General features: G+C 43.7%; 1 protein-coding gene and 1 pseudogene across 4 annotated transcripts; both read right to left on the bottom strand.

Annotated features, from left to right (window-relative positions):
• Positions 1 to 47996: 47996 nt before the first annotated feature.
• GPATCH2L (G-patch domain containing 2 like) lies at positions 47997 to 106484 on the bottom strand. 3 transcript variants are annotated; one of them, XM_079768660.1, is made up of 11 exons: positions 106402 to 106446; positions 105926 to 105981; positions 103431 to 104102; positions 89246 to 89310; positions 82425 to 82601; positions 80440 to 80516; positions 76616 to 76683; positions 75098 to 75152; positions 72992 to 73077; positions 61359 to 61453; positions 47997 to 53031 (listed from the first exon to the last, which is right to left on the bottom strand). In XM_079768660.1, the coding sequence occupies exons 3-11, from the start codon at positions 104090 to 104092 to the stop codon at positions 52859 to 52861; spliced, it is 1458 nt and encodes a 485-aa protein (XP_079624786.1). In that variant the 5' UTR covers positions 104093 to 104102; positions 105926 to 105981; positions 106402 to 106446; the 3' UTR covers positions 47997 to 52858. The 3 variants fall into 3 exon arrangements, with proteins under 3 accessions (XP_079624786.1, XP_079624787.1, XP_079624785.1); XM_079768661.1 differs by lacking the exons at positions 75098 to 75152; positions 105926 to 105981 and adding an exon at positions 75206 to 75245 and having other exon boundaries at positions 106402 to 106484; XM_079768659.1 differs by lacking the exon at positions 105926 to 105981 and having other exon boundaries at positions 106402 to 106484.
• LOC307098124 (large ribosomal subunit protein eL21-like) lies at positions 53059 to 130433 on the bottom strand (annotated as a pseudogene). The gene is made up of 2 exons (XR_013815252.1): positions 130408 to 130433; positions 53059 to 56355 (listed from the first exon to the last, which is right to left on the bottom strand). The product of XR_013815252.1 is annotated as a large ribosomal subunit protein eL21-like (transcript).
• Between the last annotated feature and the right edge of the window lie 13746 nt (positions 130434 to 144179).

Below are 144179 nucleotides of genomic sequence, written 5' to 3'. Positions count from 1 at the left end.
AGAGAAAGGGAGCAACAGCAGTGAAGAGCAGGGCTCACCAGGCAGGAGGCTCGCCTAGAGAGCAGTGGTCCAACCCTGCTCACAAGGAAAGGATGGGAGGAGGAGGATGGGCCAGCCCAGGAAAAGCGACAGCCTAGGGGCACTGCCCAGCAGCTGCTTCACAGCCCAGTCGACAGTGAGGACAGAGCGTGAGGAAGTAGGCAGACTCCACGTGGGCACATCTAGATGGCTCAGTGGTCTCCAATGGAATGCATCGTCGAACCCTCCTCTGGGGGTCTCAAAATAAGGAATTACCTGAGGGCCTCCAAGTCTCAAACCTCGGGAAAAACGGTGGGCCCCTCCTGCAGTATAGTACAGGTCCCTGCATGGGACATGCTGGAGAATATGCCTTGAGAACTTTAGGGCGGAATTAAGCAATTTAGGCAAAGGAACACAAAAGAAGAGAATATATATTGCCACATGTGCACCATCCATTGAGTAGTGGCTAGGGTAGGCAGGGTGGAATCAGGCCAACCTTGGGTTCAAAACCCAGCTTCACCAATTCTTACTTTCTGTGTGACTGTGGTTAAGTTATAAAGCATCTCTGAGCCCCGACTTCCTTATCTATAGAAAGGGACTAAAATACCTTTCCCACAGTTGTGGGAATCAATGAGGCACATGTAGGGCTTGGACTTACCAGTGATTGGCCGTCCTGCACATGTTTTCGGGGCGTTTGTAGAAAGCTGTGAAATATAAGCACCCGTGCAGGTCTCGGCCCTGGGGTGTCTGCTAATCAGCACGTTGCTTCTCTCCTGTCATCTCTTCTTTGGGCTTTGGACCGGGTTCTCCTTCCTAATCCCAGCCAGTAATTTTCTAAAACGAGCAGAGAGGATCCTGGCCTGTATCTCTGTCTCAGTCTCTGCTCCTCTCCCCCGCCTCCCCCCCTTTATTTTGGCCCAGGAACGTGTCCCCAGCATGTCAACAGCAGTGGGAAGTAACCTAATTAGTAGTTATTTGATAGACTGCCCACCCTCACGTCCCACTGGCAATCCAGCAGCCTTTTTCTGCAGACAGAAAAATATTTCCTTGCTAATTAATCTGAGCACAGGGATTTGAGTTTGGACCAAGGCAGGGAAATCCATCTCCATGAGTCTTGTTCAATTGCATCTGTTTCTCCCGCAATCATTTCCTTCCCTCTGACTCCCCCTGCTCCAACCCACCCCTCTCGCATCTCATCTACCTTTATTAAGGCTGGTTACCCTGATGACTTACCCGCACGCCCCCGGGGGCCCGACTCATAAAGAGGCTGCCCTCTGAGGACTTGCTTGGGGTTCATTTTCCTCCAGCACCAGGCGCTTCCCAAGGATGGGAGAGTTCACGTCCCTTGGGTTGGGGTGGAGAACACACCAATGGCCCTGTCTGCTCTGCTCCCAGGCCCCAGCAGAGTAGCACACACCTCACTGCGGTGCCCCCTGCCCCCTCACTCCACACTCCAAACAAATACAGACATCTCACTGTCGGTGTTAAATAAGGTTCAGCTTCTGTCCCTGGGCCCTGCCCTGGTCCTCTGTCGAATCGTCTATTTGCATCCAAAGAGGTTCCTAAGAAAGGGGCAACTGTACACATTATCTTACGTGCTTTTCGTAGCTTCAGCCTGGGCCTGCTTATGTCTCCAGGACATACGCTTGACATGGGCGTGGGCAGGGGGACTTGGGTGTTGGTGGGAGTCCGTGAAGGGAAAGAGGGTCATCCACAATAAGGTGGTGATGATCTCATTTCTGCTGGATGAGCCCAGAACAGTGGAAAGAAAGCTGTTGTTGCCTGATATTAACTTGTTAGACAAACATGAAGATTTCACGTGTGTGTGTGTGTGTGTGTGTGTGTAATGAGTAGTAGAGTGGTAGATGACTTATTATTTTTGTTTTCCCAGCATACCCTTTCCTGGTATCGTCAACCCTATTTTGCTTTGGGGAGCTGCCCCACGCCCACTTCTTGCAGCCTTGGAGGTACTGTCAATCACGTGACTCAAACTAGGCCAATTGAATGCTCTGTGAGTGGTGAGTCTTGAACCAGGTGCCCAAAGGCTGAATATAGCCAAGCATTCCCAGATCTTTAGTGCCCTGGCCCTTGGCCCCTCTGAGGCTTGGCCCTGTGCATCCTTGGGCTATATTCCTGTTTTGTTTAAGTGAGCTCATTCAGTCTCTCAGGCTTATAACCAGACAACTATGGAGCTGGTACAGCTCCTAACTCTTCCCTTCCCTCTTCCCTCCTAGGATTGTGTTCGTAGAAATTTTCTGTATTCAGGGTTGGACGATTTTAGAATGGAATTATAATATAGGTTCATGTTCTGCTTTCCTTATCATGTCCCTGAGTCTCTTCCTTCTTAGACTGTTTCCCAGAAACTTCTCCACCTCCCTTGAGAACCACTACTAACACCGCTGGGGCTCTCTTTGGCTCCGTCTCTCTTGTCTCCATGCAATGTCCCTGGTCCGAGCCCATCATCCTGGAATCACAGACCAGGCTTGACCAGATGGTCAGGATGCAGTTGAATCCACCCATGTGGGATCTACCCAAGGTGGGAGGGGAAATGTTCTCTGAACCCCATGGGGTCGTGGGTCCTTCTGGATGGAGCTAAATCATTGCAAGGTTGAGGGAGGCCAGCTGCTTCATCCACTGGCCCGTTAAACTAGGCACATACATAGCTCTCCAAAAGATATTCATTTAGTGGGATAAAACAGTGGAAACCCAACGTGGAATGGTAATGTGTTTTCAGTTATCAAGGCATCTTTGCCTCAGAGGGTTCTTTCCTATGATTGGTACCAGCATCTGTTTTCTCTCTTACTCCTATAGGTCCCTCCAATAACATAAATGCACTACCCTGTCCTTAACACTGGTTTTCTTTGTTAAGGGGTTGGATGACTTTAGAATGAAATTACAGGGCTGAGCTCTGGATTCCACTAAATTCCAAACTTTCCAGTCTCCCTCCAAGAGACTTTGCCAATTCTTCCAGAGCTGAAGGAAGTCATTCATTACGAAGAAGGAAGGATGTCTCAATGACAAGGTTGTGTTGTCCCTACTTCCAGGAGAGAAATGGCAGAATCTCACTATCGCCAATAAATCCAGATTGGCTCCATTCGTTCCCAATGTTGGTGAGGTAAAGTTCGGATCATTTTCTTGTTGTAGACAAAGTCCTCCCACATGAGGCTGACTCGGCTTAGAAGTATTTCTTGAGGGCACTCATAGATTACTCTCTGCTGTTCTGGGCTCGAGGCTCCCTGATAGCACCACCTTTCTTACAAAAGGAGGGCTCTTTCCTTGCCTACCAGGTAACTAACAAATAAAGCTCCTCTAGATCTAAAGAACATATATTTCTCACCTTTCTCTTAGACAGGGTGAAATGAATCCTCTGGGAGATGAGACATTGTCCAGATGGCATTTGCAAATCTCTTTTCACCTAGACATTATTTTTTAATATATATTTTATTGATTTTTTACAGAGGAAGGGAGAAGGATAGTTAGAAACATCAATGAGAGAGAAACATCGATCAGCTGCCTCCTGCACACCTTCTATGGGGGATGTGCCCGCACTCAAGGTTCATGCCCTTGACCGGAATCGAACCTGGGACCTTTCAGTCTGCAGGCCAATGCTCTATCCACTGAGCCAAACCGGTTAGGGCAACCTAGACATTACTTTAATCTCAGTCTGAATCTCTGTGTAAAGTGACCACCTGAGAAAGCCATCTCAGCTCGCTTGCCCATCTCAGATATGACTTAACCACCTGAGTGGCTCAGTCCCAGGGGGCTCCTCAGGTGCCAGGAAGCAAAGTAGTCAAGCACAGGCTTTAGAGTCCAACAGCCTAGGTCCAAATCCTGGCTTGGCTAGACCTGTTGTATGAGTTACCTATTGCTGCGTAACAAATTATCCCCAAACTCAGCAGCTTAGAACACACGTATTACCTCATAGTTCCTGTGGGTGTGGGAGCTGCCTCGCTGGGTCCTCTGGCTCAGCATCTCTCCCAGGCTACAATCAAGGTGTCTGGCCAGGTGCTGCAGTCACCTCAAGGCCTCACACGGGAATGGTTCATCTCCAAACTCATTCACATGGTTGCTGGCAGGTTTTGGCTCCTCGTGGGCTGTGACCAGAGGCCAGCCTCAGTTCCTGGAGGCATCTCCATAGGGCAGCTCACACCTGGCAGCTTGCTCCATCAGAGCAAGTGACCCGAGAAGAGGTAGGAAGAGAGAGTGTGAGCAAGACAGACGTCACAGTCTTCTGTAATCTAATCTCTAAAGTGGCAGCCCATCACTTTTGTTATATTCTGTTCATAAGAAGCAGATCACTAGGTCCAGCCACACCCCAGGGTGTACATGGTGTGAATACCAAAGGTAGAGATCAGTGAGAGAATCTTAGAGGCTGTCTACAACACTAGTCATTTGAATTTGGCAACTAACTCCACCTCTCGGTGCCTCAGTTTCCTCATCTGTAAAATGGGCATGCTAACAATTAATAACACTTAATCACTGGGGATATTGTGTAGATTAAATATATGCATGCAGGTAAAGAACCTAGAACAGTGCCTGGGAAGAGCATGTGTTCAGTGTTGACAGTTACAAGTATTAGAGGACGTGAGAAATAACAGAAAATGGTTTTGACACACACACACACACACACACACACACACACACACACACACACACACACAAACTAGGTACCTGCCTGCTTTGCTGCTGCTGCAGACAATATTCCAGTACCACAGGGGGGCGGGGGGGGGGGGGGGGAGCGGGGGAGGGATGAGAAGGCTGCAGGTAGACAGGTCAGCAGGAGGAGCACTGCCAAGGGTGGGAGAGGAACCTAACAAGCCGAGCTGCTCCTGGAGCCCAGGTCTTTGTCTCCTAAAGGAGTTCAAGTTTATCTCAGCTGTGGCATCCACATATCTGTGCACTAGGAACTGTGCAAAGTGCCCTAGGTGCATTATTTCATTTCATCTTCACAGCATGCCTGTAAAGTAGGTACTATTACTACACTCAATTTACAGGTTGTGCACACTCCTATGGAAAGGATTGTAAATTGGGAATTTAGGGATTGAAAATTGAAGCTCAGAGAGGCTAAGAAACTTACCTGGGGTCACACAGCTCTGACATGGCAGAGTGCGGAATCAAATCGAGACCAGTCTGATTTAGTATCTGCTGTGCTAACAGGCAGGGTCTGGCGGAGAACACACTCACAGCATCTGTATTCTCTCACACGTTGACTCCCACTCCGGCCTCCCAGTGTGACAAGCAGGTTCTCTGAGCTCTCCAGATCTGCGTGTGCCCTTACCCAGCCTCCCCTCACTCACCCCTACAACCCAAATGCCCCCTCTTAATACAGTCACTCCGCTCCACCTGACTCAGCCTCCTCGGCCCCTCAAGACCGCCCCATCTTGATAGCAAACTCTCATTGTCACTAGAACCCATTCTGCTCCTTACTTTGCTCACAGTTGGCACAATCTGAGTCCACGTGCCTTCCAAAGTCACGTTTCTCCTCCACCCTCATAGTAACCCTAGTTCTTCAGATTACTTCATAATCAGGGGTCTGGCCTTGCCGACCCCTAATTCTTCAAAAAACCACTGAGACCCTCCCTTCCACCTCCCACTACATCCAGAGCCTGCATCACGCACCCCATGCCACGCCAAAGAGATGCCCACTGCCTGACAGGCAGCCCTCCCGGGCAGAGGAGAATTTTCTCTGCCCCGTCACCAAGATGGAAGAGAAGGTGAGAGGCGCAGAGGAGGGACAAGAGAATGATGGAGACCGCAGCGGAGAGGCGAGGGGAGCGCGTGTGCTCCAGGGTGGCTATAAATTCCCTTCTAATTCCAAATAATTCCGATTACACGGATGAGTAGTTTTCAATCAGGAAGATAATCTCGGAGATGGATGGCAGGATAATTGTTCGTAGCGCCGACGTAAATATTGTGTCGTTTCTATTAATCTCTGCGAATCGGCTGTCAGAGATGTCACTCATTCATCACAACAAATTAAAAATAAAATTTTAAGAGAGAAAGTCACGCCTGGGGGTGGGGTGGAAGAGCCTGGAGTTGCTGCGGGAACGGTGACGGAGAGGGGGAGGAGCAGTCAGCAGGCTGTTGCCAGAAATAAATTTGGTTTACCTATTTAATATACTTATGTATGAAAGCAAATGGTAACGAGGGCTGTAGATCTCTATTAACCTCCCTGTGGGCTGTGCAGACTTGTGAGCAGGTGCGTGCACATGCACTGAGGGCCGCCCTGCTAACACTGCCCTGCACTCACATCCCATCTGGACCTGGGCACTCACATCCCAGAGGCAGGTCACCTGTGTTCACCCAGCCAGCAAAGGGTAACGGCGGGGGGCGGGGGGGGGGGAATCTGGGCAGTGAGATCCCCTCACCATAGCAAAGATCTGCCTTGGAGAGAAGCAGTAATTAGACCCAAGCCGGTGTTCCTGAAACTGGCTGGTGATTTTGTGCAACACAGTTGTTATGAGCGTTGCAATGAGCTGACATAGGTGAAGCCCCAGGCACAACAATGCCCAACTAGTATTAGCACCTTCCCTGCCCCTGCTCCACGAGGCTGACCTTTCTCCAGGAACTGAGATCATCATGCTTGCTCTGCACTTACCCTCCACCACGTCATCACCCGCCACAGAACCTATAATGTGTGCTTCTTGGCACCTTTACCCCCTCTGAAAACTTAGTCATCCTGCATCCTTCTGGAACCCCGTCTTGCCCCCATGGCTAGTATCAGGTGCCAGTGTGGCTTACAGCAGCCATGCCTGCAACTCGGTGATGCAGAGGCTGTAAATCAAAACTTCAATTCTCCCCAACAGCATCCTCCAATGAGCCCTGATCTCCACCGTGATCATTACTATTCTCACTTTCCTCAGGCACATTTCACTCTGCTATGCTAACAGTCCTTCATCTGAAGAATAAATCTGGAAGTCAGCAGGCAGCTCTCCCAGAACTCCAAAGGTGTCTCTTCAGGTGATTCTGCATTTTTCAGAACAACGAGTGATTATTTTTGCAAATACCAAAGTGGAAACGGCTGAGGCATTGTGCCCTGCTCTGTGTGAGGGCCTTTGTTCCTCCATCAATGCAAGAAAGGACTTGGCTCAATGGGGTGCTGCAGGGTTAAGGCTTGGCTTACCAAGGGATGAGGACGCCTGGCAAGAAAATAGAGCATCTTCCATTCCTCAAAACTGACCCAAGTAGTGGGTTTGTCACTTGGTTGGCTGTCTGCCATTTAATCCCCCTTCCTGTTACTGTCCCAATATGGGAAATCCACATTGGGTGTCTTCTTGGAGGTCGGGAGCACCTGCCCGGCATTATGGGACATCTTGGGGGAGGGGAGGACAGTTTGGGAAAGAGGGTACCTGTCCATCATATGGAGGATCTCGAATGGGGTGACATGTTGAGGGTAGAGAAGACCTGCCCATCATTAAGGAAGCTGGAATTCAGTCCTGAGTCTTCTGGTCCATCCCGAACAGTGAACAAGAATGTGAGTCCTAATTGGCCAATCGGACACTCTCTCCCCGGAGCAAGGGAGGCAAGGATGTGGGACATTTGGAGGCCATATCTATCTCAGCAGCCACTGCAGGGTACAGACCAGCCAGCGCCTGCTCAAGAGGCTTTAGCTAAAGTTTCTACTGCCCAGTCCTCAAAACAGCCCCTTGGTTCTTGACACTCCCAAGCCTGGCTCTCATGCCTCCTAACAAGTTTGTGAGTCCTCTCTGGCCCATTAACAAATTCCCTTTTTGTATTTATTTATTTTTAAATATCCTTTTATTGACTTCAAAGAGGAAGTGAGAGGGAGAGAGAGAAACATCAATGATGAGAGAGAATCATTGATTGGCTGCTCCTGCTCTCCCCACACTGGGGATCGAGCCTGCAACCCAGGCATGTGCCCTGACCAGGAATCAAATCATGACCTCCTGGTTCATAGGTCAAAGCTCAACCACTGAGCCACACCAGCCAGGCAGCAAATTCCCTTTCATTCATAAGACAGCCAGAGTCCATTTCTGTTGCTTCTTACCAATGTCCTGCCTGATACAATCTATAATAATAAAAGCGTAATATGCTAATTAGACCAACGTCCTTCCGGACGACCTTCCAGATGAAGCTGGGGCTGCGAGGGAAGCCCAGGTACCGGGTGCCAGAGGGAAGCCAGTGCCAGCAGCCGGGGGGAAGGAAGGCCTACACTTGCACAAATTTCGTGCACCGGGCCTCTAGTCTCTCTATATAAAACCCTAATATGCAAATAGACCAAACAGCAGAACAACCAAACCAACCAGTGCCTATGACATGCGCTGACCACCAGGGGTCGCACACAGAATATGGCATTGGCCGTGGTGGGATGGTGGAGCAGGTGAGCAGGGGCGCCAGACCAAGGTGGGGTGCCAGTTGCTGTCATCGAGACGAGCCTCTGGTGATTACTGAAAATGCCTTGCTCCTGCATGCTGCGGTCTCACTTGGTGCTCGCACCTGCTGCCAGCAATGGCCCCGCTTGTACCTGCAGACAGCACCAGAGCCACTGCTCGCACCCATTGCAGGCACCTGGCACTGGCCCTGATCACCCTTGAGGGCTTCTCCACCTCCCCGTGTTCCTGAGGGGTGATAGGGCAGCAGCAGCCACTCACACCCGCTGATGGCGCCGGCCCCAATCGCTCTGCGCTGTCAGTGGGTGTGAGTGGGGCCGCACCATCAGCGCATGGGAGCAGTGGCAGCGGGAGCGGGGCTGCCAGCAGACAGGGGAGTGGGGCCGTGGTGGGAGAGGCTGGGCGGGGGCATGGAGGATGGGCCAAGACCCGCCCCTGTGCCCACAGTGGCCCACAGTTCCTTTCAAGGTGCATGAATTCATGCACTGGGCCCCTAGTTGCATTATAATAGTTACCAGTTATCAAGTACGTTTTGTATGTGGGATATTGTACATCTCATTGTATGACTATACCTACGTTAGTATGAATTACAAAAAGAGATCTCTTTTGGGTGGAAAAAAAAACCTGAAAAGTTTCACAAATTACAAAAGATGCCCCTTCGTCCATGCGGACACAGCCCCACATGGAGACCCAGGGCTTGGCAGCAGGGCATGCGCTGGGTCCCTCTGGGCATCAGCAACCTGCACTGCCATACCTGGCAGCCTTGGTGTAATTCCTATAACTACTCTTCAAGATAGTTTTCAACAGTTCATAGGAAACCAAGGCTCAGAGACATTAAGTAGTGTGTTCATGTCACTCAGCTGGAACGTGGCAGAGCCAGGAGACAGACCAGATTCTCCTGACTCCAAAGTTTGCCAGTTATACAAGACCACCTTCCTGTAGCAAGAGCAGCACCCTCGTGCAGATGGGCTGCTGGAGTTAGAGAACTAAGAAACGGACAGGGAATAAAGCTAAGACAAGTCGATTTGAGGGTGAGAGCCAGCCCTTCTGGTCCCTGGCACCGTGCTGACCAAAGCCTGCAAGCATCTGTTTGGGGCTGTCTGATCCGCACCAGAGAGGGGGTTGGATACTGATCCCCTGTACCCACTAAAGTTTATCATGGAAGACAGCAAAGCCGTGAGCAAATGAGACTCCTCCCTGCTGCTTCTCTTTCTGATGTAAGCCAGAGTAAAGGAATCTAAAATACAACTTCCCTAGGACCTAGCAATTCCACTCCTAGATATCTACCCAAGAGAAATGAAAACACATCTATAAAAAGATTTTGTCACAAACGTTCATAGCCATTTTCTTCACAATAGCCCCCAACCAGAGACAAACCAATGTCCACCTGTTAGACTGGATCAACCCATTGTGGTATATGCATACAACGGAATGCTATTTGTCAATGAAAAGGAACAGGCTATGGATACACACAACGAATTAGATGAATCTCATAAACATTAGGTAAGTAGCCAGACATGCAAGATGACGTGGTGCATGAGTCCAGTTTATGAAATCCAGACCTGACCAAACTAACCTATGGTGTCAGAAGTCAGAAAACTGGTTGTCTAGCGTGGGGTGAGGGCAAGGGATTGGCCGGGAAGGAAAACAAGAGGACTTCCAGGAGCAATGGAACTGTTCTGTCTTTGGTTTGGGGGTAGCAGTTTCATAGCTGTATTCATTGTCATAGTCCCTGGAACTGAACTCCAGATCGGTGCATTTTATTATATAAATTATACCTGATTGTTATTTTTTTTTAATGTCAATTAAAAGAAAAAAAGAATCAAGGCCAGCCCCGCTGGTGTGGCTCAGTGGTTGAGCATCAACCTATGAACCAGGAGGTCATGGTTCGATTCCTGGTCAGGGCACATGCCCTGGTTTTGAGCTCAATCCCCAGGGCGGGGTGTGCAGGAGGCAGCCAATCAATGATTCTCTCTTATCATTGATGTTTCTCTCTCCTCTCTCTCCCACTTCTCCGGGGCTTAGAATGCCTGGTGCCACCCCTCCCCCGGGTGCATGCGGCTGCCGCACTGCTCCCCGCCCTCAGGCAAGCCCTTTCATCCTCCACCTCCAGCCTCGTCGCCCTTCCTTGGGCTGGTGATGGAATGATCTCTGCCGGCTTCTAGCTGGGGAGAAAAAGACTAAAGACACCTCTCAACATCCAAGGATGTTGGTTTCAATTGTTCCATTTAAGCCTCCCATCCCCACGCGCTGACAGGACCAAGTGGCTCAGACTCCTCCTGGGAGCAGCCTGGGAGGGAGAGGCCGGTAGCTGGGTCTCCTGGTGCAGGGGTCCCTCTGGGAAAGAGAAAGACCCAGTTGTCTCACCCTACACTGAAGAAGGCAGCTGAAACCCCAACTGCTTACAGAGAGGCACTCGGCAGATTTAAAGGAGGGAGGAGAAAGCTCCTTTTCCCTGAGGGGCCCTGTGGATGAACACACACTTCGAGGCAGAGACCTGGGTTCAAGTCCCAACTATGCCACCTATCAGGTGTGTGACTGGAAGCAGGTGACAGCTTCTGAGCTGGGGAATCCTACCTATAGAGCCCCCATCCACACTCCCCCTGAGCCAACCACACATGTGCACCGGTGACATGTATGTGCATGAATAGGCAGTCCTCACCTTTTTTGCACCTCAGGCTGTGTCCCCTCCTCAGAGAGGCCTTCCCAGACCCCCCAAAACTAAGTTAAATGCCCCCTCCCATGTTCACTCTCAAGCACACTTTAAGTTATTATTATATATTCATTTGGGCTCATTTAACTCAGGTCTCCCTTGCCCCTGAGGCTACCTTGTCCCATGAAGGCGGAGACTACGTCTGCTCTCTTTACCCACTATTTTCAGTAAACACATAACACAGTGTTAGTGTTCAGTATGTGTGAGTGGACAAATGCATCTCCAGAGTAAAAATTGTTTGAAGCTTAATCTCCCCAGAATCTGGAAGGTGACGACACCTGGTGTGTAGCTACATATTGCTAAAAATATGAGATGTTCCTGCATGAAGACACATGTTCATAGAGTTTATCATTAAGGTGAAACCCACTCAACTTTATTCCTAGTTGGGACCTGGCAAAAGCATTCTTTTTCATTCAAACAGCCTACATCTGTGTCACGTGCCCCTAACAGAGCATATGCCGTTTCACTTTTAAAAGTTCAATAAATCATTTGTGATATCTTTAATGGAGAGTAAATCAAATTAATACTATCAACTTTTCTTCTTTATGCAGTTCACATTTTCAACATTTACTTGAAAGTAGTTCAAGGTCTGCAAAATCCAGTGTTTCAAATGGTCTGGGGTTTCAGGGTTAATTTCCATATTAATTTAAGCTGTAAACACGACTAGGAAGTAAATCTTCTGCCAAAAAGTATATGAATGCATTTTGAAATCAAAGATGCTTTCGGGATTATCAGTGGATATAGATTTCCATGGCGAAGGAGCCCTCAGTTAATATCGGGGAATGTAAAATTGCTCCATTTCTACTAAGTTTCTATGGAGGTCAGCTTTTGAAGTTCCATGCCACCCTATTAATTAGCAACTTCCCGTTCTTAAAAATGTTCCTTGTGACTCACTTCTTCTGAGAAGCCTATTCTAAGCCTTCTTCAAGGAAAGAAAACTTAGATGTAACCCTGACTGCCTGCCCATGACCTCTCCCCAAAGGACACTGTAACTCTGAGTTGTGTGCGCAGGAATATTCTGAACAAGGAACCAGCTCACCTCTGCTCACCAGGGTCTTTGTTCTGGGCTGGGAAGCCCCTACCCAACCTGGCTTCTTAGCCTCGAGTCAGTAATGCCTGGCATTTTATTTCTGAGAGCCTTGGGTAGATTATCTCAGCTCTATGATCTACCCAGCTCTATATAATCTACCAGCTCTATCATCTATCCCAATTTTACACATAAAGAAACTGAAGCTCAGAGAGGTTAAACAACTTACCCAAGGTCACACAGCAACTAAGTGAAAGAGCCAGGCAGACCACCTACAGGCTGCCTTCTTAATCCCTCCATTCTACTGCAATGAGTTGAGCAATCTCTGAACTTAATGTTCTAGTGGGCACTCGTCTGAAAAGGTGTCTGCAAAGAAGAGGAATAAAGCGAAGCCTCTGAAGGAGCCAGGCAGACCTGCGCTCACTCCTACAGCAAAACCCAGGCCTTGGAGTGGAGAAATGGGAGACAGGTGGGCAGTCCCCCAGGAGAGCCACCTGTGTCCAGGCCAAACAGTGAGAAGTAAATTGCACCTGCTCCATCCACCAACCTGCTATCTGTATGTCCTTCCCAGTGCTCTCTTCCCCATTCCCCTGTCTCACCCCAGACTTCCTTGTTGACAGACCCTCTGTTCCCAGCCCTGAGCCTTACCTGTTCCCACCTCAGCACCTGAGGCTTAAGACACCTTGCAGCATGTCCAACGTGCAACCAACTATAATCTACCTCTAGCTCCTATCATCTATTGAGCCTCTATGATTTTTTACAGCTGTGCCACTTGTTGAGGCAGCTGGAAGCTAAGTTCCTGCCCAGAGGAAGTTGAAGGAGATAGAATAGTGAGGGAAAGGATGTAGGTTTGCAAGTCAAGAGAGATCAGTACTTCAATCTAGTTCTCAACTTACCAGCTACTTGACTTGATTTACCTTCCCTGAGCCTCCATTTCTTTACTGTGAAAATGAGAATAATAAAATCTACCCCTTTGGGGTTAATGTTTAGATCAAAATAAGATGAACAGGAAAATAGCTGGAATGCATATTCCTATGCATCCTGCCCTCTTCTTCTGTAACAGTGCTTGGTTTCTCTATAGGAACACTCTTACTCTATGTCAGTGGTCGGCAAACTGCAGCTCGCAAGCCACATGCGGCTCTTTGGCCCCTTAAGTGTGGCTCTTCCACAAAATACCACGTGTGGGCACGCACGTACAGTGCGATTGAAACTTCGTGGCTCATGTGCAGAAGTCGGTTTTCAGCTCTCAAATTTCAATTGTTGTACTGTTGATAGTTGACTCTGCTGACTAATGAGTTTGCCGACCACTGCTCTATGTGGTTTGATTAGGCTAGCTCTATCTTTTGTCTGGGGTGTGGGTGGTATAGGCCAAGGTCAGGCAAATTAGAATCTCTAATTCGTGATCAGTTCAGAGATGAACACATGACCGAGTCTGGGTCAATGTGAATTGTCTGCAGGACTTGACCTGGTACCAATGAGATAGAAGTTTTCTTTTTCCCAGAGTTGCCAAGTTGGTAGAATATAAGACAAGAGCCATCACAGCCATTTCCCCACAATGGAAGAAAAGCCTGCTTGAGAGAGATTTCAACACATCAGAAAATAGAGATGAGGGTTCTAGACAACTTTGGGTACCTGAACTTCAACTTTTTAGATACTGGAGGTGATAAATTCTCTTTGGCTTTATCCATTTTGAGTTGGCTACTGTTATGGGCTGAAATGTGTCTCTCCCCCAAATTCATGTGTTGAAGCCCTAACCCCCAATACCTCAGAATGTGACTGGGATTTTGGAGATAAGAACTTTTAAAGGGGTAATAAAGTTAAAATGGGGCTATTATGACTGGTGTACTTATCAGATGAGAAAAATGGACACACAGAGAGATACCCCGGGCATGTGCAAGCAAAGGACACAGCATGGAGACGGCCATCTGCAATCCAATGAGAGAGGCCTCCGAAGAACCTGTTGACACCTTGATCTTAGACTTCTCATCTCCAGAACTGTAAGGTAAAACATTATTTCTGGGTGTGCCTAGGAGGGTGTTTCTGGAAGAGATGAACATCTGATTCAGTTGACTGAGTAAAGAGATCCACACTCACCAGCGTGGGTGGGCATCTCTAATCTGTTGGGGGGCCCCTGAATAGAACAAAAAGGTAGAGAGAGGGCAAATTCTCTCTCTTTCCTCCTGAGCTGGGACATTGTCATCTCCTGTTTGTCAGACAATGGAGCTCCTGGTTCTATGGCCTTCAGAATCCGGGACTTAAGCCTTTGACCTTGGACTGGAAATTATACCTTCAGCTCTCTCTGGTTCTCAAACCTTTGGACTTGGACTGAATTATACACTAACATTCCTGGTTCTCCAGCTTGCAGATGGCAGAATGTGGGATCTCTCAGCCTCCATAATAGCATAAGCCAATTCCTACAATAAATCTCCTCTTATCTATTAGAACCCTAACGAATACAGCACCCCTCTGCTACTAATGCAGCTGCCAAGAGAATCTGGACTAATACAGCTTGCTTTTCTTGCAATCTATGAGGAGAACCATAAATGGCAACTTTGCAAACCTGGATATGCAACAGCAAGAGTTTCGGAGGTGGAAGAGAACAGGGTGCTGAAGTAGTCAGAAAGAGCTTGAGGGGAGAAAATACAATCTGGTTTCCTTGGGCTTTAAAGAATCCTTGGAATAGGATAGAGGAGAAGATAAGGGCATGTAAATAGAAGGAACAACTCAGCTGGGAGTAGCATGCTATGCATAGGAGATAAGATAATGAAGTACACTAACCAGAAAGTAGTTGGGAGAGAAAAGGAGGACTAGGTATTTAGGGGCTAGATTATAGAGGGTCTTAAAGAACAAACTCAGGAGTTTGGAATGTGTGTTGTAAATAACAAGAGTTCCTCTTTGGTCTTGGGGTACAGGTGCAACAGCTTGAAGGTGGTGTTTGAGGAAGCTGAGCTGCCTGCAGGGACAGGGAGCGACCAGAGTCAGGGAAGCCATCTCAGAAATATGTTGCTGGGGGGGAACAGAAGGGGTAAGGATTGAGAGGAGACTGGGGGGATTTGCTGGGGTGCTGGTAATGTTTGGCAGTGAATACACAGATGTTTGTTTTACAATAATTTATTGTACTTTATACTTCACATTTTGTGTAATTTTCTGTATGTGTGCTATGCTTTACAATATAATTTTTTTAAGTTAATGTTTCATATCACCAACAAACTCACGGTCAAGTTGGGGAAGCAGAAACATAAGCAGGCATGTACGACACTGAGAGAAATGTGATGACAAGCCAGACTGCCTGGCTTCCCCTCCCAGCTCTGCCACAGCCTAGTCATGTGATGACATGTGACTTAGACTCTCTTGGCCTTTTCCTCTTGTATAACATGGGAATGATAACCATACCTGCCTCATGGGGTGGTTGTGAGAAGTAAATGAGTAAACAGAGGTAATACAGCTACAGTATACCTCATATATGTATGTAATTGATCAATATTTTTGTTAGCTATTGCTATCATCACTACTAATACCAGCTCCACCAGTACCACTACTACTAGTAACACAGGAGCTCAAAGAGGGACACAAACCCATCCATAGGCAGTAGAGTTTCCTGCATCTGTTCTGTCTGCTCTTGACCACTCTCCAGTCAACTAGGGTACCCAAGCAGGTAGAAGAAGAAGGCCTTGGGTTACTTTCCCTGACCCTACCCCAGGGTCCTGAAATCAGCCATAGCAATCAATTCCCAACCTCATTTTGCTCAGAAACAGGCAAAGGGACACTAGAGCCACAACTAATGCCCCGGTTATCATGCCCATGCCCTGTACACAGTTGGTGCTTAATAAATGCTTATTGAATCACTGTAAAATAAGGGATGAGAATACATGAGAAAGTGGGTAAGTGAGCAGGGCAAACTGCAAAGCAGGCAGGAAACCCACATGTACCAATGACTGAACAGAAACTAGGGTACCAGTGGTCCTTTAGCCACCTGGTTTTCTCTCCTCGTGGCCTGAATCTTTGTACTTCCTTGATCCTCATCCTGCTCAGACCTACTGCTCACCCAGACTAGAGGTCACATCATGATCTGCTGAGCCACCTACTGCTCAGATGGCAATGTGAGGGGGTCGCTATTTATCTTTGTTACTGCTGCAAGCGTCTGGGGAGGGGAAAAAAACAGCTTCAAAGATCACGTCTGTTGGGATAACCTATTGATTTGTGTCACGTTTCTCCCAATCCCCATTTTATTGTTGTTCAAGATGGGGTCAGGGTAGGTCAAAAATAACTCTTTCCAATGGAGGCAACAGACTGAGGAATTCTAACAGGAATTCTAAATTCTCTAAAAGCATGGGCCAGGGAAGTAATGGAAGATGGAGATAGCCCAATGCCAAATTGGAGACTATGGGGAGGGAGGGTCAGAATGAAGTGTGTGACATACAAGCTTAGGGAGAAAAGAAAAAGATAAGAAGGAAGATAGACTGGATTACAACTTAGGCTCAATACCCAGGATGAGCTTTTAGAAGATTTTTAAAAATCAGTTTTTTATACTTGCCAAACCACTTTGCTGAATATAGTTTAAGAGTTGGGCAACTATTCTATGATCAATAAATAAGAAGGACTTCATATTTATGAATACCATATCATCTGCTGAATATTCATCTATAGCAGGGTCAGCAAACTACAACCAAATCCAACCATTGGCTATTTTTATAAATAAAGTTTTAATGAAACAGTTATGCCCATTTGTGTATATACTGTTGCTACAACAGTGGAGTCGAGTAGTGGCCTCAGGGATTGTAAGGCCTGGAAAGCCTTAAATATTTACTATCTGGCTGGTTGCAAATAAAAGTCTATAGGATCTTAGTTAATTGTCATGTCTGCATTTTACACAAGGAAATTTAACTCATCAGGCTTAGATAAGTTGCTCAGGATCAGATTCCAGGATGGGACTGGAATTTGAATACAGGTCTGCCTGATATACAAAAAATGTCCCCTAGGCATGTCCTACTTTCCAAAGGAGAAGAGTTTATGTTCACTCTTAATAATACTGTCTATGTAAGTCAAATATCTACACAAATTATATCTATGGAAGTCAAATTTGGCCCAAGGATTGTTCAAACCCTGTTGTTTCACTAGAATGTCATTCAGCTGAGTAGTTGTGAAGTCAATGAAGATACCATCTTAGGTTTAGGAATCTTTTTGTTATACTGAGATTTCCGGGCGATGCCATTTGTCATTGAGTTAACTTACAGCCCATTCCATCTCAATAGCTCCGACTTCTTCCTTAGTCTTGACCAACACTGACCAGTTGGGTGGGGGACAAATATGAACCCTCTCTTACAAGAGGCTAAGTAGAGGCATGAAAGAGCAATGACAAGGCACAATCAATAGAGATTTAAGGATAAAACCCAAGTTTTCTGTGAGTTTATCTTTCATCTCCACTCCCTTCCCTGGCTGTAGTCACTCCCTCAGGCACTGGGCACCGCTGATAGTATTTAGGATGAGAGAGGTGGGAAATCGTAGAAATAGCCTGAACTCGGTGCTTTCCAATGACTCTCTGATTCTCTGTATAACCCAGAGAGCAAAAATATTCATTGTGGCCAGAATGGAACCAAGAAATATGCTGTTTGATTTGAGGAGAAAATAGTTACTAAACTAGGGGAGGCAAATACTGAGTGATTCACAAAGGACATGATATTACATCAGTGCCTTGAGAGAAATTGTTTAAGGATAACTAGAGAAGGAACAACTCACAAAATGTGATTTTTTTTTTTAAAGCTACTAGTTCCAAAGGACTCCCGTGGAAGCCCTGGGCCCCACGTGCTCTGAAGTTGTCATCATGGAGCCCTTGCACGACGCTGTGAGCAGCCGACAGCACATGGTCATGGAACTTGCAAAGAATGGTGTGGGAATTAGAGAGGGTCAGCAAAGGCAAGGGAAGAACAACCACGGGGCATTTCACTGGATGATGTGGAATATAACCCACCGATGCAGGGGGGGCCGCTCCCATCACCGCCAACATGAATTCTGAAGCCAAATAGCTTCAGGAATTTGACTTCTTTCCGAGTCATCCTGGGGTCCCCCAGAGACACTAACCTAAGCTATATTTGGAGGGAGGATGCCACAGGCCCTCCTTCAGCTGTCCCAGACTTCCTGCCTTTCTCCCACAATTTGATCCTTTCCTCGAATGATCCTATAACCAGGCTTCTTTTCACCACCTTGCTAGCGTGAGGGCATGGACCATGCGACCTTGTAGTCACCCTGTTCTTGCCCTACACAGAGTGCCCCACTTAATTATAGCATTCGGAAAGGAAAACCAGAAACACAAAGCCCATGAAAGTGACAAACACCCAAGGAAAGACACAAGGGATAGAACAATAAAACTACCACCCAAAAATTTCAGTTAACTCTGTTGCTTACTTTGTTCCTTCAAACTTTCCACCTTGAAGGGAAATGAGAATCAAACAAACCAAATACACACTAAAAGTGGAAAATGATATGGGTCTCTAATATCAAACCTAACCCTGCTCTCCCCCCACCCCCCCGCAAGACAACCTTTTCCAAGGGAAGAAATTAACCCCATTAGTCTTTAAAAGCTGCTGGGGCGCACACTCAGGTCAGCCAGAGCTCAGGTCCCAGGCGGAGGCACCTCAGGAGTTAACCAGGGGTATTTACTCACAGGTTAAAGAGGCAAGCTCCTGAGTGAACACTGCTCAGGAGATGCTGAGCGTGAGCTAACAAGATGCTCTCTCTAGCGGCATTCTGGGTGATTACCCCCGAGCACCCAACCATACCAAAATCAATAAACAATTTCAGCGCAGCCCAGGGAACTTTGCCACACTTAATAAAAGTCTCCAGCTGCAGTTATGGCTTCATTTCACCTTAACGTCTTCTTTAACTGTCCCTTCTTTTCAAGATCAATTAGAGGGACATGCAAAGAGAATAAAGAAATATGCACGTGCAGGCCCGCACACACCCACACACACACAGTAAGCAAACAAGGTCAAAACTAGTTATGGGTGCAGTGGGCTCTCCCGCCCCACTCGTCTTATCCACTATAAGATGAGCAACAGTGAATAAGTCTAGGGATGGAGTTGGGGAGAGTGGAATTGGGTTTCGAGGGGAACAGAGAGGGAGCGAGGTAAGGAATTGCCCCCATATTTCCTAAGTACATACAACAAATCCCAAAATGAAAGGCACCTCTATTCTGCTTATAGGTTTCCAAGGATCTCTTCCTCTCTGAAAATCCGCCATGATATTGTGTTTTTTACTATTCCCTTACTCCCCAGAATATCCATTTAAGAATGGATAGAGAGAAGATTTGAAGATGGCGGCATAGGTAAATGCCTGTACTCACCGCCTCCCACCACCACATCAAAATTACAACTAAAATACAGAACAACCATCATCCAGAACACTGGAAAGCTGGCTGATGGAAGTCTGACAACTAGAGAAGTAAAGAAGAAATAACACTGAGACTGGTAGGAGGTGGTGAAGTGAAGGTGCTGAATGGGCTGGGCTGGCACCCACATGTGCCACTTTTTTAATTGGGAGGGAGATCGTCTCTGTGGAGGCCACCCGGAGGAGCAAGGGGTCCCAGCCCCACACCAGACCCCCAGCCCAGGATCCCAGGGTTGAGAAAAGAAGTCCCTACGGGCAGTAAGAGCTACAGGCTATAAAAACCAGTGCAGATTGGGGCTCAGTGACACAGAGGCTGCTGAAGACCCAACTGTTCCTCTTAAAAGGCCTGCACCATGAACTGAATTTACAAGGTCCCCCTTCCTCTGAGCTCCAGCACCAGGGCAAGGCTCTGGGGAACACAGACACATATGAGGAGGAACTGGGTTGTCTGGCATTGGGACAGGAATTCAGGGGCAGCTTTCTCCCAGACAGAGGTGCTCACAGGGATCATTGCTTCTATGCTGGGACCTCCCTAGTCCCAGGGTTGACTGGCAGCCATTTCCATTTGCTTTGCCTTGGTGAGTCTCTAAGACTCCACTTCCTCCAATTTATAACCCCACCCAAGCTGTGTGCAGTGGCTTTTGCATATGAATGGCCTGTCCTTGCTCAGGCTAAAGTCTCTCAAGCTTCAGCTGGGTCAGAGAGCCCCAAACCTATCAATAAAAGGCCCAAGACCCAGCACCAGCTCCAACCTGCCTTGCTTCATAGCTGGGCCTCATCTGGGCACTTCCAAATCCAATACAAAGAGGAGGACTCTGCAGATCTCTCTGCAGTTCCTGCTGGGTGGCCCCAGGCAGTGGCTGACTTTGCACCTCCCTGGAGACCCAAGAGCCAGTGTACCCAGTGGTTAGTAACAGACATACCAGATTACAACTCTACACATCCATAAGCAACACACTCAAGGGGCAGACTCAGTGAGCACCAAAGCACCACTGAAGCAAGTCCTGCTCCATAAGGGTGCCTCCTGCACAGCAGCTCTCCCACTGTAGTTGCAGCTGGTCCTCACAGCCAATTGGGCTGGAGACCAATTCCTTCCAGTGACACCAACAGCAATCAAGTCTCAACTAAAAGACTTTGCTCATATCCCACAAAGGGGTGTATCTAGAGCTCCCAGCTCAGGTGACTGGGGAGGTTGAGCCACTGGGCCCTATAGAACACCTACTATACAAGGCCACTCTACCAACTCAAGGAGACATAGCAACTCTACCAAATACATAGAAACAAACACAGGGAAGCAGCCAAAATGTGGAGACAAAGAAACATGTCACAAATAAAAGAAATGAGAGAAAGCAAACTACTGGATATAGAGTTCAAAACCATGGTTATAAGGTTACTCAAGAAATTTCTAGAAACCTAAAAAAAAAAAAAAATGGAAAAGGACCAGTCAGAAATTAAGCATACACTGACTGAAATAAAGAATAATATACAGGGACTCAACAGTAGAGTAGAGGATTTGAAAATCAAATCAACGGTTTAAAATATGAGGAAGTAAAAAATGCCCAACCAGAAGAGCAAAAAGAATAAAAAAATATGAAGATAGTGTAAGGAGCCTCTGGGACAACTTCAAGTGTACCAACAGTCACATTATGGGGGTGCCAGAAGAAGAGAGAGAGCAAGATATTGAAAACCTATTTGAAGAAATAATGACAGAAAACTTCCCCTACCTGGTAAAAGAAATAGACTTACAAATTCAGGAAGCACAGAGATTCCTAAACAAGATGAACCCAAAGAGGACCACACCAAGACACATCATAATTAAAATGCCTAGGGCTAAAGACAAAAAGAGAATCTTAAAAGCAGCAAGAGGAAAGCAGTTAGTTACCTACAAGGGAATGCCCATACAACTGTCAGCTGATTTCTCAATAGAAACTATGCAGGCCAGAAGGGATTGGCAAGAAATATTCAAAATAATGAATAGCAAGAACTTACAACCAAGATTACGCTGCCCAGCAAAGCTATCTTTTAGAATTGAAGGTCAGATAAAGAGCTTCACAGACAAGAAAAAGCTAAAGGAGTTCATCACCACCAAACCAGTATTATATGAAATGTTGAAGGGTATTCTTTTTAAAAAATATATATTTTTATTGATTTCAGAGAAGAAGGGAGAGGGAGAGAGAGATAGAAACATCAATGATGAGAATCATTGATTGGCTGCCTCCTACACGCCCCCTACTAGGGATTAAGCCTACAACCCTGGGCATGTCAAACCCAGGACCCTTTAGTCCACAGGCCAACACTCTATCCATGGAGCCAAACCAGCTAGGACAAGGGTATTCTTTAAGAAGAGGAAGAAGAAAAAGGAAAAAAATATGAACAACAAAATGGCAACAAATACATACCTACCAACTGTTGAATCTAAAAATCAAAAGAAACAAATAAGAAATCTAATGAACATAGCAAACTGGTGAATAAAATATAATCAGAGGCATGAAAAGGAACAGACTGACAAGTCTCAGAGGAAAGGGGGTAGGGGGGCAGAAAGAGATTAAACAAAGATCTTATATGCATATATGCACTACCTATAGACACAGGCAATAGGGTGGCAAAGGCCTGGAGTAGGGTGGGAACCAGGTGGGGGGGGGGGGGGGCGATGAGAGGGGAAAAACAGGAACATCTGTAATAATCTCAACATTAAGGATTTTTAAATATGGATAGAAAAAGAAAGGAAATGAGGCCAAACTGTGTTAATGTTCTTATTAGTGTCTTAAATTAAAGAGTTGAGAGACATTGCCCAGGGTAGGGAGGTTGGAGGGAGAAGAAGAGAAACTGTTCAATCTATTAGCTAAAACAATGTGCTGTTGACCTGTTTGTGTGTTTGGGTCATATACAGTAGAAGCCCAGTGAAACACTGGCTCCAGAACTGAGACTAGTGCTTCCTTAACTGACCAGTCTCATCAGCCATTTTTCAGGCTTGATTGGATATAGAACAAAGCTAAATGAGAGTCTGTTTAATTTTCTAAGAATGGCCCCAGCCTTGGCCAGTGTGGCTCAGTTGGTTGAAAGTCATCCCGTGCACCAAGAGGTGGCAGGTTCAATTCCTGGTCAGGGCACACGCCCAGATTGTGGGCTCAATCCCCAGTGGGGAGCATGTAGGAGGTGGCAGATCAATGTTTCTCTCTCCTCTCTCCTCTCTCTCTTTCTCCCTTCCTCTCTCCCTAAAATCAAAAAAAACACATTTTAAAAACAGAATGGCCGCAGTGTACATTACCTTCTATACATTTGAAAGTTCATTCTATATGCACACCTCTATGTGTACAAACCCTTTCCTCTCACTTTAGAAAATTACTGACTTTGTAAGATAAACAGCTCACCCTTTTAGGAGGTCAATAGCACTAATTAATTCATCATATTTCTTGGATTCTTTGCTACTACAGTGTGGTTAGAAACAAATAGAACACTCTCTCTCAAGAAGCACAAAGACCTTCTGTGAAACCAACACACTTCACAAAACAAAAGGCATCACTCAGATGATAGGAAAAGGGACAGTTTTAGGGCACTTGGAATAAATGTGGAAATGGCCACTTCCTCTCTTCCTCTTTCCCTTTCACCAATGGTAACCAACTCTGAGCAGTGAGCCCCAAGCACAAATCAAGTGGGCCAGCTGTCTTCACCCAGAAAAGTCCTTTTGGAGGAGGAGGCAGTGGCTCTTATTGCTTAACTGGTGAGCAATCCATTCCCTCGACTACAAAGACACCCTTGGGTATGTGAAATGTGCACACACAGAAAGGGGGAGGGCTCTTAGTCCCAGAATCCTCTCTGCCTCGAGGTGTGTCGGTACATTGGTGCTGGTGTTCTGAGCTACAGTCTTTCTCCAGTTTTGCGAGGACTTGACTCCATTATCCAGACATTGCCATCCTCTGCTCAATTCTCTGTCTTCTTTCTCCAGCTCCAAACACTCTCACTCCCACCTGCCATTCCCAATAGACTCGCACACCTCACCAAGTGCATCAAGCTTTGGGTGGCCCCAAACATTTGGAAGGGTAGAAGAAAGGGTAAAATAATTATAGCAAAGTTCACATTTCTCCCTGACAGTACAGAAAGTGACTATTTACAAGTTCCATTCATAGGGACAGAAAGAATAGTTGTGAAGTATTTGGCAATTTCTAATGCAGTTACAACTGGAATACTAAAAACTGGAGTTTGGCAGGACATTCTTTAGCAGGTTAGAGTGAAAAATAAAGACATACCAACCACAGAAATAAAGCAGACTTTCTAAATTTGTCTATGTTTGTTCAAGACCAAACTAAGTATAACGACAAGTCAATCACAGAGCTGCCCAAGCACTAGGCATTCCCTCAGGTTCCTGTGGCCTTCTGTTGCTCTTTAGGTGTGACAGATTCATGGCACCTGGTTAACACATTAGACAGGAAATGGTAAACCTATTGGTTGTTCACACAGGATAAACCACAGGTACACCTACCCTTCTAAAACTCAATCAATACACACACTTGTAAAAATATTCCACAAATAAAGAGAAAAACCACAGGTTCCAGTGGAAAAACATAACTACAAAGATGTGTGTTCTTGTGCCTTCCTCATGCCTCTATCCCATTTAATATTTTCATGGTGAGCACAGAGGGGGAAGCTGATGTCTAATTCTGTCTTTTGATGTCCTACAGGAGCTCAGGATGTGCAACCATCTTTTTAAGCAACCATCACAAGCACACTCGTTTAAAAAATAATCAACTGGGACTCGGGTTAGAATAATGCAGCGCTATTGAGGACTATGAAAGGCAAAGTAGAGATTAATGCAAAATATATTAGGTAGCTAAAAAGGAGAGGCAATTGGGCACCTGGGTATCTGAAGGCTTCCTTTATTCTGAGAAATACATAAGACTTGTAGGACAACAAACCTTCAAGTGGTGGTTCAAATGGTATAATTCACCAGACTAAAAAATGACAAGATCTGATCTTTGTCTATTTTCTGATCTCTGTGTGGTTCGGTATATCACATAGAGCTTTGAAATATATATATTTGGAACCAAGCAACACACATAGAAACTGACTTCAGCTCTAAATCAATTCCTGGGATACTGATTGCTTTTTAAGGAAATTATCTGACAATTAAGTGTATATATAAGCCATAAGAGGCAACTGAAAAATCTTCCTACAGTAAAAGAGAAGACTAGGAACAACCAAACAATGTACGAACCTGGCTTCTCCTGACCAAGGCCACCTCCAACACCCACACTCATCCCCACCCTCACATACATGGTAACTGATAGTGTCACACTCCAGTCTCAGCCAGACTCACCTGACAACTGACACTCTGGGTCCTGCAGAGCCAAGGCTAGTACTGCACACGGTTGCTCCTTCAGGGCATGCATTTTACTCATCCCACATCATCCACATCCTGCAGAAAGATTTAAACATCTGCAAGAAAAGGATTAGGGCTCCATTCTTGTAGACTCTAGTGGTGTAGGTAGGATTGTGATTCTCGGTGGGTCTGTCCCACTGCTGGGCTGTGTGGGGTCCCCTGTTGGGCCAAGAACTTACATAAATCCTTTCTTGGTTCTTCAGGGCAACTACAAAGACTTTTTAATATACTGTATACTAAAGGCCCGGTGCATGAAATTCATGCACGAGGGTGTGTGTCCCTCAGCCCAGCCTGCACCCTCTCCAATCTGGGACCCCTCAAGGGATGTCCGACTGCTCTCTCACAATCCAGGACTACTGGTTCCCAACTGCTCACCTACCTGCCTTCCTGATTGCCCCTAACTGCTTCTGCCTGCCAGCCTGATCACCCCCTAACCACTCCCCTGCCAGCCTGATTGATGCCTAACTGCTCCCCTGCCAACCTGATTGCCCCTAACTGCCCTCCCCTGCAGGCCTGGTCACCCCTAACTGCCCTCCCCTGCAGGCCTGGGTCCCCCCACCTGCCCTTCCCTGCAGGCCTGGTCCCTCCCAACTGCCCTTCCCCGCTGGTCATCTTGTGGCAGCCATATTTGACCACATGGGGGCAGCCATCTTGTGTGTTGGAGTGATGGTCAATTTGCATATTACTCTTTTATTAGATAGGATATGTTTTCATCTATTTCAGAGAGAGGAAGGGAAAGAGAGAGATGAAATGTCCATGATAAAAGAGAATCATCAACCATAAGAGCCCCCCACTGGGGATCGAGCCCGCAGCCTGGGCATGCGCCCTGACCGAGAACTGTTGATGTGACCTCCTGGTTCATGGGTTGATGCTCAACCACTGAGCCTCACCAGCTGGACACGAAGACCTTTTTTTCTTTCACATGACTAAGGGGTTCTTACTAGTAACCTCCTAAGAAGGTTATTAAAGATTACTGAAGTTTCATATTCATAAGCTTACATTAGCACATTCCCAGGGTTCACCGAGGACTTCTAGTCCTGGGTCTGCTAAGCCATCTGGCATCTGCGCAGCCCTTGGCCGCACCGCAGAGCAGCTCCTGAGCACGCTCGCACCGAGGCAGGGTACCACAGCTTTAATACGACCATTGTCAGTGTGCCATCGGTTGCCAGTGTTGTCTTGAGTCGGTCAGGATTTTCAAGACTTGTCATTCTTTCATTGAAATTATTAGTTACAAGTTGGCTTCAGAAATACCAACTTGGTTTGTTATGAATCCTGTAGTATTTCCTGATGCATATGTGTAGGTCTACTGGAGTCTGTAGTTTTTCTAATTACTTGAATTAAGTACCTGATGAGAACAGATAGGTGGTTAGCCAAAGTCACGAACCCTTTCCATGAGTACATAGAGTTCCTGGGTAGTCACAGTTTAATATAGAGATTTAACATCAGTGGGAAATTGTATTTTTCTTAGTGACATTAATTTTTTTTCATGAGACCAATCAAGATTTAAGCAAATTGCAATACATATTTTAGAGTTCTCCTGTAGTTAAAAAAAAAACATCCCCCAACACTGTAATGTTTCCATTTATAGAAAATCTGAGAGTTATTCCCAGTTTTAGGAGATAGTTCACAGAGACCTATGTTAACATTAGTTTGCAAACCAAGTCCTTTCTAAAGGTTGAATGAAAACAACAAAAAAAAGCATTCAGGAAAAGGTGGTTTGTTGAAAACAAAAATAATTCTAAGAAAATCAATACCGCATCTAAGAACCGTGGCCTGGCAGCATTTTACTGGACTGCTCGCACACGGAAAACCTTGTCCCTCTTCTCCAAGCAACCTAACAGGGTCATTCTTCCCCTCTTCCACCGTGAAAGAAAGACAACCCCTTTCTTCATTAATACCCCTTCCATTTTGTCAGCTACTCTGAGAGAGAAGTTGTAGTAACTTCCAGAATTCACACCAAGGGCAATTGAAATAAACCTATGGATGAGTCCATTGCTAACCCAAATTTCAGATGGGAATGGGGATCCCAGCCATTCCTGACTGACCACACCTTTTGTAATCCCAGCAAAACGTGTCTACTGTTAATTTGTTAGGGATGTGGCTATATTTAATTTTATTATATACAAAGTAGAGGCCCAGTGCACGAATTCGTGCACTGGTGGGGTCCCTTGGCCTGGCCTGTGGGGGTCGGGCTGAAATCGGCTCTCTGACATCTCCTGAGGGGTCCCGGATTGTGAGAGGGCACAGGCCAGGCCTAAGGACCCCACCAGTGCACGATCGGGGCTGGGGAGGGACGGGGGGAGGGCTCCAGGGCATGTCCAGCCTGTCTCGCCCAGTCCTGATCGGCCAGATCCCAGCAGCAAGCTAACCTACTGGTTAGAGTGTCTGCCCCCTGGTGGTCAGTGCGTGTCATAGCTACTGGTCGAATGGTTGAATGGTCACTTAGGCTTATATATTTATAGATTAGAGATATATGTGTGTGTGTGTGTGTGGAGAGAGAGAGAGAGAGAGAGAGAGAGAGAGAGAGAGAGAGAGAGAGAGTTACATAATGACTAGAGGCCTGGTGCACAAAATTTGTGCACAGGTAGGGTCCCTAGGCCTGGCCAGCAATCAGGGCTGATTGAGGCCACCCTTCCCCGGCTGCCGACTGCCAGCCGGGGCCTTCCTTCATTCCACTCTGCCCCCTGGTGGTCAGCACACATCATAGCAAGTGGTCAAATTCCCAAGGGGACAATTTGCATATTAGCCTTTTATTATATAGGATTATATAAGTACCCATTATGTACAAAGTAGATTTTTTGAAAGGAGAAAGACAAGAGGGTAAAGAATGTGAGTATGTAAACAGTGATACAAAGATGAATAAATATAAACTAAGCACACATATTTATTCTATGACACATCCATCTAGGCTCTAGGTATATGCATATATATTTACCAAAAGAATGTATAAGAATGTTCATAGCAACCCTCTTTGTAATAGCTCCAAACTAGAAAAAACCTAGATGTTCATCAACAGTAAAATGAATACATAAATTGTTGTCTATTTATGTTATCTCACAATGAGAATGAATAAACTACTGATACATATCTATTGAGATGACCATGTGATTTTTTTTTTTAAATATATTTTTATTGATATCAGAGAGGAAGGGAGAGGGAGAGAGAGATAGAAACATCAATGCTGAGAGAGAATCTCTGATCGGCTGCTTCCTGCACGGCCCACACTGGGGATCAAGCCAGCAACCCGGGCATGTGCCCTTGACCGGAATCGAACTTGGGACCCTTCAGTCCGCAGGCCGACACTCTATCCACTGAGCCAAACCGGCCAGGGCGACCATGTGATTTTTATCTTTCATTCTGTTAATGTGGTATATAACATTGTTTGATCTGCATATGTTAAACCAACTCTATATGCATATGTTAAATCCCACTTGGTCATGGTGTATAATCTTTTTGATGTGTTGTTAAATTTGGTTTGATAGTATTGAATCATAGGTTCATTAGAGATATTGGTCCATAGTTTTCTTCTAGTATTTCTGCCTGCCTTTCATATCAGTGATGTTGGCTTCATAAAATGAGTTTAAAAGTATTCCCTCCATTCTTATTTTTAGCAGGGTTTAAGAAGGATTGATATTAATTCTTCTTTGAATGTTTGGTAGAATTCACTCATAAAACCATCAGGATTTTCTCTGAAGGTTTTTGATTACTACTTCAATCTTCTTATTCATTATTGGTCTGTTCATTATTTCTATTTCTTCTTGATTCCATCGTGATACGTTGTTTTTTCCAGGCATTTATTTCTTCTAGTTATCCAATTAGTTGGTATATAATTGTTTATAATAGATCCCATCCCTGATGATCCCCTCTATTTCTGAGGCATCCATTGTAATGTCTTCTCTTTAGTTTTTAATTTTGAGTACTCTCTCTCTTTCTCTCTCTCACTCGCTCTCTCTTTTTAGTCTAGCTAAGGATTTGTCTAGTTTATTTTTTCAAAAATAACCTCAGTTTTGTTGACTTGTTTCTATTTTCTAGTCTCTGTTTTATTTATTTCTGCTTTAATTTTTATTATTTCCTCCTCCTGCTTACTTTGGGTTTAGTTTGTTCTTCTTTTTCTAGTTCCTTGAAGTGTGAAGTTTGGTTATTTGAAATATTTCTTCTCTTTTAATGTAGGTGTTTCCCACTATAAACTTCCCTTTTAGTACTGCTTTAGCTGCATCCCATAAGATTTGGTAAGTTGTGTTTTTGTTTGTCTCAGATATTTTTTAAATTCTCTTTTGATTGCCTCTTTGACCCAGGGGCTGTGCATGAGTGTGTGATGTAGTTTCCATGTATTTGTGAATTTTCCTACTTTCTTGCTCTTATTGATTCCTTGTTTCATTCGTTGTGGCCAGAAAATATACTTGGTATGACTGCAATCTTCTTAGATTTGTTTTGTGACATATGTGATCTACCCTGGAGTTTGCTCTGTGTGCATTTGAGAAGAATGTGTAGTCTTCTGCTGTTGGATGAAAAGTTCTGTATATGTTTCTTAGGTTCATCTGATCACTAGTATTGTTCCAATCTATTGTTTCTTTCTTGATTTTCTGTGTGGATATTCTATCCATTATTGAAAGTAGGGTGTTGAAGTCTTGTGCTATTATTGCATTGTCGTTAATTTCTCCTTTCAGATTTGTCAACATTTGTATATACACACAGGTGCTCTGTTGTTGGTGTACATAACGTACAATTGTTATACCTTCCTGTTGAATTGATCCTTTAATTATTATGGAATGACTCAGATGGAGGAGGGCGCGCAGAGGCCCAGAGGCCCAGGTACTGCCCAGGGCCCAGAAGTCAGCTGGGACCTACCCTTCCATGCTAGATGCTAGCGCTTCGATTGCCGGCCAGGCCTAGGGACCGCACCCATGCATGAATTTCATGCACCGGGCCTCTAGTTTTAAATTAGTTTATGTCACATAAAACTCAGCATTTTTGAGAGTGTTGTTCACATCTTTAAAGGAACAAACATCCTGCCAGAGTGTCTGGTAGCTCAGAACTTTCTCCCAAATAACTAGGTTGCTTTTATCTCGTAGGCACGATGAAGGAATCATTATGTTTCCTTCCTCCGGAAAACTCAGAACCAAATTAGCAAGAACATCAATCAGCCTTTGGTGTGAGAGCCTCATGTGGCTAATTTTTCCTGCCTTTATTTCCTCAGCCTGATGTTCTTCCCTAACCATCTACCTTGCCACATCATCCATATTTTTGTCAAGACATTTCAAATCCTTTTAGGAATGAAACTGGCAATAATAAAATTAATTTAAAGTGGGGAGTAGGGGAGATTGTTCCCCTAAGCAAACTGAAAACCTGGGAGGAGAGGCAGAGTGTGACAGGGCTCTTGGGGCCTTCCGGTCCTCCAGCCATGGTGGCCCCGGGCACTGCTATCAGGATCACCTTCTGACCAGCAGGAGCGAAGAGCAGGAAAGAATAGCTGTTAGTAGCAGGAAAGCTCTTTGTGGAAGTTGTTTCAGGAGGTAAAAAAAAAAAAAAAAAAAAGGGTGGGTAGAAGTGGAAACTGAGGTCTAGCTTCTCCATCTTATAAGATGGACCTATTTGTCCTCCTCGGTCTTCTCACGTTAAGACTAAAGCAGCATGCACACAGGATTGGCAAAGCTGATGCAGGTCCCCGGATCCCAAACATTTCTCCCTTTGGGTGTCACGCACCAGCTGCAGGCGTAGACCATCCTGATTCCACTCTGGTTAGTCCTCTGGGAGACAGGCCAGTGGCTTCAGGACAAGGAAGTATAGACAATTAGGGGCATCTGGTTCCAGCCTAAAACTGAGAGAATGAACACTCACGGTTTGGATCCCCTATCTAATTTGGAACATGTCAAGGGTCTCTTCCTTGGAAGGACTTATTTCAGCCTCAGGCAGGCTGATTAGAAAGGAATCAGGAATCAGCCACAGAACAGGGACCGTTTGGAGCTGCCCACTATACCCTCCAGCAGTGCCTCCCGGAACATTTCCATAAACAGCCCCATCAGGATGCAGCGTCAACCTTGACCAGTCACTTCTGAGCCCAGGTACATCCATAATGACACTTCTCCACCTTCCCCTGCCCCCAGCGTGACAGATGAGGGGCTTCCTGGAGCAAGTCCCGAGCTTTGCTGGGGACCCGTCTCGCTCCACTGCAGGAAAAATATATATCCCTGAACAGCTGTGAGGAGTTCTTTCATTATTCATCGCAGTCTTACCGCTAGTCCTCGCCTCCTCTTTGTACAATAAAAAATGAAAACAGATTAAATGACATCTTCTGACAATGATTGTTTTTAAACACCCAGGCTGGATGGGATATGAGGGGGGGCGGTGGTGGTAGAGAGAACACTAAGAGAACAGAGGGTGTGTGGAGCCTGGGGCTGTGCGGACAAAGCGGAGACCTACCCTGCAGAGGGGTCGGGCGAGGACGTTCCCCTGGGTGGCCCGTCTGCACGGTGACCACAGGGTCAGCTCAAGGCTACCTGCTTATTTTTGTCAGAAGCAATTTATAACCATTCAGAAATCCTGTTGGGGAAGCTGTGTAGAGAGAAGGTAAGTTTTATCAAAGGCAGAAATAGTCACAGGATGGAGAAAGTGCAGGTGGACACCCAAAGGCCATATGCTCTGTGTTGTCCACATTAGAGAGGAAGCCACCATGTGCACTGAGAGGGTACACTTCCTTTAGGAGGGTTCTCAGGAGGGTTCTCACTGCTCCAGAAACGCACCCTGAGGTCAGTGCAGGCAGGCAGAGAGGAGACCACGGGGAAGGGGCGGGTATGGGTGAGGCGGTGTTGGGGTGTGCCACAGCCGGCCAACCAACTCATCAGCATTGAGGTGCCACAAAGCCACCTCCCAGGCAGCAGTAGTGGTGGTGGAGTTTGAACACCTGCTCAATGGCTAGAAGACTCAGTCCACTGAAAGCAGTCTGACCAGTTCTTACCTGGTCTTCTTATGGATTCATTCAATCACTTCAACATCGGTTTAGTGAACACCCACGGTATTCATTTTCTGTGCCACTGAATTGCCACAAACTTAGCAGCTTTAAACAACACACATTTGCCACCCGTGTTTTCTGTAGGTCCGAAGTCTGTACACAGGGTGGCTGAGTTCTCTGCTTAAGGGTCTCACCAGGCTGCAATCCAGGTGCTGACTGGGGGTGAGGTCCCATCAGAGAAAAAGACCTGCTTCCAGAATCCCTCAGATTGTTGGCAGCATCCATCTCCTTGTAGTTGCCAGACTGAGGGTTTCAGCTTTTTGCTGGAATCTACCCTCAGCTCCTAGAGAACGCCCACAGCTCCTCGCCACAGAGCCACATCGTCAAGGCCATCAACAGTGAGGGCAAGAGCAAGAGTGAGAGAGGGGAGAGGGTCTATAAACCACAGGACATATGTTAGATTAAAAGCTATATCTACGAATCTCAATATCTAGACCTCATTTGGATCTGACTTATTTTTTAATGTAAAAGAAACTCTTGATAATTATGAAACAATTAGAAATTTGAACATCAACAGTATATCTGATGACATTAAGAAATTACTGTTAATTTTGAAAGAAAGATCATTGTATTTGTGGATTTCTAATAGAGTCTTCAGCTTTTAGAAATTCATACTGAAATATTAAAGACAAAATGATCTGTTAGAAGATTTTCTTCAAAAAGCTATGGGAATGGGAGAAGGTGGTTGTGAGGCTGGTAGGATAGGCATGTGGGAGTTCATTATGCTCTTCTGTCAGCTTCTGTGGGTACTCAAAATCCTGCATAATAAAAGCTTTAACAATAAACATATGTTATTAACCATAGAAATACAAGTGAAAATATGTGGTCCTACTTTGTGTCTATCAAATTGCCAATAAGGGTGTTATAAAACAGATACTCTGACACATTGCTGGTGGGGATGGGGAAAGGTAGAGTATAAATTAGTACACTCTTTGAAAAGAATTTTGATATGTACCAAGAGATTTGAAAATGTTCATATTCTCTGATACAGTAATTCCACTTCTGAGAATTTACCTTAAAAAAATAGCCCTCAAAATGAACAGAGCTTAGGCACAAAGATATTTGTTATAGGATGCGTAATGAGAACTCATCTTACCCAAAAAGCAGGCAGCCTTTGCCCTCAGCTATTGGGAGGGGATCCCTAGGCTCCTGGAATGTCTTGCTGATAAGAGTGTCTGTGTTTACCTGTTGGCCTTGGCTACTGGACAGTCCAACACTGTGATTTATGATGGGGGCTTTGGCATCCACTCTATGTCTGGAGGGGCTGAAGACTTCAGATCAGCCACATGGGCAGTGTGACTCCATAAGAAGAGGACAGTTGGGAGTTCCATGTCTGGAATTTTCCTGACCTCTGCCCCATGCCTCTCTTCCCTTGGCTGATTTGTAACTGTAACAAATCACACCCATAAGTATAATAGCTACCCATGAGTTCTGTGAGTCCTTCTAGTGATTATCAAAACTCAAGGTGACGTTGGGAACCCCCAAACTTACAACTGATGTCACAGTTCACAAGACCAAAAAAAAAAAAAAAAAAGGTCTAGAATTGATACAGTGCTCAAAACATTTCCTCCCCCCAAAAAAACACTTCTATTCTCATGGGCTTCTATTCTTCAAAATCTTGACAGAGTGGACTGTGAATAAAAACTTTAATAAACAAGATGGGTTTTGGTTAAAGAGTATCAGAAGGTTGAAGCCAGCAATGAGTTTGAGTTACAAAAAAAGAGCCAATGGCAAGTCGAAAAAGAAAAATAAAAGATGACACAGGCCACTGCTTAGGAAGTGATTTTTATCAGAAAGAAGGCGGAACTTGAACACCCCTAATTTGCTTCCATCTTTTCTGTCAAATAAAATCTTTTACCAAGACCTGGGTAGCATAAATGTCGATAAGAGAGAATTAAAGCCCAAGTGGAGAGATTATAAAAAGTGCACCTGTTCTCCAGCTTTCTAATGAATTAAAGTTGCTCACCTCGATGAATCACTTCCCAGGAGGCTGATAACCCTTGCAAATGGGATTGCTAAATTATTGTCAGGAATCTTGGAGGCAACCAGGATAACAGAAGATCCTAGAAGATGAAGGTAGGAGCTTTTATAACACACTGCAGCCTAGACAGAAAGAAAGACATTTCATTAAGCATTTCTTACACAAATTCTTGTTTGTTTTTTGCAACATATATGGGTGGATCAAATGAGAGAATAAATACTAAATGGTAAAGCCCCATGATTCCAAGCCACAGCCTTCGGTGAATGACCAAATCTAAGGGTTTAATCTAAAGGGATTTAACAGGATTGTGAATGGAAGAAATCAGGAGTTTGGAGTGGGGAACCAAGTGGGAACTGGATCTACTAGTAAGTGAAAGAGGTGGGAGCATATGGAGAGGATGCTACAAGTGAAGGCCCTGAGCACCAGGAAACAGGTTTTGGTCAGTTTCAGAAAATACTTTCTAAGAGTTGAGCTTTCTGACAATGGATGAGCAATGTTAGGAGGCAGTAGTGTCCAGGCAACCACTGGGTTTACCAGAAAAATTGTAGCAAATTTGCACATCAGGTGGGCAATAGGGCTGGACCACAGATATAAGTCCCTTTCAATTCTGACTTTCTGCGATTCTATCATGAAACAGTTTATGTATAACTTGTTTTGACTGCAAGCACAGCATCCATTATATTAGGGAACATCAATCCATTACATAACCCAGAAATTACAGTTCAGCAAAGCCACTCCTAAGCTGCCATGTCTGATAGTTAGCCAAGCTCCTGACATAAGAGTTCAAAGAAATTGAAGTCTTGTTTTTCTTGCTGCCCACGGAGAGTCTGCAATCACTTGGTGGTGGCTGTCGCCCTCTGGATGGAAGGCATGTCTGAGCCAGGGCCTGTGTCAGGAGACAGATGGAAGCTGGCCACATGACCCCTGGTCCCACATCCATTCCACCAAATGGAGAGACATGACAAGCCTTTTATTTTCAGGACAGAGCACCATTGATTATTCCCTGTTAATGCTTCCCTGTCGATCACAGGCAGGGACTAGAGGGAAATGGCAGGATGTGATATCCGGGTCCCCCAAAGGGAAAATCAATGTGATATAGTTTGTATTTCATCCTAGGATAACCTCTTTCTCTGAGCCCCAACCCACAGGCCCCTGTTTCTGTCTCCATCAACTCCTCCAGACACTGTCGTGTCCTTTCACACCAAAGGACAGGGAAGGGAGGGGAGAAGGAGCAGGCACCAGGCATTATTAAACTCCGCTTTCCTTTTCTTTGGGGAATTTACAGACACTTAAACAGGCTACAGGACGCACAGAAACTTCCTCAGCAAGTTCAGATCAGAAGGGAAGAGCCTACCAAGTCATCCAAAGAAACCCTTGTCTGGCTTATTACAGATGCACCCAGCAGTCTGCTCATCTCAAAGGATGACCTTGGAAAACCGACAACCCAGAAACTGCATGCCCCTGGCACAATGCTGAAAGTTACAAGTTCAGAGAAACAGGCAAAGACTTGTAATGCGGGGAGGTGAGAGGGAAGAAGCAACCTTTCTCTGTGTACACACACACACACACACACACACACACACACACACACGCACACGCACATCAAACACCAAACGTGTTTATGTTCCTCTCTCCCCAAAAGGAACCCAACATTTGAAACAAAACACTGCGAATCTTGGATCTAACAGAAAGGGGAATTTTTGATCCCTCTTGGGTTTCGGGGTGAAGAGAAAGCAATGCTACTTTATTGTCTTTTAAGTGGAGGTACAAACCAGTAACATCCTGATACCTGGAGCTATAGTACCCTTTTGGTTCCAGACAAGGCTTTTCATTAGCATTTAACCTCCTCCGCGTTACAGCCACTTGAACCCACAAAGTAGTGTAGCTTCTGGAAAGCTCCAGGATTGTCTATTATCCACTGCTATCTCCCCCTTCTTGTAGGAGTTGCCCCAGGAGAAATAATGATTTTTTTCTCCACTTACCTTGCTCCCTGGGGCTAGGAGTCGTGGACCGAGCCCTCTGCCTGGGAGAGGCTGGACTAGGTGACATGGATTTTGCAACTCTCACATTCTGGAGAGTTCCTATGGTGCAGACTGGAGTGGCCGGGCCTAGAAGACTGGTTTCTGCTTGTATTGAGCAACTCGGGTTTTACACACCTACACAATGTGGATGCCAGTTCCACTAGACTCATAAGCAGTACTCTTTCCAATGTATTTCTAGACATATAGGATTGTATCTGTGTTAAAACACGAGCTACTTTTAAAAAATCTTAGTATACAAGCATGTGTCCTAGCAGGAACCCAATTTATGTTGATTCACAATGACCTGCAGTGAGGCTGTGGAACTTGAACATCCCAGAATGGTCTTGAGGCTGCCTCCGTACACCTCCCTGGATTCATCTCTCCCCAGGGGATCTTCATGCCGTGCTCTACCCCATCAGCCGGTCACAGTCACTTCTGCCCCTGAGTCCTTCTCCCCAGGCCTCTGGCACTGTCCCTTTGACTTCCCTGCCTCCTAAGCTCTTTTCTCTATGCCACACTGGCCAGACAGGGGCTCAGGCACTCTGAGGTTGGGGGTAGGGATGCTAAAGACATCTACGGGCAGCTGCTTACTCTCACACCAGGGAGGGCAATCATCCTCATCAGATAGATGCTGGCCAGAACACAGCAGGGTGGGAGGACCCCTCAGGCAGTCCAGGAAGGAGGGCCTCTGTCCAGGTCCTGAGATCGAAGGGGAGGTGGGGTCCACACATACCCTGCCCTGGGCTCTCAGACATCAAACTACAATATGCGTGCTCTGCTTCTGGTCTCTATTCTGCCATTGGCTCGTTTGTCTATCTGTGCATCGATACCACATAGTTTTACAGCTTTATAAGCAGTCTTCCAGCTTTGGTATTTGTGGGATTTTTTTCAACACTGTATTCTCTATTATTGGTCTTTAACATCTATATATATAAAACCCTAAGCGACCAGTCGACCAGTCAACTGTTTGACCGTTCGCTATGACACACACTAACCACTAGGAGGCAGATGCTCAATGTAGGAGCTGCCCCCTGGTGGTCAGTGTGCTCCCACAGTGGGAGCACCACTCAGCTGATGCGCCAGACTCCAGGTTCACTGCTGGCAAGTGCAGCTGTGACGGCTTGAGCCTCTCCCGCCTCTGTGGCAGCAGCAGCAGGCACAGTGGGGCTGGGATGAGCAGGAGCTGCACAGAGCCTAGCCTCCTCCCCAGCCACCTGCCACTTCGTGTAGTACTACATCCCCCAAGGGGTCCCGGATAGCAAGAGGGCACAGGCCAGGCTGAGGAACCCACCAGTGCACGAATCTGTGCACCAGGCCTCTAGTTTTCATATAAATTTTAGAATTAGCTTGTTAATTTCCAAAAAAGAATCCATTGTGATTTTGAATGGGAAAGAACCAACATTTGAGCCTTTCAATTCACGAGGACAGTAAATCTTTCCATTTATTTAGGTCTTCTTTATTTTATTTCAAAGTAATATTTCTTAAGTTTATTCCTAAGTATTTAATATTTTATATTTTCTGCTTTTATAAAATGGGTCCTTTCTTTCCTTATGCATGTAATTGAACATTGTGTACACAAACTCTATTGATTTCTGAAAATTAATTTTGTAGTCATCTAATTTATGAAATTCTTCTTTTGTTTGTATGTTTTTGGTAGTCCTCTTTAGTTTCTAGGTGAATGTTTTAATCATATCATTGGCAAATTATAATTTTATCCTCTCTTCCTTTCTAATTCCCATACTTTCTTTCTCTTGTCTAATTGTTTTGTCCAAGACTTGCAGAATATTTTTAAGTATTGGTGATGATTAGTGAATATCTTTGTGTTGTTCCTGACTTTAATTAAATCATTTCTCTAACTCTCAATTAAGCACAATGCTGGGTTTGGATTGAGATAAATATATTTTATCATATTAAGGAAACACCCAGCTAGTCTATATTAAATGATCCTCGTGTTTCTGAAATAAGCTTCACTTAGTCATGGTGAATTACTCTTTTACCTGGAGCCAGCCTGACTGGGTTCAAATCATAGCATCATTACTTATTAGTAATTTGCATTCAGGCAGAATACTTTATCTCTTTTTGACTCAGTTTTCTTATCTGTAAAATGGGAAAGATAAGAATATCTACTTCATTTGGTTGTTGTGAAAATCCAATAACCATGGAGAGTTGAGCATCTTTTCTATGTTTCATAAGCATTTTTTTTCTGTGAACTGTCTGTTCACATCTCTTCCCTATTTTTCTGTAGGATCTTCTTCAGTTTTAGAAACTCTATATAAATTAGGGATATTAACCCTTAATCTGTGAACTAAAATATAAATATGTTTTCCCAGTTAGCACTTGTATTTTACTTTGCTTATGGAATATTTTGCAGGTGAGTTATTTTGTGTTGGTTTTTCAGTGTAGTTAAATATATCTCTGTTATGTCTGGATTTTTAAGTCATATTTAGTCTGAAGGATTACAGTATTGGTCCTAATTGTTTACCCTTCACTGTATCCCTACCCTTTGTCATGTCAGTTTACAATCTCTTCCAGCAAATGGGTGGAGAATACTTCCTACTGGTCCAAGGGACGGAAAGACATGTGAGCAGAGCTGCCCACCTGAGCTTAGTGGCATCATTATAACTAACCAGTGCCACCAGCAAAGCTCTGCTCACGCTCAGCTTACAGAGCAGGGGTTGCCAATCCTTTTTCTTTTTTTTTAATATTTAAAATATTTAAGTAAATATTTTAGGGTTTGCCACCAGATAAGTTCATGCCCTTTTCCTCTTCCTTCTTGTTTATTGAACCCTTTAAAAGTGAAAAGAACATTCTTACTTAGTCCCCATCAGCCCCAAAATAGGCCTCAGGCCAGATTGGGCCTCCAGGCCAGTACACTGAGGAATGCATCTTGTTTTTTTTCTAGTAATTTTATAGTTTACTATTGTATAATTAATCTCTGAGCAATATGAAAATTATTCTGGTATGTAGTGTAAGGGACAGATCCAATTTTCTTTTTCCATATGGCTCCAGTTATCCCAACACCGTTCATTCTATAATCCATCTTTCCCCCTCATTGACTTAAGATACCACCTGTATTGTATACTGAATTTTCATATGCAATTGGGTTTATTTCTGAATTCCCTACTGTGTTCCATTAGTCATTCTGTCTATTCATGTGCCAGCACCACACTTTCGGTTTTAGAGGCTTTATGTTGTAATACCCTCCTCCTTCCAAGTGCTTTATACCAGGGGTTTCTTGGGCTGGTCTTGCTCATTTGTTCTTCCAAATGAACTTTACAATCAATGTGTCTAACTCCAGAAAGAGTTAGGCATTTCCTGTGTTTTGGGTGGATCACACAAAATCTTTCTACAAAGAAAATATAGTCCTAGATTTTAAACTACTGACTAGATTTGTTTAATACTACAAGAGTAATCAAGCTACTTCTCCTGATTACATTTTGGTAAATTATATCTTTCTAGAAATTTGTCCATTTTGTCTAAGCTTTCAAATTTAATGGCTAAAGTTGTTCATAATATTACCTTATTAACTTTTAAATCTCTGCTATGTCTACAATTATATACCCACTTTTAGTCTCAATATTTTTTATTTGTACTTTCTTTTTCTTAATAATGTTAGAGTTTTGCCTATTTTATTTGTCTTAATGTTTTACTTTGTTGGTCTCTCAATTATATGTTTATTTCCTATTTCACTAAATTCTGATCTTACCACAATTATTTTGTTACTTTTGCCTTCTCTGGGTTTATTCTGTTGTTCTTTTACTAACTATATAAGTAGAATGCTTTGCTCATAAAATTTCAGTCCTTTCTGCCTCTCTGATTTAAACATTTCAGATCATGAATTTTCCTCTAACTCTCCTTTTAGCTGCATTCCAAGAGTGTTAAGGGATAAGGTTTTGATATTCATTTCTAATAGTCTATATTTCTAACATTCATTAATATTTTTTCAGTGATTCATTTGTTTACACGTTATTAAGTTTCCAAATGCATTAGAAAATCTTTTTTAAAAATTATTAACTTTTTAATTAATTAATCATGATAAAAGAAAGTGGTTTATGTGACTATAATCTTTCAAAAGTACTGAGGTTTGCTTGAAGGCCTAATTGTCACCTTTTATCAATGTTCAATCTGTGCTTCAGAATAATGTATAACTTCAAGTTTTGGGGAATGATTTCATGTCCTTTACACCAGCCTTATTCATTGAGCCATTTAAATCTTCTATATTCATAACAATTCTTGTCCACTTGTCATATCAATGACTGAAAGATACTTGAAACTTAGTTCTATCAATTTTTGCTTAATGTATATTGAAGCTATATTATTAAGCCTTGTTGAGAATTAGGACATCTCCCTGGCAAATGGAACCATTTATCAATAATTGAAACAACATTTATTATTTTGTAGAGGTTATCTTTATCTTTACTTCCTCTGATCTGTCTCTTATAGTTTTTCTGTCCTTTTACCTTTAATCTTTCTGTCACTTTAAGTTTTAGATGTGTCTTTTATAAATAGCATATAGCTAGTTGGGTTTTTAAAATCCAGTATTAAGGCTTTACTTTCAGCTGGCAAGTTTAATTCATTTATGCTTATTACCAATATATTTTAATTCTTTTATTTTATGCTTTTTATACTTCTCACCTTTATTATTTATTTTTTATCATTCCTTTTTCACACATATTAATTTAAATGTTATTCTCTACATCTATATTCATTCTTTTAGTGGCTACTCCAAATATTTTAACATGTTACTTCCTAAAGTCCCAAATTAATAAGACTCGTTACCTTCTTCTAGAATAATAAATGGGCAATAGGACACTTTAACTCTCATCATCCCTGTTCAAAATCATATGTTTTTGTTGCCTGGTGTTTTGAAGTCTCTCTTTTATTTCTTAAAATATATTTAAATATTTGGTTTATATTCTGTACTAATAGTACAATAAAGTGTTTGTGAGTCTGATTCTCCTATATGTTGTTTCTTATATTAATTATAAAGTTAATAATTATTTTCTTCTTTGGTCTATGGTTAATTGTGAACACTCATATTCTTTATATTTTATCTGTGGGAGTTCTTTGATATCTAGGTTGTAAAAACCTGTTTGTTTCTGCTAATCATCTGGGGTTACTATTGACCCAGGTCAGTAAGTTAAATTCCCATTTGCAGTATTTTGGACCACACAAGTAGAATAAACTTGAGCCTTATCTTATACAATAAGGACAACTTGTTAAACACCTTTAGATGAAAAAAAAAATAACTTTTCCTCCACCGAGAGCCAAGATCAACATAGTCTCTTTTCCTTACTATTATTCTGCTTGGTGGTTTTATTTAGTATTTACACTTTTGCCATAAGTATAGCACTTGGAGGGTCCTTGCTTTTCGGGAGATCTCAGATTAAACTCCCTGCAGATTAAACTCTCTGCTTTACCGCCTCTACCCAGCACAGTCATCATGACATGGGCTCAAGGGGACCAGGTCTCAGCAGATACTTTCATGGTGAAAGATCTTTCTACCTTACTTGCCTCCCAAGGTTTGAGATTTTCTATCACTTTTGACCTGTATAGATGCTTTCATTTTTTTGCCAGTGCTTTGTACATTTAGAAAGTTGTTGTTGTTTTCTTAATTAATAATTAAGGATCAATGACAAAACTAACCCCAAAAGTACAAGAATTCAGTAAGGTAGCAGAATATAAAATTAGCATACAGATATCAATAACCTTCATATGTAAGAACAATAACCCAGTAGAAGACATAATGGCAGAGAAAACCCCATTTACTAGCAACAAAGAAGATTAAATACTTAGGTATAAACTTAAATGTGCAAAACCTATATACGGAACATCTTTAAATAGTCCTAAAAAGGCACAAAAATAGACCCGAACAAGTGGAAATACATCCCCTGTTCTGGATAAGATGATTCAACATTGTAACGATGTCAGTTCTCCTTTAGCTAAGAAATGTAATACAGCCCTAGTTGGCTTGGCTCAGTGGTTGGAACATTGGCCCATAGACTGAAGGGTCATGGATTTGATTCCAGTCAAGGGCATGTACCTCAGTTGCAGGCTCAATCCCTGGCCCCAGTTGGGGTGCATGCAGGAAGCAGCCATTCAATGTGTCTCTCTCACATCAATGTTTCTCTCTGTGTGTCTCTCCTTCTCCCTTCCACTCTCTCTAAAAATCAATGGGAAAAAAAATATCCTCGGATGAGGATTAACAAAATAAATGTAATACAATCTCAATTAAAATATCAATACATGTTAAATGGAGTTCCACAAATTGATATTAAAGTTTATATGAAAAAACAAACACACAAAACTAGCCAGGAAAACACCAATTTGAAAACACTATAAAGTTTCTATCATTAAAACAGTCTGGTACTGTGCACAAGTAACCAAACCGACCAGTGCAATTGAATGGAAAGCCTGGCCATAGTCCCACGTACATATGGATCCTGGATTGAATCCTTAACCAGAAAAAGGATATTACTGGGAAAACTGGTGGAATTCAAATAAAGTATGTACTTAAGCTAATAGGATTGTGTCAGTGTTCTTTTCAGGGTTTCAATCATTGTACCATAGCTATGTAAGCTGTTAACATTAGAAAGAGACATAGGGCAAATCTCTGTATTATTTTTGCAACTTTCCTATAAGCCTAAAATTATTTCCAAGTAAAAGTTTTTTTAAGTGTTTTTAATCAAGAGCTCCAAAGAATTTGGAGAGGAGGTTCTGAGTCACAATAATGTGGAGCACTGGAAAAAGGGCCATTAGTCACCACTGTTGGCCCAAAACACTTAATTGGTTCCATTTCACACAGTTTCAAAGGGTTTAGCTAAGTTTAGTGACTTAGAGCATGGTATTAATGAGACCAAAATCATGGGATCAGAGCTTACTGTAGGCTAAGCTGCATTGGATTTATCCTATGGACACTTTCTGCAGCCTTCAAATAGCAAAGATTACAAAAATCCCCATCCTAAAAGGTGCAAAAGGATCAACACAAATTTACTGTCACTACTGAGAAACAAAGCCCAAAATGCATGACTGGCCATTGACAATGACAACTTTGTCACTGAAGAACGGTACTAGCAATTAGGACTATGACATTGTGCATTAAATTCTACCAAGATAAAGTGGTTCAAGGGGAATAACTTCAGGCTGGCCTTGTCATAGAACCCATAAGGGAATCAGTCAGCTATGGTATAAACTGATATTTCCAATTCAGTTTAATCTACTCCTAAGCATGACAGTAGCTCCTGCAAATAGGTGGACCTGGTTCTCTATCTCGGAGAGATGATCAGGGAGATGCAGACCTGTTCACATCTCAGTCCAGCTCTGCTTGCACAGGGGGCCACTTGTAGTAGGGTTTCCATGACTGCACAGCAGAGGAACACTGTAACAGCTCCAAACCAACAAGCAAGCTGGTCACACAGGCCCCTTCACTTTGTCTCCTGCCCACCTCTCCCTGCTCCCTCATATGCTTTATATATCAGCCTTTCCAAACGCTTGAACAAACCATGTTCTTTACACTGGATGGTCTCCTCCTCTCTTCTTCACTTAACTCCTGCTTGTCCTTCAGGTTCAGTATTGTTTTAATCCTCCTTCTGCTCAGTTTGATATAGAGTGACTTCCTTCTTGCCAAAATACCCTGATATTCTTACTTTAAAACTTACCACTTCACGTTGTACTATTTGCTTTCCTTGTCTTTTCCCCGGAAGACCCTGAACTTCATGACATCGGGAATGCCTTTCCCCTTTGTCAGCTCAGCAGCTAGCAGAGTGCTTGGCATAAAATGTGTTCCATACGCATCTACTGAATGAAGGCCAAGACTGTTAAAACAGCTATTTTGCCAGCAGTTCTATGGGTTGTTCAGGACAGTCCATCACTGCCATTAACAACTCAAAGCACATGTCTTCCTGGCTTATGGATCAATTTTGCCTTGGCACACAAAGGAAAATACATTTTTATTTCCATAGATTTGGAAGATTTTACTGGCTCTTGCTCTAGTCACTTTCAAAAACAAGACCAGATTGCTTTAAGAGGATGCCACAGGAGTTGCCTGTCTTCTTTCAATGCTGGAGGCACAGAGATGAGCCCATTCATGTTGCTTTGACAGAGAAATAGCCCATCAGCAGCAACAGGTAAATGGAATAAAAGGGTGTCACTAGATACCCAGCCCTGGGTCTACGTACACAGTTTATTTCAGACATATACGACCACCAACAGTTCATTTCTATTGTGAAAAGGGGCAGCATAGGGCATTGGCTGGTAATGGAAACTCTAGCATCAAACAGTTTGCATCCTAACATACAATGATTAGCTATGTGACTTTGAGCAAGTTAATCTAACTGTAAGCATACTTCACTGCTTTAAAAGAGATACAAATATTTACCTTAGAGTTGTTGAGGATTAAGTGAGATTATTTAAGTGAAATTATATTAAGGCATATAATAATCCCTCGGTAAATACTTGTTGCTGTTATTGGCTCTGAAAAGGGTTCTACTGGTTTCAGGAGTGTGTAGAATATATCTAAGGAACCTCAGAACATCCTGCTTTGGGGCAGCCCCCCTTCCCCAAGAGCTCTGTGAGGAAGACTGGCTTAGTGAGCGTTTAACAAATGTCTTTTGAATCAGTGAATAGGGCAATGGCTCTAGTGGACCTTTGTTATTCTTAGCTGTCCAGCATCTGAACTGCCCTCTTATGTTTCATCCATCCCAGTGAGACATTTCAGATAACCTCGTTCTCACTTCCTATAGCTAGGGCATAGGCACATAACTGCTAATTAGATCCACCTAGCCCCGATTTTAAATCAGAAACTAGTGATTCAAAGGAGCCAGGAACACACGGGGTCCCTTCTGGTGAGGGTGGGACCCCTACATGCAGTTCCAGAGGCAGCATGCTGTGATGGTAGTGAGGCAGAAAATCAAGTTCCCTTTATTAGTAGTAGAGCTAATTAGTAGTACCTGAAACCCCAATAAAAAGTTCTCTGACAGCTTGGCTGGCATGGCTCAGTGGTCGAGCATCAACCTATGAACCAGGAGGTCATGGTTTGATTCCTGGTCAGGGCACATGCCCAGGTTGTGGGCTCAATCCCCAGTGTGGAGCAAGCAGGAGACAGCTGATCAATTCATTGATGTTCTATCTCTCTCTCTCTCTCTTTCTCTGAAATCAATTAAAATATATATATATAAAGTTCTCTGACAAAGATCCAACATGGTACTCAAGGTCAAAAAGTGATGAGGAAATGGGTCTGTCTCAGCCCCTAAACTCAAACTAAAATCTTACCAGCAGCAGAAAGTAAATAACTGGAGAGGGCACTAGATGGGGGTGGCCTCCTCACATGCAGAAGTGGCCCCGGCCTCCTGACCAGTCCAAGACCCTGGAAAGGAGAAAGCAGAATAGGGACCACAGTTCAAGGCAGACTTCATGAACAGCAGCTCCACCCACTAGTAAATAGGGTGGTCCTTAGAATCTAATATGATTAGCCATTCTCCCTACCTCAGTGGGCCTGGAGGAGGAGCAAAGAGAAGTGAGGGAAGGAGCAGAGACCTTGAGTACTCATCCTAGAAATTTACAATAATTATTAATGAAGGTCAATGTTTTACTCTAAGCCTGTGCTTTAAGTCAGTGCATTAAGGTGGTTTGGTAAAGGAACTCATTAGCACATAGGTGTTAACTGAACTTGTTGGAGGTGAGGACAAACATCTGGGACCTATCAACTAACCTGCCCACTTCTGGAGAGTGACAGAGCAAAGGAGGAGGAGAAAAATCAGGAGAGAGCAGGGTCAGAAAAGAAAGAATTCCAAAAAGGAAATGGTTATCAGTATCAAGCTGAAGTCACTGGCGAACCCAGCAAGAACAAGTTTAGTGGTGATGAGGGGAGTGGCCAGACTTGCCCATCTGCACATTGCTTTAAAAAGCCTGGAGCCTGTCCCCATCCCCATGTAATTGGGCTGATTCAGTTGGGGGAATTAGGATTTTTTTAAAAATCTCTCCAGACCATACTAATGTGCAGCCAGGGTTAAAAACTACTGCTTCAGTGAATTGAGAACTAAGGGACAGAAAGTGCAAGTGAGGGCAATACTTTAGTGATGGTGAAGGGGTTCAAAGAGTTAAGGAAGGGTATTTTTGTTTGAAGATGGAGTCTGAACATGTCTGAATGCAAAACTGTATGTGCCAGGAGTGAGCACTGTAGCTAGATGGAGCAACAGAGGGACCTAGGGCACTGCAGAAGGGATTTGTCTTGAGCAGGCAGGTGAGGGTGTATGTGAGGGTGTGTACATGGGGACTCCTTCCTAATGCTCTAAGGGGAGGGATGGATGAGCTGCTGAGGTTGAGAGGAGGGGGGGAGAAATTTTTTAAATGGCCACAGTTTGCAATAGCGGCTGATAACAGGTGGGGGGCTGCGTGAGATAAATACTGAGAGCCATTCAAATGTAATCAAGATTTTGGCGTAGTAGAAGCTTGCACAGTCATGACCATTTTTCATGGAGAAATACATGGCCCACTGGAAAGAGCAAGCTATAGAATCTCCTCACAGTGAAATGGGTTAAGTCAAAGCCACCACGCCATTCCCAAGTTCTCTGATATTTTCTTTCCCTTTTTCAATTAAAAACATCCGAATGAGAGATCTGCAAGGGTCAGAACTCACTTCTAGAGAAAAAACATTAATTTTCAAAATTTATATCTTAATTTCTTATATTCCCACATCTTGATAATATCTAGTAAAAACATTTTTTGGCTTAAGGTACTTTTAAATGGTTTTCAAGATAGAAAAGGCAAAATATAGGGTGCTTTAAAAGACTATAAAAATTGAAATGAGAGGTAAACAGCCTACACATGTATATTAATCATGGTTTTTAATATTCTGTGAATTATGATGTCTTGACATCTTAAGAAACCTTTCTGGCTGGGGAGAGACTGCTCCTCCCAGGGCAGGCCAATTCTTAGAGCCAAGGATTCAGCCAGCAGACACTTTTGATGTACAAACTTACCAGGGATGATGGAGCCATGCCTCCTCCATCTGACCCGTACACCCCAGGAAGCAAACCTCCCAGGGGAGCTATGAGGCAACTAGAGACCACTCTCTAGTCCAAAGGACCCCAATTACCCCAACTAGCCACTCCTAAACTGTCCGCCCTCTACACCTTGCCTTTCTGGCCTACACCTATCATTTGCTCCTAGTCTTCTGCTTCCTATTCCAAATCTGATGTTCGTCCTGGAAACTAGAACATTAAACCTTTCTTTCAATGGCATTGACCTCTCCATGTTCTCACTCAGTCACCTTTATAAAGAAATTATTTCAGAGAGGAAAGGAGAGGAAGAGATGGAAACATCAATGATGAGAATCATTAATCAGCTGCCTCTTGCACACCCCACACTGGGGATCAAGCCCACAATCCGGGCATGTACCCCAACCAGGAATCGATCGTGACCTTCTGGTTCATAGGTCGATGCTCAACCACCGAGCACACCAGCCGGGCAGTCACCTTTATAAATGAAGAGCCGGGCACAGAACCACATCAGCATCCAAGGCAATGAGACTAGACTACTCCTCCTCCTTAGCTACACATATTCCCCAAGAGAACTCGGGTTCATAAGCTTTAGTAGCCAATTAGGGCCCAGCCCAATTCATACAAATAAAATCTAAAGGAAAAAAATGGTCATTTCATTTCAAAACTTTAAGATTACAGTAGTATTCTGAAACACTGAACCCATGAGTCAGACAATCCATATATAACATGCTATTGTTGTTGGTCCTCAACCCCTGCAGACATACTACTTGAAATGTAAGACAATAGGATGTATGTGGGATAACTGAAAATTGATTTTTATGTGTTGTGAATACTGGGATTAAGTCCTAGCAAAAGATTACTAACAACTCAACAGGTATTTACTACAAAAGCTATGTCCTCAGGGTGGTTTTTCTTCCAACTTCTTTTCTGTTTGTTTCACATTTGTGAGTCATGCTTTAAAGGCTTCAGCATTGTGACGCTGGAAAACACTTAACATTTTCCCATGAAACTAAGAGACAATGAACAAGAATCATACAGTCAGTCATGAACGGCAGTATCTTACACAAATGTTTTACTGTTAATTGTGAAAAATGACTCTCACTCACAGACTAAAAATTCATGGTTATATTTTAATCCACTTATATTTTAAAACATTGTTTCCATCCATCTAAATTTGGCCTTGATGGCATTTTTCTCCACATTATCCTTTCTCAATATTTCCAGGTGATTTTTCAGGAGCTTGAGGAAAAGGGTATGGGGAAAAAAGACATTAACAGTGGCTGCAAAATATCACACACAAAATATCTCATTACTTTTTAAATCCTCACCTGAGGATCTGTTTTTGTTATTGATTTTAGAGAGGGAGAAAGAAACATTAATTGGTCGCCTCCTGTACATGCCCCAACCAGGGATCGAACCCTCAACCTGGGTATGATGTTTTGACATCTTAAGAAACCTTTCTGGCTGGGGAGAGACTGCTCCTCCCAGGGCTAACCAATTCTTAGAAATAGAATTGATTTCTAAAGAGTTTTTGATGCCCTGACCTGGAATCAAACCCACCACCTTCTGGTGGTACGACACTCAAAAAAACTGAACCACCCGGCCAGGGCAACATCTCTTCTTACGGAGAGTAATATAAGAATACCTCAGAGCTCAGGGGGTTACTAGTATATTAAGTTTTTAATTGGCAAATCATGTGGTTCTCAAACATCAACCTGCACCAGAGTCCCCTGGAGAGCTTGTAAAAGGTTGCTGTTGCCACCGTTTCAGATTTAGTGGGTCTAGGGGGACTGAGCAAGCTGATACCATTGGTCCAGGCAGGCTGGCACCACTACCGCAAGCACCTACCCCTCTTCCCCTCGCCTTCTCACTTCGGACCTTGCTAAGTTTGCTCCATGGTGAACATCCTTAGGACATGCCCCATTCTTCAAAACTGTGCTTTAATTTGTTTTTTTATCCCCAAATTTGGCAATTTTACCAAGTGCCTATGTCTATCAGCAGTGGCAGGAAATTTTTTTCTTAGTCAAGTTTGTTTTGCTGGGTTTGGTAAAAACCTTATAATCCATACTTTTGAGCAGTATCATTCATTGTCCTTGGTACTGTTCAATGCTGCTGTTCCCAGGCATTTGACATTCATCTGTTGTGATCTTAACGCAGGCGAAAGCATCTCTGGGCCACTTTGTGATGGTGCTAATAGAGGAACCCACCACTTTCCTCACCTCTTCCCTCTGTACCAGTGTCTGATTGGGTAGGATCCCCTCTTGATTGCTGCCACCATCAGTAACTCCACTGTCAAGACTGGAGTAGGGGATAAGGAAATACTGACAGGTAAAATGGACAGCTGGAGCATTAGCAAAGGAAGCAGCTGACAGCAAGCGAAAACCGCTTCTATCATCCCTTCTGCCATCCCTGAACCATGACACGTCCTGCAAGCCATGCCCCTAACTAGACGACATCGATAGCTGCCCGAGTAAGCCACTCTGCTCTCATCCCAGCCCACATAGGGCTCACCAGACACAGAATACTGACTATGGCCCCTAATGCTGTTTTTACAAAGCCCAGGGAACAAAACACACATGGCTCAGAAGCACATCAACAGTGCCAGGGCCAGCCTAGCTCCCTCCTCCGAGCGACTTGTGATAACTGCCCCTTTACTCTGCAGCAGCAGACTCCCACTGCTGCGGTCTCAATTGTGTTTCTGATTCTAAAATGCAAAGACATATCACATTAATCTACTTGGGACTCATAAAGAATTTCATTCCCTGTTCTAGGTGTGGATTTTACTTACCAAAGATGCCATAAGCAGCACAGGTTAGATTTATTTAAGCTTTTGGTCATTTTGCTGCTTAACTGTCCTTGTTTGCAGCCTGTTTCACAACCCAGCAAAACAATACATTTGATTGCTAAAGAATTCAAGTTTAAAAGCACACACCATCAAAGACCATAATCTGTCCCCAAATTTGGCACCATTTAAACTGCTACTAATTTCCTCTTCTGAACAGTTCTTATCAAAAAGCAACACAAGTTGTGATGCAAATGAAATTGTTCCCTTTAAAATACTGAATCTGAAAAATAATCTTAAATTCCCTTAAACTCATAAGCAAAACTAACTTTTATGAATGACAGTAGTAGATGATGTCTTGACTTTTGCCTATTTGGAAAATACACAGGATTAGGATTCAGACAGGCAGATGTGTAGCCAGTTGGGATAAACCAGAACCCTGAAATAAGTAAGAACATGGAACTCAGCCTGTTATTACTTTTGAGCAGATAAAATACATGTAAGCTTAAGGATTAAACTCAAAGGAATTATTTTTTAACATATTACAAAACCTGATTTTGAAATTATATCTTTTGTTAAAAGATAACAGACTTTTCTTAATTTATGACATTCTATAGTTTGCTATATAAAAAAGATTTAAAATTTAAGGTTCAAAATACACTCGATTCTAAGTTTCCTTTGGAATTGACTCATACAGAAAACCAGCAGAATTAATAATTCTGTAAGCAGGCTCACGCAGCAGCTTACAAGAACACAATTTTAAAACTTGTGTTGCAAAGTACTAATGTGCTTAATTGCTATTTTCTTGGGCAATTAATTTTCTTCCCCAATTATTATAGGTAGATATGACATTTTTTGGTGATCCTTGTTGAAGGTATTTGAAATATGTAGAAAAGCATGCCCAAGAAAGATGATAAACATTCATGGCATACTGTTTCTTTTCTCTCTCTCTCTCTCTTTGTGGAGGAAACAGAATTTATTGACGGATAAAAGAACTGCATGCCACAGGGGGACAGCAGGTAGGGGAGCCCAAGTGGGCTACCCCATCACATACTGTTTCAAAAACATGGGTCTCAGAGCTACTCAGGTCTATCAACAACAAACAAGAGATTAAAACCCAGGGCAGAGAAAGTCTGAAAGTCTGGGATGTTAATACTGGCTTGATTATGTGGTTTTGAGCAAGTCACTAAACTGTAATTGCTCTTGTCTCTGTAAAATGGCAGCAGTCACCTGCCTTTACATCATAGAGATGTTTAAAATGTAAAGTTGTATATATAAGTTACTTTTAGTTACAGGTAGAAAGAACTGTCAGGCAACATGCCATGAAGAAAAGATTCTACCTGAACTATGGAGGTCTTACTAGGCTATGATCACAGGACCAATCTCTGCATGAGTCACAGAGCTTCGTGCAAAGAAAATGAAATTATGTCTAAGGATTTCCCCCTCAAATCCAAAAAAAGTATGTTAGAAGTGTGTGCCTCGGGACACTATGGGGACTAGGTAAGAATGCACCTATGACAATAAGACCCACTTTCACCACTAAACTATTCAGTAGTGCCATGCTATATTCAACAGACTTTTCACCTTCTCCATGGCTGGGGTCCAGCCTGCAGGGGGCAGTACACTTCCCACCACGAGAGCAGGGACGCTGTGTTGGCTTCAGCACTGCTCCTCACCCCACAATCTCCAAGTGCTCTCCCTCCACCCCATTCCTTGTTAGGGACAAGGGACATGGTCTGTCTTACATAAAGTGCCGCATAAACTTAGCTTACGTCCCCTCTCCAAATAGACTCACGCCAACCCCTCAGACGAGGGAATCCCGGAGCCACCAGCGCCAAGGGCTAAAATTTTTCGGGGACACAGTAAAGCAGCCTGCCATCATATTCAGTGTGAGGGAAAGGGGCACCTGCCCTCAGGGACAGGAAGCTCTGTCCCACTCAGCACCTACTGAAGCATAGAAAAGTTCAGGTGCAAGAGTGGGCATCCCCTAGAACAGTGCCAGAGCAGTGCGCACTTAGAGACCAGTGTCTGCATATTTCAGAGTAAATGTACTAAATTTGTACAAAACAAGAACCCTTCTATCAACCAGGCCCCTGAAAGCAAGACACTCTGGGTAATCTTTTCTCTAGAAAGAGTGGCTTCCTCCAGCAGCTCTAGGCAGTCCCTTATTCCTCATCTTGACAAAAGAGCATCAACTTCAGGCATGGATGTGTACATAACTCTACACGCAGCTCAGCTGTCATACACATGGCAAATATAAAGGCATGTCAAAAGACATTTTCCTCCCCAAAGTATAACCCCCAAAAGCCATTATTATAATAGAGTATGAATATCTGCTGCAGGTTATTGACCTGTAAACTAACAATAAAATCCCGTTTAATATGTAAAGGCTTACACTGCAACATGAAGTATTAAGACACAATCCACTGACTATTCTAAGTTAGCTGTACAGTTAAACCATCTTCATTACCTCAATATCTGTGTGTGTGTGTGTGTGTGTGTGTGTGTGTGTGTGTGTGTGTGTGTGTGTAAAATGTCCTCTTTCCATAGAACACCAACTTTGGAGATGAGGCAAAGTACAAAGCAGCTGCTGGCGATCCCATGGGCATCTAGAAAGGAGTCCCCAAGTCCATGTTGCTGGTATCGCTTCTGAGGCTCCAAACTGAGACCCTGGTGGATTGGCACTGTGAGTAAAGCAAGGCCAGGCTGAAAGGCAAGCCTTGCCTCCTGCAAGCACAATTCCACACACAGGTCTTAACTCAGTGTTGAAATTTGTCTGCAACTGACTACAAATTTGGAACTTCCTCAAGTGATATTAAAAGCTCTACACAAGAAGTATGCAAAGCAGTTACGAGTTTAAACAAAAAAAAAAAAAGACACACCTGCAAAAAAGCAACAGTTCTGTAACCGGAGCTGTAGGTAACTGCTGAGACAGCAATAGCAATAACAAATATAGCATAAGATGACTTTTTAAAAAAATTGCTGCCCCCAATACTTTACTTTTTTAAAAAGACACAGATTTCCACAATATGATTTTCTAAGAGAAAGAGTCCACTGCTTTGTTTGAAGAGGAAGGAGCCAGTCCTAGTGATAAACAGACTGGGAATATCAATTGAGATATGCAAGACTATATAACACAAAATCTAATATTTGTTTCACAACACCCGCTGGCTCCTGGTGGGCAAACTACTGCTATCTAGCTGCATCCAGGACTCTTTTCTTGTGGCATCTTAAAAAATGTGGCTGCAGCTGAATCGGCGGCTTTCTCTGGGGCAGAGGTCCTGACCAGCCACTCCGTATTGGGAGATTTCGGGGCCTGTGGCGCTGGTGTGATTGGCTCTATCACATCCACAGGAACTGGTGAGATTGCTACAATAAAAGGAAAAAGGGGAAAAATCCAGGGGAGACAAATTAGAATGAGCAGATACTTCAGCCCAAAATATTCTTAATCCTTATATCTTATGCCCTACTAAACCAAGTGGCCAAATAAGGTTTTTCTTTTTTCTTTACAACGAAATAAAGGCCAGATGTAACGAAGGTAAGTATTTCTCTACCTGAGAAAATGGGTTTAAATGAACAAGTAAGCAAATTCAGTAATACAAATTCATAATGTAGTAACTATCACTTCTTAAGCACTTACGTGCTAGGCACTGTATTATGTAAACACTGCATTCATAATCTTATTTCTTGCAAACTCTCAGAAGTAGGTATTGTCATCTCCATTTTCCGGATCAAAAAATGAGCCATACAGAGAGCAGATAAATTTTTCAGGGACAAAACAGAGCTGGTTAAGTAGTAAGATTCAAACTCAGATAGTGGACGCCAAGCCCTATGTTCCTTCTGTCACACCCGATGACAATGTCACCAATAAACAGTGTAATAAGGAAAAATGGTAGAAAATCACACAATCAGGCCCAGTTTTTCAACAAGAACACAAAACACATTCTAGACAGAATAATAATTGCTTATGCAGGGCTGTCCTGTATATTTTAGGACACTTACCATTCTGACCCCATCTACTGAATGCCAAAAGTACTCCCTCCCTGGGACAAGTAAACACTGTCTTCACATTTCTAAATGCCCCCAAGCAGAGTAGTTAAACCACCCTCACAGCCACTGTGCCAATGGTGAATATACACTAACAAAAAGCAAAATGTAGAAAGCTCCATTTTTACCCTACCACTCAGTAACTCCACTCCTGGAATGTAACCTAGAACAGTAATTTTCAAATTGTGGTCACAAGATCAATTTAGTGGGTCATGACCAGTACTTTTTCTTCTTAATGAAAAGGAATAAAAAATATCAGATTGTCCCCAAGGATTTATATACATACAAGAGGCCGGAGGCACAAAATTTGTGCAAGGGGCTTGGCCCTCACAGCCCCGGATTCGTCCAGAAGGTCATTCGGTTGTCTCGTCTAATTAGCATATTATGCTTTTATTATTTAGATAGATAGATAGATAGATAGATAGATAGATAGAGATAGAGATATATATATGCCCACATATATACTCAAACATGAATTTCTTACAGGGAGTTATTGTAAAAATAATCATGCAAGCTATTACTATATGGCACATGCACAAGGGTTTTTTGAGGGCAGTGGTTTTCAAATGTTTTAGAACCTCAGATCACATCAGCAAGAAATACATTTGAAATCACAACACAAATCAATCCAATCTCTCTCTCTTTCTTTCTCTCATGTTCACACACACACTCACTCACTCATTTAACTAAAATTTCACAAAGCTATATTTACCATTACTCTATGGTCATTAGCCAGTGCAAAACCTTACCCTAGAAAAACTTTTTCTTTGCTATATGGTTTTTATTATGGCAAAATACACATAAAATAAAATTTATCATTTTAATAATTTTTAAGCATACAGTTCAGTGGCATTAAGTACATTTACATTATTTCACAACCATCACCACCATCCATCTCCAGAACTTTTTCATCATCCTAAATGAAAACTCTCCATTTTCCCCTCCCCAGCCTGACAACTACCATTCTACTTCCTGTTCCCATAAATTGACTGACTATTCTAGGTACCTCACATAACTGGAATTATATAATATTTGTCCTTTTGTGTCTGGCTTATTTCACTTAGCATAATGTCTTCATCCATGCTGTAGCACGTATCAGAATTTCATTCTGAATCACGAAGGCACTCAGGCTGAATAGTATTCCAATGTATACAGAATATACCACATTTTGCTTATGTATTCATCCAGCAATGAACATCTGAGTTGTTTCCACCTTTTGGTTATTGTGAGTGATGCTGCTAGAACACGAGTGTATAAATAGCTATCTGTTTGAATACCTTCAATTCTTTCAGGTATATACGCAGAAGCAGAATTGCTAGATCGTATAGTAGTTTTAGGTTTAGATTTTTTAACAGTCCAGAGGTCTTTTATATTTTTGCACTTGTCACGCCATGAGTTCACAGGGGAGGGGTCCCAGCAGCTCAGGCTCCTTTCCACTGGTTCTGACAAAGTGCTTCTCTGGGTGGAGCAGGCTGGCGCTTCAGCTGAACCCAGGAACCTTTCACTTCGGCTTCCTTCTTTTTCTGATCATTTTCCTCCACACGTTTCAGGAAGCTGTCTCAGCTCTTCGAGTGCTTTATATGCTCAATATGTACATTAATCCTCTGGGCAAGAATCTTGCCCTTGTTTGTTTACAACAATGCCCACCGCAGGCTGGCTAACTGTAGACTCCTCCAGTTTTGCCATGGTAACATTTGTGGGGCATTCCTTTTTGAACAGTGCCCATTCCTCTGATGTCTGCAGTATCACCTTTCTTGTAGATTCACATGTATGAGGCCAGAGGAACAGCTCCATGTTTTCTGAAAGGCCTAGAGAACATATAGGGAGTGCCTCTCCTCTTCCCCTTTGTGTTAGTCATTTTAATGAATTATTGGAAGACTAGTAACCCGGTGCACGGATTAGCGCACATTGAAAGGCAATTAATTAGAAGGTGGTTCGCAGGGTGGGACTAAGAGAGAAGGGCCAGACATGCCCTGGAGCCAACCTCCCACGGTTCCTCCCCGGCATCTGCAGATTGAGCAGGGTCCCTCCGGCAGGTGGGGTCCCTCCGGCAGGTGGAGTCCCTCAGCCTGGCTTGCAGGGATCGGGATGAAACCAGCTCTCTGACATCCCCCGAGGGGCCCTGGAGTGTGAGAGGGCACTCTACAAAGTTGCTGTCGTACAGGGTGTGGAACGCAAACACAAGTGTGCAGCAAACCAGATTCAGGCTGACAGTGCCCCAGCAAGAACATAACCCACGGCCAAAGGTGGAATCGCACGGCCCCACGAGGATTCGGGCTCCCTCCTCTCTGGTTTCAGGGTGCATCACCCAAGAACCGCCGCTGCCAAGTCACTGCAGCTCAGTAGCTCCTGCATTGAGAGTCTGCCCCCCGGTGGTCAGTGCATGTCATAGTGACCAGTCGGACACAGCCTTTTATATACACTAAGTGGCCAGATTATTATGATCTCTGAACACATAATAATCTGGCCACTCGGTGTGTCTGTGTGTATATATTAGAGGCCCGGTGCATGAATTCGTGCATGGATGGGGTCCGGCCAGCCTGGCCAGGGGGAGGGGACATGGGCGGTTGGCTGGCCTGCCTACTGGTCGAACTCCTGGTCGAGGGGACAATTTGCATATTAGCCTTTTATTATATATGTTATACACTGAGTGGCCAGATTATTATGCGTTCAGAGATCATGATAATCTGGCCACTCAGTGTATATAGATGGTAGTTCTGGCCAAAAAAGTTATGTTTAGATTTTTGAGGAACCACCATATTGTTTTCCCTAGTGGCTGCACTATTTTACATTCCCATCAGTAATCACAAAGGTTCCAATCTCTCCATATCCTTCCCAACACTTGCTGTTCCTGTTTGTTTTTTATATAGCCATGCTAAGGAGTATGAAGTGGCCCAGAAAAAAACTCTTGCACGTATTCTCTCACAGAGAGGAGGGAGATTTGTACACCAAAGGCTCTGCTCTGTTTTTCACAATAGCATAAAATGGATATAATCCAAATGTCCATCAAGAATGTTTAATTGTAGTATATTCATCCTATTCATATAATAGAACACCATATATATGGCAGGATGAAACATGAATGAATCTCAAGAACATAACTGGGTAAAACTTGTAACTTATAAAATATGACATTCTATTTAAAAAAGATTTAAAAACACTCAAAACTAGATAATATACTATTTAGGGATACATATGTCTTAAAACTATTTTTAAAATCAAAGAATGATTAAGTGATTAATAAAAAAATAAATATCAGGATAATGGTTACCTCTGAGGAGAGTAGAAAAAAGATTTTAAAGGTGATGTTCTTTTTCTTAAAGTCGATGGTGGGTATGTGGATATTTGCTATATCATTTTTCTTTACTCCTTATATATCTTCTAAAAATGCTCTTTTATAGCCAGTCAATATTTACTAAAAAAAATTTTTAACTTTAAAAACCATTTAAACTTTAAAAAGGCATAGTGGGCAATAAGAATCTGCCCTATGGCTCCCAAGACAAGAGTGAACCTAAAACAAAACTACTGAATCCAATCACTGGATTAGCATAATATTGAGAATAACTATTTTGACTAATAGAGTCTGTTCACATATTCATACAACAAATATCTAGTGTTACTGTTCTATGTGCTGAGTATTATTTTAGTGGCTGGGGGTACAGCAGCAGCAAAACAGATAAAAATGCCTGCCCTTGCACCTGCACCTCCTGCATCACTGGCCCGATATTTGGAATCTGATGTAACTAACAGGTTAACTGTTGATTACCCTTCTGACTAATGCTCCAAGGACACTCATCCTATCCTAGAGAGACAAAAGTCAGAACAGGCTTTGGGATGGCAAAATAGTCAGGGCTTTGAATACAACATCTTGTCATCCTGTTCTCCTTTACCTAGAGCCACATGCTTACTTTGTGAAGGAATGGGATTTGTACACCAAAGGCTCTGCTCTGCCATTCTGATGAAGAAAATCATTTCGAGGAAATGAAGTCTGGTTTTTATCTGAGTTCTTTGTTTTTTACTAGAGGCCTGGTGCACAAAATTCATGCATGGGGTGGGGGGAGTTGGGGTGGTGGTGGAGAGGGGTGTCCCTCAGCCCAGCCTGCACCCTCTCGCAATACGGGACCACTGGCTCCTAACCTGCCTGCCTGATCACCCCTAACCACTCTGCCTGCCTGCCTGATTGCCCCTAACTGCCTCTGCCTCGCCCCCCCAACCCCCACCGCGGCTTAGTCCGGAAGGACATCTGGAAGGTTGTTCAGCTGTGCGGTCTAATTAGCATATTACACTTTTATTAATATAGACAGCTACTTAATCTCAAGTTTTAGAGAAAATAATCTATTTTTTCTTTTCCAGTTATATTCTCTCTTTTTTTGTTTGTTAATCCTTACCCAAGGGTATTTTTCCATTGATTTTTTTTTTAGAGAAAGTAGAAGGGAGGGGGAGAGACAGAGAGAGAAACATCAATGGAAGAGACGCAAATCAATTGGTTGCCTCCCATAGGCGCCCCGACCAGAGTCGGGGATTGAGCCTGCAACAGAGGTACATGCCCTTGACTGGAATCAAACCTGGGACCCTTTCTATCTGCTGAGCCAAACTGACTAGGGCTCAGTTACATTCTTTAAGAAAATATACAGCAAATTCACTTTGGCATGAGGTAATGACATATTGGGCATTTCTGTTCTGGTGTTCTGGGTGTTACAAGCATGTTTATACGGTCACTCACTCAGATCCACAGTGGCACTGTGCACCATGCACCTGTGGTTATAAAGCCATCAAGAGAAAGGGAGTGGACGTTAAAAGAAGAAAATAAAAGTGCTACACTTTCAAGAAGGATCTACTCAATGATCCTATGAAAAGGTCCTTTTCCTTGGCCTTTTGTTAATACTAGTACAAAAAGGCAAGGCACGCTAGTCCTTTCTGCTCTGCACCTCTCTAGCCTTATTAATATCTTTAAATTCAGTCAATTTCAACTCAAAACTTTCCACCAGTGGGGGAGGAGAAAGGGAGAAAGATTTGTGGCTGCATGTTTAAGAAAGAAGCTGAATTCATCACAGTGACAGGGGAGAGTGTTGGCAGAGATCTGAGCTATTTATTCTTTTAGGAAAATCCTATAAAGAATGACACAAGGAAGCCTCTATCTGCAGTCTTGTTCATCACACTGGTGAAGAATCCGATAACAGATGTATGCAGCAGCGTGATTTAGTGCCAGGAGCTGGCCCCTGATGTGTATTAATACAGCGGCAAAGCGGAACGCACCTCTCTTCATCAGTCATTTCTATAAAAGAGGTGGAATCCGAGATGGCCCAATGTTAGGCAGAGCAAGCCCATTTGTTCTACTGACTGATGGTGCGGGCTCGGGCTATGTCCTTCACCTCCATGGGGCACTCAGGTTGTGGATAAAAAAAAAAGAAAAGAAAACGTTCAGTGAAGCAAGCCTTAGTCAACAAGTGAGGGGAGGAGTTTGGATCTGTGAGGGAAAGGTTTAATGCTCAAATCTTGTTTAATACTTCCCAGAAAATTTCCCGATTTAAATATAGAATAAGGATTTTAAACTCTTCTCAACAGTTCTCTTATAAACAATTAAAAGCAAAAAGCAGAAGCTGGACATTAAAGAGGAAAAAAGAACAAAAAGGTAAAAGAGGGGAGACTGTGCTTCCAATACCACAGACTGGATGAGACCTGGGTTTTGAGCAGAGTCATAACTTGGAACCAATCTTATCCTATAGAAGACCTAAGAGTGCAGCTCTAGAGTCATAGGGAAACTGGTCTGACCTTGGCTCTGCAATGTACCAACCATGTGACCTTGGGGAACTGATTAACCTCTCTAGGGCTGAAATATCTCAGGTGTACTGGGAATAAAAACAGCATCCACCTTATACAGTTGTTGCAAACATTAAGTGAGATAATGTATGCAAAGGGTTTAGCTTAGGACATGGATATGTGGAAATCACTTAAAAAATTTACTATAGTCATTAGACCTGTGATTAAGATTATCCATTATCATGACAATCTTAGTCTTAACCATTATCAAGCAGTCTTCTCAAACAGAAGCTGCAGGTTTGGCTCAGTGGATAAAGCCTCGGCCTATGGACCGAAGGATCCTAGGTTCGATTCTAGTCAAGGGCACGAACCTTGGTTACAGGCTCCTCCCCAGCCAGGGCCCTGGTCAGGCCTCGGGCAAGAGGCAACCAATTGATGTGTTTCTCTAACATCCATGTTTCTGTCTTTCCCTCTCTTGCATTCTCTCTAAAAGATCAATGGAAAAATATCCTCGGGTGAAGATTAACAACAACAACAAAAACAAAACAAAAAACATCAAACAGAAGCTTGAAGAGGTCAATTTCAGAGCATGCTGAAATTTACAAAGTAAAGGTAGGGGAAAGACTTCCCCATCTGTCAGAGGTCTACTCTCTATTCAACTATTAATTGCTCTGCTCTCTGTATAATATACATAAATACATACTTTATTATAATATATAGTCTTTTCTGAAGAAAATAAAATAATTTATGATATACTCAATTTCCACAAAACAAATTCATTATCATCAAGAAAAGAACTGTAGGTGGTTTCGAGAGAAGGGGACTGGAGATAGGTGAAAGAGGGGAGGAAGCCAACTGAATGGTGATAGATAATAACTAGACTTTTTGGGGGTGGACACTTTATATTGTATATAAATGTCGAATTATAATGTTATACACCTGAAACTTACATAATAAAAAGACAGAAAGAAAAACAAAAGAAGTGTAGGTATTTCTGATAGGTCCTACAACCAGATATGATCTTTTTATTCAGAGTAATTCATCCTAAACTGTGTTGAAATAACCTAAAGGACTGTCTATGATTACTAATTACATTTAACTATTTTCTCTTAACTCCAAAGAAAAAGATCTATAGACATCCAATATTCTTGCTGATATAAATAACTATCCCCCTTTGTTTTCATTTAAGAATAACATAGATGTAGTTAGTGCATAAATCATAAATGTATGTAGTTTAGTGAATCTTTACATATGAATATACTCATGTAATCCCCACCTAGTTCATGATACAGAACATTTCCGGCATCCAAGAGATTTTTTATGTCCTCTCCTGGTCACAAGTGATAACCACTATTTTGGTTTCTAACAACTAGTTTTGCTCAGAAAATTAAAAGTTTTTAACTTGAAAAGCTGTTTTTTAACTAGGAATTTCATGATAGGTAAAATATTAGCACTCTACTATACATAAAAACAGTGAGAATGTACTGTACTATATACTAAATTAAAAAGTAAATAAACCCATGTGGCTCCTTGCTTACTGCCACCTAAACTGCCACCCTACTGAGATTTTCATTAACAAAGATCTAATTTCTTATCTGTAATAGAAAAAAAAGTACAGATGACTGAAGATTATTTTTAGTGAAATATAGGGATTCAAACTCAAGAAACCCGTGTGACACAGTGAAAAAACAGACTTCAGGGTCAGAAAGAACTAGGTTTAAATTCTTAAAATATGTGTAACCTTGGGAAATTACTTCTTACATTCTCTGTTTTCCCACATAAAATGGGAATAAAATGACCTACCTTATCATAAAATTTAGGTGGAAGGGTATATAAAACACATAATTCAGTGTCAGGTGCTCAACATATAATAACTAGGGTATAATTACCTGCATTTGGGCTAGAGAGAGATGCTGTGGCCACAGGCTTCCGTTTCCTCTTGATGTCACGTGAGCATGGGGGTCCCAAGTGTAGGCTTGTCTGTCTGCAGAGGTAACAAGGAAAACATACTGTTTCAACTTTATAATTCAACTTTATAATTCTCATTGTTTAAGACACTATGTTCAGCCCAGATAAAATCCTTGACCCAATATAGATATACTAACAAAATCAGCAGCATCTTTTGCCATCAAGTGTCAGTACAAGATCATTCACAATTAATCACAATTCACTCTTTACTCACAAAATACACCCATTTGAACTTTTTACCTGATTAGCAAAATAGCAGACATTCAAGATTAATTTCAGTAAATATGTGTTTCATTACATGCTGATTTTTGTACATTTTTCATAAAAACTATAAACCTCAATTGTTCTAAACTCGCTAATGAAATACCTACTCCCAAGTGGTAACATATTGAAAAGTTTAATGCTGCATGAACACAGATATTTGCATAGAATTATAATAAGAAGTTTAACCCTTCTATCACTATACATCCGCATTTTAATAATGTCTGCATAGCAGTTTCTGTGATTTTTAAAAATATAAATTATGTGCTAATAATATGTCCCCTTTCCAAATGTTCAGCTTATTTAAAAAACAAAACAGTGAGAGCTTCAACATCAGAAAAGCAAAAGATTCTCTGAAAGACAATGGGCTATTTTAGTTCCCCACTTCCTCCTTCCTCTCAAACTAAATGGATATGATGTGATTCAGACCAAGCTGAGTCTCATCTTTACACAAAGCTTTCCTTGAGCATTCAAGGCCTTACCTACCATGAGTTATTATTTAACTGCTGTACATATATCTTGTTTCCCTAATAAGGCTTAATCTTCTTGAGAACAGGGACCATATTTGTATTTCTTTCATAATTTTCCGATGTTCTACCAACCTCAGCAGAAGGCACACAACTGATCCCCATTAAATATCTGTTGACTAGAACTGATATGAATGAATAAAAGTTCTAAAAACCAATAGCCAATTGTACATTTAAAATGGTAAATTTTGTTATGCATATTTTATCACAATTTTTTTTAAATAGCCAGAATACGTAACATATAAAAGAAATGCAGTAAAATTATACCAGATGAACTCCTAATTGGTAGTCCTAGCTGGGGATCATCAAGTCTCATGGCTTGGTAGACTTGAAACTGAACTCTCAGTCAAATCTCTGAGTTAGCAAGGTACCAAGACAACTGAATGGACAAATTTTCCTGTGGGGGGCGGGTGCCGATCTGGCAACTTTCACAGTTTAAAAGTACATATATGTATGTGCTCTCCCTCCCTCCCTCCCTCCCTTCTTCTCTCTCTCTTACTCTTTCTCACATGCTCTTTTCTCCAAATAGCAAAAGCTTAAGACCATACAATTTATAAGCAAGAAAAGATAAAAATTTGACTGAAATCATAAGAAGTTTTTTAGAATGCAAGGAACACAAAAATAGGCAAAGATTCACACTAGAAAGCCTGTGGTTTGGCAAAGTTCATCCAAATTACTTTTTATTGATCATCTCGTCTATATGGGAAAAAGAGTTAACTTGAAGTATTCCATGAGTAGTTAATTCCAAAATTCCAACGTGAAATGTGTGAATGTAAGTGTGTAAAGAAGAGAAAACAACTCATCTTTCATACCTTACATAAGTCCCGGGAATAAGTCTCAATCAGCGTGCTGATTTAATAAGAAAGACACATGACAGAATGCCAAAAGTAGACAGGACTTTAGTCTAAATGTAGAGATGGTATGGTAATTCCTTTTGAAGCCAGACAAAGGCAGAAAAGAAATTGACGCTATAAAATTTGTTTCTCCTCAAAACAGAAATTACATAATAGTTTCCATTTTTTCTACAAACAAGGTAGTTTAGTAAATTCAGACCCAAACAAACTGTCCAGGCACTTCGTTCTAATTCAATCCTGCTTCTCCTAACGTACTTCAGAAAGAGAAACAAGTCAAAGGATAACAATTCATATTCCTGCACTTTCTTCTTTACCGGAAGCTCATTCAAGAACTCTCCAAAACTTCTTAGATTAAATGTAACACCATTTCTTCAAACTAAATACTGTTATTAGACATCAGGACAGTGGTACTTTTGAGATGTGGGGTGTGGGGAAGAGGGTCAGTGGCTAGGAGCTTCTGGGGTTCTTTCTGGTAATGTTCTGTTTCTGGATGCTGAAAATTCATCAAGTATATATTTCTCTATAAACTTCTCTATATGTACATTGTCCTTCAATTAATTAAAAAACATTGCTTCTTCAAGATCAATGTTTATAAAATGCTGGGTTTTAGGAAATAGATGCAAAATGAAAAGCCTAAGAAAGGCTCATCATTTTCACAGCTTTGCATGTTTGATATATGTCAGTAAGATGGTTAAGGGCACCTATTATCTAGTATATCACCACTCCTTACGGCCTTGGTCAGTATCATTTATCTCACTTTTTCAAGGAATGACACATTTTGGAGTAAAAAGATAAAACTATTTATGTACCAATGTTTAAATTTTTGACCATTTAAATAGAAATACTGTGGTTTTAAAAGATACTTATTTAAGTAAAATGAAAATAAGTATTACTTACCTGCAACTATGCACATAGGTTATTAAACTGCACTATATTCTGCAATGTCTTTTGGGGACTGCTGTGAACAGAAAGGCTCAGGTGGTCCTTATGATGCCCTGCCCCTCTGGGCCACGGTTTTTGGATCCCCATTCTTCCCTGCTCATTGATGGTACGGGCTTCAGGGTTAATTGTCCTACATTAAATGCTCTCCCCCCCACCCCCCAACTGCTAAGCCTTCAGCCTGTTACTTTTCTCTGCAGTAAATGTTCTACTTCTACCACCTCTTTCCTAGTTAAGTTCTGGGGAGGGAGGAATAGAAACAGTCAAATTATTTGTTTTGGGTTTTAAGTGGACACTAGTAATGGGAAAATCTACTTTTCCCTGTGACGACTCTGTCTGCTTGGGAAAAACCTTAGAGGACTAAGAAGGAAGAGAAGCCAGAGCAAGCCTGGAGAAAGCAAGGAGGAAGCTGGGTGCTTGCAGCAAGAGGATTTAAAGGAGACAGGACATGGAACCCGCCAAGCTGCAGAGCACATTCAGAACACAGGACAGCCCTGGTCAGGAATAATGAATAATCTATGTGAGGCTGGAACCTGAGCATGGGGCAGGTAACTGCTGCAGCCTCAGCTTCCTATTCAAGAAGTAGTTTCCATTTTTTGTTTATCCCAAAATAGCTGCATATCAGTCAATTGCAGACATAAAGAATCAAGAATGAGAAGGAAAAAATACATTGATCTACCCATTTCATTTTGTAATATTTAACCACCTTGGCTTCTTTTATTTTTAACTAGTGGCCCGGTGCATGAAATTCGTGCACGAGAAGGGGGGGAGGGGTTTCCCTCAGCCCAGCCTGCACCCCCTCCAATCGGACATCCCTCTCACAATCTGGGACCACTGGCTCCTAACTGCTCACCTGCCTGCCTGCCTGCCTGATCATCCCTAACTGGCCTCCCCTGCCGGCCTAATCTCACCCCCAACTGCTCTCCCTTGCTGGCCTGATCTCACCCCCAACTGCCTCTGCCTGCCTGATAACCCCTAACTGCCCTCCCCTGCTGGCCTGGTTGCCCCCAACTGCCCTCCCCTGCTGCGTGATCTCATCCAGTCTCTGTTTCTCTTTGTTTTTCTCAGCAGTCCTCCAGGCCTCCCTGCCTGCCTCCCTGTCTCCCTCTTCCTCTTTCCCGGCTGGGAGGGGGTGGGGCCAGTGGGGGCCGCTCCACACTCTGCCTGCCCTCCCTTCTATCCAGGCCTCTTCAGGCACAGTCTGTTTTGTTTCCTCATTCTGAAAGAGGCTCTGAGAGCGAGCTGGGAGGGAGGTAAAGAAAGGGAGAAAAAGCTGTGAGCTGGTGGGCACTGTGTGTGTCTGTGCGTGTGCGAGGTTGTGAGTGTGAGTGCCGGCCTGCCTCTCCCATCCCCATCTCCACTGCCACAAGTCCCCACCCACCAGAGCCTGCTGCACAAGCAGCCTGGGTGTTAGATCGAGCCTCCAATCATTGTGGATGTGACAGACCCAGGGTTTTTATATATTAGGATGTGTTGTTTCTTTAATTTGTGTTATTTTACTCTGATAGTATCACTGTCTACTCACAAGATATAAACTGAAAAGGGCAATGAACAAGTGAGATATCACAAAGGACACAGAAAAAGAACCTGAGATTCCCCTTCTAAACACACAGAGCCCCCTCCCTATAGGTAGAAAGGGCAGATGATTTAACTAGATTTTTAAAAACTCTTTTTCAGGAGCAGTGTACAGTTGTTTGTGTGTTGCAAAATGAGGTACTATATGTGAGGAGAGGGGACCTTTCAATTATGTAGGGGGTGAAAAAAGCTAGATATAAATTAAGCTAAAATGTCTACCAAATTCTTAAAACTTCCTTCTCAACTGAAGCAGCAAATGTTTATCAGAATGATGTAAGATTTTAAAAAATACACAACCCCCACCATACTAGGGTGGGAGAAGAATCAGTAATATGTTTATTTTCAAATTTCTTCTCAAGTACTAGTAATACCAATAAGTTTCTACCCATTGTGGAAATTACTGAGTTAAAAAATATACCAAATTTCCAAAGCTAATAAGCTAATCAATAAAAGAGATCTAAATATTTAACTTAAAGAATAACAAGATGATTAAAATTAATGTAAATTTAGACAAAAATACTGTTCCTCAATATATAAGCAATTAACCTACAGAAAAGACAGGCTAGGCTTGTTCTGTTTCATCTGATGGATCCTCAGTATTCCTCAGCCCTACTTCTTCACAGCATGAAGCCAGGTCAGTACTTCCCCTAAAAGCATCATGTTCAGCAGCATCCAACCAAAAGAATGTATGGGGGAAATGAGCATTAAAAGCAACAAATACATGCCCTCAATGGTTTGGCTCAGTGGATGGAGTGTCGGCCTGTGGACTCAAGGGTCCCAGGTTCGATTCCGGTCAAGGGCATGTACCTTGGTTGCGGGCACATACCCAGTGGGGAGTGTGCAGGAGGCAGCTGATCAATGTTTCTCTCTCATTGATGTTTCTAGCTCTCTATCCCTCCCCCTTCCTCTCTGTAAAAAATCAATAAAATATATATTTTTTAAAAAGTAACAAATACAGTCTTTAAAAATTTCTTACTTCAACCTGGCCCGTGTTTTGGGCTCGATCCCCAGTGGGGGGTGTGCAGGAGGCAGCCCATCGGTGTTTCTCTCTCATTTTGATGTTTCTCTCTCTCAATCCCTCTCCCTTCCTCTCTCTAAAATCAATAAAAATATATATTTTTTAAAATTCTTACTTTAGGAAAAGTCACTACATTCATATCATATATAAGTGTGAAGGTGAATGCTAAAGATGAACAATTAATTGAAGGAGTATTCTGTATATCCTTGCATAAACACATTTCTATTTTATTTTTTTTACTGCAGGTAACCAAAAGATCAGGTGAGTTTTTAAAACTGCAGTGTTACTTAGGAAACTGGGCAGATCACTATGTCCCTGGGGCAGGAATGTACTTTTAGGGGGAAAAATTACTTTGAGAAAAACATGCATGTTTAATAGAGCCAATGTTGGCAAAAAATAACTGAAGTGACTGCTTTAGATTTAGAACAAAGATGTTTAGAGTCACTCCTAAGGAGAGAAAACAGTCTTTATCTGCCAATGTCGAACTAATTTAAGGAATAGTTCACCTTCAAAAATCATTCATTTTTAAAACCCAATGGAAAATTCATTATTTTGCATAAAATAAGATTTATTGTGAAAAGCTATTTATTTGCTATACTATTCCTTAAACATTTACAAATTAGTAACGTCAAGAAAAAATTATTAATATTTCTAAGGACCAAAGTTCATGTATATCATATATTCCAATTATTCTCCTTAATTACTAATCTATTCACCTCAATTACTGTTAACAAAAATGTATGAAGGCCTACCCTATGTAAAGCACTATGCTGGGTGTGCAGAGGGTATACACAAAACGACTGAGCCCAGTGCCCTCCCACCGGGAGCTCACAACATAGTGAGGGAGGTCGATGCATAAAGAACTAACAGACACAGACTCTGCGATGTAATTAAGGAACAAGCCAAGTGCCAAGGTAAACTGGGGGCAAACGAATTAAATCTAGGGAAAAAGACACACCCCTTTCCTCGCCTGTGTTTTATCTTCAGAGTTAACTGGCTTTTATTAAACACCCAGAAGGAGAAATATTTTCACAGACTTACACATAGCAAAGGATCCAGGCCTCTGACACTTGAAGCAACTAAGGAGAGAAAACCACTTCACAATTATAGGACACAGTGGAGGTTTATTCAACAGGATGAGATCCTAGCAATTCCACTAGTGTGTTCACTCAAAACTAACCCTCAGTGGTCTGTGACAAACGGCTCACTAACACCTGAAAACTCTCCGTAACCTACTTCCCTTGGCTGGGCCAAGGCTGACACATCGTGAAGCTGTTTCATGCCACCCACAGGAACAGAACAGATTCACATCAGTTGGAAAGATGGGTTTAGTACAATGGCAAAACAGAGAGAAAAATGCTTTCATCACTCCAGTTAGGCAAGAAGATGCCAGCTGGCTGAGAGCCGCTATAAACAAGACCCTCCAACAGAGGACAAAGACTCCAGAACTGTGTACTATATAATGGGAAATTCCAGTAGAACTGGCAGCATTATGGACAATTTTACAACAGAAACACTTCTTCTCACAGGGCCAAAACTAAGGCACTAAAGAGGTGAGCAAGAGCTGCTGGGCATCACAGCATCCCCAACAGACAGAGGACTAACAAAAGGTTCTTTCCCCCAAGCCCTGAGGTAAAACCTGGGGCTGTTTACTACGGCTCCAAAGGTCAGAAATAATAGCATGAATTGAGTCTTCTTCTTGCTCTTTGAAACTCCTTGTCAAATGGCACAGCCAGCTGGGCACACAACTCTGATATGCAGATCATAACGTTTGTGAACAGATAAAATGAATTACAATGAGCACAGCCTATCATATTTCAAATCTCTAATGGGCAGGAAGGTCTCTCTTTTATACCCACATACTGTCCAAATGCCTCCTCTTAGAGTCCATTTGAGGCCATTTAAGCACCTCAAGAATCTGTACACATCGCATTAGTGAACAGCTCTGGAAGCCAACTCAGTTTGTAAAACTATAATTATCCTAAGGACAAGGTAGGGTAGTAACTATATAACAAAAATAGTATTAGCTACTAGTATGTGAAAATCAAATATACATTTCATTTTGATCATCACTAGCCCAATAAATATTGATATTCTATTTTACAGATGAGGAAATTGAGGTATGGGGAAGGTCAAGTCATTTGCCCAGGTAAAGCCCAGAGTCTAACCTGGGTCTAGTATCCACTAATATGAGACTGAGAACTTCACAAGAAATAAATGGAAATGGTGATGCATTACAAAATCACTACCCAAAAGCAAGGAAAATTCAAGAAAACCCACAGCTGCCATGTGACTACTCAAAAACTGTAACTAGTGACCTGTGCATCATGCAGAGAGATATAGCAGCTGATAAGTTCCAGTTTGGGTTTTCTAAGGCAATAATGGTAAGAAAAGCTATCCTGGATAATCAATAACTCTCATTTTGGGAAAAGCTGCCTACAGCACTAGCTCCTTATTACCATTCTCTGACTGAGTTCCTGACAGCAATACCACTGCCTCTACCAGAACGCCAATCACACCATCTGCTGGAGCAGCAGCAATTCTTAACACCAACACCAAGTATATACTATTTTAATAGTAACACCCCAATACTAGCAACCTAAACAACCAAACCTAAACAGCTGGTTTAAGAATTTCATCCATACACCCACCCAGCAACTCCTCCCACATGTTAATCACTACATGCAAAGCACTGAGCTAACCCCTAACTAACACTCTCTTCTCACCTACAGCAAGCAGTTCTCCAAAGCTAAGAGATGTCCCATGTTCTACCTCCCACAAAAAAATCATGCTCACAATATCAAAGCACAGAGCTCATGCCAATTATGATGAGATTTCCCGTTAAGCAAATTACAAAGCACCACTCATAAAACCATATGCATTTAGGGCAATAGTTTTTAACCCTGGCAGCATATCAGAGTCACAGGGAGCTTTAAAATAATGCCAATGCCTGGGCCTCATCCCAGGCCAATTAAGTCATAATCATGGGAAGTGGGACCCAGCATGGATATTTTTTTTAAAGCTTCTCAGGTGATTCAAAAGTGCAGCCAGGTTTGAAAACCACCAAATTAAGTATTGCTAGAGTGGTATTTCTGAAAACCTCTTATCCCACAAATCTATAAGGTGGCACAACCACCACAAAGACTCCCTCTCCCATCCATTGCGCCTGCCATCTGGGCTGTATTAAAATAAAACATCAATAAAATGACCTCTTAAAATCTCGGTCTCATTATTTCTTTGTTTATAGCAATGAAATACTAAACAAGAAAGTCACTCATAGCCCCTAAGCGGCCTCCAGGCCTCCCGCTGAAAACCAGAGCTGTATGATGATGCGGCAGTGAGGAGGTGGGTAAAGGCTCCTCACTCTCATGCAGTTGAGTGGAGGACTGTGGAACTGGCCATGTCCAGGCAGGAAACAGCCTCAGCTCAATAACCCGACGGAGGAAACCTTCACAGTTCAGGCATGATTATCAAACTCTTTGTGCTCTTAAAGGAGAGTAATTATAGGCATGTGAAAAAGAAAAGCACTCCCTGAGGAACTCTTCCTCACATGCTTCCCAAGAGGCACTAGGGCCATTAAAAATTCCATGATGAAGAGGAAAAACAGCCTGGGAACAGCCAGGAGGCAATACAGCAAATTAATACACCAGCCCTCCTCAGGGAAAGCTGTGATAAAACAGGAAACACTTCTCTCTCCGCCAAATAAAATTATACCACTAATGATAACATAGTCACCACACACACACAAATCGTTCTAATGATGGGTGTGAAATTCCCAGTGCTGCCCAGATGCTTTGAAAGAAATTTTTCCTACTACAGATAAAATGGAACAAGAAGAAGATAAAATTTCCATTAGAAACAGTTTTCTATCCAGTTATTCACCTGCCTCTTCCCTACCACCACTCTTTTAACATTCCCCTTTCTAGGTGACAAGCTTTGTTAAGTCGTCCACTTTTCACAAATTCCACCATCCAGTTCTGAACCCAATCTCATCCCTCAGTCACACTGAAACTAGACTGCTTCTTCTCTACTGAGCCCTTGCCAGGCAGGAACCCCACTATTCCAAAGGAAGGAGAGGGAGCCCCAGGAGCTCAGTGTCTCATCATCCACATTTTCTAAAAATTGCATAGAGATCACTTGTGCTGACCATTCCCATAGATTAGTGGTCACCAAACTTTAGTGCACCCTCATGAGTAAAAAGTTTGAACGAACACACCATATATATGTAATATATGACACTGTCTGGAAGAAATAGCTGCAAGAGGACAATTATGTGCCGCTAGAGTACATACGAACGATTTAATAAAAAGAATTAAGGATAAGAAAATAAATAAATGTAAATTTAAACACTTTACCTTCCCTTTCTCCCAAAGAACTCACTTTGTATCCACTACCCTAGAAATGATGTCTAGAAGGACAAGCTATATGAGCTGTAATTGTCCACATTCACTCCCCTTGCTTTTAGCCATGGTGGAGAGCAATAAGCAACGTTTCCCTAGAGCTGAGTGCACCAAAAGCAAAACCTAGACTTCGTTATGTTTCCAAATCTAGCTATAAGCACTGCCAGCAAGAGAATGAAAATAATGATATGGATAATGAAAAACATAAAGAAACAAGAAGTTGACACTCACTCCAGGGGGATGAGGTTTTAAAGGCAACAGCAAGCCTGATAAAAGCATGGATACCTAGCACAGAACAGCTCTAGGTAGCAGAGGTAAAGGAAAGAAGGCTAATAATCCACTTTCAGCATCTGACATGATACAGTGCTTCTTATAGTCTTACCAAAAAGTATACATGGTCATTACTTCATTTGGTATTAAGACAAAAGCTTGAGGACTGCTTACTTAGGGATTGAAATTCTGTGTCTTCCAAGATAGCTTGCACACACCTCCTCTAAGAAAACCTCCCTGAGCCTCTAAGTTAAAAGCCCCTCCTCTGTGCTTCATATCAATGTCGTGCACACCTTTATGCACTTATCACTCCATATTGCAATTGTCAATTTCCACACCTGACTTTCCCATGACAATAGGAGCTCCTTAAGGTATTACCTAAACAAAGACCCTGCCATGTAGTAGGGTGTCAGCAAATGTTGAATGAATGAATGATGAATAAATTGCAATCTACTGAAGAAAAGGCCCATATAGTAGTTTATCAACATCCCACAATTTTCCACTTTCCTAGTAACACCATTTGTGATGGCCTCTCTTTTCAAAAGACTTTCCCCATTTAAATACTACTTCTCCTAGAAGGTCTGGCAGCAATTTATGATTCAGAGTTTGTTAAAGCCCATAGTGGAAGTTCTACTTATATCCATGAAAGAATAACTTCTTTGTGCACTCTGTACCCCAAATGTTATGAACACATCCATTTAAGAACATATTAGGGGAGAAAATCATCAGAACCTTGGAAATAAATTCACTGTACTACTATAAACAGTAAAAGTCCTTTGGTTCAGCCTATTAACTGCTCTTTTGTACACAATAGTCCTGCTAGGAGATGCTACAATAAAAACCGTATTTACTTTCCATGTCACCTAACTTAAGAGAATTTATATTGAGAGGCGCTAAATTCATTCTGTTATGTGGGCTCAGGATTCATTCTGACAAATGTATACTAAATGCCTAGTAAGTGCTAGACACTGCGTTAAATGCTGGGGATATATCAGGGAACAAGACAAGGTCCCTGCACTTTGAAGTTTATAGTGTAGTGGGGGGTGGGGGGGAGCCCAATAAACAAAGTCATTTTAGATTATGTTAAAGCTCTAAAAAAATAAAAAAGAAAGAAAAGAAACAGATAATATGTATGTAATATATATATTGAGTGGTAGAGGTGGCCCCTTTAAATAGGATGGTCTGAGAGGTCCTCCCTGAGGAGGTTGAGATGAGAAAAAGCCAATCCTGGGAACTGCTATAAGACTGTAGTCCAAGTACAGGGAGCACGTGTGAAGGTTCAGAGGCAGGAAAGGGTTGCTACTTTTGAAAAACAAAATGGAGTTCCCTAGTGCAGCTGGATCCCTCCCCGAGTGAGGAGAAAGAAGTTTATGAAAGAGGTTTGGACATACAGGCAGAAGTCAGATTATGCATAATTTTGCAGGTCATGGCAAGGATTATTAATAATGTTCTCTGAAGATGGGGCTTGTAGAAGAAATATGAAATATGAGCCAGAAAACTAGGTCCAAGTTGAAACTTAAATCACATACTAGTCACATGACCATAGAGAAGATACCTTGCTACTCTGCCTCAGTTTCTGCATCTGAAAACATCCACTGACCTCAAAAGGATCAAAGTGACACTATACACAAACACACTTTATAATTTAAAAGGTGTTGTAAGAAGAAAAATGGCATTGTCTGGAAGAAATAGCCGCAAGAAGACAATTACCTGGCAGAGCAGTGTGCAGGTGAACACCGTCGGTGAGAAGCATCAGCAAGAACATCCAGGGAGTAAAGCGGAGAGAGGGGATTAAACTGCAATAATAAATAAGGTTATTTTAGTAAAGCGTATATTAAACAGACATAATTGGAAAGAGTAACCTGCTACTTGATTACTTTTTCGCTTTCACCATTCAACTCCTTTGCTGTCCCACAGACACCCTTAAGTAAGGTTTTGCACATCCAACAGTGTACCCTAGCACACTTCATCTACCACCCCAAAAAACTATTCTTTTTCAAAAACTTCTGATAAACAATAATTACTTAAATAGCAGAGGACAGTACAGTGGACCCTTGAATACTCATGTATAACTTCTGACTTCCCAAAAACTTAACTACTAACAGCCTACTGTTGACCAGAAGCCTTGCTGATAACATAAACAGTCTGTTAACATATAGTTTATATGCTATGTGTATTATACACTGTATTCCAAGAAGACTAAGAAAAAGAAAATGTTACTCAGAAAATCATAAAGAAGAGAAAATACATTTCAGTATATTTTTTTAATTTGTGTATAAGCAGACCTGCACAGTTCAAATGCATGTTGTTCAAGGGTCAACTGTACTTTATAACTGACATAACGGAAACTTACACCTGTTGATTATCACCCCTTGGGCCTAAGAAGACCAGCATAAAATTACTTTCTCATTTCCTTATCCTAGCAAATGTTTCCAGTGAATAACTGGTTAGCACATACCAGCAGCACAGTGTAGTGAAAACAGAACAACATTAAGAATTAGAATAACGAATGTTTAGTTCCAAACTACCAACTGAGCTGTCATGTATTAAAAACTACATAATCACTTTAAGCTTTACTATCCTCATCTGGGAAATGAAAGTACTGCTTTCTGTCTTACCTATTGTAAAGGACTTTTATGAGGGCTGAATGAAACATTGCTTTAACAGTTTATAAAGTAACTAGGGGCAGCTCCTGCATTGAGCATCTGCCCCCTGGTGGTCAGTGAACATCATAGCGACCGGTCGTTCTGCCGTTCAGTCGATTTGCATATTAGGCTTTTATTACACAGGATTTCAGTTTATCATCTATAAAACATCTATGGACCTCAAAAAGTGGTTGCAAGGATCAAATGGGACACTATACACAAAAGTACCTCACTTTACCTTTGATACTTTCTTTGGACTTTTTCCACAATAAATAAACCTCCCCAAAATTTCAGAACTAAAGACTGAAAGAACTCCAAATGGTTATTACAAAAGAACTTAAGGGAATACAAACTATGGAACTGTTCTCTGTGTCAGAGGTTCCAGTCACGGTTCTATGAGCTCTATGACTTGGGACCAACAGATTAAACCTCATCTGTAAATAGTACATCCCCAAAGATCCCCTCTGCCTTTAGATCCTCTGATGCAACCACGATGAGCACTCTAGCTTGGAGTTCCCCAAACTAAAGTCTTTCACATACGACCTTAATGACTTTTTCCATACTTGGCCACCACCTGCACTATTTACTTAATATTTTTATATCAATTATTATTATTCAGCATTGTCTTTACTCTATTTCTATGAAATAACAAGTTTGATATAATGATTACATCTATTTTATAACTAATCACCAAGATAAAGCAACCTCTCTTCCAAAATCAAAAGCTTCAAACATAAAGGAACTATCGATAGTTTTTAAATTATGACCCCTACAACAAAGGGCTATATGTGCCGAGGGCTTTCTCAGTGGGTAGCTAGGGACAAGACTAAGAGGGCAAGGTTCTAAGCCCTCAACCCCATTTCACCCAAAGCAGCTCTACCTTCTTCTGTTTAATGTGTATAGGCTTCAACAGTTTACTTCTCAGCACAAGAGTCTGCTGCTTAACTAAACAATAAGCAGCAAACTCTTGTGCTGAGGTTCATTCTGATTTCTTACTGCAAAGTTTTGAACTAAAATAAAAATGGGATTCCTATGAAATATGTGTTACAAGTAATAAACTAAAGATTACAGCTGAACTTAACAAGTAGCTACAGGTCTTATCAGTGAGTACCTATTCTTGGGCAACAGTCCTCCAAGAAAATGAGAACAACACAGGGAACAGGAACCTTACCTCATGTGCACAAGCAGAAAGGGAAGGAAAATCAGAAGCCAACACTTTATTCTTTCTAAAGAAAAGAAAATCAAGTGTAAAATAGAGACAATAAAGAAAAGACCTTACCTGATTTCGTTCCCTTTTCCCAGCTGATGGTAACCAGACACTAGAGAGAGGGAGAGAATAACAGTGAAGAAGACATAAAAGAAGTGGTAGGAAAATTACAGAGAGAGGGAGAAGATAAAAAGGTGTTGGCATAATGAAGAGAAGACAAAGACAGAAATGGGAATAGATGGAATTTGAGGAGAAAAGAGATGTGCCCTAACCGGTTTGGCTCAGTGGATAGAGCACTGGACTGCAGACTCAAGGGTCCCAGGTTTGATTCCGGTCAAGGGCATGTACCTTGGTTGCGGGCACATACACAGTGGGGAGTGTGCAGGAGGCAGCTGATTGATGTTTCTCTCTCTCAGCGATGTTTCTAACTCTCTATCCCTCTCCCTTCCTCTCTGTCAAAAAAATCAATAAAATATATTTTTTTAAAAAGAAGAAGAATAGAGATGTTAATGTGTTTGAACTTTTTGCAGAAAATAACTCTTCAAAGGAAAAAGCCTTGTAATGGAATGTAAAAGACTGGACACTCTACAAATAAACCTCTGATTACACTGTGAAAACAATGCTCTCAGCTGTGCAGTGACAACAGGGTCTCCAATTCAACGAGGGCATAAACTACATGCACATCTTGTCTATTTTGTACATTCAAAGTTCACTCAGGCTAGATAGGTATAGATCATAACTGGGTACTGACCATGACATGTTCAGGAGACATCAAAGAGCCAATCATGTTAGGGGGCCAGGCTGTCACAGGAAGGGATGGAATAACTTTTCCATAGCTACACACAGGCTTTTAGTTGTATTTATCACAGTAGTTAGGACAAAAAAAAATTTTTCTATATAGAGGTCTAAAAATGAGAAGGGAATATAAGCAAATGTAGAGGCAATCACCCATTTTGAACAGAAACAATTTTAAGAGACAGAAAAATTAGTTTAAAATGTAGCATCTTTATTGGAGGCTACTTTTAAAATGCAGCACCTATAGATATAAAAAAGCAAAGAAATAAAAACTAGTCTAGAAAGGAAAAAAATAGTAACTCTCATAGGTTTAGGGCATTACCCATGTTGACTATTAAGATCTCCTCTTTCAGGCCCTAGCCGGTTTGGCTCAGTGGATAGAGCGTTGGCCTGTGAACAGAAGGGTCCCGGGTTGGATTCAGTCAAAGGCACAGGCCTGGGTTGTGGGCTCGATCTCCAATAGGGGGCGTGCAGGAGGCAGCCGATCAATGACTCTCTCTCATCATTCCTGTTTCTCTCTCCCCCTCTCCATTCCTCTCCGAAATAAATAAAAATATAGTAAAAAAAAACACAACCAACTCCTCTTTCAGCTATGAAGTCAGATTTCTAGGTTCCTTTATAAAACTTTCCACTTCTTCCTTCTCCAAGGAACAGATTAGAATATCCAGTAAATACATAAGCACTTACTCTTTCTGCCGGGAGTCACTAATGATGTGGCCTAACCTCTCAGTACCCAAAGTACTTATGCTGGTCTCCTGAAAAGACAAGGAAGACAAGAGTGTCATCTAAGCACAGAAACAAATACATAAAGCACAACCTGTCATCAAGCTCACACTTTCCCATAAATGTGCCAGCAACTTCAAAGGCACATGTCAAATGCCAATCTTAAAATCCAACAGCAAGTATATTTCTTTTTATGAGAATCTAACTTAAAAGTATTTCATGCTGCCCTGGCCAGTGTGGCTCAATTGGTTGGAGTATCCCATGCACTGGAGAGTCGCAGTTCAATTTCCAGTCAGGGCATTTACCGGGGTCCCTGGTTCGATCCCCAGCCCAGTTGGGGTGTGTGCAGAGGCAACCAATCTCTCTCTTTCTCCATCTCCCTTCCTCTCTCTCTAAAAATCAATTTTTTAAAAAAGTATTTCATGTTACCCTAGACTTACTTTTCTTTAGTCTTTCAAAAAAGTTTTTTGTAGGGAGCGGCTCTAAGGTCAAGCCTCGGGCTGACCTGTGGCAGGGCCACAAACAAGTCCCAGCCTCGAAAGCAGAGCTCTCCTAGCATAATTAAGCCTGACCTTGAAGCCTTCCCTAATTCCTTCCTAAGTAGCTAATGGACTTTGGGAGGTGCAGCGAGTGTCGCCTAAACAAGAACATTTGTATACATGTTAATCTACTCTTGTTTTAATCAGACTATAAAATAAAGCATCGGTTTGCAGGCTGGGTCTTTTGTGTCCTCCTCCAGGCACAGGAGATCCACCGAGCCCCAGCTGTATTCTCTTGTCTGTCTTTTCTTCAAGCCTTCACCGCCCCTCCTCAGGTTCACCCTTGGTCATGCTGGCGCGGCACAGTTGTTATAAGCATTGTTTAGTATATATAGTATATAATAGTAATATCTCCTGGAGTTATTCAAGTATATAGAAATAAAAACACTTTTTTTTAAAAATCCAACAGCAGCTCATTTTTAACAGACCAGCAGCACATCCATTTACAGAGTCCTCACTAGTAATACTTAAATATCTACTGAGTAAATGTATATACATAGTGAAGGATTTTTGCAACTTACAAAAACTGTCACCTGTATTTTGTCTGTTAAATGTTATCTCTTAAAACAAGAAATAGAAGTTTGCATAAATTGTTTTCTAAATTTGTAGTTTTCGAGTTTGCAACATGAAATATTACCCTAACACTACAAGCAATTCAAAACCTCATCATCTCCAAAAAACTGGCAAATGGCAGAAGGCACTCGCCCTTCATTTAACGTGAGCATATCTACACTAATAATAGAGAAATATGCAAATTGACCATACATCCACGACGCCCACCAACCAATCAGGAGTATGCAAATCAACCCAACAAAGATGGCGGGTTAATTTGCATACACGGGCGCGGAGCGAAGACTGAAGGCTCCAGCCCGAGCAAAGACTGAAGACTGAAGAGGCTTGGCTTCTCCGCTGCGTCCAGAGAGGAGAAGCCTCAAGGCTTGGCTTCTCTGCTGTGGCTGGAGCAGAGAAGCCAAGCCTCGCTGCAGCCGGAGCAGAGAAGCCTAGCCTCGAGGCTTGGCTTCTCCGCTGCGGCCAGAGCGAAGGCCTGGGTCCCGGGTGCCGGAGGAAAACCGGTGCCGGCAGCCAGGGGAAGGAAGGCCTATTGCACGAATCTTCGTGCAACGGGCCTCTAGTTTACACTGAGTATCTATCACAGGGCCTGGGGAAGCATACCAACAGTGTATAAATAAGAGTTATACACATATGAGTGTTAAGATGAGGGAGTGTAAGTCATAGGGCATGCATGTCAAGAATGTCAAGCCTGCTACTCAAATGCATTTGTTTCTGGACAAATATTATCTGTATTCATCTATGTGCATAATTAGCTTAAATATTAGGATACACATTGTAGCAGAACTGACTAATGAAAAATCAATTTGAGGTCAGATTTTGGGCAGGAGTGGAGGTAAATGAAAAGGTTTCACATACTGTATTCTTCATACTCTTCATCCCTATACCTGTGCCTCCTGGTCACAGACACAGAAATGGTAGTGGGGCCAAGGGAAAAGATGAGTGAAAAATGAGCTATTTGTTACAGCAAAAAAAAAATTATTAACTTAAAGTGCCGTAATGTTTAAATTTACAGTTTATTACTGTGTAAATTACAAGCAGTACTTTGCGTAATTAGCAGCTCGCTAGCAGGGAGCTGTGAATGAAACTCATTATTTATGATTACAATTTAGAAAAAAATTAGAGGCATGGGGAGGGGGGGAAAAGGGAGGCAGAACAGTGACCTCTGCTAGAAATGACAAATATCCCTTTAAGGTGATGAAGATGAATTAAACAAGTAAATATTATTCTATTCATTTGCAATCCTTAGAGACATCCAAAAGGCCCTAGTTTTCTTCCAGGCAAACTAAAGGAAGCCTTCAAGTTGAACTGATTTACTTCCATGGAAGTGAAAGGCTCTTATTTTTATAGGAACTGAAACAAAGTAAGGTAGGTGGTAGGGAAAAACTGTTGTCAAGCTTAACCAATAAAGAGAAAAAAAATCAAACCATCTCTCTGTTTCCCACTGCCAACCTCCTGCTTCCTTCCACCCCCCTATACTCACTTATACCCTGCTAGCTGTCAAGAATAAGCACTCAGAATAACAGGCAGCTTTTTATTGTCAGGAAAATGAGCGACCCAAAAGAAGGCATCGTTCTCCCAATAATCAAATGTCTTTCTAATTAAACATTTGAAATTGAATTTAAAGATAAAAAGAATCTAAGTTCATCTGGATTCTCATAGATGAATACATATAATAAAAATGGCCTCATTTATTTTGTATGACTACCAGTAAAACTTCAAAAAATAATTCCCTGATTAAATTATAAGATAACAACTCTCTGAGGTAAGCCAGACTGTGGCTCTGACTACTATATATAACCATATATATATACTGACTACTATATATAACCTGCCACATAGGCATTCTAAATGCTTACTGAGTAAACCAACTAATTAACGCTCTAAAATGCCTCTCTCTTTCTTACTCTTTGCCCACCATCATCTTCTCTGAGTATGAGCCCCAATCTTAACCTATATTCAATCTCAAAGCTAAAGTGAAAAATAATTTTTTTAATTTAAATAAAAAAGAGAAGTAGACCGGGTTTCAACTCTCTACTCAGCCACTTCTACCTGGATAACATCAGACATTACTGAATGTCTTTGAACCCAAGTTTTTTTCACCTGCTAAAGGGGAATAGCACCTTTTTTCAAGGTTGTTGGGAGGATTAAATGAAGTAAGTGCCGGGCACAATCACTGGAAAAGGCAGACCTGAGTAAGCAGATATTCCTCCCTCATGGCCAGTGAGGAGGTTTTGAAATTTGAAAATTTTTTTCCAAGTTTTTTCTTTTTAATGAATTTTAGAGTAAAAGACCAAAGACAGGACAGAAGAAGCACCCATGAATTCAGGAGGAGTCATAAAAAAGTCAAGAGTGTTTTAACTTACATAATAATCATATAAGATTAATAAAAAAACAGAATAGAGAAAGATCAGGCCTATAGATTTATAGGCAACAGATACTGTCATAACAACAGTATTTGCTTTGTCAGAAGTTCTATATGAATTAAACTTCATCCTTTATGTGTTTATCCATCCATATCCTACATAACGTTCACTCTTATGAACTTGCAAAATATTCTAGTTTGCTTAATTAATTCCAGGATGATAATGTGCAGCACCTTTGATTATCAAGAGGCTACACAAATCCCCAAAGGAATATTATCCTCCCACTGAGCCTGTAAACAGTAAGAGCCATCACCTTCCCAACAAGCCTCCTTCGCCCCTTTCTGAGACATCGAGCAGCTCCAGGCAGACGATTCAAGCGAGAATGGTACCCTAAAACAAAAAAAAGGCAGTCCTCAGTAACTGAATGTAGAAGATTCATTAGCAATGACATGCTTCTAGTAGACCAGAGTCCTTCTCACCCAGGATCTACTAGACTGACCCTTAAACTAGTATCACCAGGCTATCTGTCAAGGATTTACTACCTCCATCTCTTTGTCACCAGTAGTATGATCTCAGGCATGTCACTTACCTTTGACCTAGGCATCCTCATCTGTAAAAGAGGGCTATCTGCTTGCTCAGTCCTATCTTATAGCGATGTTTGAAACCAAATGAAATAGCACATGGAAGGTACTAATAAACTAAAAAAAGAGCCTAACCAGTGGTTAAGGACAACAGGGGGGTGGGGGCATGCGTGGGGAGGGGTGTAGGGTGGGAATGAGGACAAATATGTGATACCTTAATCAATAAAGAAATTAAAAATAAAAAATAAAAAATAAACTAAAAAAAAACTAGACAAATATATGAGGCATTATCAATAATTTATAAGTTAAATGCTAGTTATTACTTAAAGCTATTCTAATTCATGAAATAATGGTAAAAATAGCATGTATAATCCAATCCCATTTTTCTGACGGCTGTATGTGTTTTACACATAGAAAAGACAACTGGAAGAACCACACCAAAATGTTATCAATGACACTGTCTCTGGATATGGGATTATAGGCTATTTTTAAGTTCCTTCTTGTTCCGATTCTTGCTTATTTGTGTATATTTCAACTAGTCCATAAAGAACTTTTAGACATGGTCATGGAAATGTTTGATAAACATTATTAAGTAGCAAACAATGTTCCTCAGGCAGAGAGTACTCTTTACCAAGAACCAATTTCTTTGAGAAGGCCTTTCAACCACCACATTCATCATAATGAAATGCTACAGGAGTTTACAGCTCTTAGTGAAATTCTGATCACCAACAGATGCTCAACAAATACTTGATAACTGACTAATTGATTATTAATTACTGAGAATTCTACAATCATAAATTTACAGAGCTAAAAGAAACCTCTCAAACAGTTTTATTCAATGTTGAGAATCACTGATCAATATCTTAAATGACCCTGAGACCCCAAGGAAATGAGGTGACTGTCGGTCACAGAGCTAGACAGACACTCCCAGACAGTCTTAACACATTTCCTTCTCCCTGTCCAGCTCCTTCCACTCTACTTTGCTACATCATCATTGAAGGAAAAGCAAAGGGAAGAAATGTGTATTTGTGCTAAAGCCCACAATAAGAGAATTTTTAAAATTTAAAGAATATTTTTAAATCATCCATTCAAAAAGTGCCACTGTGCCCTAGCCTGTTTGGCTCAGTGGATAGAGTGTCAGCCTGCGGACTGTAAGGTCCCGGATTCGATTCCAGTCAAGGACACATCCCCTGTAGGGGGCATGTAGGTGGCAGCCAATCAATGATTCTCTCGCATCATTGATGTTTCTCTCTCTCTCTCCCCCTCCACTCCTCTCCTGAAATCAATAAAAATATATATATTTTTTAAAAGCCACTTTTACTTGTATGTGAATGTTCTCACTGAAATCTGTTCTCTTCTAAGACCCAGTGCTTCAGGCTTCCAGTGAGCACTCAGTAGCCCATCAGTCACAGCAGGATAAACAGCCATTACACGCTTCCTAAAACTGGCACAAATGGCAACAGCAAGCTGAAGGAATGCCCTCCTTTCTTACAGGACATTGATTTAGGTATGAATAAAGGATTGACTTCGGTAAGAATAAAGAGAACCTCAAGCTTCAAGACTCACGCTTGAATCCTCTAGAAAAATCTCTGGACTAGCTCCAAAATTCAGATAGTTAATACATGCTTAAAGGAAGGAATATGCGTACCATGGGATGATTCTCCCCCAAAGAGAACCATAAAAGCGTGAAGTATATTTTGGTCTCCTCAGAACTCACCTCTTTGAGCTGGCCGAGAAGGTAAAAGGAATGTGGAGTCTGAAAGTTTATCCAGTCCAGAATCCATTCTTTCTACTTCAGAGCAATGATCAGGAGTCCACTTGGGCAGAAGATTAGGGACAGTGAATCCTGGGACACACTCTCCTTCATAGAACCAATCACTCTGCTCATCATCCCCTAAAGTAAAGAGATCATTTTCATAAGCTGGAATATTAACATGCTCTATCAAAAACCAAATGGGAGAATAACCTCTCAGTGATATAGGTTTAAGAATACTTTTAAATAAAGTCAAAGTACAAAAAACTGTTCTGATCCTTCTTCTTTATCCATATTATGATGAAAACTGGAATACCAAACTGGAATGCTTTTAATAGTACAAAAATAAAGCTGCCACTTACTGAGCCTTTACACCTACCACGACCCATGCTAAAAATCTATAAATATGTTATTTCTTCCAAACATTACACTAACTCCAACTTACAAATGAAGCAACTAAAGTCCAAAGAAGTCAAGTTCAGATGGTATATGATGAAGCCAGGATTTGAACTCAAAGCCTGACTAACTCCAAAGCCTTTACCACAAAAATAAACTGCCTCCTACCATTCTCAGGGGCATAAATGAACTTGGGGATTCAAAGCCCACAAATGTTTCTCAATTGAAAATTAGCTGTTTCTCAATAAGAAAACCCACTGCGTGAGAGAACATATTTGCCAATGTTATTTCCGATAAGGGTTTAATCTCTAAAATTTACAGGAAACTCATACAACTTAACAAAAGGAAGATAAACAATCTAATCAAAAAATGGGCAAAGGACCTAAATAGACACTTTTCAAAAGAGGACATACAGAAGGCCAAGAGACATATGAAAACATGTTCAAAGTCACTAATCATCCGAAAGATGCAAAACGACAATGAGGTACCATCTCACACCTGTCAGAATGGCTATCATCAACAAATCAACAAATGACAAGTGCTGGCAAGGATGCAGAGAAAAAGGAACCCTATTGCACTGCTGGTGTGAATGCAGACCGGTGCAGCCACTGTGGAGAGCAGTATGGAGTTTCCTCAAAAAATTAAAAATGGAACTCCCATTTGACCCAGTGATCCCACTTCTAGGAATATATCCCAAGAAATCAGAAACACCAATCAGAAAGGATACATGCACTCCTATGTTCATAGCAGCACAATTTACAATAGCTAAGATTTGAAAACTGCCTAAGTGCCCATCAGCAGATGAGTGGATTAAAAAACTGTGTTACGTCTACACAATGGAAAATACTATGCTGCTGTGCTGTAAAAAAGAAGCACTCTTACCATTTGCAACAGCATGGATGGACCTGCAGAGCATTATGCTAAGCAAAATAAGCCAATCAGAGAAAGATAAATATCACATAATCTCACTCATTTGTGGAATATAATGAACATTAACTGATGAACAAAGATAGAGCCAGAGAAATAAAACATTTTAGAATATAGTAGAAGTAATCCTGTTACTTCAGATTTTTAATATCTTCTACAACTTTTATGATATTATACTGTTAGTACAGTTTTGGAAATATTATTATATTTTAAACCTTTTTTTGGAAATATAATGTTTACTGCATGTAACATTATTATATTTAAAATATATATATATTATATAAAATACAATTGTTATAGCTGTTTCTGAGGGATCTTTTGCTATAGTTGGAATTTCTCATAATAGGCGAATAAAGAATGTATATCCATACCTTGTTTTTTTCCTTGGTACCTCATTAATGGGACAGAAAATCATCTCGACACTAGCAATCCAAGCTATCAGGAAAAAATACTATCCAGAGACAAATAATATAGTCCCCCAAGGTTTATGTCAAGAAGTTATTTCATTTGCCCAAGGCTCTTCAATAATGACAAAGGCAAGACTAAATTCATATGTCCAGGTTTTTGGCTCAAACATCTTTTTATTGGCTATAATAATAGCCTCTCAGTTTCCAATAATTTATTCCTGCCAACAAAGATTAAAATAGATAACTTTATGTCTGCTCCACCCCCCCCCCCTTCAAAATAGCAAGGATGAAGGAAATTATTGCAAGAACATTTAAGGAGTTCATAATATACATTCATTCTCTAAGGTATACTGGATCCCAGGGAAACTTCTCGGGACATGCCCATCACATGAAGTAGCAGATTCATGGGCTACTAACACCGAGGATAATGATAACTCTTAAATCACTGTGGAGATCACTAAAAGGGGAAACGAAAGCTGCATAGTTGTGAATAGCAGCACATATTAACACTTTGTTCTCTTAAAAAAACACACCACCAACAGCTGTTTCTCTTAAGCAGTGGTTCTCAACCTTTAATGTGCATCAGAGGGCAAGTAGGGATTGTTGAAACACAGACTTCTGGGTCGTATTCCCATATTTTCTGATTCAGCTCTGGGCAGGACCAAAACTGCATTTCTAACAAGTTCCCTAATGATACTAAGCTTGTCTGGGGACCACAATTTGAGAACCACTACAGCATCTCATCAAATAATGTACATAGATGAATTAAAGATAGACATTAGAATCCTGCTATATAATAAAAGCATAATATGCAAATTGACCGAACAGCGGAATGACCGGTCGGCAGGGGGTCAGGGCTGGTGAGCAGCGGCGCCAGGCCAGCCAAGGCATGTGCCAGCAGGCAGAGGGTGGGGACAGTAATGGGGGATGGGGTGGGCAGCGGCAATCAGCAGTGGTGGAGGGGCGATCGGGGTAGGGTGGGGGGGCGCAGGGCCGGCCACTCACCGGCCAGCGCCGTCCCCTGATCAGCCCACCCATTCACCTCCTGCAGAGGAAGGCCACCGGTGGCAGCAGTGGCAGGGCAATGGGGGGCAGGGCTGGTCACTCGCCAGCCCAGTCCCCTGTTCGGCCCACTGGTTGCCTCCCACAGAGGGAGGCCAGACTGTGGCTTAGGCCCGCTCCCTGTGGAGAGCGGGCCTAAGCCGTTAGTCGTACATCCCCTGAGGGCTCCCGGACTGCGAGAGGGCGCAGGCCAGGCTGAGGAACCCTTCCCACCCCGAGCCTCTAGTTAATAATAGTTTCTCTGCATTTCACCATATTAATTCCTTTCTTATTCATAAGCATTTCTTAGGCCATTTAGTAAAACAGTGTACTCAGCTAGATCATGTTTTCTGATAACAAATGGCAAACTATCATGGAATGTTTTTTGGTTCTCAAGCATTCACTCAAGATTTTTGATAATATGAAAAGAGACTCACTGAACTGGAAGCAACCTTGTGAGATCATCTAGACCCATAGTCTTCAACCTGTGTTCACTAGGATGCCTGATGCAGGAGCTCCTCAAAAGAGTGCTGCCAGAGAATAAGGAAGAGGCTGAGTGGATCAGGCTCCTGACACTCTGCTCCTTTAGGACCCTGCTTTAACCAAAATAAGTTTAGCTGTTTTACAATTTAAGGTTCTATGTATAACTAGAGGCCCGGTGCATGAAATTCGTGCACTGGGGGAGGGGAGAGTTCCCCCTCAGCCCGGCCTGAGCCCTCTTGCAGTATAGGACCCCTCAGGGGATGTCCGCCTGCCGGCTTAGGCCTGATCTCTGGCAGTCAGACATCCCTCTCATAGTCCGGGACTCTTGCAGTCTGGGACCCCTCGCTCCTTACTGCCCGCCTGCAGCAGAAGCAGGAGAGGCTCTGCCACCACCACTGCGCTTGCCAGCTGTGAGCCCAGCTTCTGGCTGAGTGGCAATCCCCTTGTGGGAGAGCACTGACCACCAGGGAGAAGCTCCTGCGTTGAGTGTCTGCCCCCTGGTGGTCAGTGCATGGCATAGCAACTGGTCGTTCCGCCAGTGGTTTAGCCGTTTTGGTCAATTTGCATATTAGGTTTTTATTATATAGGATTCTGTTTGAGGGGGGAAAAGGAGAATTTTCCCTGTCAACTGGGCTTCCCAATAATTATTTATTAAGAGCTCACTATATGTCAGGTGATGTGTTACCTATTGTAGTTGCAAATAATTTTTATTTAATCCTGTCTTTGAAAAACTTCAATGGAAAAGACACGCATCTATCTATAAACAATAATGTGATATGGTAAGTGGTGAGAAAGCAACAAGTACAGGAAAAGAAAAGAGTAAGGGTTCTAGGAGATGGTGCCTACACTGAGAGTATCAGTCAGAATCCCTTCAGGAAACACATGCACATTTAAATGGAGTAACTGAGACTTTAATAAAGCGCCTATTTACAAAGGTGTAGTCAGTATTAAAAGAAACCAGTAAGGGATGGTGAAGCACCCTGGAGCCAGCACAGTGAGAAGTCTTTACATTACTAGAGCTAAAGGAGCAAGGGGAAAGAATGGCTATCAGAGCCCAGAGAAAACTGTGGTTATAGGAGAAGGCTGCCCAACAGGAGTGGTGGCCTTCTACAAAGGAACATAACCACAGCCAACCAGCAGTGCAACAGAAAGGGAGCCAGGAAGAGCTATACTCCAATGTAGCAGACAGCATTATTGCTCCCACCTCCCTTTAATAGAATAAATAATACACCCATGCATTTTGCCATGGGATTCTACAGAGCCTTCCCCTTAAGGCAGAGCACACTTCTTCATCCCACAGGCACTGGGCTTGGTCATATGACTTGCTTTAGGTAGAATATTAACAAATGTGATTCAAGCAAAAGCTTTAAATATTCATGCATGGCCTGGCTTGGTCACTTGGCATTCATGTTCTCTGCCATGCGAAGTCCACGAGTCATAGAGCCACTGCTTCTTTAGCCTAGTACCCAGAATAAGATACACTGAATAGATACAAACCTAATGTGAAGCCTGGAGACCAGCTGAGCCAGATCTATTGAATCTCAGCTAATCCCCAGTCCCAATGTAAAAAATAAATGTGAAAAAACACTGAAATTCTGGGGTTGTTAGTATTATCATAATAAAAACTTGACTATTATACCCAATCTCATTTACCTCCCTCTCTCCCTCCATTCTTCTGCAGATGCCACCTCTTGGCCAAACCCATGAAGGCAGGAAAACCCACTGATGTAGTCCACAAATATGTCCCAGAGAGGCAAAAGGAGAACTGTGTCTTGGTGGATGAGCAGCCATTCAAGGAAAAGTGATGAGATTTCAGGCAGAGACCAACATCAACAGACATGGAAGCAGGAAATAACATAACTATGTGCTGAGAACTCTTAAGCATCTAAAACATCACCATAATATGTGAAGTTGAGGGAGAGACAAAGAAGAAAACTGGGGCTACAATCTTCCATGATAAACCAAGGACTTCTTATCAGTGAAAAGGTTTTCCAAAGGCCCAAAACCTAATCTATTGCAATAGGTCCACCCCCTCTTCCACCTCTGTATAATTACACAACATAGCCTTTAAGAGACGCATTATGATACTTCATAGCATTGCAGTAAAAGCAAAGAAAAAGAACAAATATTAGAATTCTGAACAGTATGCACCAGGTCACTCATGGACAGACAACCACACTTTCCTGGTATGAGATAAAAGAATAAAGGCCCTGGCAGAACCTACCAGGGAATATACACACACACAATCTCAAATGACACCTAGCTCCCTCAGCATTAGAATGGAACAGAAATGTACTCACAACTTCCATATAGTAAGGAAGCTTAACAAGTCCATCCATGCCCATAACTACTCTGAGGCATGGGTGAGAAACCACCTTCTCCATGGTTTCTCTCTCCAAATCGGGACTTGGATCCTGAGTCTCACAGTCCCAGGATTCCTTCAATTACTAGAGAGCCTATCTGTATCAACCAAGACATGTAGCCACTGTGTCTCTGTCCTTCAATCACTTACCCCTTGGAGAAAAATCATTGGATTTCATATCTAGAAGGGACTTTAGAGATCTACAAATTCCTGATTTAGAGTAAGAAAACTAGTCCAAGGGAGCTATATGAAATTCTTATTGGCACACAATTTGTATGGCCTTAAGGAAGTATACAGGATAAGAATAAAGTTTCAAATTACTTAGGTAGTAAAAATAAAGAATTGATAATTAACATATATTAGCCTTATTCAGTGTTCTATGCTAAACTTTAGAAAGAAGATGTTTTCTATAATATATTCATTCAGAACACTGTGGTCATCTATAATAATAAAAGCATAATATGCTAATTAGACCAGACAGCCGAACGACCTTCCGGACGAAGCTGGGGCTGCGAGGGCTGAGGCAAGCCACCGCAGCTGCGAGGGCTGAGCCCCTTGCACAAATTTCGTGCATCGGGCCTCTAGTTTATAAATAAGGTTATAAAAATAAATTACCGTATTTTCCGGCGTATAAGACGACTGGGCGTATAAGATTTTCCTGGGTTAAAAAGTCGTCTTATACACGGGAAAATATGGTAGTCCAATATATCTAATCCATTATATCTAATCCCATCAATATAGTCCAATATACCATATTTTCCGGCGTATAAAACGACTTTTTAACCCAGGAAAATCTTATACGTCCAGTCGTCTTATACACCGGAAAGTACGGTATTCCTATATGAAAATAAGAATAATTTAGTATCTAATAAAATGCAACTTCCCAAAGTCCCATCCTTGACACCATAATCCCCCTGGACCAATGATTCTCAAAGTCTGAACTACCTGCATAAAAATCACCCCAGGTGCTCATGGAAAATGCAGATTCCAAGGGACAACTCTAGAACTATGTGATTTCTAGGAGTTTGAAAATTTGCAGTTTTAACAGTTCCCCAGGTGGCTCTTGCATGCCCTAAAGTTTGAGAACCACTGCTACAGACAATCACCATATTCTCAGTGACTCACTCCTATAATCATTAGAATCTTCCTAAAGCTGGGATCAAGATTACCTTGCCGTCCTTCATCGTTGGTAAAGAGCCCTGTGTCACTGCTGCTACATACACTGCTGGTTTCACTGAAAAAAAAAAGAGTAAAACAAAGAGAAGACATCAGCTCCAGTCAAATACAAAACACTGTCTAATGTTCTTCTGGTTTTCAAATCAAAAGTTTCCCTAATTTCATTAGCCAATCAGAAATGAAAATTTCATGGTTAAGTCATTGGGAAAAGTTTATTTTAAAAAATTCTAAAAGTTTTATTTATATCTCAAAGTACTTTAAAAATATCTAATCTAAAGCCACTTTGTTAGTTTACCATTAGAAAGCTATTTATTAAGGCTCATAGAAATAACCTCAACCTGTTTTGGTATATTAAACAACATAAGTTTACAAATTTATCAACTAATTTTTTTTCAGTATTACCAACTATCAGTTTTAAATGAAGCTATCTAACTTTAAGACATCTAGCATATCTCAAGTTTTTTCTCCCATTTACAAAGCAGCAAACAAAAATCCATAAACGAGAGTTATGAGTGGGGAAATCAGTATGACAAAAGTTATTATTTTCTAAATTTTATGTCTTCCTTCATATGAAGCATATATAATAAAATTCATTTTCAAAAAGGAAGTTAAGATATAAAAATATAAAAACAAACTCCATTTGAACTCATTGAAATAAAACTTTTGCTGCATAGAAGTCTATCCAATAAGTTTCTTTTTCTGAGCTATTGCTAACAATTAATTCTGCCTCTTCTGAGGCTGTATTTCTTTCATCTAATCATTAAATTTGATTTATCTGATTCAAGAAAAATTTCTCTATTCTTTATATTAGCTGTTTCCTTGACTGGGAGTATTTCCTTCCAAGGCAGTTAATTTTTTTCACCTGCTCTAGAAGATGGACGGAACTAAAGCAAGAAGAAACATTTTCACCATGCTGCATAAGGCTTGGGAAAAATCCCAACCTACATTTCTCGACCAAAAATCTGAAAATATTTTGTATTTTGCAATACTTCCAAATATTTTGGCAATACTAAATCCTAAGAATGTTGAGTAAATTAAGTAGCAATGCTCTCCTCACTTAAGCTTGTCTCTGAATAATAGACCTAAGAGATTTGTTGCAGCAAGAGCCAATAAAACATATCCAGTTTCTTTAAAGGTCCTTTCATTTTATTTTATTGTGGGAACAAGTGGGAACATTCTCAGGTGTCATTGTAAGAAATGTCTTACAAAACTATACCACGGGATTCTGATGGATTTAGAATCTTCAAAGAGCTCTGCAGTTAAATCCAGAAGACATCTTCACAGACTACTGCATTCTTCCTACGTCTCAGTTCAAAGAACTGTGCCTGCTGAACTTAATGGTTTTGTTTTTGTATTTTTAGCCAATTCCTAAAAATATTACTAGCCTAACTCCACTGAGTCTTAACTACATACACATCTTCTCATATTACTACTTTATTGTTCTTATTTTACCTCGAAAATAAAGCAAATTTCATATTTTTAACTCCTCTTGATATGAAGGACGGTGGGCCATGGGACAGATATTCTGTTCTACCATCGTGTTATATTCTTTATTGGCTAGCAGTAGCACCAACTGAGACTTAGGGGTTAGCAAACAACAGCCAGTTACTTTTGTTTGGTTTTTAGTTTTATATCCCTGCGGGCGGGGGGGGGGGGGGGGGGGGGTGTGTCAAAAGAACATTTTGTGAGATATGGAAATGATATGAAATCCAAATTTCAGTGTTCATAAATACAGTTTTATTGGAATACAGCCACACTCATTCATTTATATATGGTCTATGTCTTTTTTCACACCACAAATACAAAGTTGAGTAGTTGCAACGGAGAACATACTGCCCACAAAGTCCTAAACTATTTACTATCTGGCTCTTTACAGAGGAAGCTTGCTGATCCCTGCTGTACATGTATTACAAGTTCAACTCTGCAATGTCTATGGTCCCTTCTGCTTAAATATTTCCAATTAAAAAAATAAAACTGTTGCTTTATTACAAAATCTATCAATTCTTTTCTCTATTCTTGTCCAACCACTGGTAAGTACAAGATACAGTGCTTCCTTAGTCCTTTTTATCCATGGATTTCATTCTCTCCTCATATTCTAAATAAAGGAGACAAGCTCAAAGAAAGATGTTGGGTCAAAAAGGTGTTGGTAACCTAAAACCTTCCTGTCACTGTATGTTTTCTACTTTTGTCAACAGCATTTAAGGAGACTCTTCTTGAAAGATTAGCTTGCACTAATTTCTATAAGTTTCTATATGCAGTTAATTAGAGTAATGGTAATGATGTCATATAGGACTATCACCAGGATTTTAAGATTATGATCAAAGGAGATATTTTCTTCACCAAGAAAATGACTTATGTCTTACAGAACACTTATTACATGGAAGTATCATCATTCCACCAGTATCTGGAAAGGACTATTTCATTTGATAGCATCTGCTAAATTTATCCCTTCAGAAGAACTTGTATTGTAGAAATCTAATGATATATAAGAAATTGGTAGCATAATTTATCAAAAAGAAAAATACCAGGAAGTTCATGGCATATTTGTATATAAACACTAGAATACAGCACGCAAAATGTAGTGCTAGCTATAAAGTAGAACCAAATATTTCCCAGTCATAGGCCACGGTTGTCCAGTCCTGCAGCCTTCCTTCATTTATGGCTCAGAGATTATGATTTTAAAATAAAATCATCTCCAAAGAGTACATATAGATGGCCAACAGACTATCAGAATGACTATCATCAATAAATCAACAAACAAGTGTTGGTAAGGATATGAAGAAAAGGGAACCCTAATGCACTGGTAGGAATAAAGACTGGTACAGCCCCTGTGGAAAACAATATGGAGGTTCCTCAAAAAATTAAAAATGGAAGTGCTTTATGACTCAGCAATTCCATTTCTGGGTATATATCTGAAGAAACTCAAATTCGAAAGAATATATGCACCCCTACACTCATCGCAGTATTCTTACAACAGCCAAGCTGTCCATTAATAGATTAGTAGATAAAAAAGCAGTAATACAGCCCTGGCCAGTTTGGCTCAGTGGATAGAGTGTTGGGCCTGCAGACTGAAGTATCCCGGGTTAGATTCCAGTTGGGGGTGCATGCCCAGGTTGTGGGCTCGATCCCCAGTGGGGGCAGTGCAGGAGGCAGCCGATTGGTGGTTCTCTCTCATCGTTGACATTTCTGTCTCTCTCTCCCTTTTCCTTCCTCTCTGAAATATATATATATATATATATGTATGTATATATATATATATATACACACATATTTTTTAAGCTGTAGTACATATATACAATGGAATATTACTAGAACATAAAAAAGCATGAAATCTTAGCATTTGGGACAGCATGGATGACCTAGAGGGTATTATGCTCAGTGAAATAAGCCAGTCAGAGAAAAACAAATACCATATGATTTCACTTATATGTGGAATCTGAAGAACTATATAAATGAACAAACAAAACAGAAACAGATTCATAGATACAAAGAACAGACTGATGGTTGCCAGAGAAGAGGAGAATAGGGGACTGGGTGAAAAAGGTGAAGGGATTAAGAAGTACAGGTTGGTAGTTACAAAACAGTTATAGGTATATAATGTACAGCATGGGAAATATAGCCAATAATATTGTAATAACTATGTATGGTGCCAGAAAATGAAACTTATTGGGTGGGATTCTATGGGACCAAAGCAACTGAACCACATCCAACTGAAATAATCAGATGACTGGGCATGGCACCCACTTTCAAAGAAGTGGATTATCATAGGAATCAAGCCTAATAAAATACTATTCATACTTCTTGTCCACTTAATTAATTCCAGGACAAACACTGTTAGCTAAACATTGTAAACTTTGGCACTATTTTAAAATGCTCTCATCTGAACTGCTTCTATTTCCAAGTTGTGAAATGAACTGTTTGCCCTTTTGAGAAGCAATTAGAAGGTATTGTTTTTAAATTGGCAAAAACTCTTAGTTTTTAAACTACATTATTTTTATTCTATAGAATAGATCAATATTTTGGTCTTACAAAGTTCTCTAAATTTGCCCTTGCTGGGTAGTTCAGTTGGTTAGAGTGTCATTACTATATGCCAAGGTTGAGGGTTCAATCTCCAGTCAGAGCACATACAACAAGCAACAAGTTAATGCATAAGTGGAACAACAAATCAATGTCTCTCTCCCTCCCCGGCCCCCTCAAATCAATAAATTAAAAAACTAAACAGTTCTCTAAATTTGAAACTCATGCTTGTTGGAAAAAGCAGAGTCACTGAAGTAAAAAGCCAATCTCAGTACCAGAAACATCTAGAGCAATAGTTCTCAACTGGAGGCAATTTTGGCCCTCACAGACCCTGGGGGCCATCTGGCAATGTCTGGAACCATTTTTGTTTGTTTGGACTCAAAGGGAGGAAAGGGGAGTTGATGTCCTTCTGGCATCTACTGGGTAGAGGCCAGGGATGCTGCTAAACACCCTACAATGCACAGGACAGCCCTTACAACAGAGAATTATCTGGCCCAAAACATTAGTACTGACAAAGTTAAGAATCCTCATCTAGAATGATGAACAAAGTGGAGAGATGGAGTGGTGCCATGGTAAGAGAAACTACTTCAGAGGAGAGAAGCCTGTGCATTTTGCAGGGTAGAGCCAGCCTTCAGGGACAAAGGTGTCACTCCCTTGCCAGGGGTGGGCCAGGACCTCAAACAGTCTCAGGCCTCCAGATCCCAGGAATCATGAGAAGGCAGTTGGATCTTCAGGCAAACTGGTAGAACTGAAATTACTCAAGCGTTGTACAGATCCTCCTCTGCCTAGCACAGGCAGAAAGGAGATCCTATAGTCTGGGAAGAGAGAGATCCATGCTGGAAAGGAAATAGATTGCTCATCTCAATGTGCCCAATGCCTAGCATAGCACATGGCACATGACAGGCATCCAGTAAACGTTACGCAAATGAAATGAACTCCTTCAAATCAGCTCTGCTGCTTCTCCTTGCATGGCCTTTGTGGTGTATCACTTTACCTCACTAATCCTATTTCTCTGCACATAAAATGTGGATGGGTTGTTCTGAGGATGTGAAGATATGAACCCATTTTGTAAACACTAGAGCACTGCAAAGGATGAAAGATTAGAAAGCGACTTCTAGGGTGCTAATTCTTGTATGTGCCCAAATATTATTTTAGAAGCTAATAGTAGTAATTCCCTCACTGACATTCTTATTAAAATAGTCATCTAAAATCTATGGGGCTCTCAATTACATTTCAATTTTAAAAATTCTATGGGTCTTGAATCTATTTTCATTTTAAATGGAAAAGTAAAATGTAGTCTATGAAATTTAATATTTTTCCCATGGGGGGCGGGGGGAGACTGCTCTCAACAGATTCTCTAAACTTCAAATATCTCAAAAAATGGTTTGGTATTGAATTGAGTTTATTAAGGAAATTATTCACATAGAAGGCTACGATTAATTACTGATACAAGTAATATCATGTCCTGAGTTCTACTGCAGGCCAGGCAAAGTATTAAGTGCCATATATTCATTATTACATTTCTTCTACCCCACAACTCTATGAGGTAACTATGTCAACCTCATACTACAGATAAAGGAATGACTCAGAGAGGTTAAGCACTTGTCCAACATTACACAGTGAATAACCATCAGAGCCAGGGGGGTATATCTCCTAAGCCCCATGTGCTTGCTGAATGATCCTCCCTTTGAAATCAAAGTAAAAACCTTCTCCTAATAAGTTCTGGGGAAATAGTAGTCTGAACTATTCCTGAATTTATCTTCTTACTAAGTTAGGAGAGAAATTCAAAAGACCAGTAGCCATCTGTAGTAACTAAACTCGCAGATGACTCACTTCCTGGTATTTCACACCCTAGTTGGGCTGTGTAACCAACAGCACAGGCAGAAGTAATGGTATGTCATTTCTGGTAATAGATTTAATAAGACTGTGGCTTCCATCTTGGGTACTCTGGAGACGCCTCCCCTTCCCTCCCCCCATGAGTGAGCTTAGAAGCGAAAAAGACACCAAGACCTTGGTCCAACAGCCCATAAGGAAATGAGATCTGCCAACAGCCCTGTGACTAAGCTTGAAAGTAGAGCCTTCAGCCCTAGTCAAGGCTTGAGACAACTGCAGCCCCAGCATTTGAGAGCTAAATTTTAATGCAACAGTATGAGATTCTGAACCAGAACCACCCAGCTAAGCTGCTTTCCAATATCTGACTTCAGGAACTATAAGACTTAGATGTTTGTGATTTAAAGCTGCTATGCTTTAGGGCAATTTTTCTGCAGCAATTAATAATACAACATCTTTATGAATTCTTTTTTGAAAATAACTCCCTACCTTCTGGCCCTCATGAGCAGCTTCTATTTTCAATAAGACAAATCTCTCTAAATTCCCACAACTGGAAGGGAAAAAAACACAGCTTGTCCTCTGACCTGAGAGCTTGCTAGTTCTTTCATATTCCTAACTACAAGGACTGTAAGTTAAAACTGAATGAGAATAGTTTACACCTGTCTCGGTTACAATAAGGATGTACAGAACAAGTTTATCATCTATAATCAAAATTCAGTATCAATAAGTTACCACTCATTTTTTACTTATTTAAGATTACTCATTTAAGATTATTAACCAACTCATTTAAGATTATTAACCAACTAGAGGCCTGGTGCACGAAATTCATGCACTCGGGGGTGGGGAGGTCTCTCAGCCCAGCCTGCGCCCTCTCGCAGTCCGGACGCCCTCAGGGGGTGTCCAACTGCCGCAGAAGCGGGAGAGGCTCCTGCCACCACAGCTGCGCTCGCCAGTCTCGCCAGCTGTAAGCCCAGCTTCTGGCTGAGCAGCGCTCCCCATGTGGGAGCACACTGACCACCAGGGAGAAGCTCCTGCGTTAAGCGTCTGCCCCCTGGTGGTCAGTGCATGTCATAGTGACCAGTCGTTCCTCCATTTGGTCGATTTGCATATTAGCCTTTTATTATATAGGATTAGCTCAATAAGAGGTGCCTCATTTATCTACTTTTAAAAGAAATTAGCAGGATAGAGTTTATGGCTTACATCATCATGCTAAAAGATTAGTTTTCATTTTAATTAAATACATAACGGTGTACTTAATAATAATTTTAAATTGTCTTAGAATTCAGAAAAACAGGAAGAAAAAAAAATGTCACTCCTAGATCCACTGCCCAAAGATATCTCTGCTCAATTTTTCCCCATCTTTTTTCTGGGTCGAGGTGGTACATTTATAACCATACGTAATCAGACTTCTAAGAATGAAAACAAACATGACTGAGGTTTTTCAGAGAAATATCTCACATCAACTGTAAAATTATTCCCATAATAAATCATGAGATTGTATAATGGAGTGTTTCAGTTTCATTCAGTTGGCACCATGTAAGCAGCAACCTCTCCAGTTTCACAGGTTCATTACCAAAGCCATTGCAGACAGACTTTGCAGGGATCATGATTTTGCTCAGGACTCTGCTACTGAGCTGGGGACTGTGCCTTAGAAAAGTCCACCCATCCTCCTCTAAGATTTACCTTTTCTTAGAGCTAATAGTGATTCATCTTTGGTTAGATAAAATGTCTTTTGAGAGTAAATTTTTAAAGGGCATACATTCTGAGACATGTATATCTAAGAAGGTCTTTGTGCTCCTTTCTATGTGAAATCTATCTTAGCTATATATAAAATTCAGGGACGAGGGGTAGGGGAGTAATCTTTTCCCCACTCAAGACAAATGTAGCCCCTCACATTTAGTACTATAGGGATGAATGCCAGTCTTATTTTTCTCATCCCTTTTAAGATTTTTCTTTATACAGTACTTGCTCTATCCCTACTACCAATGTAGAATGCAAAAATATGCCAGCATATATCTAAGTACAAGTCTCTTTTCATTAGTTTTCCCTTTTATTTATTATACTTAATTATTTTATTTAATTATAATTAATTATTTTTCTCTTCAAATCTATTTTTTAAATCATTCTTCTATTCCAATGCATTGGATTGTTCCTTGGGAATATTCACATATTCACAGACTGGGCTTCAATTCTCTGTCCTCCTTATGTATCATCTTCTCTCTCATTTTTTAGCTCCTCTCTGCATTTTGGGAGGGCTTCTGAAGTTTTCCACATCATCAACGCAGTGTTCAACAAGTTGAACTATCTTTCATTTTAACATTTCAAATTTCCCTACAATTTTCCCTCCCATAACACTGGTTTTCAAATAGCTATTTTTCTGTCCTTATGACTTACTACTCCTGTTCCAAAGTGATTATACCTCTTTGCATCCTAATGAAGATTTTCAAAAATGCTCTCCTGCTTTCCACTGGCAATCATTTTCAAAGATGTGATCTTCCTCTGAACTTGAAGGATGACCTCTTTTCTTTATTCTGCAGAACTTGTTCAAAGACCTCTTGTTCAGATTGGTTTACCTAGAATGTGGTATTTGCCAACAGAAAGGGTCTGTAAATTATCTTCCCATTCTGTACTCCTTTGGTTATGGGTAGTAACATGCTCTTCTCACCTCTACAATTGGCCAAGAGGATGTGCAGAGCCCCTAGTCTAATTCCCAGTGTCACTGGTGGGCTTTTATCTCAGATGGCTAATGTTGGACTAAGACAGGATCTTCTAACACTCCCTGCCTGATTCTGACTCCATTTTAGGAGTCTGCAATAAATGAAGGCATAGAAAACACTACAATTCTCAGAATGCTCTATCATGAGTGCTTTTTCCGTCTCTGCCGATGCCAACAGTAAACTTTATTTTTGGAGACTCTATTTCCTGGGACTCAACATGCTGTGACTACTTCCTCCTTACCCTCAAACACAGATATATACACAGAAAACACTAAGATTCCTTATCCAAGTATATTCTGGGAGTTACAGCCTCCAAATAGAAAATGAAAGATAGTGATCAGAAAGTAAAGGATGGAACAACATGCTGGCTCAAACAGCAGCTGCTCAATTTTCTGATCAAAATAAGCCTTGCTTTTCTGAACCAAGAGCTGACTACAGAGAAAGGATGCAGGGCCTCGCTGTCCACCTGCAGGGAAGGCTCAGCACTGCTGAGGAGGGCTTCCAACTGCCTCTCCAGTATAGCTCTATCAACCTTGTAGTTTGGGGAAATCTTGGCAAAAGGCCAACTGTCAGTCCTCGTTTCTGATGACATGTGTGTGCAATGTTTTATGCCTTTGTAAGTATCTTAGTGGGCAGTGGAGGCTGCTTATCAGGTGCTTTATTTAAAAATGAAGCTACAGTGATGGGAAGGAGGTTGTGACTGAAAAGAATTATAGACTCTCAGTTTTGCAGGGGCTTTAGAGGTCATTCAGTTCAAACTCTCCAACTTCACAATAACACAGTAATTGGTCACCAACCCCAGGCTTGAATCCCTCCAGTGATCCAGAACTCATTACCTAGTGAAACAATTCACTTCATTTTTACAAAGTTCTAATTTTCAGAATGTTATATCTATACTGAGGCAACACTTAATTCTCTATACTTTCTATCTATGAGTCCAAGTTCCTTCCTCTGGAACCACACAGAATAATTCCGGCATTTCTTTCAAGAGGTAGACATTTCTTTCAAGAGACAGATCCTCAAATACAATAGTATCAGATTCACCTCCCAAGTTGTCTATTTTAGTTGTTCCTAAGGATGTACTAACAGAACTTTTGCTAAATCTACATAAGAACACTATGCTAGCTATTCAATACTCTCAAATGCAAAAGTATCATTTACAACAATGGTAATATACTGTTGGTCAGCATCCCTATTTACAGAATAGAAAACAGAACATCCTCAACCTACATATATTCTTTTCTACAGCTCCAGAAACCCCTGATTAATGACCTCCACTCGCAAAGGAGGCTACTTACCTTAACCATGAAATAATGAATGTTATTGATCCAACAAGCTACTGCTATAGAGTGATATTGATCACCCAATCTTTGGTTAAAATGGTCCTCATTTAGCAATTTCACTGTCGCAAACACCTGGAGCAAAGCCCGCTCATAATTAAAGAGTTTGGGGGAGTTAAAGTGAGAGGTGATAGACAGAGATCTCAGCTTTCTGCCATTTATTCTTGCTTCTGAGCTATTGTTTGTGTCAGAAGGGATATTGATTTTCTATAAAAATAAGAAAACAAGAGGCACCAAGGGGCCGCAGAAGGTCAGCTCGGGCTGGAGAAGGGGGGGAAGGTTTAGCACTCTATCTCTGTCACTTGCCTTCCAAGAGAAAGGAGTATTTTCTTTCCTGTGAGATCAGCCTCTAATATATCATCAGAGGAAGGCTCCTAACTGCAACCTCAGGCCATCACCAAACCAACTCATTTATGAAAGAAAAGAAGTTAAGCTATATTCAAAGAGAACAGATGAATGATGTGTTAGGAGAGAATAGAGCAAAATTAGGCTATAAATCACCTAATTAATAACTGCTTTATAGGCAATTTGAATAAAAATCAGTAGAAAGTAACTTTACAAAAGAGTTGTTCCATTTTAGAATGGAACACACATGCACAGAAAAATAATAAAATAATAACTGATCTTTTTGCAGGCATAAGAAAGCTATTACATCACAACCACTTTTAGTTCTTCAGATCTCAAGGGACTGGCTGGTGTAGACTTGAAGAACAGAAAGAGAAAAAGCAAAAAGAATTCTTGGTTACACTTAAAAGGACTCCAAGTTTAGTTACCGGTGAACTTAAGGAAATTAGAAATAAAGCTCTCTGATGGAGACATACGGTTTTGATCCTAAAACACGTAATGCATGACTTTTATAAGAACTCTTCCTATCCATTGAGTCTAGGCTAAGCTAAATGATCAATTCATCCTAATAATTTTACAAGTTGGATCATATACAATCTGACAAACCTCAATACAACTGATAAAAAGTAAAGTTCTACACTTTGATCTGTGAATAAATTAGCACATCCAAATAAATTTATGAAAAGAGTAACCAAGCCGAAACCAGTTTGGCTCAGTGGATAGAGTGTCGGCCTGCGGACTGAAAGGTCCCAGGTTCGATTCCGGTCAAGGGCATGTACATTGGTTGCGGGCACATCCCCGATAGGGGGTGTGAGGAGGCAGCTGGTCGATGTTTCTCTCTCATCGATGTTTCTAGCTCTCTATCCCTCTCCCTTCCTCTCTGTAAAAAAAACAATAAAATATATTAAAAAAAGAAAAGAGTAACCAAGAGGATTCTTGGAAGTATCTCTTTTAATGCAGAAAAACTAAGAACATTTTGACAGAATCAACTCAACAAGACGGTACAATATCCAAATCATACACTATTATCTACTTAAGCACACTCTAATGCTACTCCTGTTTATAAGGTGTGCTTAATAATTGAGGGCAGAAGTTTTTATTTCCACTTTACTATTGAGAGGCTGAACATAATATGCAGTGAGAGTAAAAATTTCCCCTTTCCCCTCAGAGTAGATTTAGGGGGAATAAATACAAACACTTCTGTTTATAACTACAGATGACTCAACATAATCAAAGCAAATTTAGGGCTCTAAATAATCAGATTCTAAAGAATTTTTTTTCTATTTCTGCTACTATTCCACCCATTATTCCCCCCCATAGTTGGCTAGCTGCAAAGACTTTGGCATCCACATCACTGAAAAAACTCTAAAGTCATGAACCAGGGAGATAGACCAAAGGGGGAAACAAGGTCTCCTCAATTTGAAAAGAGTAAGAAATTCCGAAAGACTTGCTGCCGATTTCAATTTATCCAGGCTCTCGGATAACTAGAATGTATATTCTCACCACCTGACTGTATGAGCAATAGATGGGGTAAGAAGGAATCAGAAAAACCAAAGTACCTCACTGCTAGATTATAGGCTCTACATTTAGAATCATACATCGGCTATCTTAGAGTAGAGAGAGTTAACAGTCTCCCTCACACACACAATTATGTCATAGTTTAATAAGAAATTCTGGGGAAGAAATATACACAAGCTATCATCCCAAAGGGCTATTTTTAAAATCACCATTCTCAACAGTAAGATTACTATTTGGTATGTATGCTCAATATTGAAACAAACTGGACCACCTCAATTGAGATTTTCAACATTGTGAAAAGCTACAAGTTGACTAAGTATTTCTTGTTTAATTAAAAATAGCATGATGGGGGAGGGGGAATCTTTATAACCCAAAATTTATATATAAATTGGGTAAATAGACCTTGGAATATACATTAGAGGAAAATTTAAAAAGCCAAATCATAAGCCTACCTAATTGTGCAGCTGGATTAAAAACCATCCAGTAAAGGTACAGGCATACAGACCTACAAAGCTTTTCCTGTTACTCACACAGCCTCACCTCAGAGGTCCCAAGATTTATGTCTTTGTTTTTCAGACAAATTTCAAAAGAAGCAAAGTCCTAAGAAAGGCCATACATCCTTAGGTTATAGAAGTTAAGATGAGAGAAAAAAGAGCCATGGAAAAGGCAAAGTCAAAAGGTAGGAAACATGGTGGTTAAGTATGAACTTAGGAATCAGGTTTGACTTCCAGTTTTGCCACCTTTGGGCAAATTATCTAACCATGCTTAACCTCCATTTCCTCTTCTATAAAATACAAATAGTGAAGTTGTGAGCATTAAGTAAGAATATATGTTATGCATAATAGTACAGTGCCTGGCACAGAGTTAGTGTTTCATAAATGCTAACTAATATCAAAATAGAATACAATGGTTCTCAATTGAGACTATTCAACCCACCTAGGGAACACCCATAGAAGCATTTGGTTTGATAATATGAAGTGGGCAGGTGGATGGAAACAAAGCAAAAATGCCAAATATCCTGCAAGGCATGGGACAATCCCTCACCACAAAGAACTACCCCATCCAAAACACCAACAGCATCTCACCCACTGAGAAACAGATATCGCACATTAATATTAATAATGACAATATTAAAGTATCAAGCTGGGTAGTTTCATTGTTCCTAGGACTATCTAACTGAGAGGTAAAAAATAAAAACTATACTGACATTATAAATATGCACCCAATACATACAAATTTTTCTGGTTCAATGACATCTGACATAAGACTAATGGGACTTAGTACTGTTATTTTCAAAGCCTACGATGTGTTTGGACAACTTGAATATGAGCCATAAAAAATAAACTCAATATAGTCAAACTGTAAGCAGCAGAGAACACAATTATAGCCCAAACATATCTAAAGCCATGATTCTTAATGGGTAAAGGCAGTACCAGGAACATTTACAAACTCCATGTGCGTGGCACCAGCATTTATAATACACACACACATACACACCAACCTCTGCTGAGACCCTGATTCTAAAGAACAATACCCATGTATGAACTACATGGCATAAACAGCAGCAAACTGTCTTTAAAATAAAATTCTGGTTATGCATTTGAGGCACACATTTTAAACCATTTTTAGAAACAAATGTGTTTCCATTACAGTATAGCCTTCTTGACAGAGGGAAATAGAATCATGAATGTTCTTTAACTGGCTGATTTTGCTCAGTAGTTAGAGTGTCGCCCTGCAGACTGAAGGGTCGCCAGTTGGATTCCCAGTCAAGGTCACATGCTTCTGTTGGTTGCAGGTTCAATACCCCACCCCTGGTCGGGGGCAGCCAATCTATGTGCAATACCTCACCCCTGGTCGGAGGCAGCCAATCAATGTGTCTCTCTTACATAGTTGCCTCTCTCTCTCTCTCTCTCTCTCTCTTTCTCTCTGTCCTCTGTCTCTCTCTCTTTCTATCCTTCTCCCTCCCTTCCACTCTCTCTCTCTCTAGAGATAAAAGGGAAAGAAATTCCTCCGGTGAGGATTAAAAACAAAACAAGAGATAGCCCTGGCCAGTGTGGCTCAGTTGGCTGGAATATAGTCCTGTGCATCAGAAGGTGATGGGTTCAACTCCCAGTCAGGGCACATACCAGGCTGCAGGTTCGATCCCTGGTCGGGGCATGTGCAAGAGACAACCAATCAATGTTTCTCTCTCACATTATGGTCTCTCTCTCTCTCTCTCTCCCTTAGTCCCTCTAAAATCAATAAAAATAAATAAAAACTAGAGATAAACACTGGCTAATTGGTTAAAGGAGAGCTACAAAGTCAATATTATAGAAGGTGATTGGACAGAAAGTTAAATTCATCAAGACTGTACATTTGTACTTTGGGTCAAATTAATCAGGAAAAATCTTTCACTAAATAAGAGATCTCACCATTCTGACATGTTCTCATCAGAGCCCTGTTTTTGTTCATCTGCTTCACACTCCATCCTTTCTTTCCTTCCTGTTTTGTTGAGAAAAGTCCTAGTTTCTGCTGATTCACACAATCCGTGGCCTGATGATGTCCAGGGAGTATTCTCCTTCCAGCGTGACAGACGCTGCTTCTTAGCAGACTTGAACCTACACCCTCTCTCATAGCTCCAATCTGACACCTTGAGCTTCTGCTGAAGGCTGGCAGCCACCTCTGAAGTCACTCGCTTCACCTTCCGCCTGCGCCTGAGCGGTCGACAAGGTGCATTTTCAGTAAAGGAGTCAGATTCATGCCAAGAATGTTGCTTACTCTTAACAATGGTGTTGAGAGCTGGATGCCGTTTGGCTACCATTGTGTCATCAGAGTCGCTAAAATTGGTGACCGGGGCCATTTCTCGACAGTCCTTAACGGCCTCATCCAGACTGGACTCAGAGGCCTCACTGTAGCAGCAGGTATGCTCTGCCAGGTGGGTGAAGTCTGAACGGCGCTTCCTGCCTCTCCGTTTGCGAAGCTGCCGCCTCTGCTGCCGAGGGCTCAAGGCCATCTCTTCCCACAGCTCACCAAGCTTATTCTGTTCAGATGTCTGCTCCAAGGCTGAGGCTAAGTCATGTACCAGCTCATCCATGAGGCCACATCTGCCAAAAGAAAGTTTAAAAAGAAAAAAGAAAAAGAGAGCCTGAATAGGAGCTGTTGTTTTAGAAAAATTTTACAAAACAAATCATGTCACTGCAGAGTCCACCCTTTCCATAGAAAATAGTCACCTTTCATCTGCCTACTCTTAGAATCCTACCATCCACGCCCGCTTTGGCCACTGAAAATAGGTGTTTGGCCCCTGTTAAATGCCTGAAGTCAACATGTTTTTAAGCACAAAAACACATTTACCAAATGACAAGGGGAATATTAGCAAACTCAGGGGAATAAATCTTTCCCCCTTTTCCCCAATTAAACATGTCACTAAATTATCTAATGATAAGATCCAAAAAGATAAAAGAATATCTCATCAGACAAGGGCAGAAAAACACTCAACTTCAAAAGCACAGATGAAGGAATATTGTGTAGTATGAGGTCACTGATAAGAATGCTTGTGGAAGAGAATAGAAAGACAACCTTAGTGACAGACTTTAAGGAAAACTGCTTGCTGTTTTATCGATCCAAGAATCTGTAGTGGACCAGGTTTGTACTCTAAATGGAAAAAAGAGACTAAGTTTATACCCGTTCTGGTACCAACTACCATCTGGAAGCTACCAGGTAAAGAATCTTATAAGAGTATATCATATAATTTGTAATTATTAGCAACTTTTAAACTCTTCCCCCATCCTTCAGAAAATAAGTGATCATCTTAATTATGTGCTTTCATGCTAGACCATCACACAATAACAGGATATAACTGAGGCTGAAATGATAGGGATGGGTGGAGTCTCTAAGATTGGTAGCTGACCGCTTTCCAAAATTTCCTACTTTTCCACTCATTCATATCAAACCATCATACATCATATTTCAGGGGTCACTTCAGAGGCAAACCTTTCTTTCTTTTTTTTTTTTTTAAACCTTTCAAGGAATGAAAGTAGTAAGACCAATCTTCAAAATGCCCTTTTAAATGGAAATGTCTAATATAATTTGTATAACACCTACTAAATACATATTAAATTGGCACTTTTTCCCTACCTTGTTAAGACCAAAGTATTTCAAGACCATAATTAGAGCTTAAATCTCTGTGTGACGCCACTCTCAGGCCATATTTCCGTTCATGCAGTTCACATTCTCCAAAGGACTTTTCTAAAACCTTTTTTCATGTGGTCCCAATGCCAACGAACTCAAAAGGCAGGAAAACAGTTGGCTGGCTTACCTGCCACCTCGGTGGGGGCAATGGAGACATCTAGTTCCAAAACTACCAACCAAACAAAACTTCTCCAAGTGTCAAAAGCCACACACACACACACACATGACCACTTCCCTTTAGAAAAGAAGTAGTTTGAAACACCCTGACTGGGGTTTGGGAAACAAGTGTCCCTAGGACCAAAACAGGTAAACAAGTGGGAACAACAGCATGCCTAAGTCTACTTCCCAAATAGAGAACTACCGCTTTAAAAACTCGGGCAGAACTGGACAAACTTTAACGTGGAACTAAGTTACCAAACAACTAGGAGTCGAATGCCTGTGCAGAATCATAGAACTAAGTTACCAAACAACTAGGAGTCGAATGCCTGTGCAGAATCCTTTCCTGCCTCCCAAACTGCAATTCGAAAAGCAGGAGACAGAAGAAGCCTGGGACTCCCGCACCTCCGGTCCAAGAGGACCCTCGGGTCCAGGCCAGCCCTCGGGAAGAGGAAAGGCTGTCTGATTGACGTAAAGGAATAACGGGAAACTGGGAGGAGTAAGAAGCGAGGCAGAGGCAGGGGCGGAGGTTGGGGGCGGAGGAGGCGGGAAAGGCAAGAGGCAACTTCTCAGGCTTGCTCACCAGGGGCCAGGGGCCAGGGGCCAGGGGCCAGGGGTCAGTCTTCTCCGGGAGAGAAACTGCGAAAAAGCAAATCCCGGTGACTAGGCTCTCTCCGTGATCAGGGGTCACAACATGGCCACATATGTGAGGGGGAAAAAACACGCGTGTTTCAAAGGGCTCTCCAAACGCCCCGGCCCGCCCCCGAGGACTAGGGCGACCACGGCCCTGCACACCAAGCCCTCACGCTATCGCCGGCCCAAAGAGCCAGAATGAAGAGGTGATGACCGTCGCCCAGGAGACGGCCCGACCCTCAACTCCCCCCCGCCCCCGGACGGAGGCGATGGGCCCTGAAAAGCAAGGCCCCGTCACCCTCGCTCCTCCCGCCGGCCGCCGCGGCCCCTCAAAGCCTCCGGCCGCTCAGCCACGGCGCAGAGCCCGGAGCCCCGCTGGCGCCACCCCCCGGACCCCGACCCCCTCGACCCGCATCGACCCCTCACCAGCTGCCGCAGGCACTTCCAGCGGCCGCCGCTCTGGGGGCCGAGTCTCCCCGCTAGGGTTTCCCTCTCTGACCTCATTTCCGGTATGGGCCGGAGGGGGTGGGGCGACGACAGAGTGGGAGGAGCTATCTGCGCGGGAGGGCTCGCCCCCGCCCAGCACTTCCGGCCCGCGGTCTCCCCTACTTCCGCCCCAAGTAGGGCGGGGCCGTGGGGGAAAGCCTGGAGACCCTACTGGGGGCCAGGAGAGGCCGCGGTTGGGGCGGGGGCGAGACAAGGGGTGAGGTGCCCGTCTGGGGAAGGACGTCTCCGTGCCGGCCTCATCTTCGTCAGGAAACTGGGCGCTAGAGAGGGCCTAGGCCTCATCCCTGCTTGCTGACCTACTTTCATAAAGGGTGTGTGGAGTTGAAGGGGAAATGGATCCTCCTTTCAACCATTTGAGTTGGTGCAACCTTTGGCAGGGTAGCTTAGCAGTGAGTTACTCAGGGTGTTAAAAAAAATACACATGCCTTGAGCAACAAAACAAGTAAAGTACTACTGGATTAGAACTCAAGAGTAAAAGAAATATCTATGAGTTCATACCGATACAAGGTAATTATCTGAATACTGATATGGATACGTTAACAAATGGAAAGAATAGTTAACGCTAGTGCGGAAGAATTCCAAATAATTTATGTAGATACTCCACCCTGAAGCGTAACTCTCAGCTCCTTAAATGTGGGCTGTGCCTAGTGACTTCCAAAGAGTACAGTCAGGAGGGAAATGAGTAACTTGATGGTAGAGAAAACACTTCCTCAGCCAGGTGATCAAGGTTCACATCAGCAGTGATAAATCATGTTGACAGTCTGTGGACTAGATATGATGAGAGCGGTATTTTATCTCCTTCCAAACCCATAACCCCAGCCTGATCAAAGAAAATCAGACAAACCCCAACTGAGGAACATGCTACAGAATGCCTGACCAGTATTCCTCAAAATTGCCAAGGTCATCGAGGACAAGGACAGTCTGAGAAACTGTCACAGCCAAGAGGAGACTAGGGCAACGTGACAACTTAATGTAAGGTGGTATCCTCAGTGGGATAGTAGAACAGCAAAAAGGACATTAGGTAAAAAGTAAAGAAATCTGGATAAAGTACGGGCTTTAGTTAATAATATCTCAATATTGGTTCATTAATTGTGACAAATGTGCTGTACTAATTTGCACAGCTAGAGATATTAATAATAGGGGAAACTGGGTATGAGGTATATAGGAACCATGTGCAGTGCCTTCGTAATTTTCTGTAAACCTAAAACAACTCTAAAATTAAAGTTTATTTTTTAAAATGCACATGCCTGTTGGCCCAGAAATTCAGGCTCTAGGAATTTTATTCTAAGGAAAAATTGGAAATGGGCACAAAATACAGGTTAAATACAGGTAAATTCATCTTTGCAGCATTGTGGAAGGAGAGGTGAGAAGATTAGGAAAAAAAGCCAGAAACCCTAGAACAGTGGTTAGTTATCTAAACTATGGTACATCTATGGGATGGAATACCTTTGAGCTTTTGAAAATTGTCATGGGAGAATATTTTAATGACATGAAAAGTTGTCAAATTATGATTGTGTACATTTCTTTTTTATTGTGTACATTTCTATATGAATATTATACTTTAATAAAACAGTTACTCTAAAAATGTAGAGTATGACTCTAATCATGTATAAAGGAAATTAAATCTGTATTTGCTTAGGAATGTGACCAGAATGATACACTACAAACCATCCAAAATAGTTCCATTATAAATGACTATATTTATGACCTGTTGTTTGTCTGAACGTTCAGAATTGTTTATAGGGTAAATTTATTATGAAAAGAATTAAGAGAGGAGACATAGATGACTGAGCTTTCGAGCCAGAGTGACTAAAAGAGTGGCATTTGCACAGCTAGAGGAGAAAAGAAGCGATCTGGATAAAGTACAGTTTTGTGGGAAGATGATTGATTCTACTTTGGACATGCTGAATCTGTGACTTCCGCAGGACAGAAAGATGGAAATATTCAAAAGGTGTCTGCAGCCACCAGCCCTCTTTTCTGAATAAGTGAAGTTCTCCCCCACAAATCATATCAGCTTCCAAGATGTCAGTTGCCTCTAGCAGCACTGAAAGCACCCGCTTTTCTTGATATCCAGCTTTTATTTTCATCTTTCTGCTAGAAATCACCACTTGTTTACTCCACTAGCATCTCCAAGTTAAGATGGCGAAACAAAGTTGAATTTATTCCATAGTCCCTATGAAATCTGCCCCTTCTCCATTGTTCCCCCTTTGGGAAATTTCACCACCATTATGAAGTCACTCAGGTGAAAAGCTTCAAGGCCATTTTTAGTTCCTGCTTCTTCCTTATACCTTTTTATCTAATGAAATGCCAATCTTCATGGATTCTACTTCTACAGTATTCTTGCACCCACCCTCCCTCTTGCTTGCTCTCTGCCATTGGCCTTGTCTGGGTAGGCAACCACTCTTCCAGATGGTGTAGCTAAGCCAAGACTGTTAAAGCTGCAATTTGTTGGGGAGCATGGGGAAGTGTAATAAAAGGGCAGCTCACACTGACTTTGTGAAGGGTCCAGAAAAGGAAATTAGAATTTATGGAGCACCAATATGCCAGGAACTGTCCCAGAAATGCATAGAAGATTAAGTTAGGTGACAAAATAATACAGTTATACATTGTATAATGATGGAGATACATTCTGAGAAATATGGTGTTAGGGGATTTCATCATTATGCAAATGTCCTAGAGTGCACTTACACAAACCTAGATGGTGTAGCCTACTACACACCAAGGTATAATATAGCCTATTGCTCCTAGGTTGTATCTATACAGTATGTTACTGAACTGAATACTGTAAGCAAGTGTAACACAATGGTATTTGTGTATCTAAACATATCTAAGCATGAAAGAGCTTAGATATGTTTAGATACACAAATACCATTGTGTTACACTTGCTTACAGTATTCAGTTCAGTAAAGATGCAGCACAAGAGATTTTTTAAATGGCGCAGCTGTATAGGGAACGTAGCATGAATAGTGCTTACAGGACTGGAAGTTGCTCTGGGTGAATGACTGGGTGAATGTGAAGGCCTAGGATATTACTGTACAAAACTGTCCACTTTATAAATACTGCCCCACGTGCCCTCCCCTTCCTTCCTTTTGACAGGGTCAGAAATAGAACATTGAAGTTGTCAAGGCTGCTCCATGAACAGGGATGTGGGTTGGATTGATTGGAAATATCCAGGAGAAATTGGCTGGGTAAGATGTAGATCACCATAATAGTGACTGTCAAGAGGGAGTTAAAGGTGGCCTGAGGATCAGTAGAAATGAGAAATCAAGATGGAGAGATCAATATAGGAGATTATCGTGGCCATATGGTTTTGACTATTGCATGTTGGAGCAGTGGTCATATTAAAGAAATTTGTGGTATTCATTAAAAAATGAGGGTGTCAGCCCTGACCGGTTTGGCTCCGTGGATAGAGCGTCAGCCTGCGGACTGAAAGGTCCCGGGTTCGATTCCGGTCAAGGGCATGGACCTTGGTTGTGGGCACATCCCCAGTGGGGGGTGTGCAGGAGGCAGCTGATCGATGTTTCTCTCTCATTGATGTTTCTAACTCTCCCTCTCCCTTCCTCTCTGTAAAAAATCAATAAAATATATATTTTAAAAAATGAGGGTGTCTAACATGGAGAGGGTGAAGAACTGAGGACTCAATCTTTTGACTTTGATTTTGGCTCCATTGGTTCTCTTCCATTGAATTGATGGAAGAAATAAAACTTATCTATGTTTTACATCATTACAATCTGAAAATATATCCAAAGTACAGGGCAGGCTGGCTCCACAATACCACAGAAAGCTTTTACTAATATGGCAGTGGCACTTCGTACTTTCTATGGTTGCTCCTGTAGGCCTGTGTCCTTGTACAGGATCGTAGGTCCTCAACAATTTACAGCAAGGTACTCTGAAGACCATCAGGTTAGATCTGGGAAGGCTGAACATGTAGCCCTGGGGGACCAGGCTCCTCTGTGCTGAAACAGGTCAGTGGCTACTGATTGGGATGTCATCTGTGCACTGAAAACAGGTGCAGTGAGTGAGAGGGAACCTATTGCCCAGCTTCACTGATACTGATCCCGTGAGAGAAAAAAAATTCCTCCTAAATCACATATCCTTTTATTTCTTACAGAAAGTTTAGTTCCATTATAATCTTACTAGAGGCCTCGTGCACGAAATTTGTGCAGCCTGCACCCTCTTGCAAATCTGGGACCCCTCGGGGGATGTCTGACTGCCTCTCGCAATCCAGGACCGCTGGCTCCTAACTGCTCGCCTGAGTGCCTGCCTCATCGCCCCTAACCACTCGCCTACCTGCTTGATCGCCCCTAACAACTCTGCCTGCCTGCCTGATTGCCCCTAACCACTCTAGGAGCCATGCACTTAACCACTAAATTATAATGCTTCTAAAATGAATGTGAGTGTTTACCACATTAAATACACATAGCAAAACATACATTCATATATACATGCTATATATTAACTAGAAGCCCGATACATGAAAATTCATGCACTGGAGGGGGGGGGTCCCTCAGCCCAGCCTGCCCCCTCTCACAGTCCAGGAGCCCTCAGGGGCAGGAGGCGACCCGGCGATCAGGGGAAGGTGATGCCCCATCACACCTCTGCTGCTGCCACTGCCGACAGCACAAGCCTTGGCCGCCCCTGGTTACCTGAGCCTCAGGCGGCCCTGGGCAGCTGGGTAGCTGCCATTCGAGGCTTGCCTGAACCTTGGGCCACCCCTGGGTGGCTGGGGAGCTGAGGGGACTGGGCACTGCCATCTTGTGGCCGTGGGCGCTGCCATCTTTGAGGACAGGGCAGTCAATTAGCATATTCCCTCCTTATTGGCTGTGGGCACCGCCATCTTTGCAATAGCATGAGGGTCAATTAGCATATTCCCTCTTTATTAGATAGGATTGTTAGACATAGTGGATTATACAAAGATTTCTATACGCCATTACTTATTGACAAAATCATTTAATTAATCCTCAAAATTATCCTTTAATTTAAGTGCTAGTGTTCTAATACAGATGAAGAAACTGAAGCTCAGAGAGGTTAAACAAGGTCACAAAGCTGGTATGAAATAACTGTGATTGGAACTAGGCATCTGACTCCAAAATCAGATGTCTTTTTATTGTACTTTCTCCTCCCCTTTTGGGAGGTATTTGGCGGGTATTGCCTGTACTCACATCCATTCACTTAATCAGGATATATTTAGTGAGTGCCTACCATGTCCTAGATATGAAGATGCACCTGTGAACAACATAGACAAAAGCCCCTGCCTTCAGGGTTCTTTCATCCCAGGGAAGGAAGACAAACAATTGATGGATCAATATGCGAACTGTCAGGTGGCGGAAATGCTTTGAAGAATAACAAAGAAGGATAAGGGGAAAGAAGTGCTGGGTGTGGGGACTTGCTGCTATTTGTGATATGTCTCCTTGATAAGGGCTCATCTGAGCAAATACCACAAAGAAAGGAGGGAATGTGCCATCCAACCTTCTCAGGGACAAGCATTCCAGGCAGAGGGAACAGTCAGGGCAGGGGCCATGAGGTGGTGCGTTAGTTTCCTACGGCTACTGTACAAAGTACCAAAAATTGGGTGGCTTTTAAATAGCAGAAATGTATTCTCTCATAGCTCTGGAGGCTAGACACCCAAAATCACAGTGTTAGCCGTGCTGTGCTCCTTCCAAATACTCTAGGGAAGGATCCTTGTCTCCTAGCTTCTGGTGGTTCTTGGCATTCCTTGGCCTTAGATGCATCACTCCAATCTCTGCCTCCATCGTCACATGACAGTCTTCCCTCTGTGTATGGCTATCTCTTTGTCTCTTCTCTTCTTGTAAGCACACAAGCCATTGGATTGGAGACCATCCTAATCCAGTAATCTTCATCTTAATCTTAATCCATCTATAAAGACTCTAATTTCCAAATAAGTTAACATTCATAGACCCTGGAGGTTAGAACTTGAACATATCTTTTTGGAGGGCACATTAATGGCATCATCTTACCACAGTCCTCCCTCTTGTCATGTTTATTCATGTCCCTCCCACATGCAAAATGTTCACACCTTATCCCAGATACCCAAAAGTCTCTTTCAACCATGGCGTCAGGATGGGAGTCTAGGATGGTTTGATCTATGTTAGGACCAAATGCAACTCCTCATATGTGGCTCTTCTTGAGATTTATCCATTAAAAGGACAAGTAGGCACTGTTCTGGTTAGGTAGGGACCTGGGTTGTTTAGAATATTTACATTTAATATGATTATTGATATGGTTAGTATATTAGTTTGCAAGGGCTGCAATAACAAAGTACCACAGACTAAGTAGCTTAAAAAACAGAATTTTATTTTCCCCAACCTGCTATAGCAGTCTCTCTATCATCTATGCTGGCCTCCACTTGCTTTCCAATCCCAAAGCCATTGCTGTCTATCTTAGGGATGGTTTTTGTCTTGTTTTGGTTTGGGTTTGGCAGCATCAAACTTCTAGACACCAATTTGTGTATCGATTACCTATTTCACAATAATGCTACATAAGCCACTCCAACATTTTGCTTAAAACAACATCCACATATTATTTCTCACAAGCCCATTAGCTGGCTGGAAAGTCCTGCCCATCTGGGCCAGAACTGGCAGATCTTAGCTGGGCTCGCTCATGTACCTGCAGTGAGCTAGAGGCTGGCTGCTCTAGTATGTATTTGTCTGGGACAACGTGGTTCTCCTCCATGTCTGCCACATGGCTCCATCAGGCTGGCATAGGCATCTCACGACCAGAGGCCAGCCCTGGTTACTTTCTCATGACTGTGATAGTATTCTAAGAGAGGTACTCACAGAGGTGCACACTCTAAGACAGAAACCCACGGCACTTTTTCATGCCTCTGCTCGAATCAAGCTTGTAATTGACCCAATGGCTGAAGCTGGTGACAAGGCCAAGCCCAGAGTCAGTGCAGAAAGGCACTAACAAAGGGTGTGGCTACAGAGAGGCATGAAAGGTCAGGGACAGTCATGAAATCAGTCTACGCTACCGGTGAAGTAGGTATTAGTATTATCATCATTGTCCCCACTTTACAGACAGGAAACTGAGGCACAGAGAAGTGCTTGCCGGAGGTCTCAGCTAATGTGTGGTGGAGTTTGGGTTTGAACCCAGGTGGTTTGGCTGTGAAGTCCCTGTGCACAATGCAGTACTGCTCTCTGGGAACAGGCCCAGGGCATTATGCAAGCCTCTAACCCAGTGGTTCTCAACCTTTCTAATGCCACAACCTTTTAATCCAGTTCCTCATGTTGTGGTGACCCCCAACCATAAAATTATTTTCGTTGCTACTTCATAACTGTAATTTTGCTACTGTTAATGAATCGTAATGTAAATATCTGTGTTTTCCGATGGTCTTAGGCTCTCCAGCAGCGGTTCTCAACCTGTGGGTCGTGACAGATATTTACATTACGATTCATTAACAGTAGCAAAATTACAGTTATGAAGTAGCAACAAAAATAATTTTATGGTTGGGGGTCACCACAACATGAGGAACTGTATTAAAGGGTGGCGGCATTAGAAAGGTTGAGAACCACTGCTCTCACCCATCTGGATAATGGGTCATCCAGCCTCCTGTTGGGGCCTGCCAGGGACTGCAGGCTCACCGCTCCCTAGCTCAGCCAGTGCCCTCAGAGTTCATCCAGCAGCCATAGCCCTCCAAGGCCTGCATCCGGTGGTCCACGGGGGGAGGCCCTGCCAGTCCTGTTTCCCTGTCTCCAGTGCCTGTGGCTGCACAACGAGGCCTTTCAGGGGTTAAAGGCAAGAAACCGAGAAACAAAAGAAGGAATAAAGTCAAGAAATGTGCCATGAAGCTTCTTGCAGCGCAAAGCAGAGAAAGTCATTTCCAACTTCTTTCATCTCCTAGATGAAGCCACTAAATAAAGGGGCAAAGCGGCGAACACAGGGCTTTTAATCTGCCTCATCTCCTTCATAATAACTGCAAATTTTCCCTGGGCCCCTGGGAGTGAGCCTCTTCCCTCTGCTCGGCCTTATCTCCCCCTCCACATTTCGCCGGCGCCACGCCGCTCCCCGCGCGCGCTGCCCGGGCCGTCCCGGCGAGGCCTGGGGGAGCCGGCGCTCCCCGCCTCATTGTTCCCGCAGCCCCGGGCTCCGGAGGAGGGATGAAGGCCAGTCAAAGGGAAGCGGGCTCGCGGTGGCTTCATTAACGGCGGCCTTTCAGCGACGCGCATATCAGAGACAGGCCTTTTCAGAGGTGCTAATTAGCAATTTGGAGCCTTCCCCCCTCTGGAGAGGAGCCTTCAATCTAACAAGTGGGAACAGCGCTGCGCCCCCTTTTCCTTGCCTTTAACATTTATTGTTTTCCATTCTCCCTCTCTCCTTCTCTTCCCCCCTCCCAGCCCGCCGCATTGTCCAGCTCATCGCCACCAGATAAGGCCGATGGGGGGAGGGGTAGCATCATTAATCACTCTCAATTCTTTGCTAATGATAACTTTCTCTGTTGCACCGAGAGAAGTTAATCTTTCTTAGATGCTGAGAGAAAGAGGAGAGTTGGGACCCGGTGCGGGTGAACACGGAAGGGTGGAGATGACAAAAAAAGACTATAATCCCCTTCCCCCACACAATTCCCCAATTTCCCCTCCTACCTTGTGTCATTGCAGTTAGATACTTGTGTCATTGCAGTTAGATACTCTCATTCTTTCGGTCCCCTCTACCCTGCAGCAGCCTTACTCAACCGATAGAAATCAAACTTGCTCTTAAAAGTTCAGCTCAGATGCCACCTCCTCTGTGAAGCCAACCCTGATTGTCCTGTGCAGCCAGAATTTCCCTCCCTCCTCCTCCTGAAATCCCATAGCACTTCACACACCGCTCTCATGGTGAATTCTGCCCATGTGACGGTTGTTTTCAACTCCAGTGTAGAGACCACAGAATCTGAAATGTTTAGATCCTCCAGAGAACCAGAGGACAGTAAATGTGAATGAAAGCATCAACAAGTCCCTGACTGCCACAGGAGTATAGGCTTCTTTCTTTCTTTCTTTCTTTCTTTCTTTCTTTTTTAACCAAATATATAAATAACACTTGCTCCCGATCAGATACTGTTCTAAGTACTTACAACCCTAAGTACAACAACCCCCTGAGGTAGGTGTGATTCCCATTTTGCATGAGGAAACTGACACAGAGACGTTAAGTACCTTGCCTATGATCACAGAGCTGTTAAGCAACAGAACTGCGTTTCACACCCAGGCTGTCTGGCTCCAGAATCTGTTCTTAAAACTCTTTTGATAGGATATGATCTTGGCCCCGGCCTCTCCACCCGGATGGAAGAATGGGCTGGGAGGGAAGCCCACGCCAAAAGTGCAGGCCTGCGCAGAAGGGATGATAAAGGTGGCCAATAAGCCAAGTCCTCGCCTGAAAAGCCACCCAACCCAGATCTGAAGTCGGGTGCTTGGCATATGGCTACAGAGTGAACACCATCAGTAGTGGCCTAAGCCCTGGGCCCCTGGACCATGACAGTGACCCCCCAGGCTAACCTGGTTTTCCCTTCTCACTCCAGGCCCACTCCACTCACTGAGGCAACAGGAGCAACATTCCCAACAAACTCTGGGCTCTGCTGTACAGCACTGAGTGCAGTGGCGTGCCCTGGAGAGGGAGGGAAGGCAGGAGAGCCCCTGAAAATCCCCTCCGAATTATAAACATATCCTCTTTAAGTACATTTCTAAGGATAACATTTGTATTACTCTGTCCTGTGCCTGCAGATAGGGCCGCAGTATCTCCTCCATCTCCCCTCCTTTCTCTCCACTCTGCTGGGAGCAGTCTCTATCAGAAGCGAAGCTGGCAATCCGCTTCCCTGCAATTGTTTCGATCGAGGGGAAAAATTAATTTCTGCCTATCGTTAATTGAGAGAATTGTGTGGAGGGCGAGGGAAGGGGAGGGGGGAGACGAGGAAGGAAGAAGGCGGAGGGGAGCAATCGTGTTATTAACCGTGTCCCTTTCATAAGCAAATATTCTGATTGCCATCAGTGAGATGAGAGGCTCATTAATGCAGGAAGCAGAGAGGTGATTAGAGAACTTTCAAGAGCTATTGAGCGAAGCGGGAGGGAGGGTTGAGGATCTGGAGGCTCTGGGAATTTGGGAAGGACTGGGCTGGGGGGGGGGGGGGGGTGAAGGGGAAGCCACTGGCCCTGTAGATGGGCTTTCCTGCTCTTCTGCCTCCCTCAGCCCCTCTCCCCAGCACTCACTTTCAAACAGTCCCCAAAGCCATCAGCTAGAGTTGGGAAAATGCAAAAAAAAAAAAGAGTGAAAACTTTGCAAAAGTCAACTCTTCTCTAAAGACATTAAGTTCATGCTAAATTGGTAGTCTGTAGGTCAAATTTTCTAGCCCCCCCATACAGGTGGTTTGTCATATAGCATGTGTTTTAAAAATCATGTCATTGTCTTTACAAGATTGTCTCCACGATCCAATTTGCCAGTCCCCCACCAGTTCCTGTTTATTTCCCCATCCTGCCTCACTTGTTTATGTCCCTGCCTGAACTGTGACATCATCTGTCTGTAGCTCCTAGTCAGGCTGAGAACTGCTGGAGGCCCTGGGGTGGGGGACTGGGAGTGAAGGGATGGTGAGAGGAAGTGGGCATGTGGGATGGTGGCAGGAATGAATGCTGTTGGTGCCACCTCACACCCTCGAAGACCACCTCTGATTTCAGCCAGAGCTGTGCTGGTCAGGCCTCTGTGAACCCATTCCAACCAAACCCACCTTGAGAGGAGACTCACATTTCTCTCCAGTTTTCTGCCCTAGGGACTTCTCCAAGAAGATGATGCTCAGCAGTACCCATCACCCGCACACAAGCTGGATGGAGAAGTATGGGAGAGTTTATATCCCTGGGAGAAGTTAATGTTTCTTAGATGCTGAGAGAAAGAGGAGAGTTCTTTTTCATCAAGAAGCCAGCGATGAAAAACCCTCAGCCAATGAGGGACAGGAGCCTGTGGGCAGATAGCCCAGGCTTTCTGGAAAGATCATTCTGGGAAGCATCCTGTACTTGGCTCAGAGGCCTAGTGACATCAAGCCCCACTGCCCTCTCAATAACACACTCTCTTATTGGCTTTCTCCACCCTCACTCCTGCTTCCTGTTGTCATGTCTCAGATGATCTGTACCTAATTCTGCTCAAGCTCCTCTTTCAGGGGAACAAAAACTAAGTCAGTTGCCATATGTATCCTCAATATGAAGGGTAGGAGATAGTCACCAGGGAGAAGTGGCAAGCGCTGCATCAGAGAATGGTTCCATGTGGCTCTGGGCAGCAGTGATGTTAGACACATGGGCATGTGCAAGGCCAAAAGGGCCAAGACCAGGAGCCAGACAAGACTTGGGTTGAACTCAGGTGCTGAGAGAACGCCACACAAGAAGCCAGCGACGAAAAGCACCTAGAAACTGACTGTCTGTCTTGGTCAGGAAGAGCCATGTGGCAGCACAGCTCAAAGGCCAACTCCCCAGGCTGTGGCCAGCCACTGCTCAAGGTACCTCAGACCCTGCAGGGCCATCTCTAGGTGCTTCCAAACCCCTCGCAACCTTCTCTCCCAAATGTGGACATGAAAAAGTCCCCATGACAAATAGGAAACCTGACCAGTCCTTCCTCATAACCAGGTCCTTTAGCTCCCAGAGTGCATCCCAATGTCTGTTTTCAAAATAAGGGACCCCCAGCTGGAGGCACAAAGGGAGGCAGAGGCTGCCTCTGGGAAAGGGTTCTGAGGGAGAGGCAACTGATGCAGGGCTCAGGGACAGGAAGCTATGATTGCTCTCTCCCCCACCTCCCACATCTGGATTCTCTTCCAGGAACCACATGTTCCCTCCCACCACATTCTGACTCTAAATGTAGGAGGGACACCAGCAAGGAGACCAAGACCAAAAAGAGGCCAAGGAAAAAAAGAAAAGGGAGAGAGAGGAAAGAGAGGGAGAGGTACTTGGAGGTTTTCAGAACAATCTCCATTCTCTACGGTGCTTTCTGTTTAAAAAAATGAAAGAGGAATGATGGAGAAGGGGAGAGAGTCAGACAAGTTTAATGATGTGTGTTCAAAGCTCAGATTGGAAAAATGACAGAGAAAAGCAGCCTGTTTCGGCACTAATAAATTGTTCTCTGCCGTAAGAGGCGCCTGTCGCGGCATTAATACAGGCCCCTAATACACGGGTCAGGGTTAAGTAATTCTCTCCGGCAACTTAAGCGAATAATGAAGCTGGCAGCGGCTGGTGGTGCGGTGGGAGAGATGGTCTATGCCGCGGGCACTTTGTCTTCATTTATTATGCCAGCGGCGGCAGGGACGGGAAGCCTCCACTGAGGAGATATCGCTTCATTTCGGCAAGGTAATGAAAGCCGGGTTGGGGGGAGGATAAACCAATTTGCCAGCTGACAATGGAAGGAGTGATTTGCGGACTCAAGAAGGAGAGAGGAGGCTCCATGCACAAGGAGGCACAAGGCTAAACCAAAGTGGGCCAAGGCCCTCCCACGGCACAGAAACCATATAGAGACCCAGAGTGGGGCAAGTGAGCCAAGCTGGAGATGCAGGGGGGAGGAGGGGGGAGGAATGAGGGGAGGAGCAAGAAAGCCCAGAGCCAGGTGAGTGAGAAGGTGGATAAAAGGGCCCATGGGGAGTGAGGGGAAGGAACAGAGATCAGACCAAGGGAAAGAAAGATCATGAACATACTGGGCCAAGGGTCAGGAGTGAGGCATTGTGGGGAAGAAAAGAAACTGAGGCAGAAGCTGGGTACAAGTAAAGGTCAAGGCTAGTCTGTCAGAGAAAGTTGGATGGGGACTGCAGGGGGAAAGTATATGCAGGTTGTAAACAAATTAGAAATGTCTAGAGCTCAACTGTCCTTGAATTGGAGAGCCTGAAGTTCCCTCAGAACACCCTGATAGACAGACGGTTCACTGCCTGTGTGGACAGGGTGAACCAGGTTGTTAGTTTCTGTCCTCCAGTGATATCCTCAGGCAGCAATCCGATTTGAGGACAGAAGGCCTGAGGTTGTTATTGGGGGAGTAAGTTGGAGGTGTGATCACAAACCTGGAGCATCTCTTCCCTCTGGAACAGTCCAAATCACAGCCGGACCCCCACCCTCGTTCTGCCTTTAAAATGGGGGAGGGTGACCTCTCCCTGGGTTAGATGCTCAGTTAAGTACCTCCCTCCAGCAGCTTGGCCCAATTACAAGTTGCCATTTTCTGCCTCATGGGAACTAGGCAAGAGAGCTGGGCAGAACTGGTGAAGAGACACACTTCTGCCAGTCCTCACAATTGTATCTGGTATGCACTTCAAGGTCACATATGAACCAAGTGGAACACCCATAGGAAAAGGCATAACCCAGGGATAGAAACAGGGGTATGTAGCATTGCCCTGTTATTTCCCCAAACACCGGCAACCCTTCTTTCTTCCTTTCAGGACCAAGATCTTTGGACAGCTCCAACCAGAACTCCCGCCAACTAAACAGGATTTCTTGGTAGATTATCATGTTTCAAGTTCCCTAAGATCCATTCCTCCCCTCTCCCACCAAGATTAAGGTGAGCAGATCTGTAGCAGTTGATAGGGAAGAGTCTCAACTTCCCCATCCTCCTCTTGCCAACATGCACTTCTCTCCCTCTTACCCTACACTCGATCCTCCACCCCCACCCCACGCATTCCCAAGTAACACTGCCACTTTCCTCTCTTGATGTGGGTTAAGGATTTCCAATAAGGACCGAGCATTTGAAGCTTAACACTGCGTCTCAGGAGGAACCAGGCCAATTTCACACTAATCTAACCCATGAAGGGAGAGAGCATCGGAAGCAAAAATTACATCAAAGAGAAGTTAATGCCGAGAAGCAGGCGACATAAAAAGGAGCTGCTTTCAGTTTCAAATGACTACACCAATCTGGATTAAGAGATCAGCCTGCCAAATGCCTGTATCACCATGTCTGTGCCTGAGCACCAAGCAGAAGGAGGTCTTGTCCTCAGGGGCCACTCTGACTGGGGGTCAGAGGAGAAAATGATGCATCCATCCTAACTCCACATTCAGTGACATAGGACATACTAATGGCTTTTTAGGGTGGGCCGGGAGGAAGTTAAAGAGATATAAGAAAAAAGACTGGAAGGAAGCATGTCAAAATGCTAACTTCGTCTTTAGGTGATTTTGTTTCCCTCTCTATTACTCCAAGTTTTCTGTAGTACATTTATATTACTTTCATAGTGACAAAAATAAAATAGATGTTTAAACAGCAATGGAAACTTGATGGTTTCCTCTCCATCTGGAATGTATATCTCCAGGCATTTTCCTTGGCACTTAGCACAGTTATGTTTATGTGTGAAAAATCACTTTTATAAATGACTGTGCTGAGGATTATGAGGGTATGGTCAGAGATGGAGTCGTGTGGTAGGGGGCTGTAGGTCAATGCACTTATTCTAAGACAGAAACAGCACACTTGGAACTTTTAACACTTTAATGCCCTCTTTCTTGCAGGATAGGGGAGCTCTGTTGAATTCTCAGCCCTTCGCAGCGAGCCTGATGCAATACCATTTATTGAATGAGTAAAGGAATGAATGGAAGGAAAACTAAAGATCTCTCCCATTTCATCTGACCACAGAATTGCTCCAAAGTAGTCGATTGGGACTTATCCCCCCTTCCCCCACAGGCCCCACTGCTCCTTCCCAAACACTTGACCTGGTGCCCAGGTCGGAATTCTTTTTGCCCTCATGTGTTCCCAGTGTGACAAGGGTTGCTGGGCTGCCAATATCCCTGGCCCTGAGACCACCCAGCTGTCCTGATCACTGTCCACTGACCCTGGGGAATGACCCACGGCATAAAGAAGTGGAAGAGGAGCAAGAGGAAGTGGATCCAGCCTGCTGAGCCCCCCGGGGAGAAGCCGCCAGTCATCCCGTTGTAAGTGGAGCTGAAATGAGACCAGCCTCCTGCGCACCCCTCCTCCTGCGCACCCCCAGGCAGCAGCCTGACAAGTGTAAATCCCAGAATGAATGAAGGCGCCCGGCCTCGCGGAGCTGGTGTCTCGGCGTGCATCTCCGCACTGATTGACTTGTCTCCTCTGCGAGGCTGACTCTATCAGCTCCTCGGTGCCTCCAATTCCAGGTGTGATTTAGTTTGGAGATGAGAGGTGACAGTTAACATTGGTACTCGTCACTGTAGATCAGACGCAGTCACGCTGTCTCTCCCCTCTCCTCCTCCCCAGCGCCCGCGCCTCCTCGGAGACAAGCCGCGGTCAGCGCGCTGGCTCCCGCGCCCACTCACCGCCCCTCAGCCAGCGCTGTCTTTCTTCCCGACTCCGTTCTGCCCTCCGCCTTCCCAAGGGTTTTCCCTCCGCGCCCAGTGCCGTGACCTGACCAGCCCTGGAGCCCTCGTTTTCCCTGGGAAGCTTGAGGGGCTTTTCCTTTCCGCACCTTCTCGTCTTCTCTCTGCCCGGGTTAGCCGCCCTCAGTCCTAGCTGGTCCCTGGCTCAGAACCCGTGCAGGAGCCGGGGAGGGGGGTGGCAGGGGGGGGGGAGGGGTGGCTATTCACTTATCGAGGGCCTTTCTCAACAGAGGGCGGGGTTTGGTTTTGTTTCCTTTATTTTTCCATTGAGGTATAACTCACACAGGATGCACCATTCTAAGCGTAAGGTGCCGTTACTTTTTACATAGGTAACCACCTGTGGCCACCACCCTGGTCAAGCTGTAGAACATTCCTAGCCATCGGATTGTCTCCCTCAAGTGCTGACCCTCTCCCAGTCAAGGAGACATTTGGGATAAAAACCCTGTTGAAAGGAGACCTGGATTCCATGTGAGCAAAATCTCTAGTGCCTGGAGCACCCAGAAGAGTCTAGAGATTGTGTGCGGGGATGGGAGTGTCTCGACAGATCTCAGGAAGCCCACCACCCAGGGCAACCGCAGTGGCAGTGACTTCTGACCTTGTGCTCCATTCACAGCCATGTCCTCTGCTTTGGATAGCGGGGTACAGGAGTGGAGAAGATCTCAAAAGGCTACTTGGTCAGCCCCCACCACCAGGCCGGGCCACATCCCAAACCACGCGAGCCTTTCCAGTTTCTGAAGAGTCGTCCCTGTTTCAGCAACGTGTGACCTTGTCAGTGGGTCAGCTCATTCTCCCTCCAAACCTACTCTCTCTTTCTTTTCTTGAACATTGCATTCATTCTATAGGCCTCTGTGGGTTTAAGCCTCACAGTCTTATCCATGCAGAGACAAGAAGATATGGTCCTTCTGAAGCAACCTCTAGTCTCACAGGGGAAGCAGACATGACTCCCAATATCTATTCAACGGGGCTAAGTAAGTGTTCTGTAGAGAGACAGACAAAGAGCCAGAGAGAAAACAGTAGTTACTTCTATTTAGCTGGGGGAGGAGGATGGGGGGAGGGGGGAAAGAACTGAAGAAAGAAAAAAGCAAATATGGCAAATATTTCAAATATGGCGGAGTAATGGGGATAAGAAACTATGCCAGTCTTATAGTTCTAGTCTGCGTAGGCACCAATGGTGGGAACTCCCATTGGCACGCCAGCCCTTGGCAGCATAAACCTAGGCAGGACATGGATAGGCACACTCTTGGGATAGCCTAAGCTGCATGAGCATCATGGGTATTCTTTTTTTCATGCAACCACTAATTACTGGGTGGTGAACAAGACAGATGAGGTCCTAGCTCGCACAGCACTTAGGAGAAAAAGATAACCAGTCAGGTAATTTTAGGTTGCAATCATGGAACTAGGAGTCTGGAGACCCCAGATGTTTTTTACTGAGGTGGAACACACATGCGGTAAAGTGTACAAATTTTAGAATACGGCCCAATGAATATTTACGTATGTATACACCAGCTGTATGCAGTTAAGTGTTTGACTGGCTCTGCGGTGGGGGGGGGGGGGGGGGGGGGCGGGGCGGGGGAGCCCTGATTGCTATTTTGCCCATTACTGTGGTGCAAATATTCTCACCATGGTTGATTTCAAGTCACCAACATTATGTCACTGAATACAGAGTTGGGAAGAGATGCCTACAATTGATTCTTATCAGCTGGTGTGAGCCAGCTTGAGTTGGATCAGGCAACCCCCTATACAATGTATAATATACTCATGTACTCAGATCAAGATATGGTACAGTTCCAGCACCCCAGAAGTATCTGTCATGCCTCCTCACCATCAAGGGGAGATGTAACTTTTTTGAATTTATATATTTTAAAATTAAAAATGTTTATGCTATGCAACATGATGGCTTAGTATAAATATAGATAGTAAAATGATTACTACAGTATCATTTTGTGTGTAGTTGAGAGTACCTGAAATCTACTCTGTTAGCATATTTCCGGTGTTCAACACAGTATCATTAGGTGTAGTTATCATGCTGGTACATTAAATCTCCAGGCTTTTTCATCCTACATAACTGCATCTTTGTACCCTTTGACCAACGTCTCCCAAAAGAAAGTTTTGAGAATAATAATCTTGTTGAAAAATCCCTGGATGAGATGTGAACAAAGTCCCCCAGGTCATGGAGGACTCAGGAGAATCTAGAAGGTTGGTGAGGGTGAAGTTCCTTTCTAGGTTTCTAGAAAGTGAAATGTTGAGTGAAATGAGAGATTTTATCCCTTCAAGCCCCAGAGTTCTAAGGGATCCCCAGAGACACTTAGGGAACACTGATGAAGGGGCTCAAGAGGGGGGATGGATGGGCCTCAACACCAAACTCTTCTGACTCAACTGCAGTGGCTCCACTATGTTTGTGTTTTACATGGTTCCTGTGCAGAATTTCATTTGAAGAAAAAGTTCTGCAGCTAAAATTAGTCTGTACTGCCCGGCCAGTTTGGCTCAGGGGTGGAGCATCAACCCATGAACCAAGAGGCCACTGGTTCAACTCCCAGTCAGGGCACATGCCCAGGTTTCAGGGTTGATCTCCAGTAAGGGTGTGCAGGAGGCAGCTGATCGATGTTCCTCCCTCATCGATGTTTCTATCTCTCTGTACTTCTCCCTTTCTCTCTCTAAAATCAATAAAAACATATTTAAAAATAAAATAAAAATAGTCTATACTTCTCTTACTGCTCCAAATGGTCTCTGCAGCACTAACATGCATTGATTCTCTGACCACTGTCTGTCCCCACAGATTCTTCACTCCCACCTTCATGTAGTCCTGCACTGGGCTGGGAATAGGATTCTCATCTTCTCAATAGAGAACATTCTCTATCTCCCTGACCCCTGGCACACACTTCCATCTCAGGCCTATCTGCCATGGCAGCTGCTGAGAATGCAGATTCCTGGCCTTTGGGGACCCTGTCACCTCAGGGCTGCTTGAGAGCAGGGAGGCCCTTGGAGTTCTCTGGGCAAAGGTGGAAGAACAGGAAAGGGAAGGGAACTAGGCTAATGTCATCCTCTTCTTCCAACCCAAGTCAGAATGATCAAGGACCCTACAAATACTTGGACTGACTTCAAAGCTGTTCACACACGAGAAAGAGAAAAGCTGTTTTCACATCAGAGAGTTGGCCGCCTGGCACTCAAAGGTAGACTGTGGTGCTTTCCTGGTGATTGTAAACAATTTCACAGAACCCAGCATCAGACAAAGCTACTCTATGACTGCAATGAATCGAGGTGAAAACCAGACTTCTTCAAGATCATGTCTAAACACAGACAAAAACAAGAACAATATCCAAAGCACAAAATGACCAACTCTCCCCCTGTCCGGGCTAACTGGATGACTGCTGCTTTCTTCACCAGTTATAGCTTTAGCCTACATCTATTCCTGTCTTCTAGATACGATTCATTAAGATACCCAGTCATAGAATTGCCCCATCTTCCTGACAGCATCCAACCCAGAGCAAAGCCCTGCTTCCTTGAACCCTCCCCCAAATCTCCTATCATGAGTCCAACTCCTATAAATAATTCATTTCTAACCCTCTCTTATTGAGACATTCTACCGTTCCCCATGGCACTCTTTTGCCTCATTGCAACAAATCCATCATTTAACTTCCTTAAACTAGAAATTCATTCCTACTGGCGTTGGGTGGAGGACATTGGCACACATGTTGCGTTTTCCCCTTTCACAAACCTTAATGCAGAAGCTTACAAACAGGAAGTCGTGTGCCTGAGTCGTGTGCCTGAGGTGAGGGAAGTTGGCAGGGAGATGAAGGTGGAGGGGCTTTGATGGAGGGCTAGTAGGGAAGCAAAGTTCAAGTCATCAGTTAAATGGGACTTACGTTTATAGGCCAGGCATTTCTCATGGGGTCTTTGAAGACACATCGCAATCCAGTGAAGTGAGGGATGTGAGCCCCATTTTTACAGCTGAGTAAACAGTTTGAAAGAGTGATTCGCCAAAGCCACAGAGGAAATGGCTAGGATTCTAACTCACGTGTTAAGGACTGAGTGTTTTGCCCCTCCCCCACAAATTCATATGCTAAAGCCCTAACTCCCAAAGTGGAGGTATTTGAAGGTGGGGCCAGTGGGTGAAGTCCTTACAAGAAGAAAAGAGACACCAGCTCCCTCTCTCTTCCACTTGACGGCACAGTGAGAAGGAGGCTCTCTATAAACCAAGAAGAGGGTTTTCACCAGGGACCAATCAATAAGTATCTTGATCTTGGACTTTCAAGCCTCTAGTTGTGAGAAATGAAGGACTGTTGTTTAAGCCATCCAGTCTATGGCTTGTGTTATGGCAGCCTGAGCAGACTAATACATTAGGTTCTATCTAATTTCAAGGTCTACACCAAGAAAGCCACACTCTTTGATCAATTTTTCTCATTTTAATATTTAAAATATTTTAATCCTCACTCGAGGATATGTTTTATTGATTTTAGAGAGAGGAAGGGAGAGAGAGAGAGAGAGAGAGAGAGAGAGATATCTAGGGATCAAACCCACAACCTAGGTACGTGCCCTGACCAGGAATTGAACCTGAAACTTTTTGGTGCATTGGACTACGCTCCAACCAACTGTGACTGTCCTGCATTTAGGGGGTGGCCAGCCCTGGGTGACATGCTGTGCAGCCAGGGATTTTCTCTGGAGCCTCCCACAGCCACTCAGACTCTAGGCAAGACTTGGTCTCCTCAGGAACCTCTAAAACCCACCTCTAGCATAACCCTTTCTGACCTTTTCCACTCCCATGAAAACTCATCCTCAGACCCCCTGGGCACGCTGATCTTGCTGTTCTGGTAGGTCCCAGCTGTCCTGGGCCTGGCCCTCTCTCCTCCCGGCAGATGCAGTGGTCCTCTGGAGCGAAACTTCCAGACGCTGCAGCCAGTGGGTGAGGGAGGGTTTCTGAGCAGGTCGGGACCTGACATCCCCTGGGCACCCCTAGAGCTGGGAGCCCCTGACTGGACGCCAGTGGGAAGCGCCAAGCAGTCCAGGAAATGAGGGAGGCCTCAGCCCAGGGCATTGTGGTGACTTTACTTTTTAGTTACCCTCTGAGTTTGCTCTATCTGTGCCTGCCCTTCATAGTTTCCTGCAAACCAGTAACAATAATGACAGCAAACAGTGCTTCCTCCGTTCCAGGCACTGTGCTGTGGGCTTGGGGGACCCTCTCTCTGCAGGGAGGTGCTGCCTACCCGGGATCCACCCGTACTCTTCTGTCCCTTGGTGCTCTAAGCTCCCTCGGGAGGCCCGTGACACCCAGCCCAGTCCAGCAGGTCCTTCCAGCACTTCTGAGCATCATCCCCCCTCCCCCTCTCTGAGCTGCACCCACCCAAGTGTGTATACCTATTATCAGAAGGGGAGAGCAGCCCAGCAGTATGTCACAGGGGTGATAATTACATCCCAAACTCCCATCATGCCGTCTGCTGCTGACCTCTCACCCTTCCTCTCTTTCAATCACCCCTAGCATCACTCACTGTGACAGAGCAGCAGCATAGGCCTGTGACCTGTCAGCCTCGGGACATGACTTATAGGGCCTCGCAGGTGGACAAAGGGAAGGGAGATAGGCCCCATAAATCTCCCGAGTGAATAAAAGAGTAATGGAGTGGGCTCCCTAGGCCTGTGCTAGCACATTCCCGGGCTCCTGTTATTGGGCTCAGAGTTACGGTGATGAGGAAGTGGCCTAGGCTGACATGTGGGTCCCAATCAACTTTGCCAAAGCCAGCAGGCTCCTCAGAAGTCCCAATGTCACGTCCAGCCCAATGTCCCTGAGGAGGGTGGGATGGGCAAGGGCAGCTGGCTTCTAGGCTGCCTTATCGCAACCTTGGGGAGGGGGGGGGGGAGGGCGAGGGGGGAGGAGAAGGAGGAGGAAAGAAAACCAGCCTTAAGCCAAGCAACCCCTGGCCTGACCCCTCCTTGGGTGGGCCTCTCAGCAGCTTCTTCTGGGCAGGGAACAGGACAGAGCATCACCAGGCCAGGAGCAGTCCCCATTTGCTAGGGAGAGCCTGGAGTGGTGCCCCTGACCTGGTGAAAGCTCACCTGGACAGAGGGCACTGAGGGGATAACTTCATGGGTCGTGTGCAGGACTCATCAGGGCCTTTCCAAGGTTCAGTGACTCGCATCTGAGAAGAAATGGAATCTGATGGCCTGAATCCCTGACCTGGGACCTAGGCATGTACCACTTCCATGGCTGGACCCGGAGTCAGGATGAGTCAATCATTCTGCAACGCACTCATTCATAAGACACCAGCCAGTCCCAAGTCCTTTTTTACCTACTCGTCTGAGGGACTGCAAATTGGGTTCCATAAGTCAAATATAGCTCCCCAGGTGCCTGTTATTTGGTCTGCAATGGTTTTATCAAATTAGAATTCGCAGTTCTTCAGACAGGCTCACCCCCATTCATGCTTCACAGACACCCGCCATCTCCCTTGGTCCCAGTTCTGGTCATTTACAGCACCTGCCTCTTCCCCAGAGGGAGCACGGCCCTCAAGGAAGTCTCTGCAACCCGGGCCCGGCTCCTCCCTCCTGCAGGTGTCTCCTTCTCCACCTCACCACCTACTGCCAGCCTCTTCCATCTCCCTGGACAGTGAACTAACTTCCTCAAACCCTTCAGACCTTTTACTGCACCCGAGCCTCCTCTTAACCCCTGAGACAGCAGACAGCACCACCCCATTGGGGCAGATGGAGAATGTGAGTCAGAGGGGTTAACTGGCTTGGTTTGGACCACTCAGCTGGTCAGTGAAAGAGATGAGAACTCAGAGTGGTATCAACTGTGAAAAGTGGGTCCCAGGTCTCTCCTACCCCATCCTGGACACCCCACTTGCATCACACACGAAGGGTCTGGTTTGCTATTAAGTGACCACACTGCAGGGCTGGTACCCTGATCCTGCAGGCAACTAACATACCCAGGACTTCCATCACATGCACTGCCATGTGGCTACCCATGTTCCTCTCTGTGTTCGTACAATAGAGTTGTTTTTTTTTGTATTGTTTTTTAAAAAACAAAGGTGCATGGTTTTATATGTAATCTTATTAAATCTCAGCTGGATAGTCTCAACCCTGTGATTGCAGTCCATTGAAATTATCTAACATATGATGGCTCTGGCAGTCCTAAACTATGGACATGTGTTTCCTAATTCTTTTACTATTATTATTGTTATTAATTTTTGATAGAGGAAGGGAGAGAGAGAAACATGAGAGAGAAACAGTGACCAGTTGCCTCCTATCGGGGATTGAACCTGCAACCTGGGTATGTGCCCTGACCAGGAATCAAACCCACCACCTTTCAGTGTACGGGACAACACTCCCACCAACTGAGCCACAGCAGCCAGGGCCCAAGTCCCTGATTCTTAAAAAGGCTTAATAGAAAATAGGATTAAGAGCAGGGCCTGATGGCTGGCCACTACTTACTCCATTGAGGCTGACATCAATGCAATGATCAGACCTCTTTAGTGTGAATAATAATAGCAGCTATCTCATAAGATTGTCGTGATGATTAAATGAGCTAATATTGTAAAACTCTTAGAACAGGGCCTGACACATAGTATTATGAAAGTGTTTGCTAAACAAACATCTGGGACTTGATCGATCAAGAGAGTTAAACTAAAACTGGGCTATTATCCAACCCACATTTCTATATCAGGCCCCAAGTCTCTATCAAACACCTTCACGTACAAGAATGTGGTACTCTGGCTCTCCCCTAATCAATCTTACAAAACAGGGGAAGTGAGGTTTGGCTGGTATGAGCAAGGCTGGCCCCTTGTGACCCACATGCCTTTCTAGGAGCTCCAAATCCATCTATTTGAATAAGCACACTATTCCAAAACCATCTGGGGAATATCAATCTCAGGGATCAAGACTGTGTAGCACCACCCATTGGAAACTTGGGACAATACGGAATTAGTGTCTCCTTGGAGTCAAAGTTATGACTCAATCAAAAAGAGTACAGTCAATTTCCTTAAGGCCCAAAATGACAATCCCCAAAGTCAGGACCCTTTCCTTGATCACTCACCAAGCTAAGCCATGGCCTCTAGCAATAGAAGAAGACACGTGTATCAGTTGAAAATGCTGTGATTTGCAAGTAACAGAACGCTCTGCCACAGTGGCTTAACTATAAGGATTTGCACAGACTGCATACCAAGAAGTCCAGAAGCTACAGGCCTTATGGTTGGTTTGGCAGCTTTACTATATATAAAGGATCCAGGCTCTTTTGTTCCTGTCCCATCATCCTTACCTATTGGTTTGTGCCTCATAGCCACAGGGTGGCTGCAGCAGCTCCAGGCATCATGGCCTTCTTTCAGTCACAAAGAAATGGGAAAGATCAGCACCAGTGAATTCTCTTCTCCAAGCTTGTCCTATGGGGAAGCAAAATATACACTGAGTGGCCAGATTATTATGATCTCTGAACGCATAATAATCTGGCCACTCAATGTGTGTGTATGTATATGTGTGTGTGTGTGTGTGTGTGTGTGTGTGTGTGTGTGTGTGTGTGCATTAAAGGCCCGGTGCATGAATTTGTGCATGGGTGGGGTCCAGCCAGCCTGGCCAGGGGGAGGGGACATGGGCGGTTGGCCGGCCTGCCTGCTGGTTGAACTCGTGCTCGAGGGGACAATTTGCATATTAGCCTTTTATTATACAGGATATACACTGAGTGGCCAGATTATGCGTTCAGAGATCATAACAATCTGGCCACTCAGTGTATTTTGTAGACGTTCCCAGTACATTTCTCCTTTATATATTGTTTGCCAGAAGAAGTTCACATGCTACATCTAGCTGTAAGCGAAACTAGGAATGAGAGCATCTAAACTATAAAGTAAGTGGTGACAGGGAGAAGTGGTTAGGATTGGCTGTGGGATGGTCAACCAACAAGGAGGACCACAGCATCCTTGGCAAGATTGTAGTCCTACTTTTCCATCATTTTATAGCCCAGATGTTAGCATTGGAAATAACTCTGAATTCACCTTATTTAACTCCTTTATTTGGCTATGATAAAACAGAGGCCCAATGAGAAGGTGTAAGTAGCTGAACAGTATCTTCATCCATAAATGAGAGTAACAATATGTTTTAGTCAGAACTGAGCTTCTCCAGAGGAAAAACTACAAATATAGAGAGAGGAAGAGATAGAGCAACTGATTTTAATGCATTGGCTCATGTAATTGAGGAAGCTAGCAGGTCTGAAATCTGTAGGGCAGGCCAACAGTCTAGAAATCTAGGTAAGAATTGCTGCTGTAGTCTTGAGTCTCAATTTTGTAGAGAAGAAAGCTGGAAACTTGAGCGGGATTTCTAGATTAAGGTTTTGAGGAAACCTCAGTCTTAAGGCCTTCAACTGATTGGATGAGGCCCACCCACAGTATAGAGGGCAATCTGCTTTATTCAATCTGATTTAAATGATAATCATATCCAAACAATACCTTAACAGCAACACCTACAATGGTGCTTGACCAAACAATGGGGTATCATATCCTCGCATCAATTATTTATGATGATTAAACAATACTTGTAAAGCCCTTAGAACAGGGCCTGGCACAGAGTAGCGCCATGGAAGTGTTTGTTAAATAAATAAACATATAAAAAAGCAAACTAACAAACTAGGGCTTGAACCAGCTCTTCTACCATCCTGGTTTCCAAACTGTGGGCTAAGGTACCCTGGACACTGAAGCACACGTGTAGGAAGTTTAAAATTGTCCAGGTAAACAGCACTCCACATCTGTCAGACACCACGTGAAGGACTAGCTGGAGGGAGCTCACCGTTTCAACATTAGATCACATTACATTCTTTGCAATGGTGTCATATCCTTAAGAAGCTGGGTTTTCAGTAGTTGCTGTGATTTAAAAAAAATCAATGTGGAACCAGGAATGAGGGCAGTGGGGTACAACCTGATTCCAAAGTGTAAGAAGGTGCCCAGCCAGTATTGCTCAGTGGTTGAGCATTGACCCATGAACCAGGAGGTCATAGTTCCATTCCCAGTCAGGGCACATGCCTGGGCTGTGGGCTCAATCCCCATTAGGGGGCGTGCAGATGGCAACCAATTGATGATTCTCGTTCATCATTGATGTTTCTATCTCTTTCCCTCTCCCTTCCTCTCTCTGAAATCAATAAAAAACATATTTTTTAAAAATTGCTACAAAGTGTGAGAAGGTATGTAGTGCCCAACAAGCACACACATCCATTAGTGTGTAATTGGGGTTAACAATAACATAAAATATTTTAAATGTAAACTTTTGTGTATTATTTTTTCAAATGGCTAATGTGAAACTATAAATATTTAAGTTGTTTGGGCCCAACTCCTTAATAAACAAAACCTTTAGGTGTTTCCTTCAACCAAGGGGTATCATGAAAAAATTGAGATGCTAACAGCGCCATAAAAAGTTTGGGAACCTCTGCTCCTTCTTCTCTACACACGTCTTGTTATTGCATTCAACACCTGTCCACATTCAAATGTCCTGAAAGACGACAGGCAGGGTAAGGTGTTTGTGAGGCTTCATTCACTCCGTGATTAAATACTTATCTGTCTAAAGCAGGGCCTGCTCTCTGTGCTGGGGGCAGAGCAGTGAGCACACTGAGCAGCCCTGCTTCATGAGCATCCTCAGTGGGCTGGGAGAGCAGAGGGCTGTGAAGGCCACCACTGCTGATGGTGAGTGACCAGGAGCCGGCGGGTGGTGTGGGTCACTAGATGAAGCTGAAACTACAGGATCCCCAAGAGCAATCAAGCCAAGTCCTGGGTGGGGCATCCAGGTGAAACCAGGAGTCGGGCAGGTGGACCAATGGGTCACCTTGCCTAGCTCTAGGGACAAACCCAAACCCGGGGTCCCTTTCCTCTCTGCGGCAGCATCTGGATGCTAAACAGAGTTCCCTCCATCATCCCTCCACCATCCCTGACCCCCACCCCAGGTGGGGTCAGCCGAAGGGCTCCATTCTTGCTCGGAAAAGGGGTTGTCACGCAGTCCAACAGCAAGAGAGAGGAGAGAGAGACCCTCCCTCCCCAGCCTCACCAGCTGGGCCAGTGTACAGCCCCCTACCCTCCCCCCATCTGCCGTTTAACGATGATGGAAGCTGCTGTCAGTGCGTGGCGACAGTAATAAACACTCTTCTTAATAACACAGGGTGTACCTCTTATTAAAATGAATGGACTCCCACGGCGCAGCCTGGGGCCGCGGCTGGCAGCCAGCCGGGACAGCAGCCCTCAACTGAAGCAGTTTATCGCTGTAATTACTGGCAGGACCACGCAGTGGGGGCTTCTGGGCAGGCTGGGAATGGGCCCAGGCCCAGGCCAAGCTCAGAAATACATCCACCCAGTCGGAGATGCCCCCACGGAGATTCCAGTGTCCCCCCCCCACCAGACCTCACACCCAGGAATACACCTTTCCACATCCAAAGGGACTTCTACCCACCTACCCAAGGATATGCAGGCACACCTGGAGATGACACACAGACCCTGACGGGGACCCATGTGTGCCTGATGTGGCAAAAAGCAGCAAGAGAAACCGCCACGCCCTCGGGGATGGCCCAGCGCCATAGGTCCAGGGAGAAACTGGGTTTTGCACATAAGTAGGGGCAGGGCACAGACACAGAGCTGTGGGGGAGCCAGGACCAGGAATGACCTGCTTGGCAGGGTTTGAGGTCACGGAGACACAGGACCCTACGGAGACCCCAGGGCGCAGGACATCACAGAATCATGGGCATATGCTCTCCCGGCACCATGGCATTTCACAAATTAAATCCATCATTTTAAGAATCGTGATTTAGTTTGTTGAAGGAATGTATGAATGAAAGAGTGAACGAATCATGATTTAATAAGCAGTTTTGCAGGGGAACATGCTAAAGCATAAGGACCTTTCTGAGACTCATGCACAGGTGCATACATGCACACAGGAGCACACATACCCACATACAGGTACATGCACATGTGCACAGACATGCACTCACCTCTGTCACACCCCTCTCTCTGCTGGCTCGGTCACAGGGCCAGAAACAAACATACTGTCTTTAGCTCATGCACGTGACCATGAGACCCCCCCGCCCCCATCAAAGACCCTGCTTTTTCAGTTGTTTCCTCTTGAGAAGTGAGGGACAGGTGTCTGTGAGGACCCAAGAGAAGGTGAGATGAGGGACACTGGGGGACTGCACAACCTTTCTCCCTTGTGGCCCTGACTGAGGGCCCTGGCAGCCCAGCCTGCCTGTGACTTCCACAGCCCAGTGTTTCCTTGTCCACGGGGACCCGGAGACCCCTCGGGGACTGTCCAGGAGGAGGGCCCTTCCCACAAGGCATGGTTTCCAACTCTATCCTTGAAGCCCAATGGGGGGGGGGGGCTGAGAGAAAGTGCGTGTGTCTATGTGTGTATGTGTGCATGTGTCTGTGTATATGCACATGTCTCTGTGCGTGTGCATGTGTCTGATGTGTGTATGTGCATGCATATGTGTGTGTGCATGTGTCTCTGTGTGTCTCTGTGTGTATCTCTGTGTATGCATGTGTCTCTCTGTGTGTATGCATATGTATGTCTCTCTGTGTGTGTGTATCTCTGTGTGTCTGGTGTGTGTGTATGTGCATGTATCTCTGTGTGTCTGGTGTGTGTGTATGTGCATGTGTCTCTGTGTGTCTGTGTGTGAGTATGCATGTGTAAGTGTAGGTGGATGTGCCTGTGCCTGTGCCTGTGGTGCGGGGAGGACTGGATTTCCAACCCCCCAGTGAGAGCAACTTTCCTTTCCATCCCAATACTGGGGCTTCACCAACGAATTTGCCAGAAGGGTTCTACTGCTTGCAAATATACAGACACTGAAAACCACCCAACACTCCTGAGACCCTGAAGGTACACTTTGCTCATCTCAGCCCAAGCTGGGCAACCCCGGAAGCTGTGGAGATGAGGTTTTCAACCCACGAAATGCTAATAAAGTCAGTCATTTCAAGCCCTCGCTGAGCACTTCCTCTGCCAGGTCTGGGCCATCTCATCTAATCCCCACATCAACCCTACTGTGGTCTTCACTCTGTAAAGGAACAAGCAGATAGTAAGTAATAGTACGGGGTTCAGACCCGGGCCGCCTGGCCCCCGAGCCCTTTTCCCATCAGTGCACAACATTGTCCTTGGAGGTAGCAGATGTGTGAACTTGACCGCATGAGCCTGCCCTGCATCCAGCTGAGCTCAGCAGCCTGGTGCTCTGGAAGTTATTCCTTATGACCGTGGTCGGCAAACTGCGGCTCGCGAGCCACATGCGGCTCTTTGGCCCCTTGAGTGTGGCTCTTCCACAAAATACGCCGGCCTGGGCAAGTCTATTTTGAAGAAGTGGCGTTAGAAGAAGTTTAAGTTTAAAAAATTGGGCTCTCAAAAGAAACTTCAATCGTTGTACTGTTGATATTTGGCTCTGCTGACTAATGAGTTTGCCGACCACGGCCTTATGAACAAGGTGCTGCGTGGCCGGATGCTCTCACACTGCCTCCTACAGGGGAAGGGGGTCTGCAGCAGGGGGCTGGCCCCATGCCTCACTCGGCCATGGGGCTGCACTTCCAAGAACAATTAGTAACTACACTGGATTTAAAAACCGGAGATGCACAACACGGATGAACCTTGAGGACACTATGCTAAGTGAAACAAGCCAGTCACAAGAAGGTAAGTCCTGCACTTCCTACTCATATGAAGGACCTAGAATAACCAAATTCACAGAGTTCCTGGTTGGGGAGATGAAAAGGCTTCTGGAGGTTGGTTGCCCAACAATATGAATATACTCCACACTGCTAAACTGTACCCTTAAAAATAGTTAACATAGTGACGATGTCATGTGCATTTTACCACAAGTGCAAATGGAATGAAGGAGTTTGGAACAGTTAGGCCTGTGGGAAGTGTCCCCAGAGAGGGCAGTAGGGGGCCTAGGTGTCAAGGCCTCAGCATCTGTCTCCAGCGTCCCTGCAGCCTCCACACACCTCAACCCTTCCCAGATTCCCCCTGAAGGTCAGCCTTCAGTTGAGTGCAGCACTGCATCTGCCTCTCCAAAGTTAGCACCCCTCCCTCCTCTCTCTTTCCCCCTGCTTCACCCCTCCCCACAGTGTCTCAGAGGTGGCTTGCCCTCTTCACCTGAGCCACAGATGTAAACAGCTGGCTTCCTCTGATTTTGTGTTTCCTCTACACTTAGCCTGGCTCCAAACCATGGGAACCACCTCAGTCCAAGTGAGAGCAGAGCTGGTTCAAACCCGTAGTTCCCATCACAGCTCAGATGGTTCCAGGGCCAGCTTTTGGGGGGAGGTGAGGTGGGGGCAGGTCGAGAATTATGGAGACACTAATGATCATAAAATGATGTGCATTTGGTGGAACGGGTTCTATATCCATTTTCTCATTTCATGCTCCCAACAACACTATGATAGTAGTATTAGCCCCATTCGACAGATGAGGAAACTGAGGCTCTGAATGACTCCACAAGTTGCCCACATTCCAAGCTTTTAACCACTGAGCCAAGCTGCTTCCATTGCTGCTGGAGTTTGCCCCAGATCCCTAGGGATCCCTCCATAAGGAAAGAGGTCAGCAACGGTCTTCTTTTGAGAGGTAGGATAGGGATAGTAACTGTCTCAGCATCCCTTTGGGCAGCTGTGATGACGAGTGGGGGAGGAGGGGCTGGGCTGAGTGGAGTGGGGGAGGGAGGGTGTAGCAAAGGCTGCTTGAAGAGATGTCTAATGGACAGGTTGGCCACTGGGCACCCACAGTGGAGCCAGGACAGCCCAGGAGACAAGATTTGCGATGAACCCCACTTGGGGCCCCTCCAATATTTATGTCCAGGTGGCTTCAAAGGAAAGCTTGAAAGGAACAGGACGCTGGAAGGAGGACGTGGGCTGGGGTAGGGAAGGGGACAGCCTCCCCGATTCTGGGTTGGCCATGATGGCTCCAATAACGAAGGTGTCGTGTGTCAGTGCCCGCTGTGAACCAGGCACCCCTCTGGTCTTCCACATCCTGTTACTAAAACTGTGATCCACCAGCAGCGCCGGGAGCGCATTGGAAATGAAGGCTCTCAGGCTCCACGCCAGACCTGCTCAGTCAGAACCTGCATTTTAACAAACTCCCTGGTGATTCGCGGGCGCTTCACAGCTTATATCACTCAGTCCTAATAGAGCATTCTCAGGAAATGGGTTGTTCGTTGTCCGAGGTTGTGGGTAGGAAATGGTAGCTTCGGAATTCGAGCCCAGGGTAGTATGGCATCAAATCCAGAGGGGAGGCTTATGAACTGAATCTCGAATTCTGAGCTCTTGATTCTTTTTTTTAAATATATTTTTATTGATTTCAGCAAGGAAGGGGGAAGGAGAGAGAAATAGAAACCTCAATGATGGCAGAGAATCATTGATTGGCTGCCTCCTGCACGCCCCACACTGGGGATCGAGCCCACAACCTAGACATGTGCCCTGACCGGGAATTGAACCATGACCTCCTGGTCCATAGGTCGATGCTCAACCACTGAGCCATGCTGGCTGGGCTGAGCTGCTTTTTTAACCATCTCCTCCCTCAGGGCCCAGCAGGACACCTGAAGCTCCTGTGGGGAAGAGAGTTACTCAAGGGCTGCTCTGAGCCCTCAGCCTTAAGCCACCCCCACCCCAGCTGGGGATTCCCGCACTTGGGCATTGCAGCCCCATGTGCCTGTGCAGGGCAGCTCCTTGTGGGAGTTGCCTGCCCCCTCTTGGAGCTCCAGCCTGGCCCTCAGACAGTCACAGGCCACCAAAGGGGCAGCTGAGGGCCTCCCGGTTAGCCCAGCTCTCATGAGCCAGAGACATCCTCCCACCTGCCCAGGGGCTGGGGCAGCAAAGTGCCCCCGACTCCCTAGGGAAGCCACAAGCCATGCCACTCTCCACCAGCAGCATCCCTGCCCCTGGGGCTGCGGCCCACGATACTTCTCATTCCAGACCCCTCAATCTTTCCTATTAGCTGAGATTGCAGGTTCAGAGCACAAACATCACCACCTGTCACTGCGGCTGCACGTCAGCCATCAGCTGGGAATGGTCTCGTCTCCTTCAATCCATCACGCAAGGTTTCTATCGCTCTCACTCGGAGACCACTCTGTGAGCCCTTCCCCCAGCGCCTGGCCCAGAGGACGCTGCACTGGCAGGTGGGAGAAGAGGGTGGAGCACTACCACCCTGAGCTGAGGGCAGGGACCTCTCAGCACTGAGCCCAGCACCTGGAGAACCTGGCCTCGCCACAGGGCAGGCCTGCTTCAGATCCAGAGGCCTCCCCACACTCCAAAGCCCGGGGATCCACGCTGACTGCGATTCAAATGGTCGATCGCGGGGCCTCGCCCCTGGGCATGCTGACTCAGTGCATCTGGGATGGGGACTGAGAATGTGCAGTTTAACAAGGCTGTTCCCTATAGGTCACTGAACCCCAAAGTTGAGAAACTGTATCAGTTAGGTTAGGCTAGGTTGCTCTGCGTAACAAACAGCCCTCCAACCCTGTGTCGTAAAACAACAATTCATTTCTTGTTTAAGCTATGTATGCCCAATGCAAGTTGGCAGGAGGCTCTGTTCACTGAGGAGACCCAGGCTGGCAGAACTCCATCTCCACCAGATTTCTGTGATCACCATACCCAGGGAGGAGCTGGGCTGGGGGTCTCACATCAGAAAATACATGCTCCAGCCTCAAGGCAACATGCAGCACTTCTGTCCACAACCCAGTGGCCAGAACTAATCATACGACCCTCCTAACTTGAAGGGGTTGGAAAAAGATAACCCTCTCATGTGCCAGGAAAGAGAGAGGAGTGGGTTGCTGCAGCAGAATTATTATAAATATGTATTATAATATAATATTATATCATATCATATACCACCTACACTGAGTGGCCAGATTATTAAGATCTCTGAATGCATAATAATATGGCCACTCAGTGTATATATATATGTAAAGAGGTAATATGCAAATTTTACACCATAACAGTCACGACCGGCTCAGGAGGAGGCTGTGCGCGCAGATGGGTCCAGAGTGGAGACACAACACACAGGGGGGCCCACCCTTGCTGGGAGACAGCGCACCAGCAGTCCCACCTCTGTGCGTGAGCTGCAGAGGAAACACCTTTTCTTACAGCTCATTGGCTAAGCTCCCTGTACGCCACTTGCAGTGTTCATGGTAACTTGGGTAATAATAATCCAAGAAGGTGATCTAGGTTTTTTCCACCTCACTCCTGGAGAAAAAAACAAAGGTCCGCTGCTGGAGGGGCTAAGAAATGTCATATCCTGCCCTAGCCGGTTTGGCTCAGTGGATAGAGCCTCAGCCTGCAGACTGCAGGGTCCGGGTTCGATTCTGATCAAGGGCATGTACCTAGGTTGCAGGCTCCTCCCTGGCTGGGGCCCAGGTCAGGGCTCATGCAGGAGGCAACTAATTGAAGTGTCCCTCTCACATTGATGTTTCTCTCTGTCTTTCCCTCTCTCTTCCATGCTCTCTAAAAATCAATGGAAAAATATCCTCAGGTGAGGATAAAAAAAAAAAAAAAGAAAGAAATGCCATATCCTATGAAAGACACATCTTGAAAATGCCTAAAGAAAGTTGTCATTTTTTTGTGGTGAAGGGACTGGAGTCCACATTAATGAAAACACCTTGGTGGCTGCAGTGGCCGGCAGTGGCAGCAGCAGTGGGGTGATGGGGGTGGTGCCTTCCCCTGATCAGCCGGTTGCCTCCCTCAGAGGGAGGCCAGACTGCGGCTTAGGCCCACTCCACATGGGGAGTGGGCCTAAGCCGTCAGTAGGACATCCCCTGAAGGCTCCCAGACTGTGAGAGGGGGCAGGCTGGGCTGAGGAACCCCTCCCCCAGTGCACGAATTTTGTGCACCAGGCCTCTAGTATTATATAACATGATATGATACTATACTATATTATTTTTTTCACCTTTCAGAGCAACTGAGTAGCTCAAGGCTACAGTTAGTCAAAGGGAAGGACTGAGTTTAGTGCCCAGGTGTTCAATCTCTTCGTCCAGGGCCCCTGAGTCAGGCTCAGGCCAAGGCAGGGCCAGAACAGGTTGGTTCCACAAACTCTGTGTTTCTTGGTTTGGGTTGAGTATCCCCCTCCCCCAATGAGATGGGTCCCTGTGCCCCTTGGAAGTCTTACATTAGGTCTACATAGGTCCAACCCCACTCTCCAATCCTGTGATGCTCTCAGCAGTCCCAGAGACAACCACATTTCTTTATTCTCATTCTACCCACAGAGAGATTCCATCAGCCCCAACCCACCTGCAGTCTCTCCACCAGCACTTCGCCCACCTTCCTAAGCCCGGCAGACAGGACACGTGCCAGGATTCATTAACTTCCTTCTTAGAAAATAGAACAGTAAAACAGTCTACTTTCTAGGACTTTTCAGTTCACTCCTCCAACAAATATTTGAGCACCTACTATGTGCCAGGCACTCTTCTAGGAGCTGGGGACACAAGAGTGGGCAAGACAGACAGAGTCCCTGGGCTCACAAAGCCTTCGACGGGGCAGGGGGGCAATAACCAAGTAAACCAAGGAGGCAGTTAGAGATGTGGTGGTGCCATGAAGGAGATAACCAGGAGGATAAGATAAAGGGCAACCAGCTAAAGCTGGGAGGTGGCTAATTTAAATGAGAAGGTCAGAAAATATCTCTCTGAGGAGGTGGCATGTGAGCTCAGACTAACGTGCATGTGAAGATCTAAGGCAGTGCACTCAGGCCGAGGGACATGCAAAGGCCCTGTGGCAGGAAAGGGCGAAAGGGCTTGGCAGGCACAGGAGGGGGTAACCAGAGATTGCTGAGTGAGGCCACCATGAGAGAAAAGTATGCTCCAACACAAGTTCTGATGAGCAAGGCCCAGGAACTAGCAGGTGGAAATTAGGGCCTCCTGCCATACAAGTCCTCCTCCAGACCGGTCCCCACTGCAGCTGGCTCAGGGGCAATCAGAGTGAACCCTGAGCTGCTGAACCGGAAGCAGAACCCCGGGCCAGCAAGGTTACCCTGGCTGGGCAAGCTCAAACTCTGGAGATGGGGGGTATACCCGTTCGTAAGAGGGGAACATTCACCCCCTGTTAGGCCCCAGAGGTGTTGGGAAGGGGTGCCACTCTCACTCCTGGCAAGGTAGGCCTGTCAATGCCCTTGGGGGGAAGGGACACCTGGGGTGCCAGCACCCGCTCAGCAGCCTCAGGGTATTTCTGCCTCCAGACTACACTCACAGAGGAAGAGTGACCCCTAGTGATGGATGCCCTGCAGAGAGTGCGGCTGCCCAGCTGGCTGCCACCAGGCCTCTGCTTCCGAAACCCAAAGCAGGCAAAGGTGGGCAAGGCCGCATGGCACATGAGGAGCCTCAAGGCGACCGGTGGACCTGAACCGGAGCACAGGCTGATCTCCGAGTGTGGGAAACAGCCCGGAGCACCACAGGGTGTTAGCTGGGACCAGAAGCCCTGATCAGAGTCCAGGCTCAGCCTCTCATCGACTGACACCCTCCCAGCCTCAGTTTCCCCTTCGGGGCTTTCCAACATTTCCATGTGTTTCACATAAGACTCTGAGGTAGGTAGTGATCTCTCCATTTTAGAAATGAAGATGTGGAGGCACATTCAGGGATGGAAAGGGCCAGAGCCTAGATTTAAGTCAAGATTGGTCAAATCCAAAGTCCACCACTTCCCACCATGCCTCACACTTCCTGTGCCTGGGCCTCATCAGCAAACCAGCACTTCTCAGGAAACTGGTGAGCTCCGGGGACATGGCCAGCCCTCAGGGGTTCTGTTTGGGGTTCCTGGTATAGGAGGCAGGGCCAGATCAGGGCATGTGAGCAGGAAACCTGTGTGCATAGGGTCCATGCATGTACAGAGTCTGTATACAGAGGGTCCATGCGCGTGCAGATTCTGTGTGTGTGCAGGGTCTGTGTGCACAGGGTCCATGCGTGTGCAGTCTATAATGTGTGTAGGATTTGTGTGCACAGGGTCCTTGTGTGTATAGAGTCTGTGTGTGCAGGGTCTGTGTGCACAGGGTTCATGTGTGTGCAGTCTCTCTGTGTAGGATCCATGCGCACAGGGTCCATGCATGTACAGGGCCTGTGTGTGTGTGTGCATGATCTGTGTGCACAGAGTTCATGTGTGTGCAGTCTCTGTGTGTGTAGGATCCATGTGCACAGAGTCCATGTATATACAGGGTCTCTCTGTGTGTGCAGGATCCGTGTGCATAGGGTTTATGCATGTGCAGAGTCTGTTTGTGTTTGCAGGATCTGTGTGCACAGGGTCCATGTGTGTGCAGTCTATATGTGTGTAGGATATGTGTGCACAGGGTCCTTGTGTGTGTAAGGTCTGTGTGTACAGGGTTCATATGTGTGCAGTCTCTCTGTGTGTAGGATCCACGTGCACAGGGTCCATGTATGTACATGGTCTATGTGTGTGCGCAGGATCCATGTGTGCAGAGGGTCCATGCATGTGCAGAGTCTGTGTGTTTGCAGGATCTGTGTGCAGAGGGTCCATGCATGTGCAGAGTCTGTGTGTGTGTGCAGGGTCTGTGTGTGCAGGATCCATGCGTGTGCAGGAGCTGGCTTGGCCAGCACAAGCGATGGGCCTCCCTAGCCCTCCCAGGCCTCCTCTCTTTGTTCCTGTGGAGGAGCTTGCAGACCCTCACCTCAGGATCTGGGGAAGAGGAATAGGCAGACATCCAATGCGCCCCTAGATTTGGGTGTCCTGTTCATTTATATTGCCATCTGCCCAATGGAAGAACTTGATGGTTAGAAAGACCCTCCAGGGTCCAGGGACCTGACTCGTGAGGTCAGTCTTCTCTACAACACCAGCTGTGTGTGTGTTTTGGGGGGAGGGGTGGTGGGGGATGCCTCCATTGGTGGTGACTCTGCTCCGTCAGCACTTTCCCTTCCAACCTGGGGTACCCATTGGTCACAGAAAGCTCCTCTTTATACTACCCTGTCATGTGCCTCCACTGAAGTTTGAACCATCGATTGTAACTTTCTTCCCAAAGTCACACAAGTTAAATCCATGGGACCTTCTTAGGACACTTTTGAACACACCTACTGCAAACTCCTCTGCGGGGCAGACAGACCCGGCTGCTTCGACCATTCCTCACCAGGCGCCTTGTCTACATCCTCTCATCCTGCTCCGCTCCCATCAACGGCCTCTCCGACCCACATCACTTGTCAGACGCTGGAAAATTGTATGCGAAATAGACTCATTGTAATAAAGAAAAAACTTGGAAAAATCCATGAACATAACACAATTATATACTACATGTTCCTGCAAACTAGGAAAAAAGATTGGAATCAATCACTTTAGAAAGAGCTGAAATAGTATGATTTCTTTTTTTGTTGTTGATTCAGCTGACCCTGTGCACACAGACCCTGCTATCCCAAGCTTTCAACAAGAAAGTCTAAATTATCTAATCAATACATAGTCGCTTAATGAAAAGAGCTATTGTAATAATCATAACCTGCATGTCTTTTACATATGAACAACTATAAAACTAGCTACTAACTCAAAAGAATGTCATAGTAAACTTATTTTGCACATTCCTGTATATCGAGCACTTATTACGTGCCAGCCAATGTTCTAAGCCCTTTACAATTCATTTAATTCCACAACTACCCTATGGATCAGGGGTGGGAACCCTTTTTTTAAAATCTTTATTGTTGAAAGTATTACACAGGTTCTCTTTTCCCCCATTAACCTCTTCCAGCCCACTCCCGTCCTCCTTCCCCCCAGGCCCTCACCACCCGATTGTCTGTGTCCACGGGTCATGCATACAGGCATACAAGTTCATTGGTTGAACTCTTCCCACCCACTGTCCCCTGCCTTCCCTCTGAGGTTCAACAGTCTAGGAGTGGGAACCTTTTTTCTGCCAAGGGCCATTTGGATACTTATAACATCATTCGGGGACCATACAAAATTACCAACTTAAAAATTAGCCTGCTATATCTGGTGAGACATTTAATTAACTCACCCTTAATGCCTTGGCAGGGCCAGACCAAATGATTTCTAGGGCCTTATACAGCTCGAGGGCGGGACATTCCCCACCCCTGCTATAGAGTAAGGGCTTTATCATTTCCATTTCACAGGTGGCAAGAATGAGACATAAAAAGGTTGCCCAAGGTTATAAAAACATTTGGCTGCGTTGAGATCCAAATCCGGGCAGCCTGTGCTGACCATTGTGCAAGGCAGCCTGAGGCAAGGGCAGTGGGGTTGGGAGCCTGAGAACAGATGCTATTTGAAGTGCCAGGACTGAACAGGTGGCTCAGGCGGATGCATAGAGAGAAGAAAAAGAAAGAGGGCTGAGGTCTAAGTCCTGGACATCCAGCACTCAGAGATGGGAGCAGAGCCTGCAGACAGCAGAGAAGGAGCAGCCGAAGACGTGGGAGGGAAACCAGAGTCTGCGTTGTCATGGCAACCAAGGGGGAGGCTGACTCAGGAAGGAGGGAGAGGTCAGTGGTCACCTGTGTCGAAAGCTGTGGAGAGGCCAAGTAAGGTGACCACAGAGAAG

The sequence above is a fragment of the Cnephaeus nilssonii genome, assembly GCF_951640355.1.
Source record: "Cnephaeus nilssonii genome assembly, chromosome: 4".
NCBI classification, from domain to species: domain Eukaryota; kingdom Metazoa; phylum Chordata; class Mammalia; order Chiroptera; family Vespertilionidae; genus Cnephaeus; species Cnephaeus nilssonii.
Note: the sequence above shows the minus strand (reverse complement) of the source record. Positions and strands in the feature narration are given on the sequence as shown.

What these genes read in the sequence shown, in the direction of transcription:
- GPATCH2L (XM_079768659.1), bottom strand. Translation starts at nt 104,092, where the DNA reads ATGGATGAGCTGGTACATGACTTAGCCTCAGCCTTGGAGCAGACATCT. An exon ending in TTCTCGGCCAGCTCAAAGAG is followed by an intron (nt 80,517 to 82,424) that starts GTGAGTTCTGAG and finishes TTTTTGTTTTAG; the next exon opens with GGTACCATTCTCGCTTGAAT. An exon ending in GAAGGAGGCTTGTTGGGAAG is followed by an intron (nt 76,684 to 80,439) that starts GTGATGGCTCTT and finishes TTGTCTTTTCAG; the next exon opens with GAGACCAGCATAAGTACTTT.